At 48.7% G+C, this 119411-nt stretch overlaps 1 protein-coding gene across 1 annotated transcript; it reads right to left on the bottom strand.

Moving 5' to 3' along the window:
* Nucleotides 1-7261: 7261 nt before the first annotated feature.
* LATS2 (large tumor suppressor kinase 2) lies at nt 7262-76474 on the bottom strand. Its single transcript, XM_039255018.1, has 8 exons — nt 76242-76474; nt 63173-63735; nt 20562-20694; nt 18186-19579; nt 16118-16700; nt 14544-14726; nt 13107-13213; nt 7262-9561 (listed from the first exon to the last, which is right to left on the bottom strand). Exons 2-8 carry the CDS (start codon nt 63512-63514, stop codon nt 9067-9069), a joined length of 3237 nt encoding a protein of 1078 aa, XP_039110949.1. The 5' UTR covers nt 63515-63735; nt 76242-76474; the 3' UTR covers nt 7262-9066.
* Between the last annotated feature and the right edge of the window lie 42937 nt (nt 76475-119411).

Genomic DNA, 119411 nt, shown 5'->3' with positions numbered 1-119411 from the left:
CAGCCCGTCCGCACTCGGAGGAGGTGGACAAAATACTTGCGCACCTGGGAGACAGTCTGCATTTGACAGATCTGCTGGGCGATGGGAGGGGAGGAAGGAAAGAAGGAAGGCGCGGGGGGGGAAAGAAGGGAGGGGGAGACAAGGATGGATGGACAGACACAAACACCTGTAGGTTCAAAGAAAACAAAGGGGAAGACGAGGTAGTTATTAAGAACAAGAGGGGAAACCATTTCTATAAGAAGAAAAACATAATCATAATATGATATTTGGCTCCAAGGCTATTTAGTATTTAGCATAGCCTTAGTAATATTTATATTGATAATTGATTTAAAAATCGTGATAGAACACTATTAGGAAACAGAGGTTAGGAAGGGGAGTATAAGAGAATCACCATGATATGCTATTGATAAAAAAGATTTGAAGTAAGTCAAGAAATATCATCTAAAGCTTATTACTAACAACAAAAATGCTAGAAGAAATAACAGAGGAGACATGAGGGTTGTGTTTGGGGAGAGGAAATGGTAAGAGACGGACAGAGGCTTTTTTTAGTAATACAGCTTTTTTTTTTTTTTAATGTTTTATTTATTTCTAGGAGAGAGAGAGAGACAGCGTGAGCAGGGGAGAGTCAGAGAGAGAGAGGGAGTCACAGACTGAAACAGGCTCCAGGCTCTGAGCTGGCAGTCAGCACAGAGCCCAATGCGGGGCTCGAACCCATGAACCGCGAGATCATGACCTAAGCGAAAGTCGGACGCTTAACCGACTAAGCCACCCAGGCGCCCCAGTAATACAGCTTTTTAAAAACTATATACATTTATTGTTTATAAAATTTAAAAATTAGCTTTAAGCAAAAAAGGAAAGACATTACCACCCATTTAAACCACTGGTCTTAAAAGTTGTTTTGTTTAAAACGCTTTGTTGGGAAATCTTACGCAAAACAAAAGCACAGCTACTAGACGACAGCAGCAGAAGGCAGAGGCCCTCTCGCCCTGGCAGCCTCTGAGACAACTCTTAGAAGCCACTAACTCTTAAGAATAATTTAAAAGCTGGACCCCTCTCTGACCCACGTAACTAATAAACCTGACAGAAGTTCTAACTTATCCAAAGTTATACGAAGCTGGGCTTAGACTCAAAGCCCCAGACTCCCTACCTAAGACTCTTTCTCTCTATGGTCCTGCTTCAGGAATTTAAAAACAAAAGAGATGGAGGCATCCATTAAAGCCAGTTCGTTCATACAGGGAAAATGTGGACACCTTTGATCATATTGGCGTAGGAGTTGGAGGCCAGTGCACAGGAATAAATGAGAGTTGAGGCTTTCACAAGAGGTAAGGGATAATAAGGTCAAAGGAGAAGGAGGGGAGCTTAAGGGGTTGGCATTATTATGCTAAGAGTGGCAACGAGGTATTATCTCAAATAACAAGAGTTACTCCAAGCACTGAGTTGGATTTTGAGGCCAAGTCTGGGTTCCGCTGGAAGGCGTGCCTTGATTGATTAGCGATGTCTGGCAAGACAAGTAAGAGAGGCTGTGGTGCACACGCTGCATATCTGCTAGTCTGGTCTTATTTCTCTGAGCTACCACGATCCTTTTGGAGACACTGGGCACCAGCTTAAAAAAATAGGAAAATGGCGATGTTACCACATAGTACCACAGTCAGAGCAGCAAAGCACGAAAGGAAACAGGCACTAATGCTGCTGAACTGAAGGCCGTTTGGGATGCCCTGTAGATTTTCAGTAGACTCTGCTCCTTGAGGAACAGTGTGGTCTCTCCATTGCCCACGTGTAAATGACACGTAAGATGAAGGATAACTTATACCTTTATACCTATCTTAAAATTCAGCAAGATGTTTGTCAATTCAGGGACTCATGGAAAACTGGAGAACTATTCTCTCAGATCTGAGCTATCCAATATGGCAGCCATTAACCCCATGTCACCACTGAGCATGTGAAATGTGGCTGGTGTAACTGAGAGATTGAATACTGAGTTTTAATTAGTTAAAACTGAAATTGAAATTGCAACCCGCTTCCTCTTCCAGATGGCGTGGACATACCTTTCCCTATTGCTTCCATTAAGTACAACTAAAACTCTTGGACATTATATATATAAAAGAAGCAAAAGACACTAAGAGGTGGAGAGGAGGAGGCAGAGCAGCTAGGGACCTCAGTAGCCACGGAATGACATAATGGTGAACTCCCTGGGTTTCCTTCTGCCTTAATGATCCAGACCTGAAGCTAAAGAAGTCAGCAAACTGGAAATACCAACAGGCACAGACAAAAAGGTCCCAAGAAAAATCTGCTCTCTCTACCAAAGAAGAAAGAAGGGGTAGACTAGCAAGACAGCTTTTAGGCCATAACCTCTCTGCTCCAGCCAGCCAATAGCCACAGAAAAAACCGGGGCACCACATACTTTTCCAGCAATGCCACGCTGGCAGAGGCAGAACGCGGCAGCCCGGGGTTCTACCCTTGCAAGGCTGAAATGAGGCTTCCTGCCGGGCTGACTTCAGAGAATGCCTCGTAGGAAGCTGAGATGTTCATCCCTGTTGGCTGGTGACACCTTCCCCGACTTGGTAGACTAAGTGGAAAATGTGGGGAGCTGGACTTCGATACCTGTGTGACCATAACGAGGCATCCCCTTCTCTCCCTCACCAGGGGGGTGACAGAGAGGGCCTCACGCAAGAGTCAGGACTGCTCAGTACTAATGAGGCCACCCGATGTGATGTCAGTGGACACAACTCGGACAGCAGGTACTTCACCTCTGCTCAGCAGTAACGATGAGACTGCTCCGTCCCTGAGAAACGAAAGAGGCCAAGTGGGGGCTTCTACCCCCACCAAGCAACACAGCAGCAGTATGTCCCTCTTTCGTAGCCAGAGCGATGCCAACGACAGCCAGCTAGAACAGAAGGTCCAGAGTCTTGGATCATAAAGCAAAATGGCCAGGTTTCGATGGAGTATCATTTATCAAACGAAGAAACAGGACTATCTTAAAAAAAAAAATCAATAGATGACAACACTGAGATACTGGATTGTCTACGATTTTAAACAGCCGTAATAAGTGCTTCAAGGAGCAACTGCACTTCCTAAAGGTTGAGAAGAAAGTTTCAGCAAAGAAGTAGAGATATGAAGAATGAGATGGGACTTTTTGAACTAAAAAATACAATAAAATAAAAAGCCCAGTGGATGGGCTCAGGAGTAGAATGGCGGGACAGAGGAAAGAACCTGTGAACTAAGAGACAGGACAATAGAGATTACCCAACCTGCACGGCACCGAGATGGGGGTGTGAATGGACAGAGCCTCAGAGAGAACAAGCGATGTAATACTTGTGTCGTCCGAGTGCTGAGGACGGGAGAAGCAGGGCAGGGATGAAGCAGCTCTCAAAATGGCCAGAGACTCAGAAACTTGGCAAGAGAAATGAGCCTTCATAGTCAAGAATCTGAGCGAACCACAAACCAGGTAAACTCAAAGAACTCCAAGCCAACACATATCATAATTAAACTTCTGAAAAGCGATCAGAGAAAACGTGTTGAAAGCAGTCAGAGAAAAACACCTGGTCTGTAGGGGAAGCTAGAGCGACCAAGATTCTCACCAGAGGCCATCAGGCTGGAAGGAGGTGGCGCAGTCTTTGTCACATGCTGGAAGGACAGCCATCAGTCTAGAATCCTACCTCCAAAATAGGATGATACCTCAAGGAGACATACCGAAAATAGCTTTCAGAGCAGAAGGGGCAAGGAAGACATCCTCAGATGAGGGAAACTGCAGAAAACGTGTTGCCAGTTGACCTAATCCTAAAAGAATGGATAAAGGACATTTTCTAACAAGAAAGGAAAAGATTAAAAAAAACAAAAAAAACCTAACAACATCGGGAAGAAAGACACAGTGAGCAAAACTATCAGTAAATACAGTAATCTTTCCTCCAGTTTCCTCAAGTCTGTTTGATGGTGAAAACAGTTTTCAATTGTCTGACGTGAGTTGCAAAAGAGAAACAAAGTTGCCATTCAAGCTAGTTTTCTCCCTTGGGGCATCTGGGTGGCTCAGTTGGTTTAGCCTCCTGACTTCCGCTCAGGTCATGATCTCACGCTCAGGTCATGATCTCACGGTTTGTGGGTTCGAGCCCTGCGTCAGGCTCTGTGCTGACAGCTGGGAGCCCAGAGCCTGCTTCAGATTCTATGTCTCCCTCTCTCTCTGCTCCTCCCCTGCTCGTGCTCTGTTTCTCTCTGTATCAAAAATAAATAAACTATAGGGGCGCCTGGGTGGCTTAGTCGGTTGAGCGTCCGACTTTCCCTTAGGTCATGATCTCGCGGTTCGTGGGTTCGAGCCCCCCATCAGGCTCTGTGCTGCCAGCTCAGAGCCTGGAGCCTATTTCAGAGTCTGTGTCTCCCTCTCTCTCTGACCCCCCCCTGCTCACGCTGTCTCTCTCTCTCTCTCCTAGAAATAAATAAAAATATTTTAAAAAAAATAAATAAACTATAAAAAAATTTTTTTAAAGCTAGTTTTCTCCCTTTAACAGTGGGCCATGTATATTTCATCTCAGTGTTCTATTAGGATAAAATGTTTCTTCCTTTCTACAGTGAACAAGCACATTTTGTCTGCTAAGTTTAAGCTGCCACTTTTGCAAATTGAAATTCTCTAAGGAAACGTTCTTTGCTGATGGCAAAGGATATAATTAATGGTTAATGCCAGCCTAGTACTACTTACGAATATGCATTTAATAGCGAAGATCTTTTTTTTTATTATGCTGAATTTTCGCTAGTGGAAATAAGATATTAGTTAAGTACTGAGACTTTAACGTTGGTTTATAAGTAAAATCTGGAGGAAGTAGGATGAATTTGATAAACTCCATTTTAAAAATTTCCAACAGAGTAAGGATTCAGACCACAGGGCGTTCAGAGGAAGCCGCCACGCTGCTTGGTGTCTTTCTCTTCGTGATTTGCATTTAGATTCATCAAGGGACACAGCGAGCCAACGACGGCAGAGAAGGAAACTGCGAATGATGCAGTGTTTGTCCCCTCAATGCGCTCCGGTCCCACCCAGCAGTGGCCACAGATGCGGGGAAGCCAGGCCTGGACGTGTCCTTGCCGCGTCCTTTGGGATTCGTCAAAAACACGGAAGCAGTCTGTTTTCAGTAGTCTGCTCTCCGGCCGTCGGCCCAGCTAAACAACTCAATCTGGCAGCGCAGGAAGAGAAGATGAAGAGGGAGAAGCCGCTGGAAATCTTCTGGGATTCCCTTAGGGACCACCAGGCACACAACGCCTAACATCAGGACCATTCCTTTTGAAGGATATTCAAGTGAATAGTCAGCAGGCGAGGACGCTCGACCTCTTTCGAAATAAGAGGAACGTCAAGCAAAAGTACATCAAGGCGCGCGCGCACACACACACACACACACACACACACACACACTTTAATCTAGTCAATGGACACAGCTCAAAAAGGTTGGTAATACACTGTGCATTTGGCAAGGCGGTAAGCGAATACTCCCGTGTATTTCTGTGGGGAGTATATACTGGCATAGTAGCTGTCGGCAGGTCACAGATTTGATTGTACCCCACTCAGGGCTAAGTTAGTTCTAGCTCTTTCATGATCCCGAAGTAAGACGAGGGGCTCCGGGATCGGACACACAGGACTTCATCCCTCGCAGCGCATCAGACAGCGTGGGGGCCGCGGTGGGCCTGCCCCCCAGGTCCGGGGCTGCGCACGCACACGAGCCCGAGGCCCCGGCCCCCTCCTGGCAAGAAGCAAGCTTGCTTTGTTTTTTGTCTCGGGCGGAGACATTACTTCGTCCCTCGAGGCTGCCCAGGGCAAACCCAGGCCTGAGAAACCGTCTGTGTGACCGTGGTCGCGGTCGGGGCTTTGCATTCCTGAATCCCCAGGGAGGTACGGAGGGGGCCAGAGGGCTCCTCCCAGGCCGTGTGCAGGGCAGTGTGGCAACCCGCGTGCAAATCACTTAACTTTTCGACCCGGCAATTCCACCCCTAGGAACCCATCCCGCGCACGGACTTGCACATGCACATGGCTCTCGAGGTTATTCATTCCGGCGTTACTGACACCAGGAAGAGACCGGGAACTGAAACGTCCGTAGATGCGGGCCTGAGTGTAACACACACCCGTGAGGAGAAACACCGTGCGGTTTGCGGCGCGCGGCGCGCGTCTGCACGTGCTGCCTCAGCCGGCCACGCGAGGGAACGTGCGGGGACGAGGGCACAGCGCCGTCGCGTGTGCGCAGGCGGCACGACGTGCGTGCGTACACCTCCCCTTGGGCCGTGCGGGCACGAGCTGTTGTTTCTCTAAGGACACACGATAAACTATGAGGCGAAGTCAACGGCGGGGACAAGGAGTCGGAGACACTTTATTGCATATCCGTTCTACACAGTTTGATTTTTTAAAATTCTTTTTAAATGTTTTATTAATTTCTGAGCGAGAGCACACGTGCAAGTGGGGGAGGGGCAGAGAGAGGGGGACAGAGGATCCAAAGCAGGCTCTGAGCCAATAGCATAGAGCCCGCCCGACGCGGGTCTCGAACCCACGAACCGTGAGCTCATGACCTGAGGCGAAGTCGGACGCTCAACCGACTGAGCCACCCGGGCGCCCCTCCACCAACCATTTTATTTTATTTTATTTTATTTTAATTTTTTAATGGTTTTTTTTATTTATTTCTAGGAGAGAGAGAGAGAGAGAGACAGCGTGAGCAGGGGAGGGTCAGAGAGAGAGGGACTCACAGACTGAAACAGGCTCCAGGCTCCGAGCTGGCAGTCAGCACAGAGCCCGACGCGGGGCTCGAACCCACGAACCGCGAGATCATGACCTGAGCGAAAGTCGGACGCTTAACCGACTAAGCCACCCAGGCGCCCCCTCCACCAACCATTTTAAACCGAAGGTCGGGGCATTGCGTTGGTCCCTCTCCATTTGAGCACTTCATGCAGGGGCATCGACTCCTATTCATGATTTATCACCCACCACACACATTCACTATCCCGCTTAGTCCGCCCGACAGCCCTGACCAGGTGTATTTCGTCACCGTCTTGCGGAAGAGGGGGTGGGTCACAGAGCCACACTCTGATCTCAGCTGTGTGTGTAAAAACTGAAAACCCATTTTTGCCACACCTCAGACCCTCACCTCCTGAGCCACCTCCCTGTCTGGGGAGGCCTGTCCCTTCCCTCTAGTGACAGCGCCCCAGAAGCGCCTGGTGACCCTGGCAGCATATGGGTCACTGGGAAGCAACACACCGACGAGAGCAGATCACAAATTCAGCCCAACGTGACACCAAAGGGTTTGGATTCAAACTTTTAATAATAAACTGTGCCAGTAGAAGCTTTTCAAAGGCAATGATATATCAATAAATAATAGTTACACGGAGTTCCTGAGACAGAACCTACCACATGAAAGGGTGTCAGAACTAACGGGGCGTCACTACAACAGCGGAAATACTGACGGTCACGGTACGAGCACAGCACACTTCAGGATTTGTCATTCACACAAATGTAAACCAGAACACAGTTTTGTTTTTTAGTTTAGACGCTGATAAAGTGTTGTTGCCTAGATATACGCTAAATAATGGATATGTTATGCTAAAAACCTCAAGGAAAAGTATGTGGAAAAATATAATGAACTATACGATACGTCAGGTTTTTAAAAAGCAAAAAAGAATTGAACTTTTTACTCAGATATAAATCGGTTTAAATAGGAATCATACTAATTTGAAATAAGGAATATTTTGTGTGTTTACCTATGTAATTATATACACATCTACGCTTCTAAGAAAATATGTATGGCTTAGTTATTTTTTTTATTCCAATGTCACTTTGAATAACCTTTGCTGTTTTACAAAGATTAGAAAAATGTATTTTTAAAACCCAGTTAAGTTTGATACTTCAAAGCACACCAAAAAAAACCAACAACCGTGGAAGCACTCAGTTTCACCCTGGTCATCACACCTCAGCTGTCTAGGACCACAGGAGGAATGACACACCAAACCTCTCGGTGCGGGCAGCCTGCCGACAGTAGGTGGCAGCCACCAGTTCCACAGGTCAGCGGCATCAGTGAAGAGTGACTAGCCAAACGGACAGAGGCCCGTGACTAACCTCAAGTGTTTGGCATAGCTAAATTAATCCCTTTCGATGTACACGAGTTTAGTACATGACAAATGTTGAAGTTCACCCCCCAAAGAATACAATCATACCCACGACACACACACAAAAATCACTTCGCAGTTACACGTCGGCATTTCTTTAACAAAACAGTAAGGGATACAATCACAGCGAAGAAGTCACCCACACGATACGCTATCAGCACGCTGGCTAGAACATCTCATTTAAAGATACTCAGTAAAAACATATTCACAGAACCTGCTGTGAATGGCAAGATATGGTAATTTTATAACAGAAAAACCCTGCCCATGCAGTACTCTCTACACACCAGACATCTGAAATCACACCCACATAATCACCTTGCTCACACTTTCTATTATACTATAATATGCAAAAAGCAAAAAAAAAAAAAGCAGCTTTTAACATTATATCACAATTTTGAAATGTGGGAAAAATATAAAACAAAAACCATTGTGTGAATAAAATGGTATCAGTAATATCAGAACAGTGTTATCATTTTTTTTTTTTTTACACATTATTGCACAGAGATTTCTTATCACATGTTCGTCAGTTTTTCTGTCTTTTCCTAGATGTGGGTAAGTGCTACGGATAAAATACAAATGTAGACGATAACAGCAGCATGACTGGTCAAAGTCAATCCCTATCATTGAGTAAGAAAATGGCTATAAACAAAATAAGTGCTCTTTCTAAACTGTACTAAGTTTTTAAAAATATTGTTTTAATGCAATGAAGGTCCTCAGAAACCAATTCAAAGCAATGTGGACACCTCCCCCCCCCACTTCATACAGAATCTACTAGACTTGAGTCCTTTTGTAAAAAGCTTTGTTGTTTCTTTTGGGGGTTTGGGGGGAGACCAGAACTTCCACTGAAGTCTAACCATCGGACTCACTTGAACAAGGCTGGCCCCGGCCTCCCACGAGGAACGTCCCACTGCGGACCTCTGAAGGGGTGGGGCGGCGGGGCCACGTCTACACGTACACCGGCTGGCAGCCTTCAGTCTGATCCACCACATCTGAACTGTCCAAGTCGGAGTCCTCAGCCTGCGGCGCCTCTGCTCCTGGAGGCTTTGGGCACCTAAAGGGGTAGCCGTTGTCATCAAAGAACCTTCGGAAAGTGAACTCGTAAAACGCGTGCTCGGGGTGCTTGTTGTTTGGGGAGGTGAGTGTGTCCCAGGCCTTAGTGCTGTCTTCGCTGGCATCGTTCCAAGGGCTCTCTTCATCTACAGGGTCGAAATTGGACGTGTCCATGGGGTGGCTGATCTTGGGGATGTAGGGGGCCGGCTGCTTCCGGATGTCGCTCGAAAAGTCAATGGCCCCGAAGAACGGGTGGGCCTTCAGATCGTCGGCCCCGTCCCTCCCCAGCCGGTGGTCGGCAGCGCAGCACAGTCTGGTGATCAGGTCCCGTGCCTCGGGGCTCAGCTTCACCTGGGCCGGGATGTGGAGCGTGTTCTCCCAGTGAATCACCTGCGGACAAAGCAAACCCTGAGTTCTCCCTTCTCCTCACATTTTGAGGCCGATCTCAGGCGCTGCTGAGACAGTAGGTGATGAGGCGGCTTTAAATACTTTTACCTTCCTGATGGGACAAGGGTTAGAACAGGAGCAGCTCTCAGAGGCCAGGGCCGCTGAGGAGGGGCTCATGGCCTGTGGCCAGGGTGACAAAGCCAAATAGACCATGAGGGACCGTGTTTCTTCCAACGGAAACACATTCTAGCAAGAGAATTTTGTGATTTCCACATAAATGAAGAGGCTGATCCTCCAGGAGAATCATCATGCTTCTCACTCAGTCCTTAGGGCTGAGAGAGGTTCAACTGGAGTTTCAGTTTAAAAAAAAAAAAAAAAGGCAACCCTACAGGGAATGAGAAGAAAGGTGCTGACCCTATGGCCTCATGTTCATGGTCAACTGCACAGACTAGCCAGTGAGATGACCAGTAAATACATTTGTTATGAAATGTGGCTACTGTGAAGAGAAAACCCAAGGGACTTTATTTATACTCAGAATCAGTATAAAGTAAGGCCAAACTAATGGGCTACGGGCTGGGGTGACGGGGCCCTGGGTGAGGCATGGAGGCCGGTGAGTGCATGGGTGGGAGCGCGGGTTTGAACTTGAGTCATTGTTGTAGTAGAGCTAAAACTGTAAGTCATAGAAGAAAAGAGAGGGGAAAATATTCATGACATTGGCCATGGCCATGATTTCTTGGATGGTACCAAATGCACAGGCAACAAGAGGAAAACAGACATAAAATGGACTTCATCAAAATTTAAAACTTTTATACACCAAAGGACACTATTTTTTTTTAATGTTTTTTATTTATTTCTAGGAGAGAGAGAGAGACACAGTGTGAGCAGGGGAGGGTCAGAGAGAGAGGGAGTGACAGACTGAAACAGGCTCCAGGCTCTGAGCTGGCAGTCAGCACAGAGCCCGACGCGGGGCTCGAACCCACGAACCGCGAAATCATGACCTAAGCGAAAGTCGGATGCTTAACCGACTAAGCCACCCAGGCGCCCCAAAGGACACTATTAATAGGGTGAAAAGGTAACTCCCAGAATGGGAGAATATATTTGCAAAGCATTTCCTTGATCAGGGATTAATGTCCAGAATATATAAAGAGCTCCTACAATTCAGCAACAAAAACAACCTGATTTAAAAAGGGCAAGGGGCACCTGCGTGATTCAGCTGGTTGGGCGTCCGACTTCGGCTCAGGTCATGACCTCACGGTTTGTGAGTTCAAGCCCCGTGTCGGGCTCTGTGCTGACAACTCAGAGCCTGGAGCCTGCTTCCAATTCTGTGTCTCCCTCTCTCTCTACCCCTCCTCCACTCATGCTCAGTCTCTGTCTCTCAAAAAATAAATAAATATTAAAAAATTTTTAAAAATAAAAGACTTAAACATTCTCCAGAGAAGATGTACAGACGTCCACTAAGCACCTGAAGAGAGGCTCAACTGCCAATCATCAGGGAAATATAGATCAAAGCCACAACAAGACATCACCTCACACCCACAGGATGACAACCATAAAAAAAAAAGTAAAGTAAGTGCTGACAAAGATGAAGAAACTGGAATCGAGCACGGGTGGGCGTGTACGATCCTGCAGCTGCCTCCCCAACAGCTTGGTAAACACAGGATGACCACGTGCTCTGGCCGCCCCACTTCTGGGTACACAGCTGCAAAACGAGAGCAGGCCCCAGACAGGCGTGTACACCATTCACATCGGCCACAGGTAGAAACAACCCAAGCGTCCATCACCAGACGGTGAATAAACGTGGTTTACGCCAATAATGGAATATTCCTCAGCCGTAAAAAGGAAGGAAACTGTGACACATGCTACGTGGATGAACTCTGAAGGCCTTACGCGAAGTGAAAGCAGCCAGTCACGGAATGAGGTACCTTCATCGAGACAGAAAACAGAAGGGAGGTTACAGGGTCTGCCGGGGGGTGGATCGGGAGTTACTTTCATGAGCACAGGCCCTGTTTGGGAGCACGAAGTATTCTGGAAGCACGTAGTGGTTAGAGTTGAACAACACTGCGAGTGTACTCAGTGCCATTGAACTGTAAGATTAAGAATAGGTAAAATGGGGGGCGCCTGGGTGGCTTAGTCGGTTAAGCGTCCGACTTTCGCTTAGGTCATGATCTCACGGTATGTGTGTTCGAGCCCCGCGTCGGGCTCTGTGCTGACTGCCAGCCTGGAGCCTGGAGTCTGTTTCAGTCTGTGACTCCCTCTCTCTCTGACCCTCCCCTGATCACGCTGTCTCTCTCTCTCCTAGAAATAAATAAAAATATTAAAAAAAATAAAAATAAAAAGAACGGGTAAAATGGTAAACTTTATCACAATTTTAAAAATTGGGTTATTATCAGGCAGGCAAATTAATAAATTAGTGAATGGGTCAGCAATTCAACTAGGATACAGATAATGTGAAATTCCAATTTTACCAGAGTGAAAACTAAGCCTTCATTTAGAATTTTTCTAAATAAGGGTCTAATGCAGACTCTGGGACATACGAACGCTTCATAGAATTGTTAGTAAACACATATTCCAGGGGTGAATCTCAAAGAAGTTCCGGGGCGCCTGGAAGGCTCAGTCAGATAAGTGTCAACACTTGATTTTAGTTCAGGTCATGATGTCAGGGTCGTGAGATGCAGCCCTGCGTTGGGCTCCGTGCTGAGTATGGAGCCTGCTTAAGATTCTCTCTCTCTCTCTCTCTCTCTCTCTCTCTCTCTCTGCCCTTCCACCCCTCACACGCACATGCCTTCTCCCTCTCTCTCTCTCTGCCCTTCCACCCCTCACACGCACATGCCTTCTCCCTCTCTCTCTCTCAAAAAAAAGAGGTTCCAAAGATTCCATCAGATTCTCAATTCAATTCTTAAGTAATCAAATCAAATCAGAGAACAAATGGCTATCATTCTTTTTTTTTTAATGTTTATTTACTTTAGAGAGAGAGAGTGAAAGAGAAAGCACAAGCAGGAAAGGGACGGGGGCTGGGAACAGAGGATCGGAAGCAGGCTCCGCACTGATAGTACGGAGCCTAACGTGAGGCTTGAACTCATGAACCGTGAGAGCATGACCCAAGCCAAAGGTGGACGCTTAACTGACTGAGTCCCCCAGATGCCCCTAAACAGCTATCATTCTACAACTATTCAGTATTAAGTGATGGACAGAAGACCTATTTATTTCAAGTTAATATTAGAAGTATGCACTGCTAGCCTGACCACATAGTTGATCATCTGCAAACAGATTACTGTTGATGTAACATCCAAACAGACGACCGACCCCTCTAAATACAGTTCATAAAGTTTTCAGTGTTATGTGCCCGGTGGGCACGGGTGGCAACAGCTCTTACTGTGTGGCCCTGCTTCTGAAAATATGAATTCTTACGTAGGTAACAACAATCAGACTCTGAATCCACACAGCCGGCACTCTGACCCAACTCAGAGTCAAGGGTCCAGTGCTGACCAGACGCGCACGGGCTCATCCGAGAGCACGAGGGTGGCAGCAAGCAGGTGCGCAGCTCGTACCTTCAGCTGGGTCTCCGTGGGGGTGGGGGCCAGGAAGGGCGGCTGCCCCACCAGCATCTCGAAGAGGATCACGCCGACACTCCACCAGTCACAGAGCTGCGTGTACCCTGGAAGACAAAGGCCACCACCTAGCTCCAACACAGCCCAGCAGCTTTGTTGGAGAAGAAGTCTGCAAAGTCTCAAATCCTAATGTCCTGTCGGGGGGTGCGGGGGTGGGGGGCCAGGGAGAGCGTGTCCATGCGGCGTCCATGTTCTGTGGCTCAGAGCAGAGCCCCTGGAAGGGACACCCGCCACGGGGCAGACGGTCTGCAGGTTTTCTGGATAGGGCCAGCCTCCAGGCAGCAGGGCAGGCTCGTTCTTCTTTGCTTTTCTCTCACTTTGCCTTCGGAGCTCTGCTTCCCAGTCCCCGCCGTGCTCCGTGTTGATGTCACCTAATCCCTGCTGACCTGAACTGGGCCTCAGGACTTGCCAACTCTGTTCTCCCTCTGTCCCTCCCTTCCCGCCCCAGCCTGGCACTCGGGGCAGGGGGATGGGGTAGTCTGGCCCCTCATTCCTGGACTCCTGCCCATGATGGGGTGCTGGACAGTGGGGGCGGGGGTGGGGAGACACCCGCCACCCCCCTCCTTTCACAGGAAGGAGAGAATGAGACTGTTACTGGGCAGTGAGCCTGATAATCACAACTCCCTCTCAAGGCAGTTATTGTGAAGCCTGTGGCTCTGAGAGGTAAGGTGATTTGCCGTAGATTTCCGCAGCCAACAAGGAAAATGCAGGTTCGAACAGGTTCCAAAGACATGGACCCACACATGTGAAAAGACAGGTCACCGACCTCCGGATTTATTACACTGTCACTATGAGCCACGCGCACCGTGCTGTGAGCAACTGGCCCCCGAAAGGTCCTGTACGCGACCAAGTGTCGTATCTGGTGGAGCAGAGCATCCACACAGGAGACCAAGTGTACCGGTGCCTGTGGCTCTGTGCTCACCACTGTGCCCAGATCGCACCTTCCAGCAATCCTGGTCTGGGGGGGAAGTGGGGAAGACAGATTTGTGTTTCACGAACTTCAGGACCCGCAGGATACGGTGCACGCGGCCCAGGGAGCCGGGCAGGGGGGAGGCAGCGTGGGGTCTGCACGTGTGGGGCCCAGGCCGACTGAGCAGTGTCCCCGTGACCTCACGGCTGATTCTGCCAAAGCCAGCTGTGGAGGTTTCTCTTGGGGTCTAGATGGAAAGCCCACACCCTGCACCTAGGCTGTCACCTCCCGGCCCAGCAGGGGCAGCTAGGGAACAGACGCGCGACAAGCCGGGGCCGCGTGTTAAGGAAATCACTTCCCCCTCGGGCCTCCGTGGGCCCAGAACTGTGGTGAGAGAGTTTGGAGTCGCAGAAAAAGCTGCAGCTCGAGGGGCCCTGGGGGGCGGGGGCCGAGCCAGCAGCGCCTACCTTTGCGGAGGAGCACTTCCGGGGCGATGTAGTTGGGGGTCCCCACCAGGGAGTGGGCCAGACACCGGTGGTGCTGCTTCCTGGCCCTCTGCTCCAGCGTCTTCAGCCGGTCCCCGCACCGACAGTTAGACGCGTCATCCCAGAGGTCGCTGGGCTCCATGCTGTCCTGCCTGACGTGGCTCCCTTTCAGCCCGGAATCGGGGGCAGGCAGAGAAGACAATAAAACCGAAGTGAATGCCCACCTTTCAGCGATGCCACAAACCCCCCGCTTCAGAGGGGGGAGCAACTCAGCTCCACTCCCGGCACCGCAAGAGGAGGAGCCCTCCCAGCTGGCCTGCGGGGCCGCCCGGGGGGCCTGGGTCCGGGACTCCAGCCGTGAGCAACACCAACGCACGGGGTGCCTGGGGGCTCGGCTGCCTAAGCATCGACTCCTGACTTGAGCTCAGGTCGTGATCTCGTGCTTGGTGGGTTTGAGCCCCGTGTCGGGGTCTGCACTGACTGCACAAAGTCTGCTTGCGATTCTCTCTTTCTCCTTCTCTTTCAAAAACAAGCAAATAAACTAAAAAAAAAAAAAATTGCAGATGAGGCAATGACAGGAGCCGGGCTGAGGGAGGGGCTCGGGCAGCCGTGGGGATGCCAGGGTGGCACTCGGGCCGGTCTCAGGAGTCTACTGCCTGTCTGACAGGACACGGTTCAGGAGGACCATGGAAAAGCACGAGAGCGGGGCGCCTGGGGGGCTCAGTCAGTTAAGCATCTGACTTCAGCTCAAGTCATGATCTCACGGTTCGTGGGTTTGGGCCCCGCATCGGGCTCTGTGCTGACAGCTCAGAGTCTGGAGCCTGTTTCAGATTCTGTGTCTCCCCCTCCCTCTGACCCTCCCCTGCTCATGCTGTTTTGCTCTCTCAGAAATAAATAAAAAACATTTAAAAAAATTTTAAAAAGAAAAGCACGAGAGCATTTAAAAAATATAAACGAAAGTGACTTAAATGCCAGACAATGGGAATGAATTAAACATACAGGATTAGCTTTGAGTTAAAAAACAGAAGTGGGAGGGGCTCCAGGCTGGCTCAGTCAACACCCTGTGCCGCTCTTGATCTTGGGGTTCTGAGTTCGAGGTCTACTTTAGGTGCAGCGATTTCTTAAAAAAAAAAAAAATCTACGGTAACAGGAGATGGAGCTAACTGACACCTAACCTATCCCCAATCTATACCTCTACCTGGACTTATCAATGTCTATAGATAAATTCACGTTAGCTATTAGCGAGGACTCTTACGAGGTGGTGAGACTTTTGCAGCTCATTTTATAAGAGCAGGATGATGGCTCCTAAGCATGTTCCCCTGACGCCCCATAGGCTACTGTCCTAAAAATCCTATAATAAAACATAAATCCATTAACTTCAAGAAAGTTTTTTTACACATCATACTACTGCTTTCAGGGGAGAAAAGGATGTCATGCTAACTTCTATTAAACAGATCGTTTCATACGATCACGAGCCACCAGGACGGGAACCGGCGGCCTCAGGTGGCTTAGTCCTGTCTGGCTGTAGGAGGTGGGTGCAGCACGTCGGACAATACCTTTCTGGTAGTATTTGGAATTGTGAGTCCACCTGAACCCAGTGCAGAGGCCGAAGTCCGTCAGTTTGATGTGACCATCGAGATCGATCAAAATGTTGTCGGGCTTGATGTCTCGGTGGATGAAGCCCATCTTGTGGACGCTCTCGATGGCCAGGGTCAGCTCTGCGATGTAGAACCGGGCCAGGTGCTCGGGGAAGACCTCCATCCGGATCAGCAGGCTCATCATGTCCCCCCCCGGGATGTAGTCCATCACGAAGTACAGGCTGTCCTTGTCTTGGAAGGAGTAGTAGAGTTTGACCACCCACTCGTTGTCGGCCTCCGCCAGGATGTCCCTCTCGGCCTTGACGTGGGCCACCTGGTTCCGGTTCAGGACGTCCTTCTTCCTCAGGGTCTTCATGGCATAGAGGGCGTGAGTGTCCACCTTACAGGCAAGGCACACCTCTCCAAAGGCGCCGATGCCCAGGGTTTTGATCTTCACAAACATGGACTTATCCATTTTGGCTCTCTTCAGCCTGTTGTAATTGGATTCCTTCTGGTAGAGGATCTTCCTCATCTGTTCCTGCTCAGCCTCACAGAGTCCAGCCTGCGGAGATGGAAAACACGGGAGTCACGTCAGAGGCGCCCACGGTAGGAAACAGCTGGGGCGCGAGACGCCTTAGAACCGAGAGGGTCCTGACTTGATTTACAGAAATAAGAACACAGATGGGTCCAGTATACTACAAGCAAGACAACTGGGTTTGCTCTCCGCCTGCTCACGTAGACACAGGTCTGGACTCTAAAGGGAACACGAAACTGGTGACTTTAGGCTCTAAGGAAACCTCTACAAATCAACACCTTTGGAAAAGGGGACCACGAAGTTCCTGGAACTCTAAGAGCAATCTAATAGTTTGACAGCTCAGGGAACATGGGAACAAAGAAAAGTCAATGAAAATGGGACAGCAGAAAGTAAGAGCACAAACCTGAGTTTTAGAATTTGAAATCAGTGGCTTTCTGTGACTTAAATTTACTGTATCATTTTAATTTAAATCATTTGATTAATTACCTCTAGCAGTTTAGTGTCAACTAAGGTATATTTTAAATACTATTTGCTAATCATAGACTTAAAGAATAGGTCATTGCCAGATACATTTTTCTTTATAAATCCCACAATTTCCATTTATAAAACCTCAACCTTTTGTTTCTACTCTTTCAAAATGTTTACATGTTACTAAAACTTGATGAATTTTGTTAACAAACAAGGACAGAACACACCATAAAAATTAATTTTGATGGGGCACCAGGGTGAATCAGTCGGCTGACAGTCTGTTTTTTAAAACAAAATTTTTTAAACGTTTATTTATTTTTGAGAGAGAGAGAAAGAGAGAGAGGCTGAGCGTGAGCAGGGGAGGGTCAGAGAGAGAGGGAGGCACAGAATTCAAAGCAGGCTCCAGGCTCTGAGCTGTCAGCACAGAGCCTGACACAGGACTCAAACTCATGAATGATGAGATCACAACCTGAGCCCAAGCTGGATGCTTAACTGACTGAACCACCCTGGCTCCCGAGAGTCTGAGTTTTGATTTTGGCTCAGGGCATAATCCCAAGGTTGTGGGATTGAGTCCTGCTCCTGCTCTGGCTCCGCACTGAGCACTGAACCCTGAACCTGCTTAGCATTCTCTCTCTCTCTCTCTCTCTCTCTCTCTCCCTCCCTCCCTCCCCCCCTCTCCCTCCCTCCATTTCCCTCCCTGCTCCTCCCCTGCTCACATGTGCATGGATGCTCTCCCTTTCTCTCAAATAAAATAAAGTTAATAAGAACATAAAATGAAAGGCAAATCTCGGTCTGGTAATTTGCCCACTGGCTGTGTCACGCATGCACGCGCTCACTGCCCCCCGCAGAGTGCGGGGGACCCCGTGAGGGAGCCTGCACATCGGTCATCTCTCCAGGTCGTCTGCCCCTAACCACGCCGCCAGGTGAGACCGACTGTTTGTCATAAACGTGCGCGAAGCAGAAAGGCCACAGGGCTGCCGCTCTGCTGCCACCACCAATTTCGAAACGCGCAGGGCCAAGCGGGGGGACAGAAGGGGACACTACCTTCGCCATCTCCTGCTCCAGCTGCAGCCTCCGGTTGACCTTCTGCTGGTAGGTTTTGATGACGTTCTCCACGTGCTGCTCCATGAAGAACTTGAACGCGTAGGGCGAGTAGCTCTTGATGCGCGACTCCCGCTTCTCCTCGTCCCTGCTGCCCTTGCGAACGGGGACGGGAGACGTCTGGATCTGCTTCCGGTCCTTGCCCGCCTTCTCGGCCCGGGCGCCCCGGCCGCCGGCGGCCCCGCGGAGGCCGTGCTCCGCGCCCGCGCACAGGCCGTGCTCCACGCCCGCGCACAGCCCGTCCACGTCGTAGGGCTCGGGCTCGCTCTGCAGCAGCAGGTGCTTGGGGTAGGGCGGCGGGGGGCAGCGGGGCTCCGGGCCGCCGAACTCCGCGTCCCGCGGGTAGGCGCCGGCGGCCCCCAGCGGCAGCGGGGGCTCGTCCTTGGCGTCCAGGCCGTCGGGCGCGGGCGCGGGCACCCAGGCCGGGTGCGAGGGCCCCACGGCCGTCTGCGGCTCGGGCCGCATCACGCGCACGCTCTTCACCGGGTGCAGGATGTGCGCGGCCGTCACGGCCGTGATGGTGTTGGGGGAGGGCAGGCCCGGCTCGGCCTTGCCGGGCCCGCCCGCGCGCAGCGCCGCGGCCGCGGGCTGCGGGGGGCCGTTGAAGGAGTTGGTCCTGCTGGGGGCGGGGCCCTCGGGCCGGAAGGCCGCGTGCGCGCGGGCGGGCGCCTCCAGGCCCGGCTTCTGCAGCGAGTCGCGGCGCGACAGCGTGGACGACGGCCACTGCTGCACGGGGGCGCCGCCCAGCTCGAACAGGTCCACGTTGAGGCTGTTCCTGGAGGGCGCCAGCAGGCTCTGCGGGGGGCTGTCGCCGGCGAACACCGGGCCGCGGGCGCCCACCACGTGCACCGGGTGCGCCGGCTTGTGGTGCGGGTGCGGCGCGTACAGCGCGGGGGCCCCCGCGGCCGGAAACGCGTGCGCGGCGCCCGGCTGCGCGCCGCCGCCCTTGGCCGCCAGGTTCGCGTAGGCTCCCGCCTCCTTGCTCTGGAAGGAGGAGCTGCGCTGCACGCCGTAGCCCAGCGGCTCGCCGGGCACCAGCAGGTGCGGCCGGTAGTGGGCGCCCTGCAGGGGGAGCGCCTGGCCCCCGGCCCCGGCCCCCGGGAAGTTCACCCCTGCCGACTCCACGCTCGCCGCGTAGGCCTTGGGCTGGTGCTGATGGGCGCCGGGCACGCCGTGGGCGCTCCCCGAGAAGAGGAAGTCCACGTAGGGGCGCGGCACCTCCTCCAGCGCGCCGCCCTCGTAGGCCGCCCCGCCCATCTGGTGGTAGGGGGGGAAAGGGTCGCCTGTTCCTTCGAAGCTCGGCCTCCGCGGCACGGGGGCCGGTGCGATGCCCTTTCCTGCAGCGGAAAGAACGGGGACACGGCGTTAGAGGGGGGCCGCCTCTTCCGGGCTGGCCACCGGCACGGCCGCCCCCGCGCGGGCCCCCTGCGAGGCCCTCCGACCCAGGCCGAAGTGGGCTGTGGCAAGCCCGGGCTGCCTCCGGCGGCGGAGGCCCCGCGCGGGGACACCCTGCAGAACCCGGGCTAAGAAGACTGTCAGCAAACGCACGTCACGGGCACATGCAGAGGAGAATCGTCACGGCTGTGGGGTGCGTTTCCCAAGGCAGCTGTACTCCAGGCCCCACGCGGGGCCTGAGAATCTGGATGGGCAACACGCAGCAGTTTAAGAAGCTTCTACCAAAGAGAAAACAAGTTTGCGTCCCCTTAACGATGAAGATGTAACTTCTCACTCAACAGATGAAGTGGGTTGTAGCCAAGATCTCCCACAGAATCAGGAAAGCTCCTTTTGCTAAGTGTCATGAATCCCGCATCACAGCCGGGGACCCCAGGGACCCACACTTCTCCCAGCTGTCTCATCCTTTAAGAGGAACATTCGCTGGCAGCCAGTGAGGCAGGGCATTCGGTGCTGGTGCTCTGGCCCTTCCCGGGGGACCTAAGGGGGCGTCCCTGCACCACTGCCCAAGGCATCCGGCCCAGGGAGGCGCCTGCCAGCCTGCTCGGCGGCTACGGTGGGAGAAAAGGTGTGTTTTAAAATCAGTGAAATACACCTGCTTTTTCAAAGACTCCCTCACAGGCCCAAGAGAAAGTAGAAAGCCCACTTTAGATCTCACGCTGCGCGACACAAAACATGTCGGCAGCCGCCTGCGCAAGTCCCGCAGGTTATCTCAGACGTGAAGAGGGAGCACCCAGGTAAGGCCCAGGGGCTGCCCCCCCGCTGGCTCCCCTTCAGGCTCCAGATGCAGAGCAGGGCCGTGTGCCAGGAGATAATCTGCTGACCAGGGCCACACCGGACCCCCCCGGGCTGCGGGTCTGAGCTCACCTGGGGAGGTCTGCTTAATGACTCGCACGATCTGCTCGTTCCGCGGGTCCAGGTAGCCCATCTTGCTGATGTACTCCAGGGCGGCCTCGATGCTCCGGCTGCCCGTCTGCTTGAGAGCCCGGCCGGCCATCTCCTGGGAGGGAAGCACACAGACGCTTCACTGGGAGGTAAGATGCTGGTGGGGGAGGCGGCCGCGTGCGGGTAGGCGGAAAGCACAGCCGGGGGAAGGTGCCCCTGGCAGGTGCCACAGCCAGAGCAGAGGCCTGGGGGGCGGAGAACGGGGGGCGGGGGGGCGGCGGCAGGAACGTGGGAGACCAACGGGGGGGGGGGGGCCCGCGGGCTGGAGCTGCACTGTCCCTGGGCTTGCCCGCGTGGAGGCGGCGGTGGAAGCTTCCCGATAGGGACACGGGGCAATGAGAAGACGAGTTCGGGGCAGAAGTGGGGGCACCGTCAGGTGGCGGGGCTGCGACCGGCGGGAGCGGAGGGGACACAGGAGGGCACACGGCGCCCGTGAGTCGGCTGAGCAGAGCTGCGGGCGCACGGGACGCATGCAGGGGAGAGAGAAAGCCTCGGGGGCCAGCCTCCTGGGGACAAGGATGGGACAGACAGGGGTCTCAGGGCGGGCGTGGCAAGGGAGACCCCGCGGCTCAGACGGGGGAGAACAGGGAGAGGGTGCAGGAAGACCCGGGGCGAAGAGAAGGAAGCTGGTGGCTGTCCCGGGCGGAGGCAGTGGCCCGGCTGGAGGCGCTTGTCCCAGACACGGAGGACGGACCGTCTCCCCGCCTTCCCAGCCACGCGCTCGGCCCGGCTCACTGGGATCTGACCACCGGGCTCACAAGGCATCACAACCAGGACTTTATCAGCCGGGTCTGTCTGTCTGTCTGTCTGTCTCTCTCTCTCTCTCTCTCCTGTAGGACTGGGAGAACCTGGTGGGGCCGGACTCCGTCACTCGAGGCTGCATCCGCCCACCTAACGCGCGGACTGAACAACGTGAGTGCCTGACCCCCCTCCGCTGACACAACAGTGAGTCGAGGTTTCCATTCGTGGCCGTGTCCCCAGTGCCGGCAGCACAAAACACGTCGGCTGTAACCTGGGCCTTTGCTCTTGGTGAGGACGGAGACCCGGCGAGACAGTGGGGGGAGGGCAGGGGCCTGGGAACGACGGCCGGAGGTGGGCGGCCCAGCGAGGCAGCGCCGGGGAGCAGGACGGGCAGGGGGGGCACGAAGAGACGGCGTGCCAGGCCGCCGGGGCAGCGGTGGTGAGGACCGAGCTGTCTGCCTGGAAGCAGAGCTTGGGCTGACAGAGAGGCCGGGTGTTTACCAGCCGGCGGGACTGAGCGGGGAGAGAGGGGCGGGAGCGACCCGGCGGTGCCCCACGTGCACGCGGGAGGCGATGCTCCGACCCCCGCCTCACAGCCGTGCTAGGCGATGAGGTCACGTCTGCAGAGCGCGGTCGACGGCCTGGAGAGCGACACGGTGGACGGCTGTCCTGTCCGCATCTCCCTGGGGCTCCGGGCCCCCATCCACAAAACGTGCCGGCGGGGGCCCACCCCAGCCACAGCCCTTCAGCCACACCCGCGTGCGGCCTGCTGGGTCCCACCTCCTTCACCACCTGCCCATCGACCTCGTCCAGGTGCGTGCGTTCTCAGACTCTCCCTGTCTGCCGGGCGCTCACCACTCCTAGATTTATAGGTTCCTTGGGCCTCGAGTCTAGGAGCTGAACCAAGACAAATCAGCGGGAGACCAGAAATAATGACTGTTCACAGCGATGCTTCAAGGCGTAAAACCCAACCACCGCTAGTGAGACAACTTGTTTATCAAAAACCATCAAATAATCCAGGTCCGTTGTGTCTTGCCCTTGTCTGTTCCTCACCCTCACTTAGCAAACAAGTAGTTTTCTGCATCGGCTCTGGAAGATGCTCCCTGCCGTGCGCGCAGCCGGATCCACCGCGGAAGGGGATCCAGGCTCATCCTGAGTCCGCCAGGAATACGCACCCGTCTCTCATCCGCCTCGGACTGCGAAGGGGCCCACGCAGCCGCCAGGCGGAGGGCACTAGGCCCCGCCCATGGCACCCCCTGCCTGACGCTCTAGGAGACCCCCTTTCTCAGACGTCCCGCCGCAGCTGGGAGCGTCCTCGCAGGAAGCGGCTCTGAACCTGCCTGCGGACGGGTGCAGACAGAGGGAGGGGGCTGGCAGCTGCCTGCGGTGTCCCCAGACGCTGTCCAGGTGCTGGGCTTGGCCGCCTGGTGGGAGAAGGCCTGGGCCCCTCCCCCAAAGGTCAGATGCCCCTCCTGGCACGGTCAGGGGTAACAGTGGAGCCAAGGGGCCATTACACACACCCTTTCTTTTTCTTTTTCCTTTTTTGGTTTCAGGAGTAGAATTTAGTGATTCATCCCTTCCATACCATACAACACCCAGTGCACCCGCCAGCAAGCGCCCTCCTCCATGCCCATCACCCGCATCTAGCCCCTCCCCCCACCTCCCCTCCACCAACCCTCACTTTGTTCTCTACAGTGAAGAGTCTCTTATGGTTTGCCTCCCTGTTTTTATTTTATTTTTCCTTCCCTTCCCTTCCCTATGTTCATCTGCTGCATTTCTTAAATTCCACATGAGTGAAATCATATGGTATTTTTCCTTCTCTGCCTTATTTTGCTTAGCATCATACACTCCAGCTCCATCTACGTTGCTGCAAATGGCAAGATTTTATTTTTTCATGGCTGAATAATATTCTCTTCACACACGCCATATTTTCTTTATCCATTCATCAGCTGATGGACATCTGGGCTCTTTCCATACTTTGGCTCTTGTTGATAGCGCTGCTGTAAACATTGGGGTGCATGTGCCCCTTTGAGTCAGTAGGTTTGTGTTCTTTGGGTAAATGCCTAGTGGTGCAGCTGCTGGGTCAGAAGGTAGTTCTATCTTTACCTTTCTGAGGAGCCTCCGCACTGTTTTCCAGAGTGGCTGCACCAGTCTCCATTCCCACCAACGGTACACCCCATGTTTCTTTTTTTTTTTTTTTTTAAATATTTTATTTATTTCTAGGAGAGAGAGAGAGACAGTGCGAGCAGGGGAGGGTCAGAGAGAGAGGGAGTCACAGACTGAAACAGGCTCCAGGCTCTGAGCTGGCAGTCAGCACAGAGCCCGACGCGGGGCTCGAACCCACGAACCGCGAGATCATGACCTAAGCGAAAGTCGGACGCTTAACCGACTAAGCCACCCAGGCGCCCCATGCACCCAAGGACGCCCAGATTCTGCCCCAGGGCATGGGCACTCTTCCTGACGGTGTGTGCTCAGACGCGGCCTCTGCACCCGGCACAGGCCGGTGCACGCCAGGCCTCCTCGGCCCTTCCTCTGGCGGCACATGCCCGTGTCCTGTTGACCTCTGAACTGTCTCTTCCTCTTGTGTGTCCCCGTGCCCCTCCTGCACCCCACCCCCGTGCTCCTACCAATCTGTCCCAGGACACTGACAGTCCCCCCCCAGACCAGGAGCCGGCCCGATGAGCACAGGGGCAGAGTCTCACTAATCCTCATTTCCTCAGTACCTTCAGTAAGAACTACGCAATCAAACCAAAGAGGCATATGACATCCACAACAAAGAAAAGGAAAACAAAGTAAAAACAGAGAAAGAAATGAGCTAATAAGGCCAAAGTTAAAGCGATGAGGCAGGCCTGGGGCCCAGGGGGCAACAAGGCCCACCCGCACATGGACCGCCTCCTTCACATGAACGGTGACAACAGAGGTACCATCTTCCAACCACCACCACGACCTGACGGACAGTGTCACTGTGCTCATGTAGCTGTTTTTCAGTGAATACCTTCCAGGGAAGTGCTCCTGGGGAGCCTCCCCCCTCCCCCAGGCAGATCTGGGAGGAACCTGGGCAAGGTGAGCCCCTCGGCCAGTGGACACCCTGGCCCTCCCGCCCTTCTTCCTTGGAGGACATGGCTTCCACAGAGGGGACGGGACAGGCCCCGGGCAGGCAGAGGCACCCCTGGGGGTAGCTGCCCCTGGAGCCGGAGTGAAGAGGGGCCCACAGGGCGTCCAGGCCTCAGCACCAACCTCCAGACCCCGACTGTGTCCGGGGCTCACGGCCCCTGGCACCCCACTCCCTGTGTTTTTCATCTCAACTCCCCATTTCACAAAACTGCTCATCAATTTCCAATGGACTAATTAAGAAATAAAACTACTGATCAGCCTGTTATCAAATTCATAATGAAAATTACCGAGAAAAAAAACACGCCGAAGACGTAACTAACAACAGCTAAAAGTATCTACCACTGGGATGTGGTGACTGTTGACGGGAGGGGGACTTTCTACCCGAAATTCAAACCTGGGAGGTTCAGAGATGCGGATGTGGCAGAAACAGTGACCCTCATGCTCACGGCCTGGAAGAGAACGTGAGTCGGAGCTGATCATGAATCCAGTCTTCACTGTAAAATTTAAATGGAAAATCCTGGATTTTGCTGAAAATAAAAGTAAAAATGGAAACTACTGTAATTGTTTAATTTCTAACTAAATGCAACTCGGGAGCTGACAAGTGACGGCCTCTGTCACGCGGCATCCGTGCAGCCTTGAGCCAACGATTTGCCTGCCTGCTCTGAGCGTTTGTTTCTTTACCTCTGAAACACGGCTAAGAGGGCCGCGCCGACTGAAGGAGATAACGACATGCTTCAAAACGGAACCATTTAAGGGTTTATTCTTACAGTTCGCAGAGGTGTTTTACATTTCTCTGGTGAAAAATGTACGATTATACTTGTGGATTTTACACAGATTCAATATTTAATATTTCCAATGCTTTATACTTTGTTCTTCTTACCGTAATTATAAAGAGAAAGAGAACGAATTCTTTTTGGAGTTCTGTTCAAGTCTCAACGGACCCTTCCGATCTCCCAGTTGGCCTTGGGCCGCCCCACAGTGGAACCCCATTCTGCGGGCGCTAGGATGTGAACGAGGTGGGGCGGCCCTGCCCTGAAGCAGGCACGTGGCCCCCGCTTAAAGGGAAGGACAGTCGGGCGTCTGTTCCAGTGTCTGACACTAGAAAGAGACGGGTAAGTGATGGGATGACCAAATGGGACTCTGACCTGAGATCGATTAAAGAGGGAAGAGCTGCAAGCAGGGAGATGGACAGGAGACTGGGGGTTCCTGGGCAGGCTGCCCCCCCCGCCCCGGCCCCGGGCGGGAAGACGGAGATAAAGCACAAACAAGGGCTATACCCAAACACAGGCTGAGAGGAATCTAAAGCGTGAACATCAACCTATTTCCCCAGGTTTGACTCTATTACCTCCCTTGCATACCCGGGCCCTTCTCCAGGAGCGTCTTCTGGAGAAATTCACCAAACCTTAAAGCTGTCCCACTGGGTGTCCTTGAATTGCTCACCACTTACTAATTACTCTAAAACTGGGCGGCACGCGCATTAACAAGACTTGGATGACTTTATGTCACCCAGCAGTGTGCACCGAGGAAACCCTCCAAACAACTGAATTCTCCTAAAGCACTTTAGAAAGCTTCCGCCAGGGGGTGCCTGGGTGGCTTGGTCGGTTAAGCGTCCGACTTTCGCTTGGGTCATGATCTCGCGGTTCGTGGGTTCGAGCCCCGCGTTGGGCTCTGTGCTGACTGCCAGCTCAGAGCCTGGAGCCTGTTTCAGAGTCTGTGACTCCCTCTCTCTCTGACCCTCCCCTGCTCACGCTGTCTCTCTCTCTCTCTCTCCTAGAAATAAAAAAAAAAAAGAAAGAAAGCTTCCGACAGGACTGCGGAACGTCTCCCACAAAAGTTGTGCTTCGCCGGCAGGGGCTGAGTCTCCATGTCTCCCACGGACAGCTGTCCCTGCTGGGACTGAAGCCGCCACACGATGTGCCAGGTGTGCGCGATGCCTCGGGGGGCCCAACAGGCTCCTCGCACCTGCCGCAGACTCCACGTGCGCGGACCTGCCCTGCCCCGCCCCACTTCCCGTTTAGTAACCCGCAACGCGCCTTCCCACCCTCATGTCCCACGCGTGCGGTCTAGAGGCACCCACACCCGGGCGCTGGAGGACCCCAGGTGCTCTGAAGGCAAGGCCATTCCACCTTAGGTGTCTCTCTAAAAAGGGTTCTCTTATATTTGATCCACAAACTGCTGAGAATGGAAAACTGGTTCTAGCCGCGAGAAAAATCTGGAAAACGGGAATTTCCCATATCTTGTTGGATAGGAAGCAGACTGCGGTGAGGCAGTTTAACAAGTGGGCAAGCAGGTGAGGTGGGGGCATGGAGTCCAATGCTCCCCCACCGCCCTGGCAGAATCTGGGGCGGCTCCACACCCCAATCCAGGGCCTGTGCTGGGACCGGCCAAGGCCTCCACTGCAGGTGAACTACCACCTAACGTCCCCCCACCTAGTCCAGACGCGCCCCTCAGTCAGCCTCCCCCGCCTTTCCCCCCAGCAGCCCTGCCCAGCGACCAGCTCCCTGGCCCAGACACGTGGGCTCTGGGACTGGGGAAGAGGCCGCACCTGCCTCGGCTCTCCTGACCAGTCACCCTCAGATGGGTGCATTTTCTGTCCCACTCACAGGTCCTCCCGGGAAGGACTGGTGCACACAGCGTCATGATCCTACAATTTCTGACTCCTAGCTCAGAGGAAGACAAAAGTTGCGTTCACACACTATACGGCTCAGTTATTTTACGGGCATCAACGCAAGATGGAGAGTAATTGAAATTCAGTGAAAAGTCATTATGTATGAAGGCAGGAATTTCCTACGGAGGTCCTTCCCCCACCCCCTTCCTGGTAAGGAAGCATTTTTCAAATGTTAGTAAAGCCATATCCCCAGTGTTTCAACATTCCAACTATGAGTTTTGGCTGAAAAGCTAGAAATGTAGAACTCTGGCCTTGTTGGGTCTACGTGGGCCTGTGTCTCAGTCCTTCCCATACCCACTAGCAATTCAAGTTCAAAGCTACAATGGAGGAAAAGTGTCTCTGGCCATCACTCACTGAAGACCCCACCTCTGGCGGAGACTCGGTGGCTGCCTGAGCACTGCTGTCCTGGGACTCCAACACCTCCCCCTCCCCCAAATCAACGGGCATTTCCTCAGCTGGCCAAGGAAAAACACAACAGCGCAGCCAGCTTTGACATTGGGCGGTATTCCTCTCCTCCACCTTAAAAAGGAATCTGATCCAGAAGACTCCATTTCCTGAAGAGAACAGCGAGGAGGAAAATCCAGAAATACAGTATTTCCGAAGGGCGCCTGCCCCAATAGGAAAGGGGTCTGGGTGAGCAGGGAGGCTACAGGGCTCCCTGCAGCACCAGGGGTCATGGCCAGGGGGCGTCCCCAGGAGGCCCACAGACCGTGGCAGGGTCTGCTGCTGCCTTTCGTTCCCTGAACCACATGCTTCCAAGAGTTCTTCTGGAAACAAAGCGGAACACAGTGTTTCAGTGCATCCTGCTGCAGTCTGTCAAGCCTTAGTCAGGAACGCAGGCCTCGGGCAGAAGGGACGGGAATCTGAATGGGCAGCCAGCCCAGGCCCCAGCCTCCCCCCTCCCACGGTGCATCGTGCCTCTTTCCCCAGGAGAAGGAGGCGCGCTCTCCACTGGCTTAGGAAGCCCCGCTGTGTGTGCGCTCCAGCGATAACAGGAAAATAAAGTGAAGAACAGAAGCAGCCTGAAAATTATAAGTGTGTATACCAGAAAAGAAGATGAATTATTACCGCACATTAGTGCAACGCATAGAAACTCTGGGCCCTGGCGGTGGCCTCTTAAAGGTGTGCTGGATGAAGCCACTGACTGCACCTATACCTCATTTACACACCCTGTGCCTCGGCCTAGGACAGCCGCTTAGCGCTTTAGAGGAACAAAACATTTCTTAAAGTAACTTGCAGGTAGGGAACGAAGAATAAATTGGGCCTAAAATTAAACAAACATGAAAAAGCTTCAACCTAGCCAATGATAAAGGAAACAGGAATAAAACAGCATTTTATAACTAGTGTTAGCACCAAAATTAAATCATTATAACGATAAATGGGCTGGTGAAACGCTTCAAGAGTCACATAGTTTTGGTGGCAATATAAACCATAATACTCCTTTGAAGTGAATGTTAGTTAATAAGTATCAAAAGTTATAAAATTTGTTTGTACCCTTATATAAAAATTTTATTTCTTGAAATTTATTCTCGGACTGATTTTTTAAAAAGTAATTTCTACTACCAACGTGGGGTTTGAACTCACAACCTTGGGCTCAAGAGTCACATGCTCTACCGACTAAGCCAGCCAGGTGCCCATCTCAGGCTACTTTAAAAGAATTCTATTTTAAAAAATCAATTTATATAAAGAGTTGTCAGAAGTAAGTATAATAAATCAACACCTCAAATCGAAGGGGTGGGATGGGAGTTAAAAGGAGCTTAAATATCCAATGACAGAATGATTCGGTTAATTATAATTAATGTATTCCCCAGAACATACTTAATACAGCCGTAAAAATACTTTCTATGGCCATGATTATTTTACTTGGTAAATATTTACTGAGCACCTACTACTGTTCTCAATAGCAAATATGTAGCAGTGAACAAAACATGCAACTTTCAATAGTGTAAACAACATGGAAAAATGTTTATGTAAAAAATGTTATGTGGGCCGCCTGGGTGGCTCAGTTGGTTAAGCAATCAGCTCTTGATTTCGGCTCAGGTCATGATCTCACAGTTTGTGGGTTCGGGTCCCGCAACTGTGCCGTCAAGTATGGAGCGTACTTCGGATTTTCTCTCTCCCTCTCTCAAAAATAAACAAACATTAAAAAAAAAAAGCTATGTCTCTTAACTATGTACAAATTCATTATCTCAATGCAACAAGAGCTTAATTATAACATGAGGAAAAGGGGCATGTAGGTGGTTCAGTCGGTTAAGCGTGTGACTCTTGATTTCAACTCAGGTCATGATCTCACAGTTTACGAGTTCAAGCCTGTCAGTGCAGAGCATGCTTGGGATCCGCCCCCCCCCCCGCCCCTCCCCTGCTCCTGGGTAAGCGCGCGCACACACATACATACACACACACACACACACACACACACACGCTGTCTTTCTCAAAAATAAACATTCAAAAAAAAGAGTTATCAGGGCACCTGGGTGGCTTAGTCGGTTAAGCGTCCACCTTCAGCTCAGGTCATGATCTCACGGTTCATAGGTTCGAGCCTCATGTCGGGCTCTATGCTTACCCCTCAGAGCCTGGAGCCTGTTTCGGATTCTGTGTCTCCCTCTCTCTCTCTGCCCCTCCCCTGCTTAAACTCTGTATCTGTCTCTTAAAAATAAACATTAAAAAATTTTTTTAATAAAAAAAAGAACATGAGAAAAAAAGATTTTTTTTTTTAATTTTTATTTTTATTTATTTTTGAGAGAAAGAGTGTGAGCAGGGGAGGGGCAAAGAGAGAAGGAGACACAGAATCTGAAGCAGGCTCCCGGCTCTGAACTCTCATGTCAGCACAGAGCCCAACACGGGGCTCGAACCCACAAACCAGTGAGATCATGACCTGAGCCGAAGTTGGACGCTTAACTGACTGAGCCACCAAGGCGCCCAGAGAAAAAAAGTTTTGACTTAATTTTGTTTTATGTTCAAACACATTTTTGTTATAGTAACACAGAATATTTATTTATGCATATGCTATACTTCACTAAAATACAACTGCCTGTGTTATCCAGTTACATCATTGTGGCCAGGTGACAAAAACTCTTCAGATCACAGTTGAGTCCAACGTAAGAGCAAGATTCCACAAGGTAATCCCTATAAGACACCACGATTTTGAGAGATATTTCCTCAAATGCTAAAGATTTTCAATTTTGCTGCTTCCGATCTAGGTGAAGAGAGGTGTAACACATTCCATGGACACTTAATACAGCAAAATTCCCTTTCGTTTTCACCCACACACGATTCCTGTGTCCAAAAATGAGCACCACCAGCCCCTCCATACCTGCAGCACAGGCTGGAGCTCCCAGAGGAAGGCGGGGCCCACGGCCCCGCCCCCCCACCCCCACCCCCCATCCCCCATCCCCGTTGGCCCGGGATTTGCTCTGGGACTGAACCGCGGGGGATCCGGTGCCAGGTCTGTGCCCCGCCTGTCCTTTAAGAGGCCGGGCTGCCTCTGTCCTTCCTCCGTGGCTCTCCGCGCAGCTGCAGGAGACCTGGGTGGGTCCAGCCTGTCCTGCGCACTTCTGGCCTGTGGGTGGCGCCCTTTTGGACGCTCAAACCTGAGCCAAGCCTCAGGTGGAAGGAGCCACACGGAACCCCATAGAAACCCCAGGAAGCAGAGGACCTGTCCGCCAGAGGTCAGCCACGCCAGAGGGTCATCATGAACAGTAAATCACTGTTTTTCAGGCACTAAAAGTATCCCGATGGTTTGTTACACAACAATAAAAAATTGGGACTGACGCTTTTTCTGCAGTGTATAATCTGAAAAAGTATGTTCACCTATTTATTTTATCTTAAACTTTGAATGGTTTGGTGGGCTAAATTTTTCCCTGAAAAGTTAAATTTGCAGAAATATAAGATTATTATTATTAACAGGGATTTAACAAAATGCCAAGAAGTAAAATTTCATCAGAAAATGAGATGATCTCAATACTGACTGCTGACATGCTTAATGAAGTTTGAGAGCTTCAATACACATTTTTATTTTAGTTTATCCCATGAGGTCATTCCAGTTCTCGAGTGTGACCCCAATAATAAAATACTTAATCTTGCATTTGGTTATCGTAATTTGGCTGCATATTCAGCAATAAGTCCTGCCTTTTTACATGGACTTGCAACTCTGCAGGCCCTCAAATAAATTATTTGGCTGGGTGACTCTCTGACTACAAATTAAATGTCTCTGTTCTCTCAAAGGTACTAAATTCCTGGATCTGACTTGTGATAACTTGGGTCCAATCTGTTTTTGAGAAAAAATATACTTTTTTTTTTTTTTGGTAATGGAAGTAATAAGAAAATAAATATACCATACAAAAACACTCTCAAGTGCTTCCAGAGGCGAGCTGCATGGTTGTCTGTTGAGCGACTGACTCTTGATTTTGGCTCCGGTCATCCACGGTCATGGGATGGAGCCCTGCATCGGGCTCTGCACTGATAGCTCAAAGCCTGTGTGGGATTCTCTCTCTCTCTCTCTCTCTCTCTCCCCCTCTCCCTCAGCCACTCGTGCTCGTGCTCTCTCTCAATAAATAAACATTAAGAAAATTAAAGTGCTTCTGGAAAGAACGGGTCAATGATTAAGTAAGCTCTAGGCCCCACGTGGGGCTTGAATTCACAACCCCGGGATCAGGACCGCGTGCTCTCCCGGCGGAGGCGGCCGGGGGCCCCGGGCGAGCGTGGCAGCCCCTGCTACGGGGGAACGCTGGGTCCCGGCCATCCGTGTGCACAGGCACGAACGTGTGTGCACACAGCCCGCCGCCCGGGCTTCCCGGCCGCGGCCTGCCCTGCGGGCGGCCCTGAGCTCTGGCAGGAAGCCCTTGGGCCCCGCGGCCATGGAACAATCCAGCAGCACCCTGATCCGAGGAGTGAGAGCCAAAGCCCAAGAGACCTTGCACAAGGGCCCCCCACGGCAGAATCCGCTCCGGCCCCTCCCGGAGCGCCTCCCCCGCCCACCAGGGCGCCCGTTTGTAAGGGAGACAGCAGGCCCTCTACAACGGGGCTGGTGCCACAGAGGCCCAGGGCGCATCACGAGGCCCCGCAAACCTCGCTGCCGCAGGGAACGGCGGAGGAAGTCCGGGCGACCACTTCCGGGGCAGAGCCGGACGCGGGGCTCCGCGCGGGGGAGCCGGCGGCCGCGGGCAGACGGCCCGGGACGGGGCAGTGGGACCCGCGAGCCGCCCGCCCCACACGAGACGCAACTCGCGGGGAAGCGCGGGCGACCCCGCGGACGGTTTGCCGTCACCAGCGGGGAGGCGGCCGCGTTCTCAGCGCCAGAGAAACCCTGACGCTCCGTGAGAGCCGCACACTTTCAAAGGAGCTGAAGGCGCTGGCGCCGCGGGATTCAGAGGACAGACCAACAAACCTCCTGGCCGACAGGACACGGGGCTGCTCCGCAGGGACAGAGGAGGAGGGGACAGCGGCTCCGGTCACCCGGGCCGGCCCTGCTGACTCCCTCCGCTGCACAGGCCGCGGGCCGGCCGGGGGGGCCCCAACCTCAGGCTTCCCCCGGCCTTTCTCTTCCTCTCGAGGCAGGTTCTGAGGCCACGACCAGGGTCCCGTGGGAGGGGCTGCCAAGCTGGGAAGTTCGCCTGCAGACCTAACTCTGAGCTGCCACCACGGTCTCACATGGACAAGAAAGATACTAAAAGGCACCTGCCATTTGTCTGCTGCCTAGAGGAGCACTGCGCAGTGGGAAGGAGAATTATGAAGGAATGTAATTTAGAGGGTTTTTTAAAAATAATTTTTTAAATGTTTATTTTTGAGAGAGACAGCGTGAGCAGGGGAGGGTCAGAGAGAGAGAGGGAGACAGAATCTGAAGCAGGCTCCAGGCTCCGAGCTGTCAGCACAGAGCCCCGATGAGGGGCTTGAACTCACAGACCTACGAGATCATGACCTGAGCCAAAGTCCGACGGGTAACCAACTGGGCCCCCCTGGCGCCCCGGTAATTTGGAGTTTTAATTCACACTCTTGGTGGGAACTCTACCTTGAGAGGAAAAGGTCTCCATAGAGGAAAAGATTCAATTTCTGTCCCAACCCATGATGCTTTAGGAAGGAAACTCAGAGCGAGAGAGATGACAGAGCCGTGGTCTGTGAGGGAAGCACGGAAATCTGTCATTAAAGAGCAGAGGAAAACTGTGCCCCAAGATGTGCACGTTTTGATCGAAGACCCACCCCTGGTCTCTACTGCCCACTGTACACACACGTGCAAATGGTAAGTGGATGGCCGGGTTCAAGTCTATGAAGAACCATCTGCCTCCAAACTTTACGTGCTGTGACGGCACTGAATTTCTGAAGGACGAGCCTCTGCCAGGACCGGACCTCAAGCTGCCAACAGACGAACCAGAATCATCGAAGCTGAAGCACAAACAGCTTAAACCTGATTCTGGAAGAACAGATTTCTTCTACTGGGCGCCAAGCCAATCCTGGCTCTTGAAATTCAGTCCAGCGAGTATGTGGGAAGCCCGGCTGTCCTTCACTTCCAGACAGATGCTGCCTCTAAACGTCTCCCTCGTCTGTACCTATGAGGCCCGCTCACCTGACGATGGCACGCGGGCCTGCTCCGCCAGCCCACACCTCTGTCACAGAACCGGAAGCCTGTTTTCTTTGCTTTTGAAGCAAGTAGCTGTTTTTGTTTCTTTGTTCTGGGCCCCCAGTGCTGCCTGTCTCATGTTGTTCGGAATGGTCAGCCTGTAAGCATCAGGGGCAGGGGTGACTGGATGCAGTGTACACAGAGCTCTCTTCCCTGTGGTTATTATTACTTTCTTAATATCCTCAAGTAAATGGGAAGGTCTTGAAAGTCAAGGCTCATGTAAGAAGGAAGACAGCAATCTGCTACTTTTACAAAGTACCCTTGGAAGATACAGTCTGATATATTAAATACATCGTACACATTTATAAATGTGTAAATATTTTAGTTGTGAAACATGGTAGTGAAAGCTAAAATTCTCTAGTTAAGCTTTTATGTATTTTTCAGAAACAGTTACAGTATAACCGTGAAATGGATGCATATTGGAGGGTGAACCTTTTTTTTATCTGAGAGAGAGAGATAGCATGAGCAGGGGAGGGTCAGAGGGAGAGGGAGACACAGAATCAGAAACAGGCTCCAGGCTCTGAGCTGTCAGCACAGAGCCTGACGCGGGGCTCAAACCCATGAACAGTGAGATCATGACCTGAGCTGAAGTCGGACGCTTAACTGACTGAGCCACCCAGGAGCCCCTTGGAGGGTTAACTTTTAATTCACATCTCCAAGGGCTCAGAAGCTCTTAACAATTTTCATTTTCCAACAGTCCTTTAAAATCCACTCATTTTGTTTCAAACTCAGGCATGACTACCAGTTATACTTTTTTTTAATTCTCTGTTGCTGACAAGGAAATCTCAGGACATGTGTTGCCAAATAGTTGTGTAAATTTTATGTTAAGAAAATACGTATCTGTTTGGTGAGAATGTGGAGAAAAGGGAACCCTTGTGCACTGTTGGTGGGAATGTAAACGGGTGCAGCCACTGAGGAAAACAGTGTGGAGGTTCCTCAAAAAATTAAAAATAGGATTACCATATGGCCCAGGATTCTACTTCAGGACACTTATCCAAGGGAAATACAAATACTAATTCAAGAAGATATTTCTATCCCCATGTTCGCTGCAGCATTATTTACAACCTAAGTATCTGCTGATGAATGGGTAAAGAAAATCTATCTCCAGCTACACACACCCCGAGTCATATTCAGCCATAAAAAAATAAGCCAGAGAATGACAAATACCATATGACCTCACTTAAATGCCGAATCTTAAAAAAAAAAAACAAAAAATCAAAACACGCAAAACCTGAAAAAACATAGCTACAGAGAAGAGACTGGTAGTCGTCAGAGGTGAAGGGTAGGGGACAGGTGAAAGGGGTGAAGGAGGTCAAAAGGTACAAATGGACAGTTATAAATAAGTCAGTCACAGGGCTGTAACATACCACATGGTGACTAAGGTTATAATACTGTCTTGCATATCTGAAAGTTACTGAGAGTAGATCCTGAAAGTTCTCATCAAGAAAAAAATACCTGTGACTATGTATAGTGATAGGTGTTAACTGGATTTAACGTGGCAATCATTTTGTGATACACACAAGGATCGAATCCTTAGGTTGTACACACCCAACTAATACAGTATTGTAGGTTAATCATATCTCAGGTTTATTTATTTATTTATTTTAACGTTTATTTGTTTCTGAGAGATAGAACGCAAGCAGAAAGGGGCAGAGAGAGAGGGAGACACAGAATCCCAAGCAGGCTCCAGGCTCCGAGCTGTCAGCACAGAGTCAATGCGGGGCTCAAACTCATGAACTGTGAGATCATGACCTGAGCCGAAGTCGATGCTTAACTGACTGAGCCACCCATGAGCCACCCAGGCGCCCCAATCATACCTCCATTTTAAAATAGAAAAAATCTGTGTGCACAACATTTTACTCTTCTTAATATTAAATAGAATGCTGCATTGACGGTGACAAATGCTATGTGGAAAAAGTCAAAGGAGGCTGATGAGGAGTGTGTGATGTCAGGGGTGGTCGGGTCAGGTGGCTGTTTTATAAAGGATGCTCAGGGTGCCTCCTGGGTGGCTCAGTCGTTAAGCGTTTGACTTCGGCTCAGGTCGTGATCTCACGGTTCCTGAGTTTCGAGCCCCAAGTCGGGCTCTGTGCTGACAGCTCGGAGCCTGAAGCCTGCTTCGGATTCTGTGTGTCCCTCCCTCTCTCTCTGCCCCTCCCTTGCTCACGCTCTGTCTCTCAAAAGTAAATAAAGGATGTTGGAAGACCTCTGGATCATGGGGACATGTGAACAGAGATCTGAAGGAAGGCGGGGAGTGAGCGCCGAGGTCTCTGCGGGAAGTGGGGACAGCGACGGCAGGGGCCGCAGGTAAAAAGACTGCTGAGAAACAGCGGGCCTGGCGGCCACTGGCTCAGGGTGGGGTGCCCGGGGTGGGGGTGGCCGAGGTGGGGGTGGCCGGGGTGCGGGGCTCTGCCGCTCCTCCACGGGGGCCGCGGGGAGCCGTGCGTCTCCCACGCGAACTCGGCACAGGCGCCCGAGCGCCCCGAGTCGGCCACGGCGCAGCCCTCCGCCCACGTCGGCTTCTGAGTGCGGGACGCGACCCCGCAGGTTCATTTCAGGACTTAAATGGTGACAAACCACTGGGTAGGGACTCGACGCACAGGCCACGGTAAGGGCTGGCTTCCACCCCGAGCGAGAGCAGGAGCCACACGCACGCACAGATCTGCTCCTGCTCTGAAAGGGGGGCTCCGGCCGCTGGGCGCTAACGGTCTCTACAGTGTGCGCGGTGGGTGGGGGGCGGCGGGGGGCGGGGAATCGGTTAGCGCCGCAGCCTTGACCGCGGCCACGTGCTCGGCCGGCACCACTGTCCTGGGACCCCTACAGGGCGCTCAGGAGGGCCTCGCGGCTCCCACCCAGCCTCTGTCACTGGCTCCTGCCTCCAGACCACAGCCCTTGGGGGAGGGGGGGAGCTCCTCCTCAGTGTGGGGGAGGCCTTCCGGGTATTGTTGGGAGAATGACTGAGACTGAGAAACAGCCAAGAGCTGTCGCGTGGTCTCCAACCCGCAATGACTCCAGAATGTCGGCATTCACGCTTTATGGAAATCAGGAGACTGAAAACCCAAGAAGCCAAAAAAAGTCCAATGTCATTAGTAATCACAGAAACTGCATTTTTTAAAAACAAGGGACCATTTCACACCCCTCAGATTGACAAATATTTAAAATGTCTGATGTCAGCAGGTATTGGCAAGGACAGAGGCCTGCCCTGATAAACTGAGGTAAGAACTGTGAATTGGTATAACCAGGAAGGTGAATACTTTGACGATATCCAGGAAAGTTACAGATGCTCAAATCCTGTGACCCTGACATCCTGTCTGTAGGTATACACTTTAAAGGAATTTCCATGTTCATAAGGAGACATAAGAATGCTCACTGCTTTCTGTTGGTAAAAGAAAACTGGAATCAATCCGAATGTCCATTAACAGAATAATGGATAGATAAGGGGTGATGTAATTACACAGTGCAATACTGAGCAATTAAAATGAATGGGAGCCTCTTCCATCAAAAAGGAAAAATCTCAAAAACATGTTGACTAAAAAGTCAAGGCAAGCTGCAAAATCATATTGTATAAAGGTTTTGTTTTTTTTTTTTTTTTGTTTTTTGTTTTAATTTGTAAAACAATAGTGTAGAGTGGTTATAGGATGCAAGGGAATGAGAAGATTAACTCAGCAGTTGCTAGGGAGGGAGGAGAGAGGTCAAGGTTGCAGGAGCAGAGAAGCTGGACTATACAGTGTTTCTTTAAAAGTCTCTGAAACAGTATCCAATCCCAGACTTTAAGTTCTATTACAAAGCTGTAGGAACCAAAACAATATGGTCCTGGTACAAAAATAGACACATAGAATAGACACAGTGGAACGAAACAGAAAACTCAGAGATAAGCCCACAATTATATGATGAATTAAGCCTCCACAAGCAGGACAGAATATCTAACGGGGAAAAGACAATCTCTTCAACAAATGGTGCTGGGAAACTGGGCAGCAACATGCTAAAGAATGAAACTGGACCGCTTCCTTACACCACACACAAATATAACCTCAAAATGGATGAAAGATGGGGCACCTGGGTGGCTCATTCAGTTACATGTCTGGCTTCGGCTCAGGTCACGATCTCACGATTCGTGGGTTCAAGCCCCGCGTCGGGCTCTGTGCTGACATCTCAGAGCCTGGAGGCTGTTTCAGATTCTGCATCTCCCTCTCTCTCTGCCCCTCCCCTATCTCTCTCTCTCTCTTTCAGAAATAAATAGAAAACATTAAAAAAATATTTTAAAAAATGGACGAAAGACCTAAATGTGAGGCCTGAAACCATAAAAACCCCAGAAGAGAGGCCAGGCAGTAATGTCTCCAACATCTACCATAGCAACACTTCTCGAGGCGAGGGAAACAAAAGCAAAAATAAACTATTGGGACTACATCAAAATAAAAAGCTTCTGCACATTAAAGGAAACAATAAAACTGAAGGCAGCAGTGTCCAAAATATATAAAAAATGTATACAACTCCACACCCAACAAACAAATAATTGAGTTAAAAAAATGGATAGAAGATACTGAACAGACATTTCTCCAAAGAAGGTTCAGAGATGGCCCACGGACACATGAAAAGATGCTCAGCATCACTTACCATTAGGGAAAGGCACATCAAAACCACAGCAAGGTGTGATCTCACACCTGTCTGAACAGCTAAAATCAACAGCACAAGGAGCAAGTCTTGGCGAGGATGTAGAGGAAAAAAGGGACCTCCTGTAAGGCTGGTGGGAAGGCAAACTGGGGCTACCACTCTGGAAAACAGCATGGAGGTTCCTCAACCAATAAAAACAGAACTACCCTATGACCCAGTAAGTCACTACTAGGTATTTACTCAAAGGATACAGAAACACTAATTCAACGGGATGCATGCACCCCTGTGTTTATAGCAGCATTTTTACAATAGCCAAATTTTGGGAGCACCCCAAGTGTCCATTGATTGATGAATGGATAAAGAAGAGGTGATCTATCTACACACACACACACACACACACACACACACACAATGACATAGTATTCAGCCACAGAAATCTTGCCACTTACAACCTGGATGCTAAGCAAAACAAGTCAGAGAAGGACAAATACCCTGTGATCTCACTCATATGTGGAATTTAAGAAACAAAAAAAGAAGAAAAGGGAAAAGGGGGGTGGCAAACCATGAAACAGACTCTTAATTACAGAGAACAATCGACTGTTACCAGAGGGGAGGTGGCTGGGGGCAGAGGAAATCAGAGACGGGGACTGAGGAGGACACTTGTTGTGATGAGCACGGGCTGAGGTGTGGAAGTGTGGAGTCGCTACACTGTACACCTGAAACTAATATTACACTGTACGTTAACTGGAATTAAAAACTTAAGAAAGTAAAAAAATAAAAGTCTCCGAGACAAATGTGGGGAAATGTTTTCCTATTCTCCTTTTACAAATGTTTGAAAGATTACATCATCATCAGTCATCACCAAATATACTGAACAATAAAACCAAGACCCAGCTTCTCTTTGTCCCACGGCCTTTCTTCACAATCCCGCCTCCTTATCCCGTAAGCGCTCAGGGTCAAAACCTGAGTCATATTCATGTTTGTACCCACTGTGCTTAGCAAACAGGGACTGCTTAACATTTGGTTAAGTAATGAACGAATGAACAAATGTGCAAAGCACAGCTCCTTCGTGCCTTGATTTCCCCACACCTTGCAAGTTCTTGGAAGGCAGGAAAAAGCACAATTTCACATCTGATTCGGTGTCCTGGAGAACTTTTCACTGGGTCCAATAACCATCATCCTTTGCACCTGCTCCTACCTCCTTTCCTTCTCCTCTTGGGTAACTACCTGAAAATCCCTCTTGCAAATTGGTTCAAATTCTCAGTTGACAACTGGCCCAGCAAATACTGTCAAAGAATGAAATAGCTAATTAAAAATATATCTAACTGGGTGTTGCCTACAGGGTGAAAAATGACAAATGAACTGAGTGTCCCCAAATAAACTAATGTCTATCATCCATTTAGTGAAACAACACCGTTAAAAAAAAAAAAAATAGTGCTAGGGAATAAAATTGCACGACCTGGGAAAATGTTTATACTACACCACCAAGTAAAAATAAACCAACAGGGGCTCCTGGGGGCTCAGTCGGTGAAGCATTGGACTCTTGACTTCGGCTCAGGTCATGATCTCACGGTTGGTGAGGCAGAGCCCCGCGTTGGGCTCTGTGCTGACAGCTCGGAGCCTGCTGGGGCCCTCCCTCTCTCTCTGTCCCTTGCCCCACCCCTTTTCCATAAAATAAATATTAAAAACAACAAAAAAATGGTAACAAAAATATATGCAGGTCTTCAGCTTATACTTGGTCTATCAGCCACAAGTCTGGTTACTCTTAGTTTATGCTTAGTTTTCCATCGTGGCTCTTACGTGACAATCGCCGTGAAGAAGGGATTTCAGTGCCCCGTAGAAGACAGAACCACACGCACCAGCTCCGCGGACCACCGAGTGCGTGATGCGAGCCCGCAGGGCAGGGGAGGGTGAGGCGTGCGGTGGAAAAGAGGGTGCTCTGCCGGGGCCCCATACGCAGTGCACCTGTGTCCTCGGGTCCCCCCCCTCCACCCACGTGAACCAGAGGCCCCCAAATCAGAGACTGCAGCACAGCACGGGGCAGACGGGCAGCACGGGACGCAAGCAGACCCGATGACGACGGCCGTCAGTGGCCCTCTCCTGTCCTCAGGGTGTGAGCAACGTGCCAGAGCCTCGGCGGAAGCGAAAGTCAGTGCGTGCTAGTTCCAAACCGCATGGAAGGACCCGCATTTTCCGTAGACGAGGTCTGCAGCGTGACCCGCTGGCCTCTCACCGCTGCGCTGGGACGCTCTTTGTACTTCGTCTCTGAAACGTCCTTCTCTTGCTGCGTGAGGTGTGCACGGCTCATTTCAGAATGAAATTAGGAACAGGTTTAAAAGGCTCAACAGTTCGGGGGGGGGGAGAAAACAGGGAAGAAGGGAATTATCGTAAGAAACAAGACCAGGACGACATGAGGTCTGTGACTCTGGTCACCGCCCCCCCCCCCCCCCCCCCCCCCGGACGGGACGCTGGCGCCGCGACCCCCGCGGCTGTCCTTCTTCCTCACTCTCTCCGGTGACCGCAAACCACAGAGGACAACTAGCGATCCAGCCCTCTGCCCTCGCGGGTCAAATGATCTGTCTGAAACGAGTTCCAAGCCCGAAGCACAGCCGCCGAAGAAAGCGGTAAGGCGGTCGGGGAAACAGGCGCACAGGCCGACCTGCACCGCCTGAGGTTTGGCTCAGCTCAATACCCGAGTTCGAATAAAGCGTAACCTTCGCTACGGAACCGCCACGCGGGGAGTGTGATTGGGTGGAAAGTACGTGCTTGATGTGTACCACGAAATTACATGCCAGGAAGGTTTCACGGGAACTCTCTCAGGCGGCAGGGAAAGGCCAAGGGGGCGGGGGGCAATGTGGGCCTCGGGTCGCGGGCCGGACAGGCGCCAGCAGCCCAGCTGCCGATGCAGATTCCCCCGTCTCGCTGGGCGTAAGGATCTGTCTCCGTAGCCAGCACTGCTGCTCTCAGAATTAAAGTCCAACCCGAGCAACACCAAAAAACAGCACAGGGCCAAGGAGAGAATGAAAGCGATACTCAAAGAAAAAAGTTTGAGTGGTTTAACTTTAGAGATTCAACCACATGAACACTCCTTTCTCAGAAATTCACAAATAACACGTAACACTCTTTCTCCAGCTGGGCAGTGTGAGCTCTTCTAAGATCTTGTCTGTCTTGTGACCATTTAGTTTTGAAAAAGGTACTGAAAATGTATGTGTTGACTGGCGGAAAACCCCAAGAGGAGCCCTCGGGTCTATTACGCTCACTATTGTGCCCGCGGGGGCCTAGCACAGTGCCTGGCACAGGCAGGGTCGGATCAGGGACATTAGGATTTTATTTTCAAACGCCTGGTGTTCTGGCTAAAACTGTATCACCCTCTTGGTCTGGGAACATGGAGATTACTGTGAAATGACCTACGTGGAACTCCCGCATGAACTCTGAGTGCAGACACCAGCGGCTGGAGCAGAAGATCAGCTAGAGAGATGGAGGGACAGACTGCGAGAGGCGTGAGCACGGCGGGCTGCTCGAGGGGTTTCACTTTGTGCCGGTGGTCGTAACTCTCAGGACCCTGCCCTGGAGAAAGGACCAGGACTCCGGCAGAGAGTAGACAAGCTACCCTCTCTTCCGCATGATTTCTGAGATGTGGTGAAGGAATCATCCACGCATAATTAAAGACATCTAACAGAGCTGCACAGTAATCCAAACGATGCACATTAACTCATCTAAAACCCAAAGAAAACTTACTCATAAACTTCTGGAAGAAGACGACAAACAAAATATCTTTGGCCTCGCTAATGCCCAACTTTAAAATTTTTCCTAGGTGGATGCTATAAATAGCATTCAGGGAATTGTCAAGAATTAATTTGGGGGCACCTGGCTGGCTCAGGCAGTAGAGCATGTGACTCTTGATCTCGGGGTTGTGACCTCAGGCCCCATATTAGGTGTAGAGGTTACTTAAAAATAAAATCTTTAGAAAAAAATTAATTTTCTATGATCAGCAATTTCCCTTTTTATACTAGTCCATTCCTTTAAAAGTAGCCAGGGGGGAACAAAAACCTTTCTTCATATTTCACCCTTGTCCCACAACCAGGAAATACCAGCACTCGGCCGTAAATACCAAGACACTAAGCACAGCCTCTCCTGTGACCTTGAGTAAAAACAAGTTTCTCCACACCGATAGCAAATGATTGGTTTGTTCATTTCACACCTGAGAAATGAGCCGAAAACCTCTTGCTTATAAAACCCCACAGAAAACCTAAAGTAGGGGCGCCTGGGTGGCTCAGTCAGTTAAGCCTCCGACTTAGGCTCAGGTCATGATCTCACTGTTTGAGAGTTTAAGCCCCACGTTGGGCTCTGTGTTGACAGCTCAGAGCCTGGAGCCTGTCTTTCTGCCCCTCCCCTGCTCGTACTCTGTCTGTCTGTCTGTCTCTCTCAAAAATGAATAAAACATTTAAAAAAATAGTTAAAAAAAGAAAACCCACAGTAATACTCTACCACGGCCAGGGCCCATGACCGCCTACCTTGCTTCCTCTTCAATCCAAGTCCCTGAAATGAGGGACCACAGGACAAGACCACACCTGCCCAGCCCCTGGCCATGAATCTACTCTTAGAGAGAAGGCTAAAGGGCACCAGCTTACTCAGGGGGACAAAACAAGCCCCACAGAATATGGCAAAACCGGAAACAAATTCATCTTCATTGTAAGTGCTTCTTTCTCAGATTTCTCAGGAATGTGAAGCACCATGGTAGTCGCGGGAGGTGACATGTCACCAGGAAAGCCCTTAGCAGAGTGCCCAGCACGTGAACAGCAGTGCTGTAAATGATGTAAATGATGAGGTAAAACAAAACCTGTCCCCTGTCATTCTCCCACGAAGGAAAAATTAACACTCTACACAGAACTGCCTGTTACTGTCATTTTTGTTCATACCCTGACTCACAATCTCATAAGAACAATGTACCCTTGTTTACACAGGAGGTGATTCTCTGCATTGTTATTCACAGGCCACAAAATGCTGGTTTGACTCATCCAAGGATCTCACTCCGCAGCGTGAAAGACACTTTACTAAAAATGTTTGGGTGCCGACAGCAAGCGCCCCCTTGCTTCGTCGGGGCCAGTCATTTCTTCGTACTAGTGATGTGAGACTTTTGAAAAGGCCATCCCTTCAACGCAGGTGCCACAGTCCTGTCCTCTCTTCTCAATTCAGAGCCGCCACGTGGAAGGGGCCAGCTGTCAGCTGGCCTGGCTATTCTCCAGGATCAGCCTGACTTGCTCAGCGGATCTACAAACCCACAGGTCGGAAAGGTCCGTGAAACCTAAGACTTCCCTCAGGCGTGGGTCAAGGACTTCAGAGTCCATGAGAGCGAAGTCTTATTTGAGAAACACTGTTTACGGAGCTGAAGGAAGGCAAGTTTCCTCCTGACCTGGGACGGATGGCCCTCTCTGGGGCTTCTGTGGCATGTGGGGTCTGCAGTGACGCTGAAGGAACTTCCTAGCAGCAGGGGACGAGGTGCTGACGTGGAAAAGCACAAGCGGGTTTCAGGAGCCCTGACGCTGGGCCCAGTCACGCACACGCCCAGCACACACCTGTCGCGGGCCTCGGACAGGGCTCCAGGGTGCTGGCCACAAGCACCCCGGAAACCAGCGGGGTACGAAGCGGCAGGAAGTGGAAGGTCCTGGGCACCCGGCCTCCCTGCTCATACTTCCCGCCCCACATGGGAAGAGTGGGCTTCATTTGTGACACTAGAGTGATCAGGGCAAAGGGTAGTGGGCCCGGCAGGGAACAGGACCCGCTGCCAAGACGAGCCCAGGGTTCTCACACTTGCTGAGGAGTTTTTTTAAATACCAAGGCGGAGAACCCATCCAAGACCGATGAAATTGGATCCTCTGGGGCTAAGGGTCAGGCCTGCAGGGTGCGCGTGTGTGTCCGCGCGTGCGTGTGAAACAGGAGACAGACAAAGCGTGTGTGTATTCACACGTGTTCCCAGAGCTCCTGGTGAGTCTAAATGCTCAGCGCTGACAACTGCTGCTTCCAGCATTTACCTCGAGGTTCTAGACTTTTCCTAACACGCCCTGACCTTTTCTCTCGCACTGGCGGTGGCGCTGACCCCCACCCCACCCCCGCCACCCCCGCCACCCCCTCAGGGCGCACTGTCCCCACGCGCCGCCCGGCCGCGCCGCCCTGTGCCCGACCCCAGACCCCAGACTGCCGTCCCCTTGCGAGCGCTCGAGGGGACAAGCCAGTGAGGCGAAAGCCACAGCCGAGCTTTGGCGCAGGCGCCGTCAGGAGGCCGCGCTGACCACGGAGTCGGAGACACGCGGCCTCCAGCAGGCGGGTGGGCGCCGAGCGCTACCACGGGTACTGGAGAATCCAGCGATTTAGATATGAAAATGGGACTTCCGTTCACCTGCTCCCCAGAAACTCAAGTCGACAGAAACGGAGTTGCTCACCGGGATGGAGAATAAAAGAGCTTCATTATCTTCCCAAAGGGATTTCCCAGCTACTCTTTAGGAGGTGGGAGGAGCCACTCTACCCTGGCTTTAAAACAAATAATCAAGGGGCGCCTGGGTGGCTTAGTCGGTTAAGCGTCCGATTTTGCTTAGGTCACGATCTCGCGGTTCGTGGGTTCGAGCCCCGCGTCGGGCTCTGTGCTGACTGCCAGCTCAGAGCCTGGAGCCTGTTTCAGTCTGTGACTCCCTCTCTCTCTGACCCTCCCCTGCTCACGCTGTCTCTCTCTCTCTCTCGTAGAAATAAATAAAACATTTAAAAAAATAATAATAAAATAAAACAAATAATCACTTTCTCTGGGACGCATCTATTATCTTGATCATATATAAATTACGAAGTCATGAGGCGCCTGGGGGCTCAGTCCGTTTGGCGTCCGACTTCGGCTCAGGTCACGATCTCACGGTTCGTGGGTTCGAGACCCGCGTGGGGCTCTGTGCTGACAGCTCAGAGCCTGGAGCCTGCTTTGGATTATGTGTCTCCTTCTCTCTGCCCCTCCCCCACTCATTCTCTCTCTCTCTCTCTCTCTCTCTCTCTCTCTCTCTCTGAAAACCAAGTAAAAAATTTAAAAACAAACTTAAAAAATTTACAAGCCGTGAAATGTCCCTCTGGACGCTGGTGTTTTACACCTACCCCCCCCCCCAGGCGGTTGATCCCCTCTCTTCAGCAAACACAGAGGAGGGGAGCAGCAGGGGGGGGGGAGCCGCCAGAGGCTAAGGGGGCTCGGCCGCCCTCCGCCCGGTGCCCGGTGCGCGGTGCCCAGCGGGGACGCAGGACTGCGCGGCGGCAGGTGGGGCCCGCCCGCCGCCTCCACGCTGCCTCCGCCGCTGTCCCAGGCGGGCAGCCGCTCCGGGGCCTGGTGTTCGGATCCCCTTAGACCAGACTTTTGCCCGCATCCACACTGAACCAGGGCTGGAACAGAGGGCTCACAGGCCACCCCCAAGCCCTAGAACCAGCTCCTGCACAAGGCAGACGGGTCCTGGACTTCACCTTTTCAAGGGAAGCTAAAAACCCAAATTTTGCTGCGAAACATCCTGAGTTTTAAAAGCTGGAAACGGATTTTTGTGGGAGGAGAAGAAAAACACCACTGCGGAAGAAAGAGGTGCTGGGCTTCCGGTGTGTGGCCTCTGCTCCCTACGGCCTGTGACCTGAGCTGCCCAGTGCGCTCGGCACCTGTGACTGCCCGCGGTGCGAGCTCGGGCTCGCCCAAAATCATCTGCGGGGCATAACCGACGCCCACTCGGTTGTCCTGACGAGAACATCTGGTGCCTGAGTCCTCTGAGGTTGACGATCAACAATGAAACAAGATCTTAAAATTCCAAAAGGATTTTGGAAGGAGGTCGCGTGGCCCAAGAGCACCCGCCACGTCCACAGGGCCACTGACACTTATGCAGAGCCCAGCGGACTACTCTCCCCAAGTCACTGTTCTGTTTTGTTCACAGGTTCTTATTCAACAGATTCTTATTAACTGTTATTAATATTATTAATATTGGTGATACGTCTTACTCCCTGTGAGTTTTTGCATCTTTAATGAAGTATAATTTATGTACGCTGGCAGAGAAGAGTTTCTGGTTGGTGGCTGTGGGGGTGGGGTCAGGCATGGACACATGTGCAGGAACACCTAGGGGAGAGTTTCTGGGACAGGGACCCAGACTGATGGAACCATCTTGTTCAGTAACGCCACCTTTCAGTGTCTTCCTCCACATGTGATTATTTAGGTGTTTACCTCAGCTTCATGACATATGAGGCAACATACCATGAAATGCTGCCTGGCTTTTGTGAGCTCTGACCTCGAAATTAGGTTTGGGTCTTGACACTGTTCGTGCCATCATCTAGAATAGTACTAAATGTATGCTGGTCAGCTGATTTCATAGACGGCAGGGTTTCCCGTCCTCACTCCAGAGGATGGAGTCAAATTATTTCCATGATCCCTCACATGATTCCCAGGCTAGAGGGGTGTTGAGCTGTGGAGATAATGCCCCGAGGGCTGTGTGGCCCTGTAGGTCTGGAGTGGGGTTTTTCCATCAGCCTTGACTCTGGCAAAGATTGGATTAGGGCTTTGTCCTTAAGCTTATTTTTTTATTTTTATTTTTGAGAGAGCTTGTGCACGTGAGGAGGGGAGGGACAGAGGGAGAAGGAGAGAGAATCTTAAACTGGCTTCACATCCAGCATGGAGCCTGATGTAAGGACTTAATTTCACCACCGTGAGATCATGACTTGAGCCAAAATCCATAGTTGGATGTTTAACCGACTGAGCCACCCAGGTGCCCCTGTCCTTAAGTTTTGTAAAGTACAGCCTGCTTTTGTCCTTAATTTTGCCTGACAATTTGGAAGAGACTCTCCATCTCCTCTATGCGACCACCCCCACTCCCCAACAATTGGCCTGATCATCCTTAAGCCACCTCTGAAAGTCCTGGCCAAAACCAGCATTGCCCCCAAGGTCAGTAATGGCTTCTGGAACTTAGGTCTGCTGCCCCGCCCTCTTCTGGTTGTAGGAAGGGGGAGAAGGAACACACTGCACTCATTTTAATTGGACAGCTCAGTGAGTGTGACAGATGTGTACAACTGTAAAGCCACGATCACAGGACACAGTATTTTCATCCCTCCTGACATTTTCTGAGTGCTCTTTTGTGGTACTCCCTCCTTCCACCCCACCCTACGTAACCACTGATCTACTTTGTCACTGCACATTAGTTTATATTCTCTAAAATATTGTAAAAAGAAAATCCTATATAATCCTACTTTGTGTTTAGCATCTTACATGCAGTGTGATTTTGAAATTCAGCCACACTGTTGCATATAAGTGGTCCCCACAAGTTTCTTTTAATTGGTGAATTGTATTCCACTGTACAGACCTGCCAGCATTTATTTATCCATTCACCTGCTGATGGACATTTGAGTGTTTTATAGTTTTTGGCTATTATAAATAAACCTGCTATGAGCATTTATGCACAAATCTTTTTGTAGACATAGGTTTTCATTTCTCTTTGAGAAATAATTACGAGAGGAATGATTGAGATGTATGGTTGGTATATATTTAAGAAACGTTTTTATATTTCTATCATAAACTTAAGAAAATTCTAGTTGCTATACATCCTCACCAACACTTGGTGTTACCAGACTTAAACATTTTATCCTTGAGGTGCGTGGATGGCTCAGTTGGTTAAGTGTCCAACTTCGGCTCACGTCATGATCTCACGGTTTGTGGGTTCAAGCCCTATGTCAGGCTCTGTGCTGATGGCTCAGAGCCTGGAGCCTGCTTCAGATTGTTTCTCCTTCCCTCTCTCTCTGCCCCTTCCCAGCTCATGTTCAGTCTCTCTTTGTCTCAAAAATGAATAAACATGAAAAAAATTTTTTTAAATAAGTAAAAATAAAATTGAATCCTTTCTAATGAATATGTAGTTGTATCTCTTTGTGGTTTCATTTGCACTTCTCTGATGTCTAATAATGCTGAGTATTTTTTCATGTTTGTATTAGCCATTCTTGTATATTCTTTTGTGCAGTGTCTGCTCAAATCTTTGCCCATTTTTAAAGGCTTGCCATTTTATTATTCAATAGTAAGAATTCTTGGGATGCCTGTGTGGCTCAGTCAGTTAAGCATCAGACTCTTTATTTTGGCTTGGGTCATGATCTTGAGGTTTGTGAGATCGAGTCCTGCATTGGGCTCTGTGTTGGCTGCTCAGAGCCTGCTTGGGATTCTCTCACTCTCCCTTTCTCTCTGCTCCTTCTCCACTCATGCTTTCTCTCTCAAAATAAATAAACTTAAAAAATTTCTAACAATTTTTTATATATTCCAAAAATAATTCTGTTGTCCAATTATGAACTTGGAATTTTTTTCTTATCCCATGGATTGACTTTTTGTTGTTCTAAATGATGCCTTTTGAAGAACAAAGATTTTTAATTTCAGAAAAGTCACATTTGTCAATTTTTCTTTGGTGGTCCATGTTGCTTATATTAGATCAAGAAATCTTTGCCTTTTGCAAGATTGCAAATCTCTTATGCTCTCTTCTAAAAGTTTTTACAGTTTGTATTTAGATCTATAATCCACTTTGACTTAATTCTTGTGAATGGTGTTAAGAGTAAGTGTTCATATTTGTCCATTAGAATATCCATTTATCCCAGGACCATTTGCTGAAAAAATAAAAAAACTTCTTTCCTTTCCCATTGAATTTCCTTGGTAATCTTGTTGAAAATGAGTTCACTATATAAGTGTGGGCCCATTTTTGGACTCTGAATTCTGTTTCACTCATCTGTGTTATCTATTCTAATGACAATACCACATTGTCTTCATTATTGCATAACTCTAGAATCTACTCTATTATAAATTTTTTATTTTATTTTATTTTTTTAACATTTTATTTATTTCTGAGAGAGAGAGAGAGAGAGTGAGAGAGCAGGGGAAGGTCAGAGAGAGAGGGAGACACAGAATCCGAAACAGGCTCCAGGCTCTGAGCTGGCAGTCAGCACAGAGCCCGATGCGGGGCCCGAACCCACGCACCGTGAGATCATGACCTGAGCCTAAGTCAGACGCTTAACCGACTGAGCCACCCTGGCGCCCCGAATCTACTTTATTATAATCTAAACTTTTAACTAGTATGAATCTTGAAATGACATAGCTTAAGTATTCTACCTATGTTCTTTTTAATATAGCTTTTGCATGTTCTAGGTCCTTTGCATTACATATGAATTTAGAATTGGCTCGTCAATTTCAATTTTTAAAAAAATGTCTGCTGTGGTTTTACTGGAATTGTGCTGAGTCTACAGATAAATTTGGGGAGAACTGTCACATTAACAGTGTTAAGTCTTCCAATCCATGAACACAGTATATCACTCCATTTATTTAGATCTTTCTTAACTCTCAGTGCTGTTTTATATTTTTTACAGGTCTTGTGTACACATTTTGTTAAATTTATCCCTAAGTAGTTCACATTTCTAAATGCTATTATAAATGAAATCACATTTCAAATTTCAGTTTCTCAGGGTTGCTAGAAAACTACTGATTTTTACATATTGACCTTTTCTCCTGTGACCATGCTAAATTATTATGCAGGAAATTATTAGTTCTGGTAGCTTTTTAACAGATTCCTTAGGATTCCTACAAAAGGATCATATCAAATATAAATAAAGACAGTTTTACTTATTTTCCAATCTGTGTATTATTATTTCTTTACGTTTTTTTTTTTTCTTTTTAATTTATTTTGAGAGAGAGAGAGAGCATGGGAGGTACAGAGAAAGAGGGAGAGAGAATCCCGAGCAGGCTCCGTGCTGTCAGCATGGAGCCCGATGTGGGGCTTGAACTTATGAAGCGTGAGATCATGACCTGAGCTGATGTTGGACACTTACCCAACTGAGCCACTCAGGCGGCCCCCGTGTAATTTTCTTTCTTTTACTCCTCTTTAGACACTGGCCAGGACTTCCACAGAAGATGGAAGTGGACACCCATACGTTATTACCAATCTTAGAGACAATGTACTCAGAGTTCACCATTAAATGTGATGCCTGCTGGAGATTTTACACACGTGCCCTTTGGCAATTTGAGACATTCTCTTTTACCCCCAGTTTTGTTATGAATGGCTCTTGGATTTTGTGAAATGCTTTTTCTGCATCTATCAAGATGGCTCTACTCTTCATTTTGTTGACATGGTGAATTACATTGATTTTCTGATGTAAAGCCAATCCTGCATATCTGGGATAAATTCCATTTAGTCCTAACATATTTTTACTGAATGGCATTTGCTAATACTTTGGTTAGGATGTTTGCCTTTATATAGCATTTATGAAAGAGACTGGAATATTGTTCTGTAGTTTTCTTAAATGGTTTTGTCAAATCTTGAGACCAGAGCAATACTGGTCTCATAAACTTATTTAGGAACTACTCCCTCCTTCTTGATTTTGTGAAAGAGTTTGGCTAGCATTACTATTACTTCTTCCTTAACCATTTAACAGAATTCACCAGTGAAGCATCTGAGCCTATTGTTTTCTTTGTAGGAAGGATTTTATTTTAGTTTTAAAGTTTACTTATTTGTTTTGAGATATACAGAGAGAACCAGTGGGGAAGGGGCAGAGAGAGAGAAGGAAGAGGATCCAAAGTAGGCTCTGTGCTGACGGCACAGAGCTTGCCTGGGATTCTCTCTGCCTCTCCCCTGTTCACGTACGCTCTATTTCTCTCAAAATAAACAAACATGGGGGGGGGGGGGGAAGAAGTGTGTTCTATAGACAGGACATAGTTGAATCTTGCTTTTTTATTCAGTATGACATCCTCTGCCTTTTGATTGGAGTGCTTAATCCCTCTAAGTGATGTAAGTATTCACATGGTGTTAGTTAAGCCCGCCGTTCTATTGATCTCATCAGTGGTTTGTCTTTGACCTTCCTTCCCTGCCTCCTCTCACAGTGATCAAACTTTTCTTAGTATTCAGTTTTAATTCCCTAACTAGCTCTCTAGCTTTAGCTCTTCGAATTGCTCTTAGAGCAATCTACAAATTGCAATGTACATTTTTAATTTATCACAATCTACCTAAATGTTAATTTCCAATTATGTTAGAAGAAACATAGAAACTTTTCAATAATACAATTCCACTCAATCACTTATCCATAGTACTATGTTATATCTATGTGTGATAAGCCCATTGATAAAAAATTAAGAGAAAGAAAGGAATAAATTAGTCCTTTATACTTGATATTTACTATCCCAAGTGCTCTCCATTCCTCCTTGTATATCCTGTTTTTCCTTTAGTGCAAATGGTTACAAATTTTCTCAGACTACTGTTTCTCTGCAAATATTTTCACCTTTTAAAAAAATTTTTTTAATGTTTACTTATTTTTTGAGAAAGGGAGAGACACAGAGCACAAGTAGGGGAGAGAGAGGGAGACACAGAATCCAAAGCAGGCTCCAGGATCCGAGCTGTCAGTACAAGCCTTGCACAGGGCTCGAACTCACAAACCGTGAGATTATGACCTGAGCTGAAGTCAGATGCTTAACCGACTGAGCCACCCAGGCTCCAAAGAAATATCTTCACTTTGACTTCTCAAGGACAGTTCTGTAGCATATAGAATTCTCAGTGGATAGATTTTCTTTCTACCTCAGCACTCTGGTAAATGAGCGAGTCCAGCCAGAAGCAACCAGGCATTAAGAGGAAGGATCTGAGGCCTCAGACCTCTCTTAGCCCTCAATGCTTAGCACAGTGCATGGCGCCTTGTAGGTGCTCAATAAATATGTGCTCAAAGAAGGACTGCAGACATTTTTTGGGTTTACTTCTAGTTCTGCCATTTACTACTACTGAATGTTACTCAGCCTCTAGCAAAACTAACTTGCATGAAACAATCATAGAACAAGACTCCTGGGGTGATTTCTAACCTAAGCAGTAGAAATGTCTTCCAAAGTTTATGAATAGACATGTTCACGGTAGCACTGTTTATAATAATGAAAACCTTGAAGTAATCTCACTGTCCCAAAATAGGGGAACTGTTAAATTCTGGCAGATGACACACTACAGTGATGGCATGTAAACGTTTTAGGTTAATGTTTTTATTGACGTGAAGAAACACTTTTTAAATAAATGTTGAGGGAAAATAATTCAAGATACAAAACAAGAAATAGCCAGATCTGGATTTCTTAGGCTTCTTAGGTAGGCTGCTGACCTGAGTCCTCGTTCTACTGCAGACCTCAGAAGCCGCGGCCCCAAAGGTCGAGAACAAACATGGCAGATGGGACACAAGCACACAAGACTTACAAACCCAGCCACACGTGGGTGAACACAGCCAAAAACTCGGGAGGAACAGTGGGAACGCCGGAGCGGCAGAGTCGAACGAACCGTTTGGTGGACGGGGAGAAAGACGAGGTGACAGCGACACACGCACTTTCCAGAAGTCTCTAAGGCCCTGGAGGCTGATGGCTGGCACAGAGGCTGACCCGGTCCAGTACACCCATCACGCTCAGGACCTTCACTGTCCCCTGTGACCCTATCCCTGGGAAGCTCCCTGAAACCCCGCTCTCCAGCCGCCTCACACATCTTCCAGACTGGTGACGCACACAGTACACCTTCCCTGTACGCCCACCACGTGCCTGGCACTTCACATTCTTCCGATGTGCAGCACAGCCCACGGGTGGGCGTAACGGTTACCCCAAGGGTAGAGCTGAAGACTCGTGGGGCTCAGAAGGGTGGGCTGTCAGCCTGTGGTGACGGCCCGTGTGGCACGTGGCTGTGGTGCCAAATCTGTTATCTGACTTACTGAGATCCTTTCCTTCTTACTAACAGATGTGTGTACTAAGTACACATTTCCAAGGCTGCTTTAACCTCTTGTGACCAAGTGACCACGTTCTGGCCAGTGAGGTGCGGATGAAAGCTGCTCAAGAAAGAGCCAGACCAGTGTCTTTGCTGCCACACCCCTGCCTCCCGCACGGATCAATGACTGGAGAGGCGCCTCCTGGAGCCGCTGGAAATGGAGAACTCGCGTTATGGAGAACGGAACCAAAAGGGAGGAGGAGCCCGGGGCCCTGGTGACACTGCAGAGCCACCAAGCTGGCCGTGTCCTGCCAACCTCCAGCCTTCCTTCGTTATGTCCCCAATGGATAGTGAGCTCTGCGGTGAGGGATCTGTTCCCAGCACCTTAACCCGATTCCCAAATCACACTCAGAGCAAGCTCAGTCAGAACTGAAATCCAGTCGGTCCAGCTCTGAGAGCTGAGGACATCTGGTGACCAGTCACCGTTTACCCACGGCTATGCCAGATGCTCGGGGTAAGGGTCAGGGCACCGGAGGGTGGCACAGAGGGAAGAGAAATTTCCTCCGGTTTCCCATAACGCCAGGAGAGACAGCAAGTACACTTATAAAAATTCAAATCATTGCACTGATAGATAAGTCAATTATATCAAATCACAAAGCTGAAAAACAATTATGAAAAACATCTCCGTTCGCAATGTATTTACTAAAGAAAAATTTTAAACTCCATGATGAGTAAAATAAAACTGCTATAAAACTTGCATGATGAATGCATTCTGTGTTAAGCTTGCGAACTAGGAACTTCTGGCAACTGGATTTTAACACCAAAATAAGCAGCAGCTGGGTGGTGACTACGATAATGAATATGGCTTTTTTGCTGTTAAGTTTGAAATTTATAATAAGTATATTAAAAGCTAAAGGACGTAAAAACCCTCAGCTTCCTTGGTGAGTTAGTTCACTTCTCCGCACACCTGCAGGCGGGCCGGCAAAGGCAGGCTGAGGAGCCCTGGGCGGACTGCACGCAGGCATCAGATCCGGACGCGCCAGCCGCTTCCCAGGACCCGCTCCGACAAGTTCAACGCGGAGCCGCGGCTGCAGGCGGTCACGACTCAGCCCTGGCCGCGCAGGAAGGGCGCACGCGCAGGGCCCACCCCTCCCAACACGGCCGGGCGCAGGGACAACGGCGGCGGCGTGATTACTCGCCGTCCCTCGGCGGCACTTGGCGTGTCTCCGGCGCTGGCAGGGGACAGCACAGGCTGCAGAACGTCTCAGAACCCTTAGGCGTCGCCAGGCGGCCGGCCGCAGCCACGTATGTAACAGCAACACTCATCCGGGCCGGAAACGGCTGGTGGGAGGTAAACAGCTTTGGTGACTGCCAACATTTTTCGCACGATGGCACGCATGGAAACTACTTCCAGTTGTACCGCGTGCGTGGATCAAGGGGACAGGTTGTGCAGCGGGCGCCAGGACGCGGCCCCCCACGGGCAGCCACAACCCGCAGCTCAGCAAACTCGCATCCGGAAGCGGCCCGCGAGCTGCCGCTTAGGGGGACACATGAAGCGGAGTGTCCGATGTCGCTGCCCCTGGGTTGTTACGCCGTCCTTCTCCCCAGGGGGCAGGCCTCGCCTACCTGTCAGCCAACTACCCTCCAGGACGTCGGCTAGGAGGTGGGCCATGCGCAAACGTTAGTCACTCGGAAGGAGAGAAACGTTGTCCCTCAAGAGAGGGGTTTTGGTCTTGATGCACTAGACTCTGCATCCCGTTTTATGAGGAAGACGATCCAATCTCAGAAACTTAAAGAAGGGCCTCCCTTCAAAATGTGACGGCGTTCTAATACATCTACAGATCTATTACCACTTTCCTTTCATTCCCACGTGCCTGCTGCCACCATTAAGAATACAGAATAAGCCACTAACCTGACAAACAGATGTTGTTTCAAAGGACTAGCAGAACTCACTGCTGGCCGGGCTGGAAACAGGACATCCAGATGGCCAAGGACACATGAAACGATGCTCAGCGTCCCTCATCAGGGAGATACAAATCAAAGCCACACTGAGATACCACCGCACGCTGGTCAGAGAGGCTAAAATGAGCAAATCAGAGGATTTGGAGATGCTGGCGAGGATGTGGAGAAACGGGCACCCTCCTACACTGTTGGTGGGAACGGAAACCGGTGCAGCCCCTCTGGAAAACAGTGTGGAGGGTCCTCAGGAAAATAACACTAGAACTCCCCTATGACCCAGCAATAGCACTGCTAGGAACTTACCCAAGGGATACAGGGGTGCTGATGCATAGGGGCACATGGACCCCAATGTTCATAGCAGCAAAACGTGGAAAGAGCCTACCTGATGAAGGGATAAAGAAGATGTGGTTTATATATATAATGAAATAGTACTTGGCAATGAGAAAGAATGAAATCCTGCCATTTGCAACCATGTGGATGGGACTGGAGGGTATTATGTTAAGTGAAATAAGTCATAGAAAGACAGATACCATAGGTTTTCACTCATATGTGGATCCTGAGAAACTTAACAGAGGACCATGGGGGACGGGAAGGGGAAAATAGTTGGGGAGAGGGAGGGAGGCAAACCATTAATAGACTCTTAAATACTGAGAACAAACTGAGGGTTGATGAGGGTGGGGGAGAGGGGAGAATGGGTGATGAGCATGGAGGAGGGCACTTTTGGGGATGAACACTGGGTGTTATATAGAACCAACTGGAGAAAATATTGTATTAAAAATAAAGAAACTTGGAAAAATAAAAACTGTCAAAAATTGTCAGTTGTTCTAGTACTCATGTGTCCTAATACTTCCATTTCTAAAGTTTGTTCCAAGCAAATCAGGGACATCCACGAAGATTTATGCAGCAGGATGTTACCACAGCATTGACTTCACAAACGCGGAGGCCACTACCCTGAGGCGGGTCTTCTGCCTTCTATCGACATGAGCAAAGCAAACTATGCCCATGATGCCACAAGGCTAAGGAATCAAAACCAAAGGACATCATCCTCACGAGACACCTGGGCTTTCCCAAATATAAGTAACCACTGTAGCCGCCCAAATACTCTTCTTGCTTTGCTTCTGCCTGTTCCCCAGGAGAGGCTCTCCCTGAGCAGCACTCTGTGGAGCACTCGCTCCCCTAGGAGAGTCTCTTCCAGAGCACTCTCGGTGGAGCACTCGCTCCACCTAGCAGAGTCTCTCCCAGAGCACTCAGTGGAGCACTCGCTCCCCCAGGAGAGTCCCTGAGCACTCTTGGTGGAGCACTCATTTCCCCAGGAGAGTGTCTCCCGGAGCACTCTCAGTGGAGCACGCATAACCACTTCTGATTTCACTGCTGCCGACCAGAAACCAGTCACTGTTGCTCAGATACACTTCAAAAAATTTTTAAAGTGCTTCCGTTTACCTCTCAACACCACTTATTTACAATAAACTATAAAACTTCCATGTGAACAGAGGAATACAATACAGGTATTAAAAATGGAAACGTTTATCAGCTCCATCCCTTCACTTATACAGCAGATGCTTTTGAGAGTTTGGGGTTTTAGGTACTAGAGAATGAGGACCAGAACAAAACCACTGTCTAACGGGGCTTAAATCTAAAGAGAGAAATGGACATTACATAAAACACACAACAAAACACTGAGTAACAAGCTCTGACAAACGCTATGAAGAGAAATTCCTGGGACGAGAGAGAATAAAACAGAGGGATCTGGGTTAGACTAGGGGGTCAGAAATTACTTTTCTGAATCTGTGGCAGCAGGACAAGCCTTCAAAGAGGAGTAGGCAGTGCCCAGGTGGAAGAGGGCCCGCGCTGGGAAGTGAGGAAGGCGGTAAGCCTACGGGGCCGCAGCACCAACTGAGGGGACGCCGGGGAGGGGGTGTGACCTGAGGCTGTGACCTGCAGCTCAGGAACTTCATCCCAAGTGCAGCGGAAAGGTTTCCAGATGGAAATGACAGGGTCTTTTCCATTTTAGAATGATTGCTCGGAGGGTTCTGTGCAGGGAACAGATGAGGAGAGGGTGGGAGGAACAGCAGTATCATCAGGCAAAGGTGCGGCCTGGCAGGAGGTGGCACTGGCACCGGCCAGGAAGTCTCTCGCACATGCAAGGCACACTCTGGCCGGGAACTGACCGGACTTGGCGATGGATAAGGAGAGTGAAAGGACATATATTATACACGTATACTTCTGTAAAGGAAAAAGGGGCATCATCCTGCAAATACTGTTTTTCCCACCTGGCACATCCCTCCTTTCCTTAATTTCCTTTTATAAGAAAAAAAATTTGGTCACTTTTATACCAAAATGTTCAGAGTGATCATAACCAAACCGACAGAATTACAAGCAATTTTTATTTTCTTTTTATACTTTTCTATATTTTGCAGACTTCCACAATGAACACATACTACTTTAATAACGGGGGGGGGGGGCTGTGTGGCATGGGGAGAAGGGGGGAGGGTATGTGTGCTTGTGTCTTGTCTTGTTAAATATCCTACTTTAATAAAGTATACAGTTTGTCTTTTGCAAGGCCAGATTTAATTTGAAAGGCAAAGGCAAAAAAAAAAAAAAAAAAAGAGGGGGAAAGCAAGGAACTGCTACACCCAAAAGCCATTGTGATACCGTTTCCTGCTACATTACTGGCATTCCTAAACTTAACTGTTTCTTTTTTCCTTCTCCTCTTAACGTTTCGGGGTAGTGCCGGGTGTTCGGACACACTGAGACGGGGTTCCCTTTCCAGAGGAAGGAGAAGGAAATGTGCGTGGTATGCAAGCTCCTTCTATCCTTCTTCATTAGCAAAACCCCGGAGTTACGGAGAAATCGTCCCGGGGCAGGCCTTGTCACCAGCCCTTCAGCGTTGGCACTTCTCTAGGGCAACATCCAGGGGGTTCCGGACGATGCCCGCCGTCCTCGGACAGGTCGGCGAGGGCTTCCGCGCGGCGCGCACCCGGAACCGCCCCGGCAGAGCCTTCCAGGGGCGCCCACGGCGCGTGCGCAGACTCGCCCCGCGCACGCGGCCGCGGCCTCCAGAGGCCAAGTGCACCGACGGCGCGACCGCCTGGCGGCACAAAGCGCCAAGCGCCCGGTGCCTCAGCGACGCGTAACTACGGAGGGCGGCACGGGAAGTTCACACGCAGCGGGAGAGCCACGCCCCTGCGGCGGGACTCCGGGCTGAACCTGACCAGGCGCCCGAACCCAGGCCGCGGCAGACGGGGTCCGGTGGCGCCGGCCAGCAGATCCGTGGGAGAAGCCCCCAGAAGCAGCGACGCAGAAGGTGCGAGCGGAGGAGGCCAGGCCGGGGAGCGGGGCGTCCCCGCGGAGGATGGGTGGGCCCGTGGCGGCGGGCAGGGGTCCTGGGGGCTGGAAGGGCTGAGCGAGGGCCCCGCCCGAGGAGCAAGAGGAGCGGCTGCCTCGCTGGACAGAAGGACACGGAGAGGACCAGGTCACAGGGCAGAGACTCCCACCGGGACGGGGCGCCCTCAGCAAACACAGAAAACGGCCAGCCACACACACACACGGCAAGTTAAAGACAGCGCTGCATGACCACGCTGAGGGGACACTCAAGTCCCTCCTCTCCAGGGAGTGGAATGAGCAGGTCTAACAACCCTCTCCGCAGACACAAGGTCAGTAGGAGCTGGGGGGCTGGGGCTGGGGCGGAGGAGAGCGCCAGTCACCTGCCCGGCCCTCCAAGCCAGGCTCCTGGGCATCCACCTGCTGTGCAAGTGCTCGGCGCGGTACTCGTCACAGGAGGGAGGGGCCAACGCCAGTGTCTGTCCTTCCTCTGTGACACCCCCTCCCCCGCCCCCCAGGTCTCACCCCTCTGCAGTGCTTCTCCTTTGGTAAAAGGCCGTGGGTCCAGGAAGAACTTCTACGACGGGTTGAGAAACATGATTTTTCTACACTTTTTAGCTTTGAGAACACAAAGAAATTCACTCCCCCTTTTCCTATTAACCAGATCACCTCAGATTTATTTGGTGCTGTGATCATTATTCTCTGGAAACTTCCCTCGAATATACATCCTGACCATGGGCTTTTTTCTTAGGCCAAATTTGGTATAATAAGTCAATTCCTTTGTCTATGTTTCTTCCTACCTTCATTCCAATAAAGCTTTAAGTCGCTGAAACATTCACAATCAAGTGAGGAAAAACTGGATTAAGTCAGGATTAGGAAATTTATGCTAACATAGAAATTCAGGAGTAGAGGAATGTAGATCTGACAGGTCAGAGCCCTAAAAGAGTCTTCAAAGCTGCCACGGACTTGGCAGGCCTCACAGTGGATCCACAAGGGTTCCTGAAGGTCCGGACGTGGGGTGGCCGCCAGAGAAAGAGTGCACGCTAAATGCCCAGAGAAGCAAAAAGTGTTTCCTGGTACTCGCTCTGAAAGCAAGTTCTCATCTAAGTCTTCCTCTAGCGGACATGAGCTGGTACTTCGTGGGGGCTGCTACTGAATGGGAACCTTGCCAACATAAGGCCCTGCCTTCCTTCTGTCCCATGGGCCCTGAGAAGCCTTGGGTGTGTGGAGCTGGCCCCGACCGACCCTTGCACCTGTTAACCCACCGCAATTCAGTGAGAGGACACACACCGTCTGCTTCTCAGAAGCAGACATGTTACACATATTACTGTCACTGCAAATTAAATTAGTGGTTTTTAAAAATTTTAAATTTAAAAAGGCATCAGGAGGGATGCCTGGATGGCTCAGACAGTTAAGTGTCCGACTCTTGATTTTGGCTCAGGTCATGATCCCACGGTCGTGGGATCAAGCCCTGTGTCAGCCTCTGAACTGACAGCGCAGAGCCTACTTGGGATCCTCTCTTTCCCTTTCTCTCTGCCCCTCCCTCCCCCCAAAAAAATAAACATTAAAAAGTAAATAAAGAAAAAACTAAAATCTGTCAGGGAGAAAAAGGGGGGAAACCTGATAATATCATCACTTGAAACCATTAAGAGTAAAATAAAAACCGAACCTAAATTTTATAAGATAAAGTAAATGCTAAATTTAAATTATTACCTCTGCCGATATGAAGAGTATCCAATGATACAAAATGTGACGCTCATAACCAAAAAACTTATCTTTCCAATTCCTTAAATCTAAATTTATTTGCTTGTTTTAGAGAGAGAGGGAAGGAGAGCACATGTGTGCAAGCAGGGGAGGGGCAGAGGGAGAGGGAGAGGGGCTCTCAATCCCAAGACCCTGGGATCATGACCTGAGCTACACAGGAGGCCGACGCTTAACCGACTGAGCCACCCCGGCACCCTTTAAATCTGTATTTAAAGGTGTGGCTCAGTCGGCTGAGCGTCCGACTCTTAATTTCAGCTCAGGTATATAATCCCAGGGCCCTGGGATCAAGTTCCTTGTCAACAGACTCTGCGCTGACCGTGGAGCCAGCTTGAGATTCCCTCCTTCTCCTCCCCCTCTCTCCCCCTGCTCGTCCCCCCCTCCCCTGTTTGTGCTCTCTAAAAAAAAAAAAGAAGAAGAAAAAAAGAACAGCTCCTTGCATAAGGAATATTAATCTATTGGGCTTTTTTGTATAGAAAATTTCATAAGACTTTAGTAATGTGTGTATGAAATATTTTAGATACTATCATTTGACATATACACTATATCATTTCACAGAAAATACTTAGTCTTTTTCTAGAATTTTCATTTGAAGATATTTTAATTAAAAACATGCCCCGGAGTGCCTGGCTGGCATGCGACTCTTGATCTTGGGATCATGAGTTTGAGCCCCACTTTGGGTGCAGACAGAACTTAGATTTAAAAAACAATTTTTCAAAATATATACCCAATACATGCTGGTTACGTGGGTGTAATTCACTGGGTAAAATTCACCCCACTGTGAATTCCCCACTTAGGAATCATGTACTTTTCTTATGTAAATTTTGTTTTAATAAAAAGCCTAAAAGAAAACACTCCCTTATAAACATTCAGGTAAATATTTCCAATAAGCCTCAGGTCAAATAAAATGGGAAAAAATGTGTGCACGTGCATACGCAATGGATAAAATGGTGCATATAAAACTGTGTCAGACGTCGGGAAAACATGGAATTTACTGCCATTCTGATTAATATTAGGGCTAAAAATGACACTTAAAATACAAGAGAACAAAACTGAACCTAAATTAAAAGACAATATCGTAGGAGACAAAAGAGAAAGAAGAAGCTGCAACACTAGGAACTCTCCGTACGTATTACACTGGATCTAATAATCTGCTCCATGGAAGACACAGAACTCTAGAGGTCCTGTTGATCCTTTCTGTTCACACTGTTCAGTTCCCGTAATGACTTTCTGACCAGAATCCTCTAAAAGCAAAATGCACCCTGTACACAGACCAAAATCAGTCCAGAGTGAAGGGTAAGGGTGAAGGCAGAACTGTTTTGCTTTATAAAGCAACACTATACACTAAAGTGACTGAATTATTTCAGGAGCATTAAATGTGGCAAATGGAATCTTTTCTGCTAGCAATTAACATAAATTAAATGTTGATGGGAACTTCATTGGTGTCACGATCCTTAACTTTACCGTATTTGTATTTTACTGTCTTGGATACAGCACCAGCTCCATTATTTCTTGCACTGTAATTATCACTAATGGATTTTGCCATAATGAGATCCCACCTGTATTTTGGATTATTTGCTTCACTTGTTTCTTTTTATCACAGCTAAAACACAACTGCGGAGAACACCCTGCTCTGATTACCTCCTTTGTTTGCAAGTGATTTATAGAAGATTTTAGGCTTTGCTGTTGGGTTTCCGAAGTCTCTGCAATCCTACTAGTATTTCCCCAGGACTGCTCCTTCCTACTTTCAAAACCATCAAGTTCTGTTTGTCAGGGGATAGCACTTGGCAGCGTGTTTAACTTCATATTTTCACAATGAGAAAGGTCATGCCTTTGCTGTCAGCTTCCACCGCTAAAACACTCTGCACCACATTATTCATGATCCTGTGCTTTATAAAAGCAACTCTCAACTCAACAATGCTTGCTTTACACAAGTTAATCCCAGTATATCCCAAAGTGTCAAGGAAGGGCCCTGCAAAATAGCACGATTAGTTTCACAAACATATCATCTGAGAAATGTAAATTCTCTAGTTAAATTCGATGGTAATCACCTACAACAAGAAGGTTGAGATTGCTTTTGGAAATAAAAGAGGGCATTGTTGGCCTTTTCCTGCGACCGTGAGGTCAGGAGTAGGTAATTAGGTTATTTCTAAGAAATACAAGTGCTCAAGCCATCCTGATATGCTTTGAGCATGAAATCTTACCAATTTTCCAAGGCCGCAAAAATACCTAGCTTATTTCCATTTTCATGCGACTGTGACTTTTAAGATGACAGATGGTAACAAAGCATTAGCTTTCAGACGTCCCTTCAGAAGGCGATTACATTTTTACCTGGTCGGACACTACTTCCATCCTGTGTGGTCCTGCCCCTCAACCTGGGGTTTAGCCCTATCCATCGCTACAGGACCATAAATGTACAGCTGTTAAGTTGTATGTTTATATGTTTATATGTGATCGGTAGCACCTCCATTACGGTGTCCCTCATTCTGAAGCGACCGAGAAGTCAGACCGCGTTGCCACCAGTTTGATGACTTCCTCAACATGGCGACGCCTCCTCTAACAGTCTATATATGATAAAAACGTGGGAGAAAGCAGAGTCTAAGAAGAGCCAGTTTGTGTTAATCAACCTTCCCCTTAACAGAGTAAAACATGCACAAACCAAAAACAAGTGAAGGGAAGCCAGTATCTTCCCCAGGACAGTTCAGAATAGGCCCAAATAAACCCCGAAGAAAGTATGAAAGCCCTTCGCAGCTTTAAAGGACAGAGCAGGGAACACACACGGTACAATTTCAGCAGAGTTCAGAAGCCTGACAAGGAAACGCGGTCAAGAGACCCTTCTGGAGAGAAGGTGGAACAGAATACAGCGGCGCGCTGTGAGGGCCCTGGATTCTGACCAGAAACACTTTTCTTGGTAACTAACTCGGAGCCTCAAGTGGCAACCACAGGATCCCTGGCTGTGGCAAGTGTGCTCGGATGGCTTACGCACCGTCACTGCCCTGCCCGGGGGGGGGGGGGGGGATGTCGCACCCACCTGGTCGCAGCCTGCGTTCACCAGTTCCTGCAGCATCTGCCGGTTGACTTCTGCGGCCGCGGAGGTGCCCGACTCATTAGCAAACGGCAATAGGGAGTATCTGATTTCTCGCAGAGCTTTCTGGTAAGGTCCAAACTTCGGGGTGGCTCTCAGCTGCTGCTGCTGCCGGGCCGCGTCCTTGCCCCCTGGCACTTTGGCGGCCAAGGAAGTGTCCTTGTTTGGTCCCACGGGCAGCCCCTGAGCGGAAGGCTTGGCTGGCTGCTTCAAGCCCTCTCGGATCTCTTGCAGTCGCTGGCGGCTATTTCCAGAATAAGTCGTGGCAGGAAAAGTCTTTGGCCTCATTGTTAGTCCAGTTTCCTTTTACCATAAATACAATCTTCTTAAAGTGTTTTATTATTAAAAAAAAAAGAATAAAGAATAAAAACTGTCAACAGTATCAGTTAGTTGTAAACATACTTTCAAAACAATTTCCTTTTGAAAGTCTTCTTTCCTTCAATTTCTGTAGTTCCCGTGGAGAACCTAAAATTTTCCAGAGGCTTCATTTTGAAGATCAACGTCACCATCTGAAAAAGAAAAGGGAGAGAACACATTCATTTATGGTTTTCACGTACCGCTAACGATACTTTTCAGAAATGGACAATTCTCTTGAAAATATTCCACTTGGAAGGATTAAGAAAGAACACATCACAGCTCAGAAATGATAAAAATACCTCTGAGCTCTCGTCGGCGCACATGACATCTAGGGCTGTCCCAAGATGTTTCCTGTAACGTGTAATCTGTAATAAAGTAAATCTCCTGAAGCTCATTAGAAATATTCACCTCAGAGTAAGAACGGTCTTAACCACGCATAGTTCATTTAAAACACTTCAATATAATATAATATAATAAGTGAAAGTATAATTTCACTTTGAAATTCACAGCTTTAGTATTTAGGGTTAAACCTTCCACGCGAGGTCTTAGATTTCAGGCTTGTTTCTAATACCCACTCACTTCGTACGTAGCCCACCCCTTGGTCGCTTATCTCTGTGGTTTTACTGACTGTCCCCCCACCTGAACTGTGCCTTCCATGCCTTCTAGCCCTCCCAGACTTCCTGGAAGACACCACAAGCTTGTCACGTTCGAAGTGCCATATATTGCAAACGAAAGAAATTCTAACACAATGACTTACGAGACTTTGAAGGTAACAACTCCCTGGGTTTTTTTTTCTTTTTTTTTTATAAAGTGGTCAACTTCTCATCAGCATTTTGGCCTAAATGCCAAAATGAAAATATCTTTCTTGGAGAAACTGCTACTTCCAGGGAAGGGGATGTGGGTGATGCACTAGGACCGTACTAGCAGGTGGCCGAGTCACGAAGGTCACCGTACAGATTGCCCTGTACGCTTCAACATGGAAACGGCCTCTACGTGTGGAACTAGGTATCACAAAGCCATTTTCCGGGGTGAAGTGCACTTACCCCAGGCCTAATTCACTGAACCTTCTTGTCGCATTCAGAGAACAAGACAGCGAACCCGGGTCCCACCCTTAGCAGCCAGCTCTACTGGAAGCGGGATCTACTGCACGTCACCTGCGTCACCTGCCGGCTGGGGGACCCCGGACAAGTCTTTTCACTCTCTCCTCCCCACCCCGCGTATGAAACAGAGCGCGCAGCTGGGTAAGAGGGCGGGGGACAGCGCTAGGGGACAGCGTGTATGTGTCTGGCTCCGTGGCACTCGTGACAGGCTAAGCCTTCGGTAGGCGGTGCCGTGGACTGCTCGTGGTGGTACGGCTTACGTCATTATGACCCGAGCACAGGTGCCCACGGTGGCAAGAGCGAGGGCCTGCCCAGCCGCTGGGCCCTCTCCCTTTTCCTTCCTTTCTGCCCTCACTCGTTCCGCTCCTTTTCCCGTAGGACCGGATGAGCCAACGGTAAAGGCATTTTGCATTTTAAACGGCAGAGAAACACGCTCAGAAAAGAGCACCCTTTAAAGGGGAAGGGGCAGAGGGATCTGAAGGTTTTGTTCAGCGAGGAACTGTAGAACTGTGGAGTAGAAATCTGCCTCCCAGACGCCTTCCCGCAGAAGGCAGCTCAGAGCTAATATTTATCCCGCATCTGCTCTGCGCCGGCCCCACGCGGTCCATGTGAATTTCCTTATGTAGATCTATTCACAGCCACACACGACCGTAAACCTGAAGAAATGACATTAAAATGACTATTCTCTTCTTACAGCTGGGAAAATGGAAGGTCTTAAACGGTTCTATCACTTTCTCAATGAAACTGAGGGAAGAGTCTGTTTAGAAAGAAACCAGACTAAATACATTTTCCAACATGAAATTCATATTTCAATACACAACATGTAACGCAGTCAAGTCCCTGAAATGACTGTTTTAAGACTATGCAGACAGTGAACAATTAGTCCCAAGAACTGTCGAGATGCCCCTGGGCCTGGAGCAGCGAGCTGGCCGGGGGCCAGAACCCCAGAGCTCTGCTTAATTGGTGTAAAATGGGGCATATTGCAACCACATCTTTTCAGTGACTTCGTGGTCTGAGCATCTGTTTTGAAATACCTAACCTTCTGAAACCGTGAGTTCCCGTTCCAGCAAAAACAGAGAGATACTCAGGGAGCTGCCAAGCACGTACGGAGGAGCCCAGTGACGCGGCGTGTCTGCAAACAGGCAGGAGCCGTGGCCCTTTTCCTGTGGGAATCCACACAAAGCCCTTTGTTTCCAATCTTTAGGGTCTTTTTGCCCTTTCTTTGAAAAGGAAAATACAGAGGACATAAAACATACTAGCTTCTCACAGTAAATAATCAGGGAGGGTTTCTTCGCACTCAAAATGTATTCAACCTTCCTCTACCATCTACTCGTCTATGCCCCATCCACCCGCTGACCGCCTGGCAAACACTCGTCGAAAGCGTGCTAAGTGTCAGGCACCGTTAGGACAAACGAGAACAAAACTCCGCCTTCGGCAAGGCGAGGGCGAGGCGGCCCAACAGCTTCAGACAAGAGACGCCCCAAAGGGGAAAACAGAGGGCATCTAAGAACCGGGCGAACAAAGGAGAAAGCCAGGGGAAGCTCGGAGGTAGAGAAAACTGGACGTGAGGGCCGGGGAACTCCGGCCGGAGGGAACAGCACCTGCAAAGGAGCGGACCGGAAGTCTGCAGGCCCCACCCCTCACCCCGTCTCTGTGGTGAAGGCTTCTTCCGGGAGGAGGCGGGAGGCCTGGGGGTGCGCCGGGCCGCACGTGAAGGCGCTTCACGACTCGGTCTTTGTCTGCGCTCCTGGGGGGGGGGGGGGGGCAGGCCGCGCCTGGGCCAGGCGTCGGGCCCAAAGCAGCCACCAGCAGGTGCGGCATTCACCTGTCTAGTGAGCGCGGCAGCACCCGGCGCGGGGAAGGGCGGGCCCAGGGCGCTGAGGACGCGGGTGCCGCCCGCAGCAGCGGCGGGAGCGGAGGCGGCCGGGCGGAGGCGGCCCTTACAGCTCTCTCCGGAATGAACTCTGGAAATGGAGAGCTGGGGCTCCGGGGCGCAGTCGGCTAAGCATCCAGCTCTTGATTCCAGGTCATGACCTCGTGGTTTGTGGGACTGAGCCCCCTGTCAGGCTCTGTGCTGACACTGTAGGGCCTGCTTGAGATCCTCTCTCCCACCCCACCCCCCGCCTCCCCCCACTCTCTCTCTCTCTCTCAAAATAATAAACTGAAAAAAATACAAATGGAAAGCTGCTGCGAACTGGGGAAGAGATGAGGCTCTGGGGGCGGGGGTAAAGTCTAACACGCTTCTCAAGGCGAACAAATCACAGGGATCAATGAATGTCCGCAGAGAACGCGCCCTGAGAAACCGCCTCTAGATCACGGAGCGGGGTGGTTACGACTCCAGAAGCCCCAGCCCCCCAGGGACCACGCTTGTTGGGGGGGGGGCCCACCGTCCCCGCCTCCACCGCCAGGATCGGCCTGAAGTCCATGCCCACGGCACGACACGGTCTGTCCTCTGGGGCCCGGCTTACTCGGGGCCACACCGTGCGGTTACCCGCACACACGGTGGCAGCCGGGGTGCCCAGTGCCCTCCCCGCTGCGTCTCCACCCGCGGCCGCCGCCGTCTGTCTGTCGTGCCACCAAAGGACCCGCGTCCTTCCCGGTCTGGAGCGGCTGCGGACCTGCTGCCCCACGCGGCCCCCAGCCCAGAGCTGGCGTCGAGGGCTCAGGGGTCGCTGCAGGACACGGCCTCCACCGCCGTGCCCAAACTCCGTGCAGTTACCGGCGGGGCCTTGGTGGTTCTGCGGCACCTTTGCGGGCCTATAAAAAGACACCCTTTTGTCAAGTAAAGTGCTCGCTACTGTATTATTGTACATGAGCAACTCCTGCCCCGGAGCTTCCCTGGGCCACTGTTAGGCATACCGATGCCACGTCCCGTGTCACGGCCTAGCACACACCCCAGGGGGCAGGTGGTGGGGTCAGGTAAAGCCACAGGAGGGTGGGAACTGGACTTCGAGGCTGGTGATGGAGGAGACGCCTAACCACACGTACTCTCCAGAACAGGTCACGCAGGCCACGTGTCTCTATGTGGGGCCGCGACGCTCTGCTGCGGCTCCGTGTTCCGTGGTGGCCCAGAGTCTCCGCGCAGGCTGCATAGGCCCTCAGAGGAGTGAGCATTTCTGGGATGTGAGGCGTGTAAGGCCCAGAACAGTTCACAACGTGAACACACATACAAGGGGGCCTATTACTGGGTCTTGGGGAGGCAGGAAACAATGACAGCCTCTGACTTTACGGAGCTCAGAGTTTTAGATGGGAGACAGACGGGGAATTAGTTACTTACATAATGTGCCAATAAAAGTCTGCCCGAGGAATTATGGGGATCCGAAACAGAGTGGCAGCCGGGGCACAGAGAGAGGTGCGTGGACGCACAGCATCGAAGCACTAGAACCTGTGAGGGCCCGATGTGCCCTACGGGGCTGGTTGGAGAGGAGGCCGGGCTTTCAGTCTGGAAAGCAGGGCTGGTGGCACGACGGGTCTCTGAGCCACGACGCCCCGTGGACAGCGCGCACCGCCGGGAAAGCTGCCTTGGCGGGGCTGCCGGAGGGCAGCTCGTGGGAGGTGAGGACACGTCTGTGGAGGCTGGTTCAGAAGACCGCCACTCGCCATTCGGGGCAAAGGAAAAAGCAGCTGGAGGTGAGCAGCCCAGCTTCCGCCCCCAGCCCTGGCACCGAGCTCCGTGTGATCTGGGCAGGCCCTTCCCCACTCGGAGCCCCAATTTCCTGCCAGGTAACAAGCCTTCCTCTGTCTCCCTGCCAGGGCCGCTTAACATCGCAGGTGAAACGCATGTGAGATCACTCTGGTCTGTGAGGCACAACACACTGGCCGATTATTAGAACTGCTAGTAAGTCCAGGACTCAGATTCAGTAAAAAAAAAAAAAAAAAAAAAAAAAAGGCTTCAATCACGTCAAGAAACATGCCCAGGGCAAGCTTCAGGGGGGCTTAGTGGAAAAGGTACCAAACTGATGTAGAAACATACGTACTTCCCGCTCACTCCAAGTGACTCCTCTTTAAGTATTCGATACCCACGCTGAAGAGGTTAAAGTATCTTCCCTTTTAAAGAAAAAAGAAGCACAGAGAGAAAACCTTAAGTCATTTGACTTAATGTTTAAAACACGTGCCGCCAGCCAGGCCCAGGATGTTCGGTTCTGAGCAGAACTTGGCCTTCAAGGAGCTGACCGCTTCCCAACCGCCAGCATCGGGCTCAATCTGCGTGACTCTGGGCAAGTCAAAAGCAATAAATTCTTCCCTGGAACTCTCTGCTAGGGACAAATACCATTCCCGGCCTGACTCACTTCTGCCTCCTAGAATTCTCAGCCTAAAAACCCCTCCGCAGAAGGACCTTCCTGCCCAGCCAATCTCAGCGCTCCTGCTGTGCACTCACAGCCAACCCCCCCTCCCCCCGGCACTGTCATAGCCTAGGATGCAGACCCCTCCTGCATCACCTCCAGGGCAGGCTCCGTGGGGTGGGGGCACCCGCCACAGTGCTGTGCGGTGCCAGGACGTGGCCCAGACGGACGGTCCCTGGGTAAAGCTCACACGTAAGGAAGATAAAAGCCGCATAACTACAGTCCGTCAGCCTGCCAAACACAGGAGTGAAACTCCGACACGGGCCACAATATGAATGGACCTTGAAAACGTTACGCTAAGTGTAATTAATAAGCCAGACACGAGAGCACAAATACTGCGGGGTCCTGCTTACAGGAGGCCTGAGAGACCAAGCAGAAATGCAGATGACCAGGGCCACGGGGACTAGTGTTTCGTGGATACGGAGATTCTGCACAGATGATGAAAAAGCTCTCGGTACACACTGAGGGGACGATTCCACGAACGATGTGCATGTACTTACCGCAGCTGAATTATGCACTCGTGAGTGGTTAAACCCATAAACATTATGTAAACTTCACCTTCATAGAAAATGGGGAAAAAATCATCTATTCATGTTTAGCTAACTAGCGTTTGAATAATGGTTCCCTTTCTAAACACGGCTACACATGCAGACACGGGAGCTCGGCTCGGGGTGCAGACAGTCGGGCAAAGTCCCCTCCGGGAGCGAAGTCACACGTGCCCGCCCAAGCCCGCCGTCGCCCCCACGGCCAGGACGCGGAGACACACGACCAGAACAGCCTCCGCAGAGCCGTGCTCCTCAGATACTGGGGAGTTGTTTTCTTTTGAATTTTTTAAAAATGTTTATTTATTTGAGCGAGAGACAGAGAAAGACAGAGCATGAGCGGGGGAGGGGCAGAGAGAGAGGGAGACACAGAATCTGAAGCAGGCTCCAGGCCCTGAGCTGTCAGCACAGAGCCCGACGTGGGGCTCAAACCCCGATGACCTGAGCCAAAGTTGGACACTCAACTGACTGAGCCCCCCAGGCGCCCCAGTAGTTGGGAATTTTAAGGCTTGTGTGTCCCACTGCAAGAGAGCCGACCAGCACAGTGAGAGCGCGTCTCTGTGTTGCTGTCTGTATTTATTCACGAGCCAAGAAATGCCACGTGGATGAGCCTCACACCGAACCTGTCAGAGCTCTTGGTTTCTTTTCCTTTTGTTTGCCCCCTACATTATATTATGACAATTTTCAAAATACAGAGAAGTTGAAAGAATGATTGGGTAGCACCCCACAAACCCGCCCCGGCCCTGGGGCAGGAGGAGGTCCACACGTCCTCTCCCCAGGTTCCTTCCACCCCCCACCACAGTCACGGCCAGCGCTGGCCCTGCGACCATCATGGGCCCTGTCCTGTCTCTGCAAGCCAGTATGTAAAACAGCACCTCTGGGTAACCGGTGTTCCTGCCTGAACAATCTGGAAAGCATGAAACTTTCCTTCAGTCTCGCACAGAACGAAAGTATTTTCTCAGCCTGAGACCTTGAATTTTAGGTGTTAGTTTGAAGACAGTTGATTTCATGGCCAAATCATGAACTTGTGAGAGAATTTTTCATGAGAATACTCACGAAACTGAGATTGCAGCTGGAAGTTAGCCCCTCTGACACACCCCCATATCGTTTTAATAAGCTCTTTTCATCAAGAATTTCCTAACAATGGGGGCGCCTGGGTGGCTTAGTCGGTTAAGCGTCCGACTTTCGCTTAGGTCATGATCTCGCGGTTCGTGGGTTCGAGCCCCGCGTCGGGCTCTGTGCTGACTGCCAGCTCAGAGCCTGGAGCCTGTTTCAGTCTGTGTCTCCCTCTCTCTGACCATCCCCTGCTCACACTGTCTCTCTCTCTCTCTCCTAGAAATAAATAAAAATATTTAAAAAAAAAAAAAAAAAAGAATTTCCTAACAATGACCCTAAGGCCTCGCGGCTGTGGGTTTTAAAATGCCAAGCAAAGTAAATCTAGTTTCAGAAATGTGTTTGGGATCATCAGCCGATTTAAATATACTTTAAAAGAAACTATAAGACGCCAGAATTTTAAAACTGTAACACAACTCACTAAACAAAAACACCTCATTTTCACACCCGGAGCTGAGACGGCTACTTCAGTACAGGTGGTCATGGAAAAACGTTAAGCGCAATATTCAAAGCATCTATTAATTTGGTGCTATCAAACCCAATTCCAGTCCTGGACAGCGCTATCCGACGTTCATGAGCTTTTATTCTGACTTTGTGCTTCATGAACCCACACTGGTTGCTTACCACACATCAAGGACCAACCACAGAACCAACCAAACCCATGTCTCTCGGAACCCACGCTAATGATAAACATTGACATTTTTTTTTTCAAAAACGGTATTTCTTGGGCCTAAAATTCCAGTTATTATTGAAATCATATCCTTCCTATAATTACCTAGCAAAGCTGAAACTCAATCAGGCAGCCAGGCCAGGCCTCCGGCCAGATGCCGAATGTCAGAATCACAAACCACCAGGCTGACGGACCTCTCCGTTCTGTCGAGGCCAGGAAACCGCACACAGGGGCTGCCCCTCATCCTGAGGGTCTTGAAGGAAGTCAATGATTACCTTCCTCTGGGGAGCCAGGAAAACTCCCCCAAAAACGGTGCAACCGCAAGGTTGCAGTGGGTTTAGAAGTGCCGTGTGTGTGCCCAAAGCTTTGCTGGGTGTTATGAGGTCTCACCCAGGGAGAGCAAGGTCCCACCTCTAAATAAGCCATAGCATCACACTCTCTATGGTTCTGAGCCCGATTTCTGTAGGATACACGTGCTTACGAACAAAGGCATAAAACAAATGGAACCACAGAAGTCTGTACTCAAGATCAGCACACGGAGGGATCAGGCTGTCGGTAGATGTATCATCCATTATTTGCAGCACTCCTAACCGCAAGTAACTGTACAGGACGGGGCTCATCTTCAATTCTGTACGCGAGCAAGGGTTTTCCATCTTTGAGGAAGCCCTGCGTCCTGCCCCTCCAAATTTCGGACATGCACCAGCTAGGGAGTCAGGATGGCCATCCCATTTGAGAGCCCCCACTGTGGACAGAGGTAATACTGTGACGGTGCAAAGAATCCCAGTCCATGCGCCTATTTGGGGAAAGTCTATTAGAGAAAGGATCGGTTCACCAACACTGGAAAGGCTAAAGGGCCATGATGTGATGAAGGAAGTGTGAAGCTTTTCTTAGAGTCTGGAACTTCCTGTGAAAAGTCTCAAACGCACAAGAGAAAGATGAACAGGCAGATAATGTTGGGGAGGGGCAGTACTGTCTGGGTACATCTAGTGAGAACACAGGAGTGAGGCTCCTGAGGTAGGATGGTGTTAATTAGTAATGGAGCCTGCTGGTCCTTAGCATTCCTCATCAGGAAAACTGCCGGGAGGCAGGGAGGCCAATACTCCAGAGGCCCGCTCCATTCAAAAGCCAACTCACAGTGGCGCCCGGGTGGCTCAGTCAATTAAGCATCTGACTTCGGCTCAGGTCATGATCTCACCACTCCGTGGGTTCGAGCCCTGCGACAGCTCAGAGCCTGGAGCCTGCTTGAGATTCTGTGTCTCCCTCTCTCTCTGCCCTTCCCCCACTCGCACTCTATCTCTCTCTCTCAAAAATGAATAAACGTTTAAAAAAATTTTTAAAGAAAGCCAACTTACATTCATAAAGATCTTTGCCATCCTTGCTAATTTAGAGGCTGCAGAATCTACCCTATGCCACAATATAACAACAGTTTGCTGACAATAAATTTAAACCACTGCTACAAAACACATGATTTTTCACTTGTCCTCCAGAAAAATCCCTATGAATGTCAAATATTAGCACATGAACAAGTATTTAATTAACTTAAAAAACGACTTGTCACCATCCGGGTAAGCAACATGAAGTTTTGTTTTCATGTTGTGAATGGCAAACATTAAGCAATGTTAAGTTTCTGCCCTAATTTTAGTATTACCCACATAATCTTTCTTTCCAATGTTAACTTCTTTGAATAATACTTCCAAAATGAAACAACAAATCGAGTAACATTTGCCTTAAAAAATTACGGAGAGAACAGCTAACACTTAGTGAAACTGGTGGTCCAAGCAGGGCTATCTACCGTCAAATACCAGGAGACCTTCTTTTTTTTTTTTATGTTTATTTATTTTTGAGAGAGTGCATGAGCAAAGGAGGAGCAGAGAGAGAGGGAGACACAGACTCCGAAACAGGCTCCAGGCTCTGAGCTGTCAGCACAGAGCCTGACGCAGGGCTCGAACCCACGAACCGTGAGACCATGACCTGAGCCGAAGTCGGATGCTTAACCGACTGAGCCGCGCAGGCGCCCCACCAGGAGCCCTTGAGAGGTGCTCTGTGGGATAGAGCCTGCTGCATAGGGCATCACCCTTCCAACGTACAGCAGTGGTGCCTGGACTTGTGCCACGGAGCCCAGAAATGTCCAGAGGAATTACTAAGCACTCGGTTTTGTTTTTGTTTTTTTTAAGTAAGGAGATTCAGAGAATTTTTTGAGCTGGAAGTCAGTCACTTCGGCATTATCAAGCCCAACCCCTTCATTCTGCTGATGATATTTTCCTCCTGTTTGAGCAGATTTACAATCAAGACAAATTAAATGCACTGAGTTTTCTTCTGTATTTCTTCAAGCCATTTTTTAGAAGTCAGTAAGGAATACTGTTTAGAAGTCTTACATTATCACCATGAAATAAAATACAAAAACAGCTTTTTAGGGGCACCTATGTGGCTCAGTCGGTTAAGCGTCAGACTTCGGCTCAGGTCATGATCTCACGGTTCGGTTTGTGGGTTTGAGCCCCGCATCGGCTCTGTGCTGACAGCTCAGAGCCTGGAGCCTGTTTCAGATTCTGTGTCTCCCTCTCTCTCTGACCCTCCCCTGTTCACGCTGTCTCTCTCTCTCTCTCAGAAATAAGTAAAAACATTAAAAAGTTTTTTTTAGAAAAACAGCTTTTCAAAAACTGTGCTGGTCTGATTTTTCCAAAACAAAGCAGAACCCCTCCAACCCCCCCATCCCCAGAAGCTTTCCAAATCCTTCCCTGTACTTATGGTGAATTTATCAGCTTCAACCCCCCCCCCCCCAAAACAGTGGGATTTAGGAGCCTAGGGCTGGCTATTTACAACACAGCATTTAAAATAACAAGTCATCTTATTGTAAAAACATTCCCCTCCCACCAAAGGAAAGTCCCTCCCATCAACCCTGTGATTTGCTAAGGAAAGAAATATGTACAGTTCCAATTTACACTTAGGTCAAAACTATTTCCAACCAGATGCAGAGGCTGGTAGAATCCTTTCCAATTCTAAAATTCCATGACTCTAGTAATTCACCTTAATAATTCTGCATGATGTCTTCTGCAGATACTATTTTCAATTGCTTGACATTTGGAGATTTATTAAATGTTCAGCAATTTTAATTTCAAAAGAATGCTGGTGCATTCATTAAACAGTGTTCTATATGCCTGGATAATGAGACCAAATTTTATGAGATGCTGAATAACGTCGTGTCTTGTTAATTGTAATTTAAAACAGACTTTCTTAAACAGTCTCTGCATTCTTATTTTCTAGGATTGTTGTTACTACCTTAGTACAACAGCTGCTAAAGAAAAAAAAGAGACTTTGAAAGATACAAAGTCTCTTAGTCCTTGGTTTAGCCCTCAAAAGTGGTGATCCGTCATGGAGAGATTCACGCTGAGATTCAACTGAATATATGGAGCAAGACTCCCTTAGCACAAACTTCCTAACAGTAAGCCACGAGTTGCTTTCTCCATTATTAAAGGAAGGCCCCCCATCTACTAACTTTAAGTTTAAACCAAACACACGACAACACAACACACGTCCTGGGACTTTCCATTCAAATTTCGGTATAGTTAAGTTTCTTTGTAATATGGGGCCAAACAGTCCTGTAAAAATGCATTTGCCGAATACTTTGGGAAGAGAGTTCTTCGGCCGCTGAAGTTTTATCTGCCAGACTTACAGCCTCTGGCTTCGCAGCGGCACTCAACAATTGTTAAAAGTCTAGATGACTTACGAGCACGCTCACTGACACCCTACACACGCGCGAACATGTCAAAGTTGTCGCTTAACATTTCGCCCTAACAACGCCGCACGTGAAGCGTCCCTTCCCGGTCACGCTCGCAAGGGAAAAACAGCCACTTCCCATCGGAAGGGCTCAGCCCCGCACCCCCGCCGTCAGGTGAGTCTCACCCCCTCCGCGGGCCGCCCTCCCCCGCCCCTGGGGCACCGGGGACGCGGCCGCGACGCGCGCCAGGTCGGCTCCCGGCTGCCGTCCCGCCCGGCCCGCGCCGCGCTGCCCCCGGGGGAGCCGCCCCTCCCCGGGCGGCGAGGGCAGCCCCGCAGGGCGCGCCCGGGGTCCGCGGGGCGCCCGCTGCACGTGCGGTTGCATCAGAAAGCCGGCTGAGCCCGGGCGCAGCACAGGCGTGTTACGCAACGGCCGCCGCGCTCTCGGCCGCGACAGCGCCCCCGAAGCCCGGGCTGCGACCCGCGAGGGCCGGGAGGGGCAGCCGGCGAGGTGGCGGCGAGCGCCGGCCGGGCGGCGCCGGGGGGCGGGTGGGGGGCGGGGGACGGGCGCACGGCCCGCGAGGCCACGGCGCCGAGGCCTGTGCGGGGACGGACGGCGCGGCCCGCGTAGACGGCGGTGCGGCGGCCGCGGGATCCCGGCGCTGTCGGGCCGCGCGCCCGGCCCGGCCCGGCCTCGGCGGGGAAAAGCCCGGCTCCGCCGGCCCGTGGAGGCGGGGCGCCCGCGGCGCGGACAGCCCCCTCGGGCCGCCCCGCTCGCCGCCCCCGGCCAGGCCGCCGCTGCCCCGCCGGGGAGCCCGGCCGCCGCCGCCCGGCGCACAACAAAGCGGCGCAGCCCCGCCGGCCGGGCGCTCGCTCCCAACTTCCCGGCCCCGCGGACGCCGGACGGCCCGCGACGACGCGCCGCCAGCGGAGGCGGCTCCGGGCGGGGGCCGTGGGGGCAGGGCGCCGCGCTCCGCTCGGGACAAACTTCCTCGGCCGCCCGGCTCCCCGCCCCCGCCGCCCCGCCGAGTCGGGCGCCCCTCCCGGAGCCGCGGCCCGCAGCCGCCCGAGGGCGGGCGCGGGGAGCCCCCGGGCCCCGCGGGCGCGCGGAAACTTCCAGCCGCCCCGCCGCCGCCGCCGCCCCTAGCCGCGCGCCCCCCGCCCCTGCCCCTTCACCTCCTGGGGCGCGGTCTACACCCTCCGGGGCGTCCTCGCCCGTGGCTCCGGGGCCTCGCGCGCCGCGGGACCGGGCGCCGGTGGCTGGAGCTGCCGTTGGCCCCGCGGGGACGGGGGAGCCCCGGGCGGCCGCGGCGCGGGCGGCGGCTGCTCCATCTTCCCGGGGCGCTCACGCCGAGGTTCCAGCGCGCAGACCCAAGTGGGACATTCGCTACATTGTTGGCATTCCACGGGCGTCACGTGACCCCGCCTCCCGCGTCACTCTCGGCCGCATACCAGCCCGGGCGGGGCGCCCGCGGCCCTGGCTGCTCGGCGGCCGGCCCGCTGCGCCGCGCTCCGCCCCGCCGCCGCTTCCTGCCTCCGGGTCGCGGCCGCCCGGCCCCGCCGCCGCCACCTGCCCGCGGCCTCCCCGCCGGCGCTGGCGGCCCTTCCCGCCCCTCCGGCCCCCGCCCCGCGCCTCCGACTGCGCCGTGCCGCCGCCGGGGGCTGCGGTCGAAGCCGCTGTAGGGCACCCCCCAGCCGTGGGGAAGAGGGCGAGTCCACAGGCCCGAAGAGCCCCGAGTGCCCGCGTAGATGCGGGCTGCGGGGAGGGAGGGCCGAAGGGGACAGACGGCCGCGTGTCCGCAGCTAAAGGACGTTCCAGTGTACCTCCAACGTCCGTCAGTTTTAATTCGGTGAACCCCGGGGCTGCGGCGGTTTGGGGAGAAGTGTTTCAGGACGTGCAGGACCGGAGGGTCTTGAGGCCGGCGAGCGCCCTGCAGCGCGGCCCCTCCGCCGCTCCCGTCTGTGCGCTCCGGGCGCGGCGCCGGGTCCCGCGCGGGGCCTGGGCCAGGTGTGAGCGCGGCCTGCGGCGCGGGGTGGCCGGGACCCGCTCGTGTCGCTGAAAAAGCGAATCCACGGGGCGCCTGGGGGGCTCAGTCGGTTAAGCGTCCGACTTTCGCTCGGGTCATGATCTCGCGGTTCGTGGGTTCGAGCCCCGCGTCGGGCTCTGTGCTGACTGCCAGCTCGGAGCCTGGAGCCTGTTTCAGTCTGTGACTCCCTCTCTCTCTGACCCTCCCCTGCTCACGCTGTCTCTCTCTCTCTCTCCTAGAAATAAATTTTTAAAAAAATATTTTAAAAAAAGCGAATCCAGTTTCCTTTTTGATTAACAAACCCCCGCGAGTTTTAAAATTTTAATCTGAAAAGAAACAAGTCATGAGGGTCATTATCTCTGGCACGTTAACGACCTCACCCGTCCCTGGCCTGTCATCTTGCCCCCTTCCTCTCCTGCTGCCCGCCAGGCTTCCAGCCGCGCCTCTGCCTTCGCCCTGCGGGAATCTTCCCAGGTAGCGCTCCCGTGTTCTCTCCTCTTGGAGCTCTGGTTCTTAAACCATTATTGTGCACTTCGACTTCAATTTTATTTTCCGATCTTATCCCACATTCGACCCAGGCATCTTGTGCGCTGAAGTCCCCAGCGGATAACCTGTAATTGCGTCCCTGTCGCGCTCACCTGTGCACCTCTCGGAACACCGACCTGACTTTCTCCTCCCCGCCCCGGCCGGCTGGGCTGGCTGCCAGGCTTCTTTGTGTGTGTTTAAAGGTCCCGCCCTTGCTGCCTTCAAAGATGTAAACATAACTAAATAAAACCTGTTTTTGGTCAAAGCAGTATTGTAAATAAAAGGAATTCAATGGACTTCAAAATTATGTGTAAAAACCCTTATAAAATTTTGTAATTACGATTGAGCATCACAGCGTTGTTTGCAATAGTGAAAACTCAAGAACATAAAATACCCAGCAATAGGGAATAGCAGGAAAATAAATGGTAGACATTCACGTGACAACATAGCCGCGTGAATGAACTAGCTGTATACTTTTCGAAGGATAAGTGAAAGAATTCGAATTGGAGAGCCGAAAAAAGTAAGCCGCTCCGATACCATATTCATAAATAAATAAAATGGCACGGAACCTATACGAATCACATGCTTCTGTGAGTATAGACGTGGAGACTGCAAGAAGATGCACCAAGTTCATGACCGCCGTTGCCTACTTGGAGGGAAACCAGACTGAGGAGAGAAAAATGACGACTTCAACTTCACCTCCAATGCGTTTCTTCTTTTCTTTAAAAAAGTGTTGCAAAGCTGTCAAAATCTTAAAATGCGTTGGTTCTCGGCAATTAGGTGCAGTCCTGTGTGCTGCGTTATTCTTTGTGCCTTTCTTCAAAAAAATCTTTTAAAATTTTTCAAATATCCATGGGAAACAAATTGGAAACAAGTAAGTTTCTAAATGGAAGCTTGCTTGGGGGGATTGACACACCTATGCAGGGGAATATTGTGATTCATGGTCGTGTTTATTGTTATTCTGGATATGTGTTTATTGATATGGAGTCATTCATTCCTTTGGGTTTTTTGTTTTGTTATTTTTTGAGTGCTGCTATGAGTCATAGGCTAAAGTAGGCACTGGGGACTCCATGGAGAGCAAAACCACATTGATTATCCCCTGCTGGGGCTGGCAGTCTGGGAGTGACATAATAGAGTACACCATCCAATTTCGTAAAACACTATCAGTACATATATTTATATTTTTACAGGCTATATACAAAAATATATATTATATAACGTGTCATGTAAAAAAATTTTTCAATACACACATATACATGTCTTTCTTTTTAAGTCCAGAAAAATATGCAGCCAAATGTTAAAATTGTAGTTTCTGGATGTAGTGAATCTGGGTGATTTTTGTTTTGTTTATTTTATTATTTTTTACGTCCTTGATTTTTCTTCTTTTTTTTAATTTCCCTTAAATTAGAAAATTTTTTAAGTTTTTATTTTTGAGGCAGAGACAGACAGACAGAACATGAGCAGGGGAGGGGCAGAGAGAGGGAGACACAGAATCCGAAGCAGGCTCCAGGCTCTGAGCTGTCAGCACAGAGCCTGATGGCCGGGCTCAGACTTATGAACCATGAGATCATGACCTGAGCCAAAGTTGGACACTTAACCAACTGAGCCACCCAGATGCCCCAATTTAAAAAACTTTTTTATTAAGTTTTTGAATTCCAGTGTAGTTAACATACAATGTTACGTTAGTTTCAGGTGTACAATATAGTGATTTAACAACTGTATCCATCACTCACTGCTCCTGGTGACTCTAATCTCTGTTACCGATTTCACCCTTTTAAGTAATTTTGATGATTCTTAATACTTCTAAATAGAATAGTTAACAGAAATTATGTTTAATTAAATAATCAACTGAAGAAGTACATCCACCCAATGCATCGGGCAGAGAAGAGGAGAGAGAGAGAACCCAAGTCCAGCTGAGCACGAAGCTTGTAGTGGTGGCAACGATGCGGTGTGCAAATAATTAACATAGTATGTATACAGATGTGTGTGTGTGTGCCCCTACTCTATACCTAAATTTGTGTATTATCAATTTAATACACAGACAACTGTGTATTAACCCCATTTTCTCTAGACAACTCTAGACAACTATGTTATTAACCCCATTTTCTGGAAGAGGACCCTAAAACACAGAGGATCCCAGTGACTCACCCAAGATCTAAGAGCTGGGATTCAAACCTTGATAGATCTGGCCCCAAAGCTCGAAAACACAGGTGTAGGAAGTCTCGATATAGTGTCCTTATAAATAAGGAAACTGAAATCAAATAACTCCCTTGTGCTTTATCTGAAGGAGGAAGAGCAGGCTTTCTGGAGTGACGAACGAGAGAACTCAAAGGCACGTCTCTGGCAGCAGCCAGAGCAGAGAGCAGCAGCCGCTGCCCGGCCAGGGCCCCCCACCCAGGCAGGGTCCCCCACCCCACCCCCGCAGCTGTGAGGCCAGGATGTTGTAGAGGGTCTCACTGAGGCACCCAAGGACTATGCCATCAGATTACCTACCTGCCCCACCCCTGCCCCAGGCTTTGAATGCAAGAAACCCGATTATGGCCTGCCCTCTTTATGCCTTCATGCCTGAAAAGCAGTATCTGGTCTTCAGAGGCCTACAAAACTAGAAGGTGAGGCACACTGATTTAATTCATTTTATAGCCACGTGTGTTGTTTCCTTGAGTAGATTATCAATTCCACAGGGGCAGGAACCATATGCTTCCCCTGAGACTACATGTAAAGAACGTCTTAACTACTAATTTGAATGTACTGAATGCACTTTACAGAATTATTTTTTTATTTTTTTTAATGCTTATTTATTTTTGAAGGGGAGAAAGAGAGACAGAGTGTGAGTGGAGGAGGGGCAGAGAGAGAGGGAGACACAGAATCCGAAGCAGGTTCTGAGCTGTCAGCACAGAGCTCAACACGGGGTTTGAACTCATGAAGGGTGAGATCATGACCTGAGCCAAAGTCGGAGGCTTAACCAACTGAGCCACCCAGGTGCTCTTGAATGCACTTTAATATCTCAAATATCGAAGTGTAAATACCACCTTCTTCTCTAAATCAAGGACTCTGGGTCAGCCAAGGAGGTCTCCTGGTTCTTTGTTCCTTGGAGTTTTCCGTTTTGCAAGCTTGTAGCGACTTCCAAAGAAAGGATTAACAAGATCAACTCTGGCGGTTGGAAACTGTTTCAATAATGAACTCTTTTTTTTTTTTAAACCTTTTTTGGTAATTCTGATAAAATATACATAACATAAAATTTATCATTGCAACTAATTTTAAGTGCACAGTTGAGCGGCGTTAAGTACATTCGCAATGTTGTACAACTATCGTCACCGCCCATCTCCGGAAGGTCAGCATCCCAGACTGAAGCTCCTACCCTTTAAACAAGACCCATTCCTCCTCCCCTCTGGTTTGGTTGTTTTGAGGGATTTTTTTTTTTTTTTTTTTTTTTACAGTTAGTTATTTTGCCTCTGTTAGGTAAACAGCCCCTACTTTCCCTCTGCTGCTGAGGTCGCAGTCTGTAGTAAGAGACCCTATCTTACTCATTTTTTTTTTTTTTTTGCTCTTAATCTGTAACTTAGCTTATCAAAATTGTACATACAGAAAGAGCCGGTAGAACTTCTTATTCCTAAAAGTCTTTCCTCTGCAGGGAAGAACTCGGGCTTTGTGATGGCTATTTCAACTGTTAAAAGGCTGTTTGCTTCTTCAGTTTCTGGACATTTCCCAAAGGGTTTATGTTGTAGAAAGTCAGACTTAGATACAAGTAGGTTATTATTGTTTTTAAGAGAGTAGTAGATTACTAGATAGTAGATGAATGACCAGTGATGTTTCATATCTTACAATTTTTTAAAGCCTTTATTTAATATGAACCTATTTAATGGGTTTGACCACTATATTTCTTTCAAATTTTATTTTCTTTTTAATTTAAAAAATTTTTTACTTGAGAGAGCAATAGTACAGGGGAGGAGGGGCAGAGGGAAAGAAAGAGAATTTCAGGAAGGCTCCACGCTCAGTGCAGAGCCCGATGTGGGGCTCAAACCCAAGACCCTGGGATCATGACCTGAGCCGAATAGTCGGCTCAATAGTCAGACACACTCAAGCAACTGAGCCACCCAAGTGCCCTGGTTTCTTCCAAATTAAAAAAAAAATTTTTTTTTAATTTTGGTAAAATGCACCTTACTTTCCATCGTCACCATTTTTTAGTGTACAAACTTTTATGTTTCACGATGAAAACAGTTCTGATACCAGAGGGGAAAATCCCCAGTATTCAGTTCTCATTTTGCATCTTACATGTGTTTTCTAGTATTAAAATCATTTTCTCTGATCTTAGTTTCTTTCCAATTGCTTTCACCATTTTGATGGAAATGGAAAACTTGATAGAACTCTCGAGGGCATCTTCAGGGGAAGGCCCAGGGTCCCAGCAAGCCTTTGAGGGAGGGTGGCCACCTGGACAGTGTCCGCAGACCTGCCTTTCCAGCCCTCCAACCCCGCCGAGCACAGCTTCATTCCCCACATAGCAGCCGCTCTGCTTCTCAGATGAGTAATAAAGTATGTGATTGCATAAGTCAGAATTGCTCAAGAGTTTAAGAAGATCTGTTCCCAGAAGACCTCAAAGAAACACTGTCAAGATAAAAATCACATTCTGCATTGAGAGAATTCTTATGTTGACACTTCACATTATTAAGAGACGAATTGCTAAAACAGATTTTCTTTTCTTCCCACATTCCCCGTTAGCTCACTTTTCATGCCCGGTGAGCTGTGACAGCGACACCAGTCATTTACTTATTTCTCGTTACGTGTGTAGTTGGCTGCGATCTCAATTTTGTTTGCAGACATGACCGGCATGTTGTCGTGTCCGTAACTGAAATACAAATCCCACTGACAAGGTCGCCATCCTCTGATATGTTCTAGAACCTTCCATTCAAATGTTTAATCTTTTTCAGTCAACATGGGCCACACTTGCCTTAGGAGGAACTAAAAGTGTGAGGCTCAAAACTCTGATCTCCACAAAATCCATTTCCATAGCAAAACCAACATTTTCAAAGGGAACCATCTGAGCTATTCTACATTGACAGTAACTATTTAATTGGGTAGTTGTAAAAGAAACATTTTCATGGCCTATTTTTAACTTTCAAATTAACTACTAAATGTCGTCTGGGTTGTTAATGAACGGTTGCTTTCAAAACCACGTATTTTGTTTTATTAATCAGAACTGAAAAACGCGAAACAATTGAGTGTGTTATCTTCAGATGCTTAATAAAATGGGCTTTGATAGCAGAAACCATGATGAGTTGAGGATAAGGCGATTTCACATGCAGAAGTGGAAGGAGGCCAGTGACAGAGAGGCTGCCACATTTCAAAGAGCAAAGGGAAATCTGTAAAAGTCTGGAAGTAGTCACGCAGATTGTAATCGATAGCTGGTAACCCCAGGACAAAAAGTGTTTCTTGGCTTGGAGTCGAACCTTGAAAAAAGTCCCAGAGCTAATACCTTCAGAAAGAGGTGAGAGAAAGAATTAAAGTTTGAGGTAAAGATGCTTGGAAGGGGAGTAGTGCGGCAGCCAAGTCATGGGAGAGCCTGGTATCTCAGGCATGCGGAGAACGGACAGAATGAAGAGAGCAGGGAGAATGTTAGAGAAATACGGCCATGAAGTAAACAGAGAAGTTGGGAGACCAGATGGCATCGCTCTGTGCTTCTGTACTGTCAAATTAATACTTGGGTGGCAGAGAGGATCTGAAAGAATATTGCTGAGACATCACAGGAGGTGAGAGAAAGTTAAACTGAGCTCAGGTGGAGGGAGAAGAGGGATTACACTCTGGTGGAAACTATCGCGGTGCCTGGGTTCACACAATGAAACAATAGAGCAAGGTTTATGTCTACACTGAAAGGTGACCTTAGAGAAAAAAGGAGATCTTGAGTTTGCCTACCACTTCTCTCTGGTATTTTGCATAAACAGGAATCTTGGGTGTGTTCATGGGTAACAAGTTATAATTTGCATTTGAAAATCCCACATATTCATTTCCACACTTCCAAGCAATGCTGGACATTTCCACGCGTGTGTCTTGACAACCTTTCAAAGTCAGATGGGTCTAAAATGGAACATATATATTCACTTACATATTTACTGAGCATTTACAACATGCTAGGCTTGTCACCTAATTTGTTCAACATTGGATTCAATACTGGGTGCCCAGATGTGCTAGGCGCCAGGGACAAAATACGAAAATGGGCATTATCATGGAGCTTGCAAGTCTAGTCGGAGAGGGAAATAATAATCAGGTCATGTTACAAACAAATGAAAACTTGGGATTGTGGTTCGTACTATAAAAAGACACAACTATCCATGAGATTTTATAAAGGAGGGGATGTGACCTGGTCTAAGAAATCAAGAAGCACTTTAGCTGAGATGGAAACGTTGCGAAGAATTAACAAGATGGACAGGGAAAGCATTCTAAGAGAAGTACCCATGCAAAGGCCCTGTGGGGGAAAGAACAGAACACACCACTTCAAACATTAAAAGAGGCCATTGTTATTGGAATGCAGAAGTAGGGGGTGGGAGATAAAAGGTGAAGATAGAGAAGTAAGCAGGGGTCAGGCTCCAAGGGCTAGTAGAGCCTTGTAGGTCACTTTAAGGAATTTAGTCTTTATACTCAGAACAATGAGAAGTCATAAAAGGGTCATAATGGCATGATAGAATGACATGATCTGAAGAGTTTCCAGAAGATCACTCTGGCTGCTAAGTGACGGAGGAGTGGGGGCTGAGAGAAAGGAGGCCAAGACTAGTTGAGGTGAGATGGGCCAAGATGGTAGCAATGGACATGGAAAAGAGGAGATGAAATGGAGAAGTGACAACATAATCAGCTGAGAAAGGAGCGACTCCTAAGTTTCTAACTTCTAAAACTGGGGGGCCACAGTGCCGTCCAATGGACTGAGATCCTGGATTTGGTTTTGGAGCTATCTTTTGAGGTGCAGTGAAGTGAATGGAGGTGTTATGAAGGCAGGTGTAGACACCTATTTGTAACTAAGGAGAAAACCGATCAGGAGTTTCTTGTCTGTACCGCACCCGCGCTTGAAGCTGAACGTGTAGAAGAATTTGCCCACAGGGGTGGTGTAGACGGAGAGGGGGAGAGAACTTGAACCTTGAGGAAATGCAACATTTCATTGTGACGTAGAGCAGGCCGAGCAGGGAAACAGACAGGCTGCCCCAGAGCAGGAAGTAAATGTGTTTTCATAGAAACAAAGGGAAGAGTGTTTCAGGGAAGAAGGGATCAACACACATATAAGCTACTAAAAAGTCAGGTAAAATGAGAAGTGAAAAATGTCCATTGGATTTAAAGTCCCGGCAGTCACTGGAACCTTAGCAGAGAGCTCTACCGGGAGGCTGGTAACAGAAGACGTTAGATGGGAGGTCTTTGTGGCGAGTAAGGTAGCAAAAACAAAAATCTGGGACCCCTAAGTTGGAAAGGTGTGGAAGTGAAAGTAGCTGGGGACGAGGAACGTTCAAGGGAGGGGGACTTGTTTTAAATGGGAGAATTCTGCTGCTGTAATAAGTTACCACACAGTTAGTGACTCGAGGAAGCCCCCATTCGTTACCTTACCACCTGATAGGTCAGGGCACCTTCAGCACAGGTGCAGAATGGGCGAAGAGACCCCAGCATCTCCGTTTCCTCTCATTTGTAGACCAACGTCTGGGCCTAAATGGGCTCCCCCCCTTCAGTTTCTTCTGTTTCCCACCCACTCTCCACAGCCCGAAGCCCACGCTAGTCCCAGCACACCGCCTACGCAGAAACCTCCAGAAGCTCCTGGCTGCCTACCGAACAAGGCCGAGACTCTCCGATACTTGACGCCCTCCGTGATGAAGTGAAGAAAGGTGGTTCCAGGCTTCCCTTGCAACTTGGACCTTGTCTTTGCGTGCGTGTAGGTTCGTGTGCCCTAGACCCCTGCTCGGAGTCTGTCTCTGTGTCTTCTCCCCAGTTTCTCTCCTGGCTGAAACCCTACCCTCGTGTGGGAGGTAGTGGAATGCCCCTCCCCCCAAGATGTCCACACCATAGTGCCTGGAGCCTGTGAATGTGTTACTCCATGTGGTGGAAGGGACAGCACAGCTGTGATTAAAGTCACAGATACTGAGATGAGGAGAGTATGTTGTATTATTCAGGCGGGGCCCAGTGTAATTGAAAGTGTCCTAAGCAGAAGAAGGCAGAAAGGAGGTTGGATGCTACACCATGGAATTGCAGCTGGCCTTGGGGACAGAGGAAGGGCCACAATCCAAGGAATGCAGTGCCCTCTAGAAGCTTTGCAAGCCCTCGATTTACAGCCAGCAAGAAAACAGGAACCTCAGTCCTACAACTTTGAAGAACTGAATTCCACTAAGGACCCAAGTGGATGGGAAATAGACTCCCCACCTCGTCTCCGGGAAAGAACTCAGCCCTGATAATGCCTTGGTGTTTGCCATTGAGATCCATGCTGGACTTATGGCCTCTGAACCAAAAGAAGAGATATTTGTGTTGCTTTAAGCCACTGAGGTGGAATTTGTTGTGGCAGCAAGAGGAAACCGCTGCCTTCTCCTTCATGGGGTTTCTACTTCATTAGACACCGTTTCTTTCTTTCTTTCTTTCTTTCTTTCTTTCTTTCTTTCTTTCTTTCTTTCTTTCTTTCTTTCTTTCTTTCTTTCTATTCATTTATTTTTTTTTTCTTACAAATAGTTTATTGTCAAGATGGTTTCCATATAACACCCAGTGCTCATCCCCACAAGTGCCCTCCTCCATGCCCATCACCCCCCTCCCCCCCACACCCATCAGTCCTCAGTTTGTTCTCAGCATTCAAGAGTCTCTCATGGTTTGCCTCTCTCCCTCTCCCCCACTATTTCCCCCCTTCTTCTCCCCCACGGTCCTCCGTTAAGTTCCTCCTAATCTTCCTATACGTGCAAACATGTGATATTTGTCCTTCTCTGCCTGACTTATTTCACTCAGCATAACACCCTCAAGGTCCATCCATGTTGCTACACATGGCCAGATTTCATTGTTTCTCATTGCCATGTAGTATTCCATGGTATAGATAAACCACATCTTCTTGATCCATTCGTCCGTGGATGGACACTTAGGCTCTTTCCATGTTTTGGCTATTGTTGACAGTGCTGCTATGAACATTGGGGTAAATGTGCTCCTATGCATCGGCATTTCTGTATCCTTTGGGTAAATTCCTAGCAGTGCTATTGCTGGGTCATAGGGGAGTTCTATTGTTAGTTTCCTGAGGAACCTCTACACTGTTTTCCAGAGGGACTGCACCAGCATTAGACACCGTTTCTAATTCAGTGTCTCCAAGAAGCTATCCTTGACCATTTAAGTGAGAAATGACTACTTTCCTTTCTTTTGAACTCCCAGCAACACTGTGTGGGACTTCTCTCCTGAGGAGAATTGGTCTGGTATCCTGGGTATTTGCAGATTTGTCCTAATTCTCCTGGTAGACTTCTAGCTTCTTAAGGTGAGTGGATTTAGGTGCGGATAAGGAGCTGCCACAGTATTTAGCTCCTTGCCTAGTACATAGGAGCTGCTCAACAATTGTTTTCGTTTTCTTTTGCTTTGTTTTTACGTAATAACTAAACAAACGGATGCTCGATAAAGATGGCAGAAGAGAAATAACCCTAGTAAGTGTACCCTTTCTCTTCTCTTTTCCCTTAGGTTAAATATTATTATCTTAACTCTGAAATTGGAAGTTCCTTTACTATCACCAGTGGCCCCAAAAGCATTTGAATATGCAGTTAACAGAAAATATTATTCCCATCACATGATTGCTTGAGATTAGTTGTATTTCATGCCTTTCCTCAGAAGCGGACCTTGGAACTTTATGGAGTTAATCATAGATAAGAATGGATAAAGAGACATGTTTACCCATAAATGGTTGCTGAAAACCAAGGTATTTTTCTTTTTTTTTCTTTTTTTTTTCTTTCTTTCTTTCTTCTTTTTTTTAAAGTTGGCTCCATGCCCAACTGGGGCTTGAACTCATGACCCTGAGATCAAGAGTCCCGGGCTCTACTGACTAAGCCAATCAGGCGCCCCCAAGGTATTATTTTTCTAAATATTGCTGATCATAATCAGTTATATTCATACCAAACAGGATTTGACTTACTTATGAAGAACTAAATCTGTATTTTAGTATTTCTTTTCCAGGTTGGAATTATGAGGGAGGAAATAGTACAATGGTGACTATAAATTATATTTAGACTTTTTGAGAAAACTCTGTTTAAAAAAAAAGTTCCCCCAGGTCAAGTGACATGCTCATATCCATCTATATTGAGCAAATACCATGATGCAAAGAGCAAGATGGATAGAACATTTGCACACTACTAAATGTCCCAAGATATGAAGCTACAATGCTCAAAGAATCACTGTGAACACATAAAGCAAGATTCAGATATTAGAGGTGATTACTTCCTTGACAATGGATGCGTGGATTTCACAGATCCCAGAACTAGAAACCTAAGAAGTCAAGAGAAAAGGCAAATATTATCTGAACAGTTGAAATCAGTAAAAATCACAACTCAGAGCCTAACAAACAGATTAATTTTACACTGAGAGATCAGAACACTAAGGATTTTGTTTATACTAGGCTCTTGCTGGATTTTAAGCCTCCACGAGACCCTCCCAATATACCCTTATTTAGGAGATAGTATACTATATATGAGTTGAAGATCTTTCTAGTGAATGTGCAACTATGCAAATACTGAACATATTTTAGTTACAGAAATCTAGGGAAATTTTAGATAAAATCAGGCTGGGAAGGAAATAAGTGGCAGGAAAACAGAGGGAGAAGCCAGACGTACAATTGGAGCAGAAACTCAGAGAAAGAGCACTCAGGAGACAGAGCAGGTGGAGAGGGAAGGGCTGAGCTCCCAGCGGGAAAGTAAAGATCACTGATCATGGGAAAGCGACAGACAGGGCTATTGGACTGTGGGTCCACGCTGTTCTGTAGAGTTGCTCTTGGTAGGTGTCTCAGTTTTCTTCTCCAGACTAATTTTTAATTACAAAGGGCAATAGAAATACTATAGGATCACATAGGCACCCATGCCCAAGTCCTTTTTATGAGCGGAACCTGAAAGGAAGTCAAAAGAGGGAAGATCCTTTAAGGTCCTCGTGGAAGGTAAGCAATGCTATGTCACCACGCCCCCAGGACAGTGCTGGTCCCAGGTGTGGTCTCCTTCGAAGCCATGGCTGAGCGCATTCTGATACTGCCTTTCCTCTGTAGCTAGTAACCACTGAGTATTCATCTTTTAAAGGGACCTCAGGAGACCCAAAGCCTTTAAGAATCAAGGCTGAATCTCTTTAAGTGGAATTTCAGGAATTAGAAATACTTTGTCATTCATTCACTTATCACATGTATATTGAATTCCAGGCCCGGGGTTGGGCATTGAGATCAGAATGGTGAGCAAACTCAGACAGGATCCCAGCATCAAAGAAGTTACAGCCCAGAGGGGATGATGGACATAAATCAATTATCATCAAAACAAATGCATGATTAGAAACAGGATTCAGTGTCATATAATCGAATCCGTCTAACCTACTGGGCACAGGCGGCAGTCAGGGCTGCCCTTCCTGAAGGAATGACATTGGGGGGCTGACGGGTGAGTGGAAGGTGAGCAGGCAAAGGGCAGGGGCAGTGGAAGGGGGTGCTGTGCTAACACGTGCCTGTGACGATTGTAGCCGGTCCACTGTAGCTACAGGGACCCTCATCGCTTTCGCCAAACCGGCCGCCTCTTGGTGATGCCGATAGGAGTGATTTAGGGGCCACACAAGTTTACTTGGAGGGGCTGAAGGAGGGGTTGGTCACCTAAACCCCTGTCGGGCCCCCTCTAGCCTCACCCCTAGGCAGAAGGTACTGCCGGGCCCCTGGCATCAGGCTCACAAAAACGTTTTAACTTCTTTTTTTTTTTTTAATAAATATATATATTTTTTAATTTTTAATGTTTTATTTATTTCTGAGAGAGAGGGAGAGACGACGTGAACAAGGGAGGGTCAGAGAGAGAGGGAGACACAGAATCTAAAGCAGCTCCAGGCTCTGAGCTAGCTGTCAGCACAGAACCCGACGCGGGGCTCCAACCCACAAACCGTGAGATCTGACCTGAGCCGAAGTCGGACGCTTAACCGACGGAGCCACCCAGGCGCCCCTTAACTTCTTTTGAAATCAGGAAAAAAATGTGAATGTAACATCAGTGACCATACAATGATAAATCTAGCCTAGGTTATATTTGCCTTCATGCACAGTCATAAATACGATTTTAAGTTTAATGGAGGAAGAGGCCACACCACAGCTCTGGGAAATGCTCGTGGCAGGAGTGCCAGGGGGCGTCGAAAGGAAAGGTTTGGAGGGCAGGCAAGGCCAGACCCCTGGGAAGTGTAAGGATGCGGGACCGCAGCTACCCCAGAGCGACGGGCAGTCCCTGAGAAGATCTGAGCTGAGGACTAACATGGTCGTAAAAAGATCACTCTGGCCGCTGTGTGGAGAGCAGATGGTGGGGCTGGTCGCCAAGGAGCTGAAGCAATCACCAGGCTCACAGAGGTGACAGATGATGGCGCCTCCTCCGAGCAGGGCTATAGGGCTTGCTGGGGCTGCCTAACAAAGTACCACCTACCACAAACTGGGGGCTTATACAATAAGAATGTATTGTCACGGTTGATCAGGAAGGGTAGAAATCAATGGAGTCGGTTCCTAGTGAAGGCTGTGAGGGGGGCCATGTTCTAGGCCTCTCTGGGAGCTTCTGGTATCTTTAGGCCTTCCTCAGCTTGTCGGTGATCATTTTCTCCCTGTGTCTTCACACGGTCTTCCTCTGTATGTGTCTGTGTTTGAGAGGGAGGCAAGATGGCGGAGAAGTAGGGAGCTCCGTACATTTCACTCACCCCCATCTCTCAAACAGAGAAGGCCTCTGTATGTGTCTGTGTTCAATTTCCCCCATTTTATAAGGACATATAATCATACTGGAGTAAGGTCCAACCTGATCACCTCACTTCAACTCATGATCTCACAGTCGTGGGATTGAGCCCCATGTTGGGCCCTGTACTGAGCGCAGAGCCTGCTTGGGATTCTCTGTCTCTCTGCCCCTCCCCTGCTCATTCTCTCTCTCTCTCTCTCTCTCTCAAAAATAAATAAACTTTAAAAAAATAAACTGTAGTTTTGGTGTCCACACTTAATTCCTGATACTGGTAGTTTTGGGTTCTCTCTTTTCTCTTGATTAGTCTGGTAGAGGTTTATCATTTTTATTGATCTTTTAAAAGAACCAATTAATTTTTAATTGATTTTCTCTATATCTTTACCACTACAAAAGCTCTGTCTCTGAATAAGGTCACATCCTGGAGATACTGGGGGTTAGGACTCCAATATGAATTTTGGAGGGACACAACTCAACCCATAATGAAGAGCCAGCAAACCATGGCCCATGAGCCAAATCTAAGCCACTACTTGTTTTTATGTGGCCCCTGAGCTAAGAATGGGGCTTATGCTTTTAAATAGGGGGAAGGGGCGCCTGGGTGGCTCAGTTGGTTAAGCATCCGACTTCGGCTCAGGTCATGATCTCACAGTCTGTGGGTTCAAGCCCCGCGTCGGGCTCTGTGCTGACAGCTCAGAGCCTGAAGCCTGCTTCGGATTCTGTGTCTCCCTCTTTTTCTGCCCCTCTCCTGCTCGCTCTCTTCTCTCAAAATAAAATAACGACATAAAATAAATAAATAAATACATAAATGGGGGGAAAGCCGGAAAAATAATAATAATTCACAATCTATGAATATTTTATGAATCTGTATCTCAGTGTCCACGAATAAAGTTTTATTGGAACACAACCACACTCAAGCAATCACGTGCCATCTGTAGCTGCTTGCCCTACACCAGAGTTGAGTGGTTATGACAGACCCCATATGGCTGGTGGAGCCTAAGTATTTGCTATCTGGCTTATTACAGGAAAAGGTTGCCAACCCTCACCCCAGAGCCACAGCAGGGGGCATGGAAAACTAGTTGGCTAACGAGGCTGTTGAAGCAAGATCAGCAAAATTTGGTGTTGGGTTACGTGGGGGTTGACAAGGAGGGGGGTGTCAGTGACCTCTGCTTTTCTGGTGCCTCCCCCAGAGATTGCCATAGACCCCAGGGAACTCAAACACCTCCACAGACCAACCCGGTGAGCAAAATGACCCTGTGTTTGGACCCCCATGAGAAAGAACACCGGGGTCTGGGGGGGGGGGGGTGTGTGTGCAAAGTTCACAGTCAATTTTTGTGAAGATAATGCTAGTGAAACAAAGATGGGAAACCAAATTCAGGCAGACTCACTAGTTCCTGACTCCCACTTGACTTAAAAGGCTGATGTACGGAGTCTAGTCAGGCTCAGGGGGAGAAAGGTGGGGCCTCACAGCCATTAAATCTCACAGCCCCCCATCCACCTCAGGGTCTAAACAACACCACCTGTGTCCCGCCTTTGTCTCCTGAAGACCCTCAGCATTTAGCCTTGGAGCTCCTTTTCACCGTCCCCTCTGAGCCCCTTTGTCCCTGAGGCCCCTCCACCCCCCTCCCTCACACCTGAGTCGCCTTCCAGCACCCTGACCTGCGGGAAGCCCGGGAGAGAGCACTAAGCCCCCCTCATGAGCACCGCAGGCAGGGGCAGGTGTGTGAGGAAGACTGGAAGTGAAGACCAAGGCGACACGACTCTGAACAAAGGCCTAGACAGGTGCACCAGGATGTGGTTCAGATGTAAGTGGGTTATTTCCCAACAACCTCCCTGCACCTCTGTGGGCCTGTGAGCACTTCCCTCCCATCTGCGAGGGGACCCAGCTGGACACAGACAGACTCCCTGGGGAACTGACGCCCGCGTGTGGCTCTGAGATTCTCCACCAGCCAGAACCTGCTCCCAGACTTCTGTCCGAGTCTTGTCTCCTGGATGCGCTCTGAGATTCCTGGAAAGGAAAGGTGTCAGTGAATAAAGGGGAGAAGGAAGGAGAGACCTCACCTGCCACTGTCAACAGAACCATGACGGGGATTTAGTCTTAGTCCGTCCTTAGCACCTAGGACAGGGCTGACGCATAGGAGGTGATCATCAGTGTCATAGGACCATTTGTCCAATGGTGTGTTTCCGGGTGCCTGGAAATGGCGTAATCAGCTGTGAGTCTACTTATTTTCCATACAGTTTGACCCTTGGTGCTTTTCTCTACTCATTGCTTCGAAAGCTTCCATCACTCTGATTTAAAAGAGCTCCTCATCCTGCTATGCCCCCACAAAGCCTTTCCTGATCCTGGATTGCAAGCGTGTAACCTGGGCTCTGGGAGGCCACTGAGGGTGCTGGAAAGACCCAGTCCGTGGAGCCAGCATATCTGGCCATTTGTGAGATCCTGACCAGTTTCCTCAAAACTCTTCAGAGCCTTGGTTTTCTTATCTGTAAAGCAGGGATTTGTTTCTGTCTCATGGTCCCATAAGACTAAATGACACAATGTATTGTGAAGTCCCTGGCATAGACAAGGTGGCTGTGAATAGATGCATTTTTTGTTCAAGGAAAATTTTTGAAGAGTAAGAGCTTACCAAATCTCAAAAGAGTGAAAAGAACATCCTAGAAGGGAGGATAAAGTCAATAATCTTTCTGTGAGTTTTTGCCTAATGAAATAAATTATTAACATCAAATTTAGGGAGGGAAATGCATTTCTACCAGAGGTAATAGCACCATATGCTTCCAATTATAGCTTGTAGCTGTGCTTTCTTCGGCATCATGAACAGAAAATTTCAAAAAGGCATTGTGATGATTTTTAAGTAAGGCACAGTTGTGACCAACATCCTGTAGATATGGAATTGTGTTTTTTTAAATAAAACTATTTAGCTATATTAAACTCTACATGCTGTGCATGCTGAAAAAAAAAACCTAAAAGAATTTGGGGACTTTGAATGGAATTTCCCTAACCTTAGGAAGGCATGCCACAAGTCGAACATCATAACTGCCAGCTGTGCAATTAATTCTAAGCCATTTTAAGGCCCGACAAGTATTTTATTTGGCAGGAGTAGAGCAATGTGTGATGGTGGAGCTCTGAAACTCAGGGTTCCGACTCATGGTCATGCTGCTATTCAAAGAGAGGATGCAAGATGTATAGGTTAGACTGGAAATATAAAGAAGATGACCTTGAACTTGTTGATATCCCATAGTCTTACATCACCATTTCATCTTTTTTTGAAGGTTTGTTTTTACGTTCATCACAAAATTAGCTGAATTGGGGGCCCCTGGGGGGCTCAGTCGGTTAAGCATCCGACTTTGGCTCAGGTCATGATCTCACAGTTTGTGAGTTTGAGCCCCACATCGGGCTCTGTGCCTACAGCTCAGAGCGTGGAGCCTGCTTCGGATTCTGTGTCTCCCTCTCTCTCTGCCCCTCCCCCACTTGTACTCTGTCTCTGTCTCTCCAAAATAAATAAATGTAAAAAAAAAAAAGTTAAAAAAAACAAAATTAGCTGAATTGATCAAAATCAAACTCGATCCTTTAATAAGAATGTGCAGGCGCACACACACACACACACACACACACACACACACATGCTGGCCCCCATCTGAGCTGGAAACCAGAGGTCAGACAGGCCGTACCCCACTGCACGTTCCGAGAGGCAACACCCTGTTTGGTCAGTTCACACGCCCAGCAGAATGTGTCACTGAAAAACTCTCTGAATGTCAGGAAATTGAGACTATGGGTACAGAGAGATGGTCAAATGATTTCAATTCCTTCCTTGAGAGAAGCAATTCCTGACACCATGAGGAACACTAAGAGGAATTTGCTCTTTCACTTGCAGGAAATCGTTCTGCTATCTAGTGGGCATTATCACAAACAGCACATGGGCTGACGGAGGACAAAGGTCAGCAGAGGGGCTCAGCCTGACAATTCCCTGGCAGTGCTGGACGTGAATTCGTGAAGCAGTCATCACGTGTACGGGCCACGAAACAGGCACAGCTGGCAAGACAAGAATGTATGGGTTTCATTTGTGTGAAGAAACAAGTACTTGTCTGCTCAGCTGCAGATGAATTTCGTATTTGCAGTTGCCTTCATTGCTCTGCTTCTAAACGCGAGCCATAAATCGGGGCAGTAAATATTCCAATATTCTTTCAAATGCCCAGGATACCGTGATAGTGTAATCCTGAGTTTCTGCACATGCGCTATTTGGTAGGTTAGATGCGACTGGAGGTCAGCCAATAGCATCCATTGAGCACTTTTGTGCCAAGAGCTGTGAAGAGAAGGAACAAAAAGACTGACGGAGAGAGCCCCACATGCAAGAGGAATAATGACTGGCATGTTTTTTATGGAGCAACAGAATAATAAGAGGTTCAAAGTAATATACCAACAGAGCAAGGGCTTGAGAGCTCACAGGGTATCAAGCTGAAATTCAGGGCTCAGTGGGAACCCAAAGTTCAGATGAGTACCGCCATGAAACACAACAAATGAGGTACAGAAGGGACAGCTCGGGGGGGGGGGCAGCCCGTGAGATAATTATTTTTAACTTCATTTATTTATTTTGAGAGAGAACGAGTGAGGGAAGGGCAGAGAGAGAGAGGGAGAGAGGGACAGACTCTCAAGGAGGCTCCACACTATCAGCACAGAGCCTGATGTGGGGCTTGAACTCATGATCTGTGAGATCATGACCTGAGCGGAAATCAAGACTTGGAGGCTTTAACCGACTGAGCAACCCAGGGACCCTGGAAACATAATTTTTAAACAGCACCAGGAATTAGGCTCAGAGAGCTAAAATTTCACCTTCAAAAACCAGAAGGCAGAATTAAATATCTTTTCTTATTTTATTTAAAAAATAAAACTATCTACTTCTATTGAACTGCTAAATTATTCTCATGAAAAGCTCGGCTCGTGTGACTCTACACGGCTAACCAACATTTGGTTTGAAGACAATTTATTCTTAAACTTCTGGTACTTGATAGTGATAAAACAAAAAAGTATAAATAAGTAGGATGTTAAGTTAAAAACCTGGATTCAATCATGTGTGCTTGGCCTCACACGCCTTCTTTTTGAGGAAGTAGCCTAAGTGAGTGGCAAGTTAATGAAATTTAACATCTCAAGCAAACAAAATATTCACTCAGTCGACATGGAAATACCTGCAAAATCACAGGTTTTTGTCAAAGTCAAGGAGCACCCTTCATCATAGCTTCTCAAACACAGACCTGAGTTTGGCAAAAAAGCACCAAGGTGACAAAAACTTGGAGGGGATCCGGGGTCAGGATAATAGAAGTTCTGTGCCTTTGTAATTCACAGACTGGGATGGAAACTCTCGACCAATATTGTCTATAGGGACAGTCCCAGGAATTCGTTAACAAAGTTACCCATTTACCCCAGAGATTCTGAGTCCAAAAGTCAGTCCGAAGTGATGACTCCAGGCATGTTCATTTTGCATTTTTTTAATTTAAAATTTTTCATGTTTTATTTATTCCTGACAGAGAGAGAGACAGAGTGAGCAGGGGAGGGTCAGAGAGAGAGGGAGACACAGAATCTGAAACAGGCTCCAGGCTCTGAGCTAGCTGTCAGCACAGAGTATGATGCAGGGCTCGAACCCACAAACCATGAGATCATGACCTGAGCTGAAGTCAAATACTTAACCGACTGAGCCACCCAGCCGCCCCTGGTTTTGGTTTTTATAATGGAAATTTTTAAAGTATTTACAAAAATAAAGAAATGGTATAATGAAACCCCATGTACCCATCACTCAACTTCAAGGCTTTTTATAGTTTTAGGTCTCAGATTTAGGTCTTTAATCCATTTTTTAATTTATTACAGTGTATAGTGCAAGAAAGTGGTCCAGTTTCATTCTTTTGCATGGCGCTGTTCAGTTTTCCCCACACCATTTGTTGAGGAGACTGTCTTTTCACCACTGATTAACTGACCGTATAATTATGGTTTTATTTCCAGCTCTCTATTCTGTTCCATTGATCTGTGTGTCTATTTTTGTGCCCGTGCCATACTGTTTTCACGACCACAGCTTTGTAGCGTACCTTGAAATCTGGGATTGTGATACCTCCGATTTTGTTTTTCTTTTTCAAGATTGCTTTGCAACTCAGAGTCTTTTGTGGTTCCTTACAAATTTTAGTATTATTCGTTCTAGTTCTGTGTGAATGGTGTTGGTATTTTGATAGAGATTGCATTACATTTATAGATTGCTTTGAGCGGTATGGACATTTTAACAATATTTGTTTTCTCAATCCATGAGCACGAAATACCTTTCCATTCATTTGTGTCATCTTCAACTTCTTTCATCCATGTTTTAGGTTATCAAACTCCAGGTCCTGTACCTCCTTGGTTAGGTTTATTCTTAGGTATGTTACTATTTTTTGGTGCAATTATAAATGGGATTGTTTTCTTAAATTCTCTTTCTGCTACTTGATTGTTAGTGTCTAGAAAGAGGTCATTACATTTTAAAACTGAAGTTTGTTGGCTCAGATAGCTCTCCTGCCGATGGGAAGTGCGGGGAGGTATTTCGAAGCCCAGGGGCAGTCCGGCCTCCGTTTCCTCAGCCTGCATTACGAGAAGAGGAATCCAACTCTCGGTTTTCCTGAATGATAACAACTTCCCGCCACATCGGACCACTCGCGAGCAGATGTATCCCAATGGTTCTTAAAACTCCTTCAGTATCCATGATCATTACTGATTTCTACCCACCCTTTGTAATAAAGTGCATTCATTATAAAAAGCATCTTAGCAAATCAAACTTTGCTAAAACAGCTAACAGCAGAATGATTCAAGTCAACAGTGAGCGCCTTTCACCATGTATGTACACGGGCGCCACATTGATGTTGCTGAATTCAATTTGCTTCCCCCTCAAACTGAATAGGAAAGACAGAAAAGCAAGGTGCAGGGGGTGACACCGATGAGGCAGGGAAGAAACTCCCACCTCTACAAAAATCATTCCAAGAAAGAGTGGACTAAAAGCCATACAGGACACTCGTGACTAAAATCAAGTGGAGGCTCGGGCCATACGGGCAAATGGCAGCCAGCAGCCTGGCTTAAGGACGCAGGAAGTGCAAGAGGAATGTTTTTAAAGCGGAGACTGCATTTTCTTCTTTGCTAACCTGTATTTTCTGATTTTTGTCTCATGAGCAAATGTGATCACAGAACAACAGCAAGAAACTTCTATTTGGAAGAACTGAAAAGGGTGCGTCAAGGGGCTGAGGGTTCTGGCTGGGGCGGGGGACAGCGGATCTGGGGGTGCCCAGGGCCTGGCGACATCCGGGGCATTGAGGTGGCTGGAGAGCCACTCAAGCGGGACCTTCTGTGTTCAGTGGTCCACATCACGGCTGTGAGTTTGAAAAATGCTGCCCCCGGGCTTCCCCCCAGAGGCCCTGCGTCAGTGGGTCTGGGATTGTGGTGCATTGTCCGTGTTCTCAATGCTACTGAACTGTGCCTCTCAAAGTCGTGAGCTGGTCAAGGTTACGCCATGTATATTTTATCACAGTAAACACCCTCCCCTGCCCCCCGCCGTGATCACTCCCTGTGGCCAGTGTGGGGACCAGGGTTGAGAATTGTGCTCACCATGTGTCAAGCTCCAGGTAAATTCCTTCCAGTGTGTTTCTCATCAGATCCTCAGAGCAACCCTATAGGCAGCTACTCTGGCCAATTCCTTTCCACAGGGAGGATAAGGAGGCTCAGAGGCTTTCATTGGTCTACAGTCTCGCAGTAAGTGGCTAAACAAGGGTTCAAATCCATATCTAAATTCGTTTTTATAATTTACTAAGTGGACGACAATTTCATGGCCGTTAAAGCTAACCAGAGGGCGTCTGCCAGCAGGCACCTTTCATGTCAAGTGACTTTAATGAAGTTAACAGGGACCTTTCTCTCCTTTCCTCCTCCTCCTCCCCCTCTCCCCTCTTCCCCTCCTCCTCTTCATTTTTATTAAGCACACTGCATTCATCCTGAGCCTGGAACAGCTTCTAGTTGAGTTTTACAGCGGGCAGAGCAGGAGCGCTCATCATGAGCTTCTGTACACTGGGCCAAGGCTGAGCTTCCCTAAAAACTATGCAATACATTTGCAATAAATCTACTTTTGTTTTGGTGCCACTGCAAAGACTGAAGCTCGCACCAGAAGTGAGGAATTTGAAGATTATTATTTTTAATAGCAAAGGCTATCATCCTAACAACAGAATGCTAGCAAATCCCCAGGCCCAGATGGAAGGACCACAGAGGGAAGGAACAGAAAAGAACCGAGGCAGATGCCTCCTCTTCTGGTCTGGTTTCTTGAGCAAGTGTTGTTTTCCGTCAGCCTGCACTTTGCCGCCCTCCTTCTCCCTCTCCCTTGAATTCAGAGGAATTGTTGAATCTGGCTGGCAGAGCCTCGGGGTTGGGGCACGTTCCAACCCTTGCGTGTTTCAGAAATAAATTTCAGTGGAACAGCTATCTCTCAGTCTGGCTAAGCAGGGTGTTCGAATCTTTTTTGAAATTTTTTTTAGAAATGAACCTTTTCGACAGGCTGCGGAAACCTGTGGTCCCTTTCTCAGAATATTTTCTAATGCATGAAATGAAATGCATATAATGACAAAGGAAACCAGCTTTGTTGAAATACAATTATCAAATAGTGTAAAACCTGATGATGTAGTAATATATGTGTTTCTTCACGCATGCATTAAGATCAGATCTAACAACTTCCATGGTTAAGAAGTAGTATGACCATAAATGGTATTTCAAGAATACCTATAATTGCCATGTGATGGGAGAAAGCTATTATTTCTACTGAAGACAAAGTCACAGGTTCTGCTAATTCTACTGAGAATGTTGCCTATGTTCATAAAGGAAGGAAATGCTACATTTCAGTTAGGAGAGAAAATAAAGATGTACCCTTATCCTTATCTGGGTTCATAAACCCCTGAGCTCTATCCACAGATTTTTTTGGGATCTCTGTACCTCAGGTTAAGAACCCTGGGTTAGCATCACCTGCAGAAAGTATCCCCCGTATGAAGTCTAGTTAAAGGTTTAACATAGCGTTAAGTGTTACCGGTGATCACAGTATACATCACATTTCCTGTTAATGAACCTAGCCAGGAACCAAAGAAAGTCTAGAAGGTGTACTTTTCTGCAATGAATACTTAAAAAGGAAATTTTGAAATACTGATGGTAAACATGCTAAATTTCTGGTAAGGAGACTATGTGAATGCTCCTGAACCATATGGATGCCAAATAATCTGTCCCCAAGGTGTTAGAACTGACCCAAGGTAATATGATCCCACACGACTGCTCGGTCCATTTTCATGGGTGATGATGACAGCCAGAGAGTTTTGAAGTGGCTGGAGTTAGCTGCCCTCCCCCATCTCATTACTGGATTATAATGAAAGCAAATCTTAGATCAAAGCCAGATACAAACAGGTATTCATTAGACAGACACTTATTAGCAAAGTAAGCCCAAGGCAGTTCACACAGCCCCTTCCGGAAGATCCTAGAAGTTCCAACTCTCTGTCCTTCAGTTGCTCTGCCCACACCCTCAACGTGGCAGATGCAGTGTTCCCAAGATTCAAAAGCTGGACCCTCAACTAAAAGGCCATCAGACCCCAGGCCCGACCCTAAGGGTACAGGCTGCTAGCCTCCAAATTCTTATAACTTGCTCTTACCAGGGTAGTGAAAGTCTAAATTGTTTTACCCAGCGCCTACTTGATTAGCTTTAAGTTCACCCATGGGAGCCCATTATTGGCATTTATCATTCTAAGAAACAAGAAACTGTCTTACCAATAAAAACCATTTCTTTCTAGGAGCCAGTATGCTTATTAGAAAGGCCCAGGCTGCTGTTGAAGACCTAGGTGCAGGGGGCTGGCAATAGCCACCTCTGAAGGGTGTAATGCTAGCTGACCACTCCTGGACTTTAATTCTTCTCTCTGCCTCAACTTTTTATTATGAAAATTTTCAAACTCACAGAAAACCTAAAAGACTTGTATAGTGACCCCTATCTATATTAATAATTCTCAAATTTTAGCATACAGCAGAATCATCTCAAAGGCTTACTAAAACACACATGGCTGGGCCTCACTCCCATAGTTTCTGACCCGGTGGGTCTGGTCTAAAAATGTGCACTTCTAATGAGTTTCTAGGTGATGCTGATGGTGCCAGTTCCTGCACATCACTTTGAGAACCAGAGACCTTGGTTCTACGATGAATACTTCAAGATATTTATGTTACCACACGTCTATCTACTTACCTGTCCATCCATCATCCATCCATCCATTCATCCATTATCCATCCATCCATCCATCCATCCATCCAATTTTCTGATTCATTTCAAAGTAAGTTCCAGGCATCAGTACATGTTGTCCCTAAACTCTTGAAAATGCATATCAACTAGATTCCAGTATTTGCACATGGATTTTTTTTTAAAGGAATCTCCAGTGTGGGGCTCAAACTCACAACCCTGAGATCAAGAGTTGCATGTTCTACCAAGTGAGCCAGCTGGGCGCCCTGTCATGATTTTTTTTTTAAGTAAAATTTACATACAGTGAAATATGGGCTGTGTAGTCTCCTTCTCCCTCAAGTTTATTGAAATCATTTACATACGGTAGAGTTCACTCTTCATAGTATATAGTTCTATGAGTCTGACAAATATCTATAGTTAGGCACCACAGTCAAGATACAGAACGTTTTCTCTGATAGAAAATGTTTCTTCAAGCCCCTATGTAAAATGTTTTCCTGTGTACAATGTGCAAGCCCCTATGCTGTAAACACCTTGACCAACCTCCAGCCCTTGGCAACTACTGATTGGTTGTCTATCCTGATAGTCTCACCTTTTCCAGAACGCCATAGAGGCAGAATCACAAAGCATGAGACCTTCTCTGTCTGACTTCTTTCACTCAGCACGCCACATTTGAGATTCAACCATGTTATTAGTAATTCCTTTTATTGACGAGTAGTATCTTACTGCTGATAGCATGCTGTTGCCTGCACAGTCTGAGAATTAAATTTGAAGCTGATTGGCACACACGATTGCACTGAAGTATTTTAAAATAAATTACAGATATCTAAACACCTGCCCTTGTGAGAACACAGGGTGCTAGACCACGCCTTTTGTAATGATCTGCACCTCACCTTCCCTGGGCCTTAGTAATGTTTCTACTCTGTAACCCATGATTCCCTTCAAATGACTCAATGAAGTCTGCTGCCCTTTCTGTCCCTTGGCCTCCTCCTAGAAACTCTTAGGACAAGTGTCCCCCTGGCCATTTGTGGAATGCGTGCTATTTGGATAAACTCTCCACATAATTGTAACATCCCCCTAGGCCAATTTCTCCTTCAGGTCAATATAGCCTTCTTTTTCTTTTCTTTTCTTTAAAGACTTTTTTTTTTCTAAGTTTATTTATTTATTTAGAGAGTGTGAGTGAGAGTGTGGGGGAGGGGCAGAGAGAAAGGGAGCGAGAGAGATCTCAAGAGAATCCCATGAGGCTCGATCCCGTGAATCTTGAAATCATGACCTGAGCCGCAACCAAGAGTCAGACTTTTAACTAACTGAGCCACCCAGGTGTCCCTTAAAGGCTTTATTCTTTAAGAGCAGTTTTCAGTTCATGGTAAAATTGGGAGGAAGGTGCAGCTATTTCCCGTGAACACTCTGCCCTGACACAGGCACAGCCTTTCCCGCTATCAACATCAGCCACTGGAATGATCCATTTGCTACAGCTGATAAATCCGCACAGACACATCATAAACACCCAAAGCCATGGCTTCCAATATGGTTCAGTCTTGGTGTTGGGCCTTCTCTGGGTTGTACAGAAGAGTTTCACTGCCCTAAAAATCCCCTGTGCCCTGCCTATTCCTCCCTCCCTCCTCCATCACCCCTGCCTATTCCTCCCTCCCTCCTCCATCACCCCTGCCTATTCCTCCCTCCCTCCTCCATCACCCCTGCCTATTCCTCCCTCCCTCCTCCATCACCCCTGCCTATTCCTCCCTCCCTCCTCCATCACCCCTGCCTATTCCTCCCTCCCTCCTCCATCACCCCTGCCTATTCCTCCCTCCCTCCTCCATTACCCCTGCCAATCCCAGGTCATTTTACTGTCTCCATGGTTACGTCTTTTCAAGAATGACGTATAACTGGAATCACAGTCTATAGCCTTTCAGATTGGCTTTTTAAATTTAGTAATATGCATTTAAGTTTCCTCCATGGGTTTTCATGGTCTGATAGCTCATTTGTTTTTAGTGCTGAATAATATTCCGCATCTGGTTGCATCACAGGTGGCTTATCCATTCACCCACTGAGTGACATCTTGGTTGCCTCCCAGGTTGGGAAATTATAAGTGAAACTCCTATAAATAGCCATGTGCAGCTTAGTGTGTGGACAGAGGCTTTCACTCCTTCAAATAAAAGCCAGGGAGACACAGTTGCTAGACGTTATTGTAAGAGGATGTTTAATTTTTGAGAAACTGCCAAGCCGTCTTCCAAAGTGGCTGCACTGTTTGCATTCCCACCAGCAGTGAACGAGAGTCCCTGTCGCTCCATATCCCCACCAGCACTGGTGTGGTCAGTGCTCTGGATTTTGGCCATAATAGGTGTGTGGTGGTGTCTCATTGTTGTTTATTTTATTTTTATTTTTAAATCTTTAATGTTTTTACTTATTTTTGAGAGACAGCACGAGTAGGGGAGAGGCAGGGAGAGAGGGAGACACAGAATGTGAAACAGGCTGCAGACTCTGAGCTTCCAGCACAGAGCCTGATGTGGGGCTCGAACTCATGAGCTGTGACCCGAGCCAGAGCCGCAGCCACAGTCGAAGTCGAAGGCTTAACCACTTAACTAGCCATCCCTCTCATCTTTGTTTTAATTTGCATTTCCCTGATGACCTGTGATGGGGAGCATCTTTTCATGTGCTTATTTGCCATCTGCTTGTCTTCTTTGGTGAAGATTTGAGGTCTTATGAAGGTCTTTGGCCCTTTTTTAAATAAGACTATTTGTTTTCTTATTGCCCACATTCTTCTTTTTAACTTGGGAATTTTAATTCAAGTATTTTGTTGAAATATTTCTAGAATAGCACTATCCAAGAAAAATATAATGCAAGCCACATATCCAATTAAATATTTTCTAGTTAGCTACATTAGGAAAAGGAAAAAAAGGAAATTAGTTTTAATAATATAGTTTATTTAACCCAAGTTATTATTTTAACATGTTATCAATATTAAACATTTATTAATGAGATTTACTTTTTGTATTTTTTACTAAGTCTTCAAAATTTGGTGTTTATTTTAACTTATAGCACCTCTATCATAAAATTCTTTAAAAATTTTTTTAAGGGGCGCCTGGGTGGCTTAGTCGGTTAAGCGCCCGACTTTCGCTTAGGTCATGATCTCGCGGTTCGTGGGTTCGAGCCCCGCGTCTGGCTCTGTGCTGACTGCCAGCTCAGAGCCTGGAGCCTGTTTCAGTCTGTGACTCCCTCTCTCTCTGACCCTCCCCTGCTCACGCTGTCTCTCTCTCTCTCTCTCCTAGAAATAAATTTAAAAAAATTTTGTAAATGTATATTTATATTTGAGAGAGAGAGAGAGACAGTGTGCCAGCAGGGAGGGGCAGAGGGAGACAGGGACAGAGTCTAAAACAGGCTCCAGGCTCTGAGTTGTCAGCACAGAGCCCGATGCGGGGCTTGAACTCACCAGCCGTGAGATCATGACCTGAGCCGAAGCCGGGTGCTTACCCGACTAAACCACCCAGGTGCCCCTATAATAAAAACCTGACTAGCTACATTTTAAATATTCAAAAGTCACATGGGGCCAGTGGCTACCATATTAGACATTATAGGTGTAGGAGTAATCATTAGCCAGGACCGCCATGGCTAAGAAGAAAAAGTTGAGCTCTGGATAATAATAGTAATAATCACAATAATAACATTTTAGAGCAGGTTTTGGTGTGCAGGGACTTCCCCAGACATTATCTCACATGGTCCTTGTAGCAACCCTGTGAGATAATTATTTTCAGCAGCATCATTCTGCAATGAGAAAATTAAGGCTCTGAGAGGCGAATGTGGCTTGCCCAAGAGTGCTCAGTGAGTAGGTGAGACAGTCTGGCTTCGCTCCCCGAAGGCATCTTATCTCCACACCACCTCCCTTAAGCAGCCCCTGCAATCTCGGTGTCACTGAGGAACACGGCAACAAGTGAGGCTACTTTACAATCATTCCGGAGAGCGATGCTCAAGAAGGGATGCTCACATTAAAATGAGGAAAGACCAGTAGCTCTCCAAGTTCAATGCTCATAACAATTTCCTAGATGAGCTTACTTTATTATTATTTTTTAATGTTTAATTGTTTTTGAGACAGAAAGAGAGAGACATAGAGAGAGCATGGGAGGGGCAGAGAGAGAGGGAGACACAGAATCTGAAACAGGCTCCAGGCTCTGAGCTGTTAGCACAGAGCCCCACGCAGGGCTTGAACCCACGAACCGTGCGATCATGACCTGAGCCAAAGTCGGATGCTTAACCGACTGAGCCACCTAGACGCCCCGTTGATGAACTTACTTTAAATAAAGATTCCTGGTCCCCAGACTTTGACCTTCTTATTCAATGAGCAAGGATCTGCATTTCTATCAAGAGCCCCAGGGTCCTGACAGAGGTCTCCGCGGCCCTGAGTCTCCTCCGTATGGGGCCTGCCCTGTGCACGACCTTGAAATGGGAGTCCTGCTTAACTGAAATTTGTTTCAGAAAGTTGTTTGACCTCAGGCAACTCAAGAGTCCCAGGAAAGGGGGACCACCAGGGGTCACAAAGGGGAAGCCGAGGCTGTGGAGCACGCTACCGAGGATGCAACGGTATGTTATTTGTTACACATGGCATAAAAAGGTGACTGGATTTGCACACTTTTCCGTAGGATGTTATACTTGGAAAGTTTTATAAAAAGGAGATTATCAAATACACGCTGCCCAGGAGCAGCGCATTAGGGCTGGATGTGAACCTGGTGTGTCCAGCCTTGGGCCACTTTGTGACCTAGTGGCCCCCCCCGCCCCCCCCCCTCCGTGAAGCGTTCACAGGTCAAGCTGCAGGGGACGCCCTCGGCCCGAGTGGCCGGAAGGACACTGCCAGGACCCTGACCTCCGAGTCCCTGACACGCCGCCTATTCTCATCTGAAAAAAGCAAAAACGGTGGGAAAAACTGACGTTTGCCTCCCGGGGCCGTGTCGGCCTCGCGACAACTGGCCACGTGAGGTGCTGGGCACTCGCCGGCCTCAGAGCGCGCGGCGTGTGGTCCGTGCTGCTGCCGCCGCTGCAAGCACGTCATCGGTGCAGAAACGAATAAAACTGAGAAAACGTTTGAACGAAGGACTTGGCCTGAAGATCTAGGCCCCGTGGTTGGCTGGCCGCTGGCTCCTGAGGGGGAGGGGGGGCAGCCACACCTTCGGGCGCGTTCCGCCGTCTGCCAGCCCACACACCCCGGTGGGCCGACTTTGCGAGGCCTACCAGACCCCCCCAGCCTCGCTCCTCTGCGTCTAGTTTGTGTCCCCCCTTCCTGGGCGGGGTTTGCCTGCGGGCCGGGCTCCAAGACGGAGGGCGAGGGCTCTGCTGCTGCGTGGCGGCCCCAGGCCCCGCGGCGCAGGCCGTGTGGGGGAGTCAGGGGTGTGGATGGCGAGCAGAGCTGGGGGGGAGGGGGAAGGAACCCCCGCAAGCCCCCCCCCACCCCGCTATTCACCCCTGCGAGGGGAGCGGGCAAAGCGCACGTGAGCCTCGCGGGGCCACAGGGACTGAGGCGCAGGACCCTCCTCGGGACACAACACGCGCGGAGGCGGGAGAGCTGGGCGAGGGGCTGCGTCGCGTCGGTCACTGCATGGTCGCCGGAAACGGCCTAGGCTTCCTGATTAAAAAAAAAATTGACGGCTCCTCGCATTCTGCGCAGAGGGAGGTTGCATTTCTTGAACCACGGGGTACAAGCCTAAGCTTTACGGGAGGGAAACAAGGCGCTCCCGAAGCATGAATGAGGTCAGGCCCTTTTCCAAAGGAAGCCCCTCCTCACGGCAGCGCGGGAGCCGGTGGCGGTGAAGACGGCTTCCCCGCCTGAGGGACATCTGGACCCCGCCGTGGGGGAGGGGGTCCCTCTGGGAGGCGACCGGCCCCTCTTGGCTTAGTCAGGAGGCCTTTGTCGCAAGAAAGCGGGGCCGACCCCTTTCCGCGGAAAAGTTTCAGTGCTGGAGAGTGAAAGCAAATGAAACAGCACCTTCTAGAAAGACGTGCTGTGTGGACACGGCCCAGAGTACTGGGATGGAACTCTGCCCAGGCAGCTTTAGACATCAGGGGAACCGTTAACCTGAAGGAAAACGTTCCTAAGAGGTCGTGTTTCCAGGGAAGTATCCTCCCCGCACGCACAAGTGTCCGCACATTTCTGGCACTTAAATTTCAGAAATTTGTTCTTTCTTTTTTCTTCTCCTTTTTTTAATGTTTTCTTTATTTCTGAGAGAGAGAGAGCGAGAGCGCGCATGAGCAGGGGAGGGGCAGAGAGAGAGGGAGACACAGAATCCGAAGACAGTCTCCAGGCTCTGAGCTGTCAGCACAGAGCCCGACGCGGGGCTTGAACCCATGAACCGTGAGATCCTGACCTGAGCCGAAGTCGGACGCCTAACTGACTGGGCCACCCAGGCGCCCCAGAAATTTATTCTTTCTTGTTTTAAGGAAACACTTCTGCTCTGCATGCCCCCCTCCCAACCCCAAAAGATATGATGAAGTCCTACCCGCCGGCACCTCAGAGGGTGACCTTAACTGGACACACGGTCTTTACGGAGGTCATGGAGCCACAACGGGGTCGTGGGGGGGGGGGGCTCGCCCCATATGACTGGTGTCGCACAAAAAGGGGGGTTGGACACAGACATGCGCGCAAGGGGGACGCCAGGTGACAGGTGGAGGTGGTGCGGCCCCGAGGCCTCCCGGAGGAAGCGGCCCGCCGCCTCCAGCCCTGAGGTGACAGCGGGAGTTCATGAGGGCGAGGCTTTGGCGTCGCAGCCCCAGGAAACGAACACACGCTTTGTTCCATTTTTTGTCGTGACGGTAACATATGCTCAGCGTAAAGCATTTCAGGAAGTTAAACAGGGAAGGAGCAGAAGGAGAAGGTCACGTGGCCGGGGATCCGGCCGCCTCGTTGCCGCGCGCGGCCCCTGAGAGCCGCCCGCCCGGCCCCTCCCGGAGGACGGCGGTGGGTCAGCGGACGGGGTCCAGCGATGAGCAACGCAGCGAAAAGCCAGGCGGCGGTCAACGCCGTGGGGACAGATTGGGGCGGGGTGACCGCAGGAGGCGGGAGGGCTTCTCTTGGCAGCCCGGGGAAGGTTTCTCTGAGGAGACGATATTCGAGTGAGGAAACGCCAAGGGACGGGGGGTGCGGGGTGGGGTGGGCTCGTGCATGGTCGAGAGAAGGGCGTCAAGGGTGAAGATTTCCTCAGGGTTCAAGGAACCGCGACAAGCTCCCTCCCGTCCTGGAAAGAGCCGGGGGGGGGGGTCGGAGGAGTGGGGGTTCCCCTTTTGTGCTGTGTGCGGCCGAAGGGCCCTGGAGGGCGAGGAAGGGACTGAGGGGCCCCGCCGCCCAGGTTCGCTCTGACTGCGGGGTGGGGGGTGGGGAACAGGCTGGGGGGGGTGAGGGGGTGCGCGGGACACACGGGGGGCGCTGGCGCCACAGTCCAGGCGGGAGAGGCCCAGAGCGGTTGAACAGCACCCCGGGTACCTGAGAGTTTGAGGGCGGAGGGCACCCTTATGCCTTACTGTTTGGTAAACAAACAGTCTTAAGAGAAGTGTATGTTTTCAATGGTCTTTATTAAAAAACGAAAATGGAAATGGGTTCCTATTATATGTGCTGGATTATGTTACAGTTTATTGGGTTTGGGTTTTGGCTCGTATGACTTTTTGGTGAGCCCATGCTTGCTTCTGATGATCTTACCTTTTCTCTTCCTTCCCGCCTGCCTGCCATCTTCCTTCCTTCCTTCCTCCCTCCCTCCCTTCCTTCTTTCCTTCCTTCCTTTTCTTCTTCTTCTTCTATGTCGTCGTCGTCTTCTTCTTCTTCACTTTTTCTTGTTTATTAGGGTAAAATGTACACATCCTGAATCTTGGACACTCAGCTTGATGAAGTTCTACACACGAATCTACCGGTGTCATCACCGCCCAGGCCATGACCTCAGGTACTGGCAGCATCCCAGCAGTCTCCCCCGGCCCTCTCCAGCTTCCGTGTCTTCATTTGTTTAAGTTCAGGAGTAGATCACAAATATGTCTCATGTCAGTCAGTCAATACAGACCTACAACATTATTTTCAGTTATTGTACAGTATTCCATTCTATTTAATGGGTGTATCATAATTTACCTAACTACTGGTATATTTAGATTCTTTCTGGCTTTTAAGGTTTTATAAATCACCCTGTAATAGGCATTCTCACAACCACATCTTATCTCCTTTGTGCAGTTATTCCCTCTAAGAGGTAGGATTGCTGAATCAAAGGAATGCTCGCTTTTTAAAGTGTGCTACATACTGACTAATAAACCTTTCAGAGAAGTCGTATTGATTGACCCTCTCAGCAGCGTGACATGCCTGTTCCCGCTTCCGCACACCCTTCTAGGCACTGAGGTCCAGAGATCCAACCTCACCAGTCTGGTTTTCACCCGTATTTTAGAAAGGAGGTTTGAGATCCCTCTCGAGAGAGCATTTCGAAGAGACAGCTAGACAAATTCAGGAAGAGAGATATACACCTGTGCTCGGATGCCAACCGAGGCTGGAGGAGCGACAGTGATAGCTATTGTTTGCGAGCCTTTTACAAAGCGCCTTTGCAGCAGATACTCCATTGTCTCAGAGCCTCTGTGAAGCTGCCGCCATTGTCATCATCATTCTATTGTAGGACAAATGGGAAAAAATTAAAAAGAGAGAATCAGAGACTCAGAGTTTACCAATTGTCTGAAATGAAATCCTCAGCCAAAAAACAGAGTTGGGACTTAAGCCTAGATATTGTGCCTCCCCCTCATTCCCAGGACTTTTTCCAGTCAAGCTGAGGGGTTTTGTTCATTTTTTATCTATTTGTTTTCTCCTACCTTCCCCGGTCTGTGACAGATCGGGATCTGGGGGAGTGGAATGAGCCTGAAACATCTTCCTGTGCCAAGCAGGAAGAGTTGACTCCAGCTCAAGGGTTCAGCCCAGAAAACCCAGAATGGAATTGAAAGCTCCCATAGGTCAACAAAATGGCGGCTTGAGCAACTGCAAGGGCTGTTACTGCACTGGATGGAGACACATTGAAAATGTCTACACCTATGAATTCAAAAGGATACTAAACACAACAATGGTAACACCCTCATTGGTCACCTGCAGAGAATGCTAGGGACCCACGTTTATTTTCAAGACTTGTAAATAAAAGGAAAGAATTAGGTATTATTCCTGACATTCCAGTGTGGACTGTGCACCAGAGAGGCACAAGCGGAGGCTTCTGTTTACAAAGTACTCCAGCTAATAAGTGAAGAAGACAAGACGGAACATCGTCACTCTGTGACCTTCATATGGGCTCTAGGCATGAAGCATCTACGGCTGATAAACACACAAAAAGACAGATACGCAGACGCTGTGTGTGAAGGTACCACCTGTGAAGTATTCTTGCCAAAAATTTAAAATTTAAGTCTGACCCCACATCTAAATCTAGCTACCAACTCCTTGGAATTACAGGGGACAGGGAAAATAGGCTAAGTGACATTACATGGGGCTGCAGTGAAAAACGTTTCCTGCTTTCTTCATCAAAATTTGCAAAGAGGAGCGCCTGGGTGGCTCAGTCAGTTAAGCATCCAACTTCCGCTCAGGTCATGATCCTGTGGTTTGTGAGTTTGAGTTCCGCACCTGGCTCTGTGCTCACAGCTCCGAGCCGGGAGCTAGCTTCGGATTCTGCATCTCCCTCTTTCTCTGCCCTTCCCCCACACACGCTCATTCTCTGTCTCTCTCTCTCTTAAAAATAAACATTAAAAAAAAATTTTTTTTTACTGTTTTAAAAAATTAGAGAAAACCTAAACGCAAGAAAGTTAATATCCATTCCTGGGATGGAACACTATGCTTCCATTACAAATGGGGATGTTGCCAAAGTGTTGTACATGATACAAGCAGCTTATAAAGATAATTTTCATTATTAAAATTTTTTAAATTATTTTGTTTTATTTTTTTCATCACGATAAGTGTACTCTTTAATCCCCAGCACTGATTCCACTCATCCCCCCACCTACCTCCTTTCTGCCAAAAATCAGTCTGTTGTCTACAATTAAGAGTCTCTTGGTTTCTCTCTCTTTCTTTTTCCCTTCGCTCATTTGTTTTGCTTCTTAAGTTCTACATATGAGTAAATTCATGTGGTATTTGTCTTTCGTTGAATTGGTTTGCTTAGCATTACTCTATAGCTCCCTCTATGTTATCACAAATGGCAAGATTCTATTCTTTTTTATGGCTGAATAGTATGCCATTGTGTATACATACACCTCTTCTTTATCCACTCATCTATCGATGGACATTTGGGCTGCCTCCATAATGTGGCTATTGTAGATAATGCTGCTATAAACATCAGGGGGCACGTATCCCTTCGAATTAGTGTTTTTGTATTTTTTGGGTAAATACCCAGAAGTGCAATTCCTGGCTCGTAAGGTTGCTCTGTTTTTAATTCTTTGAGGAACGTCCATACTGTTTCCCATTGTGTCTGCAACAGTTTGCATTCCCACCAACAATGCATGAGGGTTCCTTTTTCTCCACACCCTCACCAACACTCAACATTTCTTGTGTTTTGGATTTTAGCCATTGTCATAGGTGTGAGGTGACATCTAATTGTGGTTTTAATTTACATTTTACTGATAATGAGTGATTTTGATGATGTTTTCGTGTGTCTGTTGGCCATCTGGATGTCTTCTTTGGAGAAGTGTCTGCTCTTCTGCTCAGTTTTTAATTGGATTACTTATTTTGGGGGTGTTTAGTTGTATCACTTCTTTTTATATTTTGGAAACTAACCCTTTATTAGATATGTCACTTGCAAATATCTTCTCCCATTCCATAGACTGCCTTTTAGTTTTATTGACTGCTTCTTTTGCTGTGCAGAAACTTTTTATTTTGATGTAGTCCCAATAGTTTATTTTTGCTTTTGTTTCCCTTGCTTCAGGAGACCTATCTAGAAAAATGCTGCGACAGCCAATGTCAGGGATTATTCCCTGTGCTCTCTTCTAGGATTTTTATGGCTTCAGGTCTTACACTTAGGTCTTTAATCCATTTTGAGTTTATTTTTGGTGTATGGTGTAAGAAGGTGGTCCAGTGTCATTCTTTTGCATGTAGTTGTCCAGTTTTCCCAGTGCCATTTGTTGAAGAGACTGTCTTGTTCCCATCTTGTATTTATTTCTCCTTCATCAAATATTAATTGACCGTATAATTGTGAATTTATTTCTGGGTTTTCTGTTCTAGTCCACTGATCTATGTATCTCTTTTTATTCCAGTACCATGTTGTTTTAATTACTATCACTTCATAATATAACTTGAAATTTGGAATTGTGATGCCTCCAGTTTTGTTTTACTTTTTCAAGGTTGCTTTGGCTATTCAGGATCTTTTGTGTTTGTGGTGCCATACAAATTTTAGGATTGTTTGTTCTGGTTCTGTGAAAAAATGCTGTTGGCATTTTGATAGGGATTGTATTAAATGTGTAGATTGCACTGAATAGTATAGACATTTTAACAATATTTGTTCTTCCAACCCATCAGCATGGAATATCTTTCCATTTCTTTGTGTCATCTTCAATGTGTTTCCTCAATATTTTATAATTTTAAGAGAAAAGGTCTTTCACCTCCTTGGTTAAGTTTCTTCCTAGATATTTGATTGGTTTTGGTGCAATTGTAAATGGGATTGTTTTCTTAATTTCTCTTTCTGCTGCTTCATTATTAATGTATAAGGACGCAACAGATTTCTTCTATACATTGATTTTGTATCATGTGACTTTCCTGAAGTTATTTATCAGTGTAAAGGTAGTTTTTCACTTAAGTAAAATATTATAAAGACATTGCACATCCATTGTAAAAAGAAACTCAAATAAAAACCAATGGGAGTAAAGTTCCCATCCTCTCCATCTCCACTAATAGCACTCGATTCCTCTTTCTTGTATATATTTCTTCAAAGTTACTTGTAATGTAAATTTACATGTCTAAATTCTAATGGAAGCATTTTTCCTAATAAAATTATTAACTACTAATGTAAATTAGTAGTTTTTTTTTTTACTCTTTCTACATCAAGTTTTAAATGGATAAAACATTCTTTGTTATAAATTTTCTGACACTAAATTTATTGATTCAACAAATGTTTATTGGGTAATCTATATGTCTCAGAAACTGTGGAATTTGTGTGTGTGTGTGTGTGTGTGTGTAACAGTAATGAACAAGACTTTCAGAATATCTTAAACTTGTCCACAAAGCTTGGAATCTAGCAAAAGAAATAAATATGAGACAATAAGTCAACCTAATGTGGTAGAAATAATGCTTTTTATTAAAGCCAGGAAATCAGGAAAGGGGATGTTTCTCTGGTGGAGAAACAATGTTTATTTACAAAAAGGTCTTTTAAAAATGTTTATTTTTTTATTTATTTTGAGAGAGAGAGAGTGACTAAGCAGGGGATGGGCAGAGAGAGAGAGAGAATCCCAGGCAGGCTCTGCACTGTCAGCACTGAGGCTGATGTGAGGATTGATCCCAGGAACCGTGAGATCATGACCTGCGGCGAAATCAAGAATCAGTTGCTCAACCAACTGACCTATCCGGGTGCCCCAAAATATCTTGATGAACCCTCTTAGAATGAAAATTCATATGCTTAGAGTGATTTAAGGGACTTATTCAGTGGTTCATAAACAAGGCTGCATATTAGAATAACTTAGGGAAATTTTTTTTAAAAAAGCAAAAACTGATGCTTGAGCTCCCACCTCCGGAACTTCTGATTTCACTGTTTGAGGGACCCAAACAGGATTGTAATGCTTGCTGCGTGTTTCTCATGGGTGCGTATGAGAGTACATTTAATTTCTATGCTGCAGCGTGAAGCCACTGCAGCCCCACTACCACCACTACCACTGCGGCCAAAACACATCAGCTTGCACTCTGTTCAGTAAAAGAACAGGGTTCATATCCTACAAGGAGCTGTCAAAATGTGTCCACGTGTACAGATAGCAAATGTAAAATCAAATGGTATTTGCCTTTCTCTGTCTGATGTATTTCACTTAGCATTATACCTTGTATATTTTTAATAGGCATCTTCTGGTCATATGCAAATGTTTTGACATTACTGTTTTCAAGTTTCTCTTTTGACTTAACATATCATGGACACTTTTCTATGTCAGTTAAGGTTATCTCATTTTTAAAACAACTGTAGAAAATTCCATTTTATGAATGAATGTAACATTTTTAACCAGTCCCTGTTGATGGACATTTAAGTGGTTTATGATTTTCCACTATTATTTTTAAAATGTTATAAAACATCCTTATGCATTTATTTTTACCTTATGTTGCAAGTATTTCTGTAGGACAAATTCTTGGAAATGGGATTCCTGTGCATACAACCCCAAATCATTGTAAAAAGTGTCCGTGTTTGTTGCGTCTGTATAGAGGCAGTATTTTTTTTATGAAATTTTTTAAATGTTTATTTATTTTTGAGAGAGAGAGTGTGTGTGAGCAGAGAGGAGCAGAGAGAGAGGGAGACACAGAATCTGAAGCAGGCTCCAGGCTCTGAACTGTCAGCAGAGCCAAATGCAGGGTTTGAACTCCCAAACCGTGAGATCATGACCTGAGCCGAAGTCAGAGCTGGACCTGAGTTTAACTGACTGAGCCCCCAGGCAGTATTTTAACATATAAACTCATTCTCATTAGTTCCTTTTCACCCCACATTCCCTCCATCATTAAATCCCGACCATGAGACATGCTGACTGCTGTTGAGAGGGCCGCAACTCAAAGTAAAGAAATGAGTCATCAAAATAGACTTTAATGCTCATGACAGAGACAGAAGCTTTGAGAGAAAATGTCTTTTGAGTTAACAAAACCCAGTTTGAAAGCCAAACTCTCAAAGTTTATGCCATAAACAACTGTTTCAGGAAACTTTTGTGATGATGTAAGAGCAAGTGCAACCTAAGAGGAGATTAAAGGTCACTGGAGACAGAATGAACTTCAGAGAGGAAGACAAGAGCCGTGGAGTCACACTTTGATGGGGTCTCTGAGAAGCAGCCTAGCTCAGCCTGGATGAAAGCTGACGGCAGCCTGGGAAGAGACTGAGGGGGTCCCACATCTCAGGGATGCCACAAAGCCCTCTAAGGAGACCCAAGCCCCTCAAGGCACCAGAGTCGTATAGAGGCCTGGCTGGGTGAGGTTCCTGAGCAGACGGGACAGCCTCAGGCAGTCCTTCCCACCACCGCATGGAAGGGATGTGGAGGTGGCCGAGAGAAGGGCCTTACCATAAGGACAAGGAGGACTCGGAAAACACAGACACTTGACCATCTGGCTAAAGACTAGGAATAGAACAGTGAACAAGATTTATGACACCAAACAGTTGGACACAGGACTATGAGGTTATGTATTTGAATATCCGACTTCCTAGACTAAATGATGTTTACACTGAGACTTGAAGGGGAATAGAAACCTGTTCGTTACAGGTGCATGGGGTTAGTCTACCGGCAGAGTGAGCAGAGTACAAAGGCTCAGGGTCACAAGCTGGAACATTTGGGGGGCTGGTTAGAGAGAGGGGGTATAGCTGAAGAAGGAGTCAGGGGCCAGTTACAAAGAACCTAGAACACCACAGTGATTGATTTGTATTTTGTCCTGAAGGCACAGGGGAGCCATTGGGAAGATTACCTATCTATTTCTATCATCTATTTTTTTAAGTTCCCTGCTTTATTCATTAATTAAATCTACAGCTAAGTTGCTAATGAAAACTCTAAAGTATAAAGTACTCACAAAAAAATGGGAATTAACAACAGCAGTTATTGTTACAGCAAGAATGTCACATCGTTGAAACGAAAATGTCATAACCAATCAACCACTTCGGATATGATAATGGGAGAGGGGCAAGATGGCGGAGAAGGAAGGAGCTCCGTACTTGCACTCGCGCCCATATCTCACACGGAAAAGATCTGAAGCCATCGGAAACCTTACGAAACCCAAGAGATTGGGAGAAAAAGGACGCAGAATCCACTGAGAAAGCCTTCTAACGTGAGTGAGAACTGGGGAAGATAAAATCAGGCTGGGATCAGAGACCAGATCCCCCTCTTCGGGGAGAGAGAGGAGAAAAAGAGAGAGTCCGAAACAGGAAAACCTCTGCTGGGGGCACAGAAGGACCGTGTGCGCCAGATCCCTGCGTGCCAGGTGTCCGCGCACCAACTCCTCCTGGAGGGGCTGAGCGCACAGACCGCTTCTTTGTGCCCCCGGCGGGCTGCACTTCTAGAGAAGTTGCGCGCCTGCCGCCATTGTCCTCCCGGCGGGCTGGGGCCCCTGGAGGAGCTGCGCGCAGGCACCGGGCGTCCGCGCCCCTGGCGGTCTGGGGCTCTGGAGGGAAGGCAGAGAGCTAAACACTGGGACATTTGCCCGTGAGTTCGGGTTTCTGGTGGTGAGACACAGAGGGACCTGGTTTTCCTCACTCCAGTGGGCTCAGCGCACCCGGCAGGCAAGCCCCCCGCCCAGCCTCGCCAGCCTGACCTAGAGGACAAGGGAGCAGCGATTCTGGCTCCACCCCCAGCGCTCGGCAGGAGGCCTGGAATTGCCCCGAGGGGGTCACCTGCGAAGTTGTGCCTTCAGCAATTTCAGTGGGGCGCGCGGACTGGGATTTGGAGACTGGGACTGGCCTGGGTTGAAGAACGCAACCAACGTTGACTGCGCCCCCGGCTTGGGGAGTTTACACGCCCAAAAAAGTGTTGTGCAGCGCTTGGTTCAAGAAGGGACTGGAGCGCCGCCACTGTCCTCCCCACAACCGCCAAGGCAGAGCTCCCGCCTGAGGCACTGGATCACGCCACGCCCATCCCTGCTTGAGAACTGCCCTCCTCCCCTCCCTTTTTTTAATGTTTTTTTTTTTTTCCTTTTCTTTCTTTTTTCCCCCAGAACACTGACCTGATTACCTCTGGTCACCGGCTTGCTTAAACAGTCACATTTAGTCCATTCTGTAGGTGTAAATTCTACACGTACCAACCTTTTCATCTCTTTCTCTCAGGAGTTAATAGACTATAGGGGCGCCCGGGTGGCTTAGTCGGTTAAGCGTCCGACTTTTGCTCAGGTCATGATCTCGCGGTTTGTGGGTTCGAGCCCCGTGTCGGGCTGTGTGCTGACTGCCGGCTCGGAGCCTGGAGCCTGTTTCGGAGTCTGTGACTCTCTCTCTCTGACCCTCCCCTGCTCACGCTGTCTCTCTCTCTCTCTCTCCTAGAAATAAAAAAAACAAAAAAACAAAAAAAAACATTAAATAGACTATATAGTTTCTCTGGATAACACCGGCGTCCTTCTCTCCCCTATCCAACCATATTCCACCCTTTAGCTCTTTGAAAAAAGCTTCTTACCCCTTCTGCCTGTTCATTCTATTTCCAATTTTGCCTCATACCCGCCCTGTCTTCCTTCTCTTTCTCTATGCTCTTCAACCAGTACTTCATACACCCGGCTATTTAATTGTAGCTGGGAAATCCGGTTATATGCTTTAAACTGTTCTTTGTCCATCGGTTTTCTTCTTTTTTCCTTTTCTTTTATTCTTTTTGACCTTTTTATGTATTTTTTATTTTCTATTATTCGCCCTCCCTCCTCTGTCTTTTCTCTTAACTTTTTCATTTTTCCTCTCGGTTTACATGTTAGTTGGAGTTGTGTGTGCGTTTGTGGGCCCTGCTCCCTGTGTGTTTGTCAGTCTCTTTTCTTCCCCAGGGCTAACTCAGGAAACAAGCCAAAGTACACATGGTGGAGAGTCCCAAATATCACTACGAGTAGGAAAAAAAATAATCAAGGTATCAACAAGAGAGACCAAGAGAGACCATTCAAAAAACACTCTGAAAGGATAGGCCCTGGACAGTCAAAGAGTCTTCTTGGTTACAGCAGTGCTCACAGGTGCAGAGAGGATAACAAGTCTTTAAAACTAACAAGAGCCAGAAAGCTAACTAAAATGATGAAACGAAAAAAACTCTCTTCCAAAGAAATTCCAAGAAGAATTGACAGCTAATGAACTGCTCAAAACAGATATTAGCAGCATAACTGAACAAGATTTTAGAATAATAATCATAAAATTAATAGCTGGGCTTGAAAAAAGTATAGGGGACATCAAAGAAACTATGGCTACAGACAAAATGGAGAATAAAAATAGGCATGATGAATTTAAAAAAGCGATAAATGAAATACATAATAAATTAGAGGCCTCCAATGCACGGACTGAATAGGCAGAAAGGAGAATAAGCGATTTAGAAGACACCATTATAGAAAAACAAGAAGCTGACAAAAAAAGAGACAAACTGATCCAGGAAGATGAAAGAAGAGTTTGAGAGCTCAGCGACATGGTCAAACGCAACAATATCCGTATCATAGGAGTCCCAGAAGAGGAAGAGAGAGGGAAAGGTGCTGAAGGAGTCCTGGAACAAATTATAGCTGAGAACTTCCCCGACCTGGGGAAGGAAGTAAACGTTGAAATACAAGAGGCTCAGAGGACTCCCCTCAGACGTAATATGAATCAATCTTCTGCACGGCATATCACAGTAAAAATGACAAAATATAAGGACAAAGAGAAAATTTTGAAAGCACCTAGGGAGAAAAGGGCCCTAACATAAAAAGGAAAACCTATCACACTGGTGACAGACCTATCTACTGAAACTTGGCAGGCCAGAAAGGAATGCTAGGAGATCTTCAATGTGATGAACAAAACATGTGCAGCCAAGAATCCTCTATCCAGCAAGCCTGTCATTCAAAATAGAAGGAGAGATAAAAGTCTGTCCAAATAAACAGAAATTAAGAGAATTTGTCACCACTAAGCCAGCCCTACAAGAAATCCTGAGGGGGACGCTCTGAAGGAAAGGTTGCAAGGAACAAAGATACCAGGGACACCGCCACAAACATGAACCCCACAAAGGACACAAAGACTCTAAACCCACATATCTCAATAATAACACTGAATGTAAATGGGCTGAATGCTCCAATCAAAAGACACAGGGTAGCAGAATGGATAAAAAAACAAAATCCATCTATACGCTGTCCACAAGAAACTCATCTTAGACTGAAAGAACCCTTCAAATTAAAAGTAAGGGGATGGAGAAAAATATATCACGCTACTGGAAATCAAAAGAAAGCCGGAGTAGCTATACTTATATCAGACAAACTGGACTTTAAATTAAAGACAATAACAAGAGATGGAGAAGGGCATTACATAATAATTACAGGGTCTATCCATCAGGAAGAACTAACAATTATAAATGTCTATGCACCGAATATGGGAGCACCTAAATATTTAAAACAATTAATCACAAACAGAAACAAGCTCATAGATAAGAATGTGTTAATAGCAGGGGACTTTAATACTCCACTTACAGCAATGGATAGGTCAACCAGACAGAAAATCACTGAAGAAATAATGGACTTGAAAGACACATTGGACCAGACGGATCTGACAGATATATTTAGAACTCTACATCCTGAGGCCAGGAAATTCACTTTCTTCTCAAGTGCGCATGGCACATTCTCCAAGATAGATCACATACTGGGACATAAAGCAGCCTTCAATAAATATAAAAGAACTGAGATCCTACCATGCACACTCTCAGTTCATAATGCTTTGAAACTTGAAATCAATCACAGGAAGAAGTCTGGAAAACCTCCAAAAACATGGAGGTTAAAGAACACCCTACTAAAGAATGAATGGGCCAATCAGGCAATTAGAGAAGAAATTTAAAAATACATGGAAACAA

This window comes from Hyaena hyaena, unplaced genomic scaffold (genome assembly GCF_003009895.1).
Source record: "Hyaena hyaena isolate Hyena2069 unplaced genomic scaffold, ASM300989v1 scaffold_11, whole genome shotgun sequence".
NCBI classification, from domain to species: domain Eukaryota; kingdom Metazoa; phylum Chordata; class Mammalia; order Carnivora; family Hyaenidae; genus Hyaena; species Hyaena hyaena.
The sequence above is the reverse complement of the archived record's forward strand: the minus strand, read 5'-3'. Positions and strand labels throughout refer to the sequence as shown.

What these genes read in the sequence shown, in the direction of transcription:
- LATS2 (XM_039255018.1), bottom strand. Translation starts at nt 63,514, where the DNA reads ATGAGGCCAAAGACTTTTCCTGCCACGACTTATTCTGGAAATAGCCGC. An exon ending in TGAACGCAGGCTGCGACCAG is followed by an intron (nt 20,695 to 63,172) that starts GTGGGTGCGACA and finishes CTTCCCTCCCAG; the next exon opens with GAGATGGCCGGCCGGGCTCT. An exon ending in CATTAAGCAGACCTCCCCAG is followed by an intron (nt 19,580 to 20,561) that starts GTGAGCTCAGAC and finishes TTTCCGCTGCAG; the next exon opens with GAAAGGGCATCGCACCGGCC.